A 144,179-nucleotide genomic window follows, 5' to 3' on the forward strand; every position below is an offset into this window, starting at 1 on the left:
TTCTTGGTCTTTTTTTTTTTTTTCAGTGAGATCATTGATATGAGTTTATATTCTTGAGATTTTTTTTTTTTCAATTAACTCAGTTGCTGACATCCAGTCAAGTTAAGGGTTCTGGTGAAGAATTTCTAGGTAAATGGTTTACAAACTCTGCCTGGAGAGGCACATTTAAAAGGTTAGTTCACAGGAAGCTCATGGCAACCACAAAGGGAAGTGCAGTCATCCGATGTTTGGTTAGAGCAGATCGAGTATTCCTTCCTAAACCAGTGGCTTTACAGAAATTACTCAAGTGCACTTCATCAGCCCTAATATGTATGCTTGCTAATTGTTTATTTGGAATTCAGACCCATCCCTTTCCATCAAGAAATCTCATCAAATGTCCCAGTCACATGTCGGTGTGCAGGATGCAGAGAGCCAGGGCACCTGTGAGTCACGATGGGTCATTCATGACTACGGCTGCCGGCGAACAAGGATCTCACTGGGCTTGGTTTGAGACATAAAACTTTGGACAATTTACGAAGGTGGCTTCAACAGGCACAGATTTGAAGGAGAGAAATGTGACTGCTTAACCAAATAAATGATGAGGTAAAACACAGCCTCCTCAGCTACTCACTCCTGCGATCACATGTAGCTCTTGTCATTCCAGGACATCTTCCAGAACCTCCATTTCAAACACCCAGTTTCTAATCGCCAACTCCAATTTCCCAAAGTTAGTCTCTCGACGGCCCAGACCTTAGTAATGCCAGCCCCACCGGCACCTACAATCCTTTGAACCTGCCACCTTTGCACCTCTCCGGCCCCCTCCCGCCGTCACAGCCCTCCCGCCCATTGTACATGCCATGGCCAATCAGGCCTTAGAGTCCCACGCATAACTTACTGGCTTAGCTTTGAGCCCATGCTTATTAACCTCAGGGGCTTCTGGGCAATCACACTCCATTTCCCTAGTCCACTGGGTCTCCTGTTCTCCTGGAAGGCTATTTTATACTGTTCCTCTTTTCTTGCAACCTCTCACACCTCCTCCTCCATGTCACTCTGCTAGTGGCCTATCTCCGAAGACTCAGAAAACAGAAGATCCAGAAGAGAACCTCCGCCATACACTTTTACTGCCCCATCCAACAGCCTGGTTCCTTTTCACCTCCCCCACCCCCATCACGTGGCCCATGTGAGGTCGGCAGTGGGGCTCATCCTTGCCAAGGACAGCATTCTACCTTCTGGAGAAGGATTCTTCATCCTCTCTCTGGTGTCACTGCCTTTTCTTTCTCTTCTTGATTTTTCCCATCTTAAAAAATAAGAGCAACTAGCTCCCTTGAGCCCATGTTGCATGTTGGCATCTGTCCTGTTTTTCTGCTTCCTTTTAGACTCATCTCCTTTATGGACAGACAGCAAAAGAGCTGCCAATTCATAATGCTCCCTGGGTTCTCTCCTCGTGGCCTCTCTTGAAACTGCCACAGTCCGATTTGAAGAAACTCCTCCATCCGCTGCCGTTAACCTTTGTCTCCACCACCTCACTGCATCTGCCCCTGTCGAGGCCTTCAGGGACAGTTGATGGAACCCAATGCTCAGCCTCATCTTCTGGGATCTCTCAGCGTCATCGGACATCGTGGATCATTCCTTTCTCCTTAAAACACTTTTTTTTTTTTGTTTCCAAGACATTGGGTGCTCATGTGGCTTTTCTCCTACCTCGCAAATCACCCCTTCTTGGTCTACACTTCTCTCTGACCTCATAGAAGTGCACTCTTGGTGTAGAAGAAGCCACCCATGGCTCAGGCTTTCAACCTCGTTTCCTTTCTGTCTATACTCACTCCCGTGGTTTTTTCAGCTTTGTCTCACAGCTTTAAGCATATCTGCTGATGACTTTTAGATTTATATCTTTGATCGCTTCTCGGCCTTTTGGCTAAGATCAAGTGTAGATTTATATCTTTGGCCTGCTTGCAGAGCTCCCCTGAACTCTTAAGATCATATTCAACTGCCTAGTTGGAATCTCCATTTGGGTGGGTAATTAGTAATTACCCCAATGTAATAAATACAAAGCTGAGCTCTCGATATTCTGCCCCCTACTCCTCCTCTGCCCCAGTCTTCTCATGCTTTGGGCCTTCAGTCTAAGCCCTTAGCTCTTCTCTTTCTTTCCCAGCCAATCTGGCCATCTCATTCTATCTTCAGATCATCATCAGAATTGGACCGCTTCTCTTCATCGTCACTGTAATGGCCTTAATCTAAGCCCCCCTCGTCTTTTGCAGAGATGACGGCAACAGATTTCCTGTTCCAGCTCCCTGCTTTTGCTCTTGCCCGCTTTAGTCTGCCCTACCACAACCACCAGACCTCTGCTATAGCCTCACTCAGATCACAGCACGTCTTATCACAAAAGCTTCCGATGACATTACACCTCACTCCGCGTAAAATCCAAAGTCCCCGTAAGCGCCTCAAGATCCTGCACTATGCAGGGCATCTAATCCTCGTTTCCCCCTCTGTCCTCCTTTCACTCGCTCCAGTCACATGACTGCTTGCACTTTGGGAGTTTGCTCTCCATGCGGTTCAGGTCTCCACTCGAATGCTGTTTTCCCGGTGAGGTCTTCCTTGGCCACTCAGTGTAAACATTGTGAGCTCCACCCCACACCCCAGACGTGACCTTTCCCCTTCCTTGCTTTATTTTTCTCCGTAGAACTTTCTACCCTGCTGGACATGGGTGTGCTGCTTGGAGGCGTTATAATGGGTTGGATAAGATCCAGGTAAGTGCTGGAGTCCATTTGCCTGAGTTCAAGGCCTGGCCGTTCCATTTCCCAGGGGGCAAGATAGAATCTCTCTGTTCTTTGTTTCTGCCATCTGTAAAATGGGACAAGAACAATAGTACCGACCCCAACATGTTGTAGGCTTGATATTAAGTTCTTAGAACAGCATCTGGAACACCCTGAATGCTACATAATTCCATGTTTCATCCATCTTTGGTTTGTTATGCCTTCTCCACTGGCAGGTAAGTTCCAGCAGGGCAGGGTTTTGTCTGTCCTGGACTCCGTTGTCTCCTCACCAAGCAGGATGGGGCCTCACACAGAGCTTTTCAGTACGTAGTTGTACAATGAGAGGCCATCAAAGTTTCTCATCTCAAGGGTCAGTAAGAAACACTTGCTAAAAAAAACTACTTACTGTAATGCTGTGCACATGAACAAAAGTTCGAGTCCCCCTCGTGCCGACGTTGGCAGGGGCCTAGACACGTTGGCGTTAATCTTTCACAGCTGGCAAGTCTCTCTTTGGTTATTTCAGAAAGTCACAGAATAGACTCTCAGCCTGCTGGGTGGGCACACATGGGCTCTACTGCGAGGTCAATAACAATCAAAGTCATTTTCCTGTGATACAAGGGAACTGACTGAAGTGGCCACTTCTAAATTAAAGCTCCTTTCAGTATTTCCTGACCAGAATATTCTTCACAGTGCCACTGAAGAGAGCCAATAGCTGCAGAGGACTCTGGGGTCCCCAGGGAAATGGGCTCCCAAATAAAAGACACTATTATCATCCTGGGCCATCTGACAGGCTCTGGAAAAATAGACTCAAAAGGGTTAGCTTAAGAGTTCAGATCCTTTAACTCATTGAAACAGCCTTATTTCTGTTATCATCGCTGTTTTGTTTTAATAAAAATACACTTATCACCAAGTCCTGGCTGAAAGGTCAGGGTCTGGGCTTTTGCTGTCCAGAGTTCATGGGCAAAGTAGGGGGTGTGCTTAGAGCGGGCTGGGGCCTGAAAGCGGCTCCCAGCGGCTCCAGCGCTGGCTGCCTCTGGTATGCGGGTTCCTGAGGACAGGAGTGGATGGAGTTCTACAGTAAAAGCGACCGTTAAGAAGTCCATTTGGCCCCTTCCTTGTCTGAGATAAAAACATGAATGGAGGAGACAGCGAAGGCTCTGCCCGGCCCTGCCATTCCCCAAGGCCCAGGGAATGTGCACCTTGGGGCGCCCTTTCTTCCTCGGGCAGGAGTCTGATTCTGCACCCCCTGGGCACGCTCTGCAGGCCGGGCACGCCCCGGGGAGCCGCACCCGCAGCGTCATGCAGTGAGCACAGCAAACAGGCTCTCCTGGCCAGACGGCCGCTGAGGTGTCTGCAGCACAAAGGAAGTACAGTCACGCACACGCCCAATGACACAGTGACATAAAGGCAGCGAGTGCTCTGCCTCCCCCGGCTTAAAATAAATACAGTAAATACAGTAAATACAGTAAATAAATAAGTACACTGCTGCAGGGTCTCCTGTGTGGGGGTGATAGAGTGCGTGGCCCCTTCCCAGCCCTGTACTTAACTTTGCTTTTGCGATTTCATCTATTTTTTTTTTTAAATAAGGTCCCAAATCAGAGAAGCTTCGGGCCCTACAATATCTTAGTTTACCTGATCCTACTAAATTTGGTATAGTTTCACACACTTACCTGTTTGTGTGAACCACTCTATAGGGTTGTGCTGGCCCCATTTCTGGGAAACACAAGCAACGTTGACTTAGCTGAGGGCATGCAGCTAACTTGTCCGTGAATTGTGGCCGCTCGACAGGGCCTGGGGTTGCCTTTGAACTTCTTTTGATGTCTTTCAGTGTATTTGTTGGTTATTCTTTTTTCAAATACATTGCCCACATTAAATGACTTGGCTCTCTTTCATTTTATGCTTGAGGAACCATTCAGTACAAGCTCGCCAAATTCACAGCATGAGATAGTAATGATGAATCATAAGAAGTCTAGGCTGTCCCCTGATCTTTCAGTCTGTTCACAGCTAGTGGATAGAAATTATTTTTTAAAAGATCTTGTGGAAAGTGGAGAATCAATTGGCAATGAAAATACTAACATTGAAAGATTTTTTAAATAGATTTGTCAGTCTCCACCTACTTTTTAAGAAGGCTTTTGGACTCCTTGGAAGAATGTCTTGATTAAGGAACGGATTCGATGTTTATGAAATACTTAGAGTTTCTTTGTAGTTTTAAGAAGCACAGAAAAGAACTAATATTGATTGTATCTAATGCTGTAATTAGCACAGGCACTCCCTGAACTCCTTCCTTCCCAATTCAAAGAAGTTACAAACTGTTTGCTAGCGAATGTGGATAAAAGTAAAAATGCTGCCTGGTGAAGTCCAACATGCAGACGCAGAGGATATCTCGGCAACAAAGAGGAACACACTGGGGCGGGGTATTGTTAGGGACCACTGCATGGCACTCTCTGATGCTCTAGAGGCATGAGAATCCCTGGAGGAGGCTTGTTAATAGAGAGATCACAGCCTCCAAACCCAGAATTTCTGATTCAGTAGCTCCAGGGTGGGGCTGAAAATGCACATTTCTAAGAGGTTGCAGGGGAGGCGGGTGTCACTAGTCCCGGGCTTGACTCTAAGAACCACGGCTCTAGGAGACGTTCTGAGTCCACAGTCCTAGGTGAATACAAATTTCACTGTATTGCATATTCAGCTCTCATAAAAAGCTCAGTACGAGAGCACGGTAAAACCCACGGTCGCACCAGCCCTGCTTAGAAGCCAAGGAGACACCAATAGACTGTCAGTGGTTTGGTAACTACTCTTTTTGATCTCCACATGATCTTTCTGGTTTGGGCCAAGATGAACGGCCAGGCACTCCTTTCAAGCCTCAGCAAAGCGGTGAGAGTGTGAACTAACCAAATACGTTTGCTGCGTTGTCATAGGTCTTGTGAGATGATAATATCACACCTGCAAGAGTAACCAACCATAATCAGTCAAAAGCTGGAAGCTGGAAAATGAGCACATAGAGCACAGGCCTTCTCCCTGGGATGTGAGGCCATAGGGCCGGGGTTCTAGAGCATCTTCAGTGCTCAGTGAGAAACGGGTGTGAGGAAAATTCAACCACCCAGCCGCACATCACGGAAGTCTCTGTCCACACATTTTCCTATCTGGGTCGGTTTCCCTAAGCCCATTCACAGATCATATTCTCTCCCACAGAGCTAAAAATATAACCTGTCATACAAGTATAATTTGTTCTCCAAATTGCTAGGAAAAAAACCCCAATGTTCCCATACTGAACAGTCCTGAGCATTCATTTATAATATATATAAATATATGTATATTACATATAAATATATTATATTGTTATTTTTAGAAAAATATATGTACAATATAAAGTATTATTATATATTATATATTTTTATAATATCTATTTTACATAATCTATAACCATACAATATACATAGACTATCCCTGTGTATGTCTTTACCAATATTCTTATTTTATAGACCTATGTCTTTCTCTATTTTTGTTTGTACTATTTTTATGTTTTGGGGTTTTTTTGCCTCTCTATTTAAATAAATTTCTCTAAGAAAGAATAACCACCTTTGCCACAAAGGAGCAGCCGTGAGTACCAGTACTAACCAGTAGGCTGCACAAGCAGTGGGTGCTGCAAAACTTCCTGTCCGCATTGCACAGAACGGGGAGCCGGCAGCCAGCGTCTATGGCAGCGAACAAGCCAGGACACCCAAAGCCAAGTGGTCTAATGAACAATTGTTTAAAAATCATTTTGAGAGTTTTTGTGTACATTTGATAACCTGCTTTTATTGTTGTTTTTGGTTATTGACATTTTGAGAATCCATAAAACCTAATTTTTCTCCTTGGAGAAGTGGCTAATTTCAGGACTAGGGCAGAGAAATGACAAGATACATCTGAAATGTCTTCACGTGCTAAGAGTAAGACACTACTCAAACAGATGGGACATATCGAAAGGTCACAGGGATCAGCTTTAAGGTATTTTAAGGTATTCTCACTAGCCAAATAAGGGACATGTAAGAATCAAAATAAACTGACACTGTCAGAGGGGAGGGGTTGTGGGGGGCCAGGTGAAAAAGGCGAAGGGATTAAGGGAGAAAAAAACCCCAGACAACAGTATGGTGGTTACCAGAGGGACCTGGGGCTGGGAGGAGGTAGAAGGCGGTGTAGGGGAGGCAAATGGTGATGGGCAGAGACTTGACTTTTGGTGATGAGCACACAATACAATACCCGTGTGAGGCATTATAGAATTTTACACTTGAAACATATATAATTTTATTACCTAATGTCACCCCAATAAATTCAAATAAAAATTTAAAAAAGGAAAAGAGTTAAAAAAGAATCAAAATAAATATCAAGAACATATTGTAACCCATTATTAAAAAGGAATCCATGACTCTAAAATGATATAAATGATATAAATGTACACATGAAATGGGAGAGAAGGAAAAGCTCTACCTCACAGTAGAATGCCAATCATTCAATATAGGAAGAAGGATGGAATTAGGAAATCTCCAGTTGGCAGACATCATTGAGTACTAAAACTAGTGGGTAAAAGTATAAGGCATAACAGGATATTTATATAGTCTCAAAGTATCTCCCCATAAGATGTCTATAAATTACAAAGGATAAGAGAGTAACTTTACAATTGGAGAAAGCTAGAAGGCACCACCCCAATCAAATGTCAAAGTTAACATTTGTCGGGAATGACTATGTGCGTCCTGATACAATGTATTGAAAAAAATTTAGCATGACATCTATGATTTTCTTGCCAAAAATACATAATCTGAATCCAATCAAGAGAAAACATTAGACAACCAAATCAAAGAATATGCTACAAAATAACTCTCTATATTTTTCAAAAATGTCTACATAAAATACAAATACTCAGGAACTGTTCCAGATTAGAGGAAAAAGACATGACAACTGAACTCAACACATGAGTTCAGGTTTTCTTTTTCTATATAGGACATTATCGAAACAAATGGTATATTAGCTGTCTATAGCTGTGCAACAAACTACCCTAAATTAAGTGACTTAAAACAGTACAACTTTAATAAAAAGATTTTATTTATTTATTTTTGGAGAGAGGGGAAGAGAGGGAGAAAGAGAGGGAGAGAACTATCAATGTGTGGTTGCCTCTTGCGTGCCCCCAGCTGAAGACCTGGCCTGCAACCCAGGCCTGTGCCCTGACCAGGAATCAAACCGACAGTCCTTTGGTTCACAGGCTGGCACTCAATCCACTGAGCTGCACCAGCCAGGAACAAAACAACTTGATTGTCTTACATTTCTGTCGGCAAGAAGTCTGATTGGGGTCTCCCTGGGCTAAAATCAAGGGGTCAGCAGGGCTTTGTTTCCTTCTGGAGGCTCTAGGGGAGAATCCATTCACACCTTTTCCATCTTCTGGAAGCTGCCTTGTGCGTGTTCCTTGGCTCCTGTCCCTTCCTTTCATCACCCTGACTTCCTTTCCTGCCTAGCTCTTCCCTTGATAAGAACCCTTATGATTCTATTGGCCCACCAAGCAACCAAAATAATCTCCCTGTTTTAAGATCAGTTTAAATTCCTCTTTGCGGTATAACCTAACAACCCATTCGCAGGTTGTGGGGATTAGCATGTGGATATCCTCAGAGGCCCACAATCTGAATAATGGCTGTAGATAAGATAGTAGCAGCGTAGCAATGGTTATTTCCTGATTTGGACAACTGTATTGTAGTCATGTAAGAAAGTTCCCTATCTTTAGGAAACATACATCAAAGTATTTATGGGTAAAGGGACAGAGTGCCTGCAATTTAAACCAATCCTGCTCTCTCTTGCCTCTTCCTTCTATCCACAGAGAGCAAGAGGAAGAGCAGCAGAACTCTTTCTAATGTAGTAAAATATTAACATTGAGGGCATCTGGGTAAACAGCATCGAAGACTGTTTTGAACTATTCTTGTAAATTTTCTGTAAGTGTGAAAATGTGTAATAAAAAATGTTAATGTAATCTAAATGTTAATGTAATCGTTGTTCTAAGTAGTCATTTCTAATGAATACTTAAATTTGTCACATATTATTATGAATGACATGTTCATTTGGATGGATCCTTAAAATTTTCTTTCGAAGCTTTACGGACATTTTAGCAATTTGTTTAATGACATTATGTGCAATTAACTATGAATATGTTATACATCGGGAAAGTAAAATCCATTGTTTTGGACTCCACACTCCTGTTGGCCCATAGCTTGGGCATTAATGTTGAGTAATCTGTTTGTGTTTTAAAATTCAGTATTCCTTTAGAAATGGGGGTCTTGAAAAAGAAGGTGTTTAAAAGCAGGCAAAAGACTGTAGTTAAGAGCATTCTACCAATATTAATTTCTTAGTTTTGATAAACATACCGTGGTTCGATCACGTGTTACCATTAGAAGGACCTGGGTGAAGGCAGAGACCGGTGAGGCCACTTTAGGCTCCTTATCCCGAACCTAAGCAGGGGGAAGGGAAAGGGGGGGCAAGCCAAGAGCAGCAGAAGGTGGTGCGAGCTGGGGGCTGCATGTGGCCCAGGCTGCTTGAGGGTGACCGGGTTCCAAGTAACGATTCTGCTCCTAACTGGTTCCCTGACATCGGGCAGCTTGCTAATATACAGGGGTAGGCAAAAGTAAGTTTACAGTTGTAATATAAATAAATAATACAATAATCAATAAATATTAACACAAGAATAAACTTACAGGTACTTACAACTGTAAACCTACTTTTGCCCCACCCTTGTATTTAAATTCTGCCTTGATCTCGCCAAAAATAAAAATAAAAAAAGGACTTGAGGAAGCTTCTAATAAAATATATTTCAAATATGGCATACAACGCAAGCTGTCTTGATAGTGCCAGTCCTTCTAAAGTCCCTAGAAACTTAATTAAAGAGGGCAGCCCATCTGGAATCTACATGGTGAAACTCATGTCTCTGGCCGGCTCTGAGCCTCCGTAGCCTCCCGACCGAGACAGCACAGAGGGCAGACTGTCTGAGCCACGAGAGATCAGCAGGTTGTAACACAAACTTTTCTGACCAGGCTAAACATGTAATCACGAAAATCGCAACTGTCTGTCCCGAGCCTTTATCTCGGACGCTGGCTCAGCACCCCGGGAAGGTATAATCCGCCCCAGACAGTTCTGCTGAGGCTGGACTTGTGCTTATGCTGCATGAACCGCAACTTGGAGACCATGCTCAGGAGGAAAGAAGCAGCCATGGAAGAAATGGTGGGGATCAAGTAACAGAGAAGAGCAAAGAAAATCAGGATTGTACATCCTAGAAGGTGGGCACTGAATATTCAGAAAGAAACTGCAGTAAATTCTTAACACTTAGTTGCCGCGGCACAAAATTTGATGATCGCATTTAGTTACTGCAATGGCAAAGGATCTCAGTAGCAGGGCAGACACCAGGGATGGGCCCTGAAAGCATCGATCTGAGGTTCAAGTAGACTGTTTTGTTACTAGCCATGGTAGAAACAGATCATGGGAGGGTGGAAGGGTGGTTCTCAAAGGTAGAGTAGGCACATTTCACAGAAAATCACTTAAATTGACTTGGACACAACCGTGGGAACAATGCTGTAACAGGGCGTTACACTGTTGACCAACGTATAATGCTCAGCTTTTTATAGAAATAAACACAAACTGTTCTCAATTCATCATGAGCCACTATTGCCTCGACTACAAGACTTTCTGAGGTGCATATACAAAGTGGGTAAAATATTTATATCGATTTCAATTTACTGGGTCCATTCCAAGGAGCTAGAGGAAAAGGGAATTAATGTTGTAACGTGGGCCAGAGCCAGGGATACCTACAGAAGGGGCTGCGGGTGAAACTTGCAGACACCTGTGTGGCACGGGGAGCGGCTGTGGGGAGCCCCGGGAGGGGGCCTCGCAGACTGGATTGCTGACTGCGTAGGCCGATGCGTGGGGTGTGCGGTGCCATTTGGTCAAAGACAGCAGTTTCACCTCTCTTGCTGCAAATCCCTGCTTAGGTGGGTGTGTTGGCAAGAGAGGGCATTGGCAAGTGTCTGTAAGCCTCCTTCTCTGCTCACAGCAGGGAAAGCGTGCCAAGTATAGGAGAAAAGGCAGATGAGGAAGGTATGGACCACATTCACCTCTTTTAGACAACCTGAGTGACTACTAGGCCTCCTCAGCCCTGAGGACGTGGCCATGTGCCTGCATCCTAGGGAGTAGGGGGGAGGTAGAGGTGGGCGGGACACCTCATCAAAAAACGCGTGTCCAAGGATCATGCTGGAAGCCAGTACAAGGCTGGGGGTGTAGTGGACACAAGGAAGGACTGGCTAGTTTCAACAGAGCGGTGACCTTCCAGTAATGGGGAGGGGAAAGGACATTCTAGGTAGAAAGAAGAGTTAAAGCAGAGACAGGGAGGTTTTATAACACTTAAAATGTGCATTTTCTCACATTTGAATTGCAAATCAGGGATTTTTAAGCTTTGCCTAGGACTTCTGTTAGATGTTGAGTATTTCCCTTTCTGAAGCATGCATTCGATTTCTAGGTAGAATTTTATTCGTTCATAGAGAGCAGGTATAACCCTTCTGGAAGACCCAGCACAAACATAAAGCCCTCTAGCTGATGACTCCTGACCCAGTGGAGCCTCCGGCTAACTAGAGTTTCTTATTTTCCACTCCAACTATTAATACGCACTTCACTTAAACCTACTTAGTGTGAATGGGCAAAATTACCTACCATGTACAATTAATTGTGTCATTTGTTTCCGTAAGCTATGGGCCCGGGGGTATTTGATGTTTCCTAGGGCTGGGTCTTTCCTCACCTTAAGAAGGTGCCACCTGCTCTCTCTCTTGACTCTCCTTGGCTCCAGGGTCTTCTCCAGGCTTTGTGCTTTGAGCTTAATGGGGTGGAGTTGGTGAATTCAGATTTCTCTGGGGCTACCATGCTTATTTAAGGAGTGAGCCTTGGGGGATTTTTGAGTCACTTTACGCAGGTACCAACATTTGGGATATTGCTGACCATAAAACAAAAGGACTGGGAGCAAGTTTTTAAAATCTCACCTGTCACTGTGACAAGGTAACTAGAAAGGATGTATTTGCATTTGAATTGGATCCTACAAATGGACGTGTAAGAAGCTAGTAACTAGTGCCCTCTAAAGCTCTCTCTGTGGAAGTCGAATGTGAAGAGTTCGGGTTTTTGTTTACAGATTACATAGTTACAAGGATTTATATGACGGGAAAGTGGCATGTCATCCACAGGGACACAGCGCTATATAAGCGGCAGAGGGAAGCAAAGCCCGCCTGCTGTCTCTCCGGTTCCAACAGTGTTCACCTGGGCTCAGGTTTCCCTGCTGGCTCAGCCCTCCAGATGGGCGGAGGTGCAATGAGCTATTTCTGGCTAGGCCAGCACATTCCTACTCACCTTTTCTTTTTATTCCATTACATGTTTGAGTGTTTCTCATCATCTGAAGAAAACTACCTTTAGCTAAACATGTGTGTATTTAAAAGGTGAAACAGCTTTTTACATATGGTTGCTAATTTAGGAAGCCCCAATGATTTAAGAATAATCTTCAGCAGTCACTGATCAAATTATGAGATTATACCAGGGGATAAACTGCAGCCAGCAGACCCAGGGCCTGTGTTTGTAAATAGTCTCATCAGGACGCAGCCACACACATATGGTCACAGGTTGTCCACAGCTGCTTCCCTCCTACAAGAGTGAAGTAGTTGTAACAGATACTGTGCAGCGGTGTCCAACCAGTGGCCCGCGGGCCACATGCAGCCCAAGAGGGCTGTGAATGCGGCCCAACATGAAACTTTAAATTTACCAAAAACATTATGAGATTTTTTGGTGACTACGTGTTGCAATGTATTTAATGTGTGGCCTAAGACAACTCTTCTTCTAGTGTGGCCCAAAGATGCCAAAAGGTTGGACACCCCTGGGACAACATGCAAAATCTCAAATAAATATTTGCCAACCTCTGGGCTATATCAAAGTATCCCAATCTGAGAAGGGTAGAAGAAAAACAAAATTACACACACACATACACACGGCATTGTGCTCAGGAGAGTAAGTAGCCGAGAGAAAACGTTGAGTAGCTTTACCTTCATCATATCTTTTAAAACATCTTCTGTCCCCAGTACTCAAGCCACACCAAATATAGAGGGTTACAAATATTCAGATTTTATTATAAATAAAATACTGGTTTTTTTAAACATAAAAAATGCCAAGTGTTGCATTTTATTCACCAACTTGGAGAGCAAGACTGCAGAAATGAAGGCAAATAGCTAAAGTGAAGGCACGTGTCAAAGGGCCACAGTTGGAATTAAAAAATAAAGTCCCAGGGGACAGCTGTATATGTCCCGTGACACCCAGCAGTCCGCAGCAGCCACCCTGTCAATTCTATTAATGCAAAATACAGATAACTGGAACCATACAATAAAACAATGGCTATATTGCAAGAGTGTAATCAAGGTATCATCTTATAAAGAACTTTTATTTAAAAATAAAATTCTGTTTAAAAATATACCACACAGATGGAGGAGAAAAGAAAAAAAAAAAAAAGAAAGAAAGAAAGAAAAAAAAAGCCAACAAATTCTAAAAATTTCACTGGGGCCTAACTAAGACTTACCGGAGTGAACCTGACCCATAGGCTAGATGAAAAACTACACTAGCAGTCTCTCTTCAGTCCTTTTCCTGTAACCTTGACCACAATGTCTCTGTTAGGAAATGGCCACTTGACAAAAGGAACTAGCTAGGAAACACTCATGTGACAACTTGGCAAGAACGAGCCATGCCTCCTGGGCTAGCCGAAGAGACCTGAGAGAAGCAGGAGAAAGCTCCGGGGTACGACAGGTGAAAACATATTAAGTCAGCTCTGGTGCGCAAGGGGAGATGGGAAGGGGCAGAACTGAGTTACACGGCTCTGTCTGCAGCACTATCCCTGATGCTACGCACTCTCAGTAATTACGCAATCTCTCATAAAATAGACCCCTGCGGCCGAAACCACTGCAGAAAGGGCATTTCTAGCTCCCTCCTGGCTAGAGCCACACTGATGTTGAAGATACCCCTCTGCACAATGTCCTCACTCCACCATGCCCGGCGGCCTGGCGTCCCTGCTCTGGAGCAGGCATGAAGAATGACACTGTGCTGTTGTTAGGGACACCAGGACTGCAATGGGACAGGGGTCTAGGTTCCTCTTGACACGGGCTGTGTGTGGAGGAACAGAGGCTGATGTTAACGTTACAGAAAGGGCACGCTGCAAACACAAGGCGAAGGACAAAGCAATGGGGACCAGGTACAATCCAAAGAACTGCAGATGGGAGGGGAGGAGGTGATCAGACACATTGTGCCAGGGAAGAGGAAAAGTGAAGTGAACAGACAGTGCCATTCTAGAAAGAGGAGGAAGTATATTTACATAAATTCCTTACTCTATAATCATGATAAACAAACAAAAAAAAAAAACATTCACACAAAAATATAAATTTGAAATAATTAATAGCACCAGTGTGTCAGATAATAGTTTCTTTCCCCCGCTACGCAAAGTACAAAGTTGCATAGTGTTAAAGGCAATATATGAATCTCAAAGGCAGGTTGGTAGGAGGAAAGGGTCGTGTGGCAGGGAATTGTCACACTGTGATCATAAAAGAAAACTGCAGAGCTGAGGATCAAAAGTTGAGAAGCCCACTAGGAAACTCCACTAAAGGGTCTTCCCTCGACACGTAAGAGGGAAGGGTCAGAGTGGGTCTAAACCACAAAGTGCAGGAACTAGATGGTGTCGGCAGCTGTGTGAACTATTGAGTGCAAGTATTTGCCGCCTGGATTTGGCAAGCCCTGTGTTTTGAGGGATTCTCGAAGACGGGGACATCAGAAGAAAATTAAGGCCAAGGGTCCAATGTTTCATCCCTTCCCAATGGAAGAAAAATGGACATACGGGATCCTGACAATTAGAGTTGCACCCACGTTTTATCCGTTTGCTAGAAAAGACTAGGGCTTGTTTTTCTTTTGTTCTGTTTGCCAAGATCTTAGGGACCAACTGCTGTTCTCTGCCAAGTAACAGCACTAGTTCCCATACTAACATACTAACAAAGCTCTAAGAATTAGGTTTTGAAGAGAAAACTTTAGTGGTTATCATATCCCTAATTCTTCTGCATAAACTCCATTGCTAGGAATACCAAAAGATGTCTGTTGGCAAGTACAAGTTGCCCATCCAGATTTAAATGATCAGCTGCCCAAAGATCTGAAAAAAGTTTATCCTCCTAGTCAATTATTAACATAGGAGAAAGTGTTCAGCCTACTTCTGCAGTCTCATATTCCCCTGGAGACTGTCATAAATAATTGCATCCTTACCCGGGGATGGCTCAGTGTCCTATACTCAAAGTAGCTAAAACAACTGGTGATGGCTCTTGACATTCTAAAGGACCGATACCTTTGGCACAGGATGTTGAGTTACTTTTGCTTAAAAGGGGGAGGGGCAGGGGATGGAGATGCATTTTCTTTAGCTATAGACTGGATATACTGGCCATCACAATGCCACTCTGAGCAGCCAAACTTTTTCCTTCATAGAAACAAGAGTACTGAGACTGAGGAGGTTCTGTTGGCATCGGTGAGCAAGGGAGGGCTACTTGCTCAGCCCCGGCATACAATGGTTCCCACGAAGTGCTTACGCCACTGAACAACGACGTAGGAGGCCACGTCCTTATGCGACTCGGAAGGGGAAGTGTGGGTAAGGGAGCGCCGTTAGTGGAAGAGAGACTTTATTAGATAAAACCCTTTGTTCCCAATTCACGATGTTTAATTTTGCTTCTCTTTAAACTTTGTGACTTTTCCTGGTTCAAAAGGACAGTGGTGGAGAGCAGCAGAGAAGTGGGGGTCTGAAAATGTAATCTTTGTGTTAAGGCACCGTAGGGCCTCACAACGGCTCCCCGCGGGGAGGGCTGCCTCCCAGCCCCAAAGGAAGACTCTAGGGCTTCTCGATGGATGGGGTGTTGAAGCAGCCAGACGGCAAGGTCTTCCTGATGTCCTCCAGGTTGCGGATGTCCTTCATGATCTCCTCGATGTCTCTGTTGTAGTCCATGATGGCAGCCTCCTGCTTCCTGGCCTCGTTCTCCAGGTCAGACACTTTCCTGTCTAGATCACTGACTTTCATTTCGTCTTTGGCTTTGTTCAGCGTGCCTTCGATCTCATTGAGCTTGTTCAAGTCCACTGTGTCTAGCTGCCCTGTAGAGTCAAAGAGGACACAGAAGAAAACGATTTTTCAAATCCTTCAGCAAGGATTATGAGTTCACCCCACAAACACCCACTCACCTTTGAATAAAGCCCACAGCTGCCACGAGGACCAGGCAGCCTGCAGACATGGATTGTTCCTCTTGCTCATGGGCATAAGCAACAAAACCAAGAACTGACGCTGGCCTAAGCCAGCAGGAATGGCGAGAACAAGGGATGACTACTGGGCTGGCTGTTTTCTCCTGAGAAAATGGTTTTTGTGAAATGTTTTCTAAATACACAGCTGTCATATTCTAGACTATAAACCTCATTTGTGGTTTTGAAGGTCACCTGGTGACATTTAATGCCTTTTTCATGCTTATAGGTGTAATCTGTGTGTCACTTAAGTGCCATATAATGTAAACAAAAACTTGTGAGCTAGAACCCTGAGCCCTTCAACACTCAGACTCCAGGGAAGCTGGGCTGGCTGATTCTGGAAGTCAGGTCCTGCTCTTGAGAGTGAGACACTACCAGGAGCCCTCCTATGGAAAATGGCCAGAGTTATAACGCTGAAATTATTTTGGGAAAGCTTCACTTTAAAATGAGCAAGAAAAAAGGTTCTTTTCAAATGAATTGCTTCCATAGCAAATGAAAGCAAACAGCTGCACAAAAATCAGCATTTGACACACATCGTACTTGATAAATTTCTCACAAGGCAATGGCCTTGTACAGGTGATTCTCAGATGCTCAGTAATCTGCCCAAGTTCTCACAGCTTACAGACAACAAAGCAAAGATTCCAACCCAAGTCCGACAAACTTTAAAATCCAGCTCTTTCTGCCATACAAAGCTACCTTGTATAGCTTGCTATCATTGAAAAACCATCTGCTAGCACATAATTTATTTTTCTTGCCTCTCTCCCCACCAAAAAAGAGACACGGACCAAACTTCAAAGGCTAGGAAATGAATGGACACTGCCCAGCCACAAAGCTGTCTGTACTGACTGAAGTATTCCCACTTTTTAATGGTGGTAAAGTACATCTGTCTTACAGTGACTTCTGCTCCCTATCAAATTGGATTAAAAGAGGGTTTCCTTGAAAAATCAAGCCTTCTCTTTCTTTTAGCATATAAGTATCAATCAAGTCATCAGATGATCCTTTCATTGGCAAATAAAGAGAATTCCAGGCAGTGAAGTCATCACCAGTAAAGTGTTCTTTTATCCTATTGCTGAAACCCTTTAAAGACACTGGCAGCAGGATGAGCTAAGAGCAATCACTGTTCAGTTGCATCATAAACCTCGACCAGAAACGAGCCGCTCTTTACTGGCAGCCCGTCTCCAAAATTTCGTGAGTCCCTGGACCACACACAGTCAGACTCCAATACTGAGGTCAGATTCCATGGAAGGGCCTCATAGATCCTCACTGAATTGATAAGACCTAAAGTCAGGATTCAGTTCACACAATAGTCACCTTACATATAATATCTATTTTCAGCCAACTAGATCAGATCCCAAGAGCAGTGCAAAGAATTCGGAGGAGGCCTAAAATGACTCTATGGCTACTCACCCAGCTGCTCTAGGAGGTCATTAACAAGGTTGAGGAGGCTGGTGACGGAGTTCTTGGCCTTCCTGGCATTGATCTCTGCTTCCTGAGCAGCCTGGGAGGCCTGCATGGAGGAGAGCCACAAATGACGCACAGAGTCCTGACGGCGTGTTTCCATCTTCTTGAAATATTCCTTCCCCAGGGAGCCAGCACGTTTCAGATGCTTTCCCCCTTTGTAACTCATAAAACCACCGTTTCTCACTGTAGGGTTTCTTTTTTTTGGGGGGGGGGTCATATCTTTATGTTGGGGGTGTCGCAATTTTTAATTCATAAAACAGTCACGAATAGGCACTCACTATGCCTACACTAACTGTGTGTATATTTGAAAGATCAAAATTATCTCCTTTTCTCTCATTCTCAACCAACGATTCATGGAGGTATATTCATAATGAAATCCACCAAGCAGAAACAAGTTATTTTTAAAGAAGGGGCATAAAAGCTACATTTTAGGCCCAAAATACCTCCTTCAGAACACTCTTAGGGACTTACAAATGTCCTATTCTGAGCCCTGCTCAGGTGGCTCAGTTGGTTAGAACATCATCCTGTACACCAGAAGTCTGCAGGTTCGATCCCCAGTTGGGGCATTGATCAATTGTTTCTCTCCCTCTCCCTTTCTCTCTGTCTAAAATCAATAAACATACACTTGGGAGAGGATTTAAAAAATAATAAAAAAAAAAAGGAAATGTCCTAGTCTCAGAAAACATTTATCATCAGCATGGCACTCTTATAACTGTGTCCCTGACCTGCACACGCCCGCCCGCATGCATGCACACACACAGAACACACACACTGGGGCAAAACAATTTACATTTTAGAAATCAACCCAAGGTAAATATGTTTGGGAAAATTCCATGAAACCTGAATAAATACACTTGTGCGTGAGTCACAGGAGATGGCCGGGGAAGAGGAAGTGTCTAAACATCAGAACACAGATGCTCTCACAAATCAATCCAGCTAGGACACAAACAAGCGGCTTCGAGCTCCCTGCCGCATTATTGTTTTTCCTAGTTTCGAGGTCAAGGCAACACCACATTTTTGGACAGGAACAATGTCAAAATTTTAGAAAGAAAGAGAGCAAGGGGTAAAACCCTTCCCAAATCAATGCTTAATCTTTGTGCAGGTCCTAGCCAGACACTCCTACTGAGCCTCACAGGCCTTTCTGTGCACAGAAGGACCCAGCTATGACCTGCTGAGCACAGCGTGACCGCGGTGACCCTGCCGCCCCTCGTCCGGGAACAGCCAAGAGCCTGCACTCTTTTGCTAAAAAACAAAACAAACCATGTTACGGACTCAGACCACACTGGCCCCATGCTGGCCTTCTGGGATCGATGGAAACATAGGTGGGATAGCGTATGTGGCGGTGCTTCGTGCCCCTTAGAAGTTAATTACCAAAAGAAGCAAACAAATGGGTCTTCTTTCCACCCTTTGAATTGAGTCTATACCTTTTTTTGAAGCTTATGAAGAGCACAGCCTTCTCCTTCTTTCAATAGGCTCTAAAAAGAATGTCTCTACAACCAGATTACTGATGAAATACACAGACCCTCAGCTAATACGAGAAATACGTATTTTTACTATGTGGGAATTTCCACTTGAGCCACACCTTGGTACGGAAATGTCGACAATCCAAGGAAAAAAAAAGCATAATAAAATAGAGTGTTTGCACAGGGATGCTTCCTGTTATCACTTCCTAAGTCTTCTTAACCTACATTAACTGGCTAGTATTGCTCCTTCCCACCCCCGGGTAGAAATGACCCGTAGTGAAGGACCTGTTTTTTAGCATGTGTCCTAACCAGGGACTGAACCAGCAACCTTTTGCTTTGCAGGATGATGCCCACCCAACTGAGCCACACTGGCCAGGGCAAATTTGGTACGTGCTGTCAGCTTCAAAAATGTCTTTTTACATAAGAAACTGATCTTTGTCCCTAGGGAGCAAGTTTGCTGGGAGAACAAGAGCAGGAAGGAAATGAACTTTTCATTGCATCCTTCTAAGCTCCTTTTTGACTTTCTATGCTCTGTGAATTACCCATTCAAAAACATAAACGCATACTCTTAAATATCCTAAAACCTCAGATGTGCAAAACAATGCTTCGATTTTAACTGAGAGCAGCTTCGGAACAGGACAATTGTGCAACAACCTGGCAGAAGGTCCAAATTCTTTGTCTTCTATGTAAGTTACTAACCTAGTTCTTGACTATAAAAACACAATGAGAAACAGAAGTCCGTACGAAAGAGACTCTTTTTTTTATGAAACACCCTTCACTTCCTGCCCACGAGCAAGTATATCAGCATCACGTACCATCCCTGCCATCATCATATCTTGGTCGGCATCATCTTGTTTTCGCTTCAGCTCCTTTTCTGCTTCCTGGAGTTGTTTCAACATAGTGTTCACCTCATTGTCCAGGTCTGTGACTTCTGCAAAAGTCCTTTCAGCTTCTGCCTTGGTGCTGGTGGCATTCTAGGCACAACATAAATAATGGTTTAAAAAGCTTTCCCATTCCTTAATCTGTCAAATGGCTCAATAGAACAGGGCAGTAGTTTATACTGTATATTGATTTATGTTATAATATATTTTTGTCTCTTCTCAATCCTTAACCTTTCATGTTCTGTTACTCCCATTTTTAGCTGTGGTCACACAGCTGACAAATGCTAAACATTTAAATGGGGTATATTTTCCACCACATCATATCGATTAGACCCACTTGGATGAATTTTAAATTCAAAGCTGGCCTTGGCCTTGTTCTACTTGGAAGTTCGTCATAATGTACAAAAGACCATTATTCTGAAATATGAATATTTTATACAATACAATCTGAAACTGATCGTTCCAAAGAAACTTAAAAAAATGTGCAATTCTCAAATACATAGTTTTAGAACCAGCACCAATCTCTCCTTTCAATAAAACAAATAGATTGGCCTGTAGGACAAAGCCAGTCTAAAGAAAGTATTCTTTACAATGAATAGAAGAATCCAGCAATGGCAGCCACAGGAATGCTAAACAGGTGGGCTTGGATACAGCAATATGCTTGAATGAGCAGCCTGAAAGTCATTTGGACTTGGCACTCTATACAAGACTGAAGAAAATATCTCAACTGTCCAAGTCAAAGAACTGCGTTTATTTAAAAAGAATCTAATTTTTTTGTAGAAGGCGGCTCTACAGAGGTTCCCGAAGCCACCTACCTCCTCACCACTCAGACCCTGTGGCTGAGACAGTAGAAATTTTAGAGTCAAAGGCCCTTTTCATCAATTCTGCCTCCTTGGTCAGTGTGGTTACCCGCTCTAATGCCAGGGGCGGGGGGTGGGAGGCGGGAACAAGGTCGCTTTAAGATCATTGTACTGAAGTCAAAGGAAAGATTTACGAGGCCTCTTGGGGGTCTGAAAGAAACCAGAAAATGACTGGAGAGATACATGAGCAAAGCCTTTGTTTTGAGGAGAGGCAAGTGCACACCTTCTGGACTGCGCTGGCGATCCTCTCTGCCTCGTGGGCCTTGTTCTTCGCCTCCGTGGCGTCCGCGGCTGCGTTGCCCAGGGCCAGCTGTGCCTCCCTCGTCTTTTCGTTGGCTTCAATTATGGTCTGGTTGATGGCCGGGATTCTCTTCAGTGCTTCCTCTGCAGCAGTCTTGTTATCGTTCACTCGTCTATCAAAGTCTAAAACAAGTTCATGGAATGCATTTGAACTAAGCTCTCAACGAGCCCAAAGGGAACCTTTCGGGGAGCTGCCACTGGACTTCACGTTATGAACAATGAAAGTTAGGGAGAAAAATGAGAAACAGCAGCATGGACTGAAATCTCAGAAAAACAAAGTGCATAGTTCTACACAGCAGATTCACAGGAATGAACACCTGATCCTGGAAAGCGAGTTCTTACCTGAAAGGTTATTGTCATGCAGAGTTCTGAGTGCGCCATCACTACCACCTCGACCAATATTAGAAGCTGCAATTTACTTGTGTTCACTATGTGTTCGCTGCTAAGTTCAGAGCTCTGTGTGTCTGTGATGCAGGCCTTGTATCATTTTTACATGTGAGAAAACTGAGGATTAAAGAGGTAGATAATTTCTCCAAGGATTCCCAGGAAGATGGGGCCTGGGGCTTCTAACAGGAGCCCACTGACACCAGGACCCTGCCACATCCAACCATTTTCCTCTCACGCTTCCCTGTGTATGGGACCTGAGGCTGCTGTATCAGAGAGAAGTCCAGGGCTACACAGTGAATTCAGAACATCTTTTTACCCGGGTGATAAAAAAAAGACACAAAGATTGAAATGCATTTGGCAGAAAAAATTTAAAGGTAAATTCACCAATAGAGGTCAGCTAATAGGTACATCAGGGTTATGCACATTATCCTACCATAAGAAAATTTCCTTTTTCTTTTTTTTCCTACTGAGGTGTGCAGGGGTAAAATGACATGAGCTCTGGTATTTTTCTTGGAAATATTTCATTAAAAATGTAAGGTGGATATTGGGGGATGAAGCAAGTGCAGTAAAAATCGTATAACTCTTGAAGCTGGATGACAGGTATATGGGATTTATTACCGTACAATAGTCCCCCTTATCTGTGGTTTTGCCTTTCATAGTTTCAATTATCAGCAGTCACCCATAGTCCAAAAATATCAAATAGGAAATTCCAGAAACAAACAATTCATTAGTTTTAAGGTGGCATGCTCTATACATGCTCTATAACATACATCTATATGTTATAATAAGATATTTTGGGAGAGACTGCATTTAATTCCTTTTATTATAGCACACTGCTATAATGTTCTATTTTATTGTTAGTTATTATTGATAATCTGCTACTGTGCATAATTTATAATCAAACTTTATGATAGGTATACTATCCATGGTTTTAGGCATCCATTGGCGGTCTTGGAACGTACTGCCCCACAGATAAGGGGCAAATGACTGTATATTCTTTCATACTGTATGTGATTAGAGAGTAAAGGGACTACATGGTAATGGAAAAAAAGACAATAAAAATTTTTTAGAAAAGGGAGACAGGAACTAGACCTTGTGGAGGAAGCATACAAATGGACCCTCATTTGACCCTTTCCTACCTTTCAGGTTGTTGAGAATGTCATTGGCTTCTTGTAAAGTGTTTCTTCCCCTTTTAGCAGCTTCTTCTGCAAGAGCCTTGGCAGCATCGGCTCGGGCTAGCAGTTGGTCGGCAGTCTGCGAACACACGGCAGGTCAGAGGCCAAACCGGCGAGGTTAACTGCCTCTCTCCTGACTGAGCCGGCACCTCTGGGCCACCGCCCTGAGGCCCGCAGGCGCCACGCAGAACGCCCTCCCCCACATGCCTTGGCGTTTGCCGCCTCTGCAACTCTGGCGGCATTACAGGCGCAGCTAACACGTGGACAGTTTCAAATTTTGCCCCGAGAAATGAAGCGGCCTGACAACCAAACTAACCTGCTGTTCGACCTTTCCGCTCTCCAGAAGTTTCTTTACTTCATATTCCTTCTCTCTCATGTCGTCTCTGAGGTCCTCATAATCTTTTAATTTCTGGTCAATCAGACGGTCCAGATCTTCGGCTTCCTTCTTTATTTTATTTGCCTCATTCTGTGAAAAGCAAATGAGATCATTACATTTAAGATCAAACAATGGATGAAAAGATAGGCTTAGTAATTCTACAATACTTAATACTCAATAGGTATTTTTAAAAGAACAACATTGGTCAAGATATGGACCTTACTGTAAAAAGTGAGGTACACTTTACACATGGTGAAATGCACAACTATTAGTTTGATGAATCTAGACAAATATATTTACCTGTCACCGACACCCTTTTCAAGATAAAGAATACTTCCGCCCCAGGAAATTCCCTTGTATCTCTTTCCAGTCTATTTCCACCTCCATCTTTCCACTAATGCAGTTCACTTGTCTGGTTTTCATCCTCACCAGTTAGCTTTGTCTATTCTCAAATTTCATGTATGTGGAATCATGCAGTATGTGCATGCCTACGGAGACCTAAACCTTTATGATAAAAATCAAGTCAATGCCTCAGATGTAAGAAATAAAACTTTTAATAAACTTCAAGTTTATATAAAAAAATTACTTCTACAGAGTCTGCTATGAGGATTCATGATTAGAGTACAGATGAAATAAAACACTTCCACCAATCCCAAAATGTTTTACCTGGCCCAGAGCATGCTAATATAGGGTTTTTGTTTGTTTGTTTGTTTGTTTGTTTTTCATTTAAACTGTTCTCTTTTATTTCTCTCTCCTTCTCAACCAGATAGTGCCTGGAAATTAATGGTCTAGGTGTACTTTGCTTTCATTAATCCATATGTATTATAATCTGGATTTACATTAAAAATTTTAAAGTGACTACTCAGATCACTGAAGTAGTCTTTGCTGTTTCATGCTTATACTCACAGGGTTCTTTACTCCAATCAGTTCTATTAAATATCTAAAACAGAACTTAACTTTACTGTCAGCAGGCGGATGTGGAGGTAGGAACCAGGGTAGGCGCCCTACAGCTGCAGGGCAGAGTAGCTCTTAGCCCAACTGCGTGTGTGTGTCTGTGGCTTGGGGGGCAAGGGCAGGGTGTGGATGGGTGACAGCAGTGACAACCAAAGCCCTGTGCAGACAGGGTGTCTAGCCCGTACCTCCAGGGCCTCCGAGTCCACGGGTGTCAGCTGGGCCACGCTGGCATAGATCTCCACAGCTTTGTCACCGGCCCTCTTGGCCTCCTCATGCACCCGGGCAGCTTGCTTCTCTAGATCCTGCGAGATATTCTTCGCCTGTTCATACCTACGGGACAAGAGATGGGCTTTAGTGAAAAACTCAGTTGTTTTTGGCATCTTAATATTAACTGGATTCATTTTAGTTTAAATCACTAGGACAGTATTTCCAAAACCTCAAAGAAAATGCCACATTAAAATGCTATTGTTTAATACTGACATAGCTGAAATTTGCATTTCACCTCATCTATTCAGAACATAGGGTTTACCTTATACTTTCCTCATTTTGGACACTCTTTAAGTATTGCAGCTTAAGTATCTTTTCTCTCTGTTATTACTCTTTGTCTCTTCTGTTTCCATTTACGCAATTTTAAGTATCATGGCTAGTCTTGTTCCCATTTTCTGCAGTTCAAGCAATTGCATCAAAGAAAATGTCCATCGCACCCCACCCCCTGCTCTAATTATGAAACCATTTGAAAAGCATGATTAACAAAAGAAATCTTACTGCATGGACACATGTCCTGAATTCACCAGCATTTCAATTTTTCATGGAACTGGTGTGATATACAAGAACAATTGAGTGGCTCTAAGCCACTTTGAAATTTCACTCACTTTCTGTTAAGCTCTTCAATCTCCAGTGCTGTTTGATTTTCTCCTGCCAGGGTCTTCAAAAGCAGATTATATGCCTCAGTTGATGTGTCACTGGCTGTGTTTGCCACTCGTACAATGTCATCAGCTTCTTGTTTATGGCTGGATAACATATAAGAAAAAATGAACCTTGAAACAGAACCATCTAATAGGGAAAGAAGCAGAACTTAGGTAATGCTAACATTATTATATGTACATATACTAACGTATATGCACTTCCATAAGTATCAGAAAATCTTATACATTTGGAATTTTGTAATCATTTTAGTGAGCCTGAGTTAAAAATAGTATTCTGTAATTTGAGAAACATAATATTTTCCAAGAAAATCAACACTGTAAAACTTAGAGGAGCAAATGTTTACATGTCTTCAAAAACTTACTTGTAATTAAGAGTAATTTATATATAGAAAAATATGTATGATAGCAAAAAATCATGTATCTACTCGTAAACACAAATCTAAGACCTAATCTATCTAATCACTACTCTGGTTCAGTTACTACATAGTCTTGAAATAGCTTTGACTATTTGGGTTTCTTACATGCAAACCCAATGACTGGCCAAGAAAAGCAACTTGACACCAAATGGCAAGAAACATATCAACAGGCACTCCAGCCAAATAATGAATTTCAGCTGCATAACCACTAGGCATTTTTTTATTTTTTAGCTCTAAAATCTCATATTACATTATCGCACTGCAATATGTAGCCATTCTTTTGGTATGGTAAACTTTCCTTCAAAATCCAAGTATGTAGTACACTGAAATGAACAGAGCTCCAAGACCCAAATTTTCTTGGGAGCCTTCCATAATGTTCTCTGCTGCCTTCTTGTAATCAGAAAATCATGGCTAGGAAACCATGAATGGTCTATGAGCTAAGTTGCACAGCTCACACATCCACAAGTAACAGAAAGAGAGCACACATTTAAGCAAGATGCCAATGTAACTGCCCTAGACACTGAGGCCGGAATTCCAGCATCAGTCTTCTTTAAGCATTCCACATCCACGCGGCCGGCAGGCTGCTCCGCAGTGCATTCAGCGAACGCTTCCTAAGTGCCCACTGTAGGCTACACATTGTTTTAGGCATTTAGGACTTCAGCTGTGAATAAAACACAAACATGCCTGCCTGCACGAAGCTTCCATTCTAGCGATTATATTTTAATAATTTTTTTTAACCTGATGCCCCCTGTAATTTAAAGTCTTCCTAAGAAATTACATTACACTTAATTTTTTTTAAAAAATCAGGAATAAAATAGTCTGTTTCATTTGGCTGATTTTCAAATGTGCTGTGGCTTAGTAAATGTTTTCTACTGAAACCTGAAAAGTCAAACATTTTTATTAAAGAATTAAAAAAAAATTAAAATAACTAAATTCTACTGAGCTTCTTAGTTATCGATGAACTTTAAAGTTTTAAAATTAAACCTCTAGAAATGTCATATTTTTTTTTCAGATGTGCAAATATAATTTCCCTTGAAGCCATCATACTCTAACATTCAAAGTAAATATTCTAATTTCAAATTAAAGAGAAGAAAAGACATAGCTAATAATGTTTCAGACAAGAGAGCAAACTTTGCAAGAATGAGCCATGTGGAAAGGGTTTGTTTTGCGGGCACAGGATGGGAGAACGTGGTCACACCACAGGAAAGCTGTAACTTAACCTTTACACAGGGATCTGGAGATTACCTACCGTTCAGCAAGCTTTCGAGCCTCTTCTGCCAGAAGGGTCATGTTGTTTGGGTCCCCCGTAGACTCTGGCTGTGTGATTGACTGAAGAGGAAATAAACAAAGCACTAGTTTTAAATGACTGAATTATTTAATTTTAATAAAGCAAGTCTCAAAACTAAATTTCTTATAGTGTCATTTAGAAAAAAAAATGCCTCTTCTTAATTTCAGAGATCTTCAATATCAGCGTCCTTAACTGTAGTTTAGTACTTCTATTTTCAGTAAGGGATAAAAGAAGCTAAAATTGCCTAGAGCCATAGAAAGAACAAAGCTGGAGAAAGGACCCAGATGCCTTTGGGTTTTTATCCAGTTCCTGATAACAACTGCAGGAATACTATGAGCAACGTGGCTTTCTAGCTCCAAGTTTGAAGACAAATAAAAAGACACAAGGAGTCAATTTAGTTGAAGGGGCCACAGACCTCCTGCAAATTACCAGGGAATGTGCCACCCCCACTCGCACACCCACCTCAGAGCGTCCCGATCACTCACCACATTGGCAACGGCAACCTTTGCTTTCTCAAGTTCCCTGGTCGCGATTTCAATCAACTGCTCAGTGCTTTCCACCCGGGCACGTGCTTGTTCAGCCAAGTTTCCAGTCTCTTCGATGGTATTCCGGATATTCTGTAAACGGCTAATTTGGCTGGATAAGGTGTTATTCACTCGCTGGAGGCGATCCAACAAATTTTGGTCTACATCTGCAATGGCAATGCAGAAGGGGGTGCATGAATTACCCGAAGCGGGAGGGCATGTCACCTCACACGGAATGTGAGCCAACACAGCATCTTCCTGACAAGTCTTCCCTAAGCCCATCAACAGAGGGGGTGGGCCAGTCATCACAGTGCCCGGTCACACGCGTCACGCTGTGTGCTGCCCCACGTGTGACGATGAGCTCGTCTTTCTTATTCATTACTGTATCCCCAGTTTCATACAGTGATCAGCATAGAGAAGACTCCCAAGAAATGCCTGCTGAAGGAGGGATTTTCATATTCTAGCACATGCCAGAATTCATCATAAAAACACAGTGTGAAGAGCACTGGCAGTCCTGGGAGCCAGCCATTTCTCTAAGCTAGGAAACAAGTAGGTTCGGATGTTGACGTTTGGCAAATTAAATTCATTTTGTATTTTAAACTAAATAGACTCTTGCTGTCACTCCCTACCCCCTGGCATGGCTGTGCAGAAAACTGATTTCTGCTTTTGAAGAGTTCTTCAAATTGTTCTTTATTAATTCAGCCCATTCAACTTAAGCCTCATACCTGGGTCCTGATAGATCAAAAGATAAATATAAGCCCATACAAATATAATTCTGTCATTATGAAAATTCTCACACCATGAAGTTATATTAATATATGAAAACTAATAGGTAAGCCCTATTCAAAACTGACTAGTTCTTATTTTCAGCATGATGCTCAGTGTTGGCATCTAGATTTTCCAAGGAATGTAAAAAATACGAGAGGTCAAAGTTAAGATCAACAAAGAAAATTTACAGGTTTGGAAGACGGCAACTTGTAAGCAGGGCCAATGAAATCCATGCGCAAAGTTGGTGTACTGCAAACTGTTTGCCTAACTCCACCCAGCAGCCCTACTTAGATGACTACTTAAACAAGTCTTGGATAAGCTAAAGATTTTAAAGAAAATACAAAAGATAAAAACAAGCTGAAGTCGCAGGAGATCATTTAATTTCGGAGGCATAAGCAGCCCATGAAGTTATGGAAGCCCTTTCCCTTTCCAGGGGCGTCCGACCCGCGGCCCGCGGGTTGCATGCAGCCCAGGACGGCTGTGGATGCGGCCCGACACAAAATCGTACATTGACTTAAAGCATTATGAGATTTTTTTTGTGATTACATGTTGCAATGTATTTAACGTGTTGCCCAAGACAACTCCTCTTCTTTCAGTGTGACCCAGAGACACCAAAAGGTTGGACACCCCTGCTAGACCTTCAAGAATGTAACAGCTATCAATCTCTGTGGACAGTTCTTCAGAGAAACAAAGAATCTGAAAAGAGAATAGATATCCTAACTGGTAAAATCCTTTCAAATGCCTTCCAATTCCATGTCTCTAACTACAAGACCCAATGGCACCATATAATCTCCCTTTAAAGCTGAAGAATAAACACATGTCGGAACTACAAATGACTACTTCGGGATAGTCCGAAAAGATAAATCACTACAAAGATATTTTTATTTTTGGCTAGTTTGAACCCAAGTAGGAAGGTCAGCCAGGAATTCCATGAATAAGGTCTCAGTGGGAGCAGATTTTAACCCCCGCCTCACTACGGTGCTCCCAAAGCTATCAGAAGCGGCTGTCCGCTACGCTCCCCACTGTTCAGGTAGCTCAAGAGGAATATGATGGCCATGTCCTAGCAGAGCCTGTGTCCAGGAGGATCACCTGCTTGGCAGAGGAAAGTAGCGAGTCATTGTGGCCGAACGGAGCTAGACGTAGCTGGGCTGCACTGAGCCAAGGACCTCAGGTGAGGGGCAGCGCTGGGTGACCTCCCCTTCCTGCCCCGATGACTCACACGTGCGGGTGGTGCTGGCACCAGAGCCCCACGCGCACCCCATCCCGCAGGCGGGCTGATCCGCACTTCGGAATGACAACCCCACATTCAATTCTTCAGTGCATGTGGCAGAACAGAGGCGACTTTGTTGTTAATAACAAAACACGTGTCAAATATTGTTGCTGGGGAGTGAATATCCCAAAACACCACATTTGTTTATATAGAACAGGAAACATTTAACTCTTTGTAATGTATGCTTACTACTTAAAATGTTACAATCAAAACAAAAACACCTAGAGTAGACACGTATTGCCATCTTCCTTTATATTTCAATTTTTAAAAATCTACCTCATAGGACAAATTCTGGATTCTCACATAAAAATTAAGTTGGCCAAGAGTAGATGTACCCAATTACTTCCTTCTCTGTGTTGATAATTTTATAAATCAAAATTCTAGATATTGGAGATATTTACAACAAGAAATCAGGAGTATGTCTAGTTTTTGTTGACTTGTATTTTAACAGGGAGACTTCTCAGACTCCAAGTGGATACATATCCATACAGTCAGCAGGGAAGTCCACCATGTGGTCCAAGTGTGTACTAATGTTAGCACACATTTACACAGAGTGTCTGGGGACGCTGTGCTTCAGTGATGGAAAGCCCTGAATCAAAGTGACCTCAGCCACATGGTGAGCACCTCGACAGAAGGAACAATGTCTCATTCATCTTTTCCTCGCCACTTTTAGCACAATGCCTGGCACACTATGGGCGCTCAACAGATGTAGGAAAGGGCTTGTCCAAATTCAGGGGAAAGCTTCATTCAGAGAGTTAAGAAATCAAAATAAAAATCTAAAGGGATTTAAAAAAAAAGCAAGTCAATTGTTTAAAATAACATTTCTTTACTTTTGAAGTTGCAACACTGTTTCTTTTAAAGTCAATAAAATATCTTAAAATAAACTGTTTTCTAAATCTGAAGTCAAACCCTTTCTGCCTATCCTCTGTCTCATCAGACAGGACTGATCTACCAAGCTGCAAATGATGTTAAATATGCACGTGATATAGAAAATATATACTTTTATATATACTAGCACATTTGCTTGCTATGTGTTAAACAGAAAATTTCGTAAGTAGGTCCTAATTTCTAATCTTTACTTTTGTAAATACTAAGTGTTATACATTCAGTAGCTGAAGACCACCAATTTTCCTTACAAGAGTCCTTTCTAAGGAAATAAAGCAGTGCCTAAAATAAATTCTAACTTGCAAGAATGATAGAAAACCAACGTTAAAATTTTCTCCTTAAAATAATGCACACCTTCAATGATTTTTAAAAACTCCTTGGAACACTTCGAAAAAACTCATAAAACAGTTGGAATTTTACCATCTACTACTATTTTTATGGGAGAATTTCATATGTTTACTATATCTCAAAACATGAAGTTGACAGATTCTTGTATTTTCACATATTGTTTAAAAACTAATTCATAGCCTACAGATATAGTTGGAAAAATCGAGAACGACTTTTATAAAACCGTACCAACCCACCCTGACTTAGGAGCAATCTCTAAGACTGGCGTGCCTCCAGGAGGCTACCACGGCAGCGTCCCACGCACCTTTGGCATCCTGGGCCTCGCGAAGCAGCTCCGTCACCTCTTTCTCTGCTTCCTTCAGGCGATCCTCAAAGGCTTGGTCTGTCACCACTTCACCCCCAGCCCCGAGGTTTGCTATGAGATTCTCTAATTCCTGAAGCTTCACCCGATGATCAGCAACCTAAACACAACGAAGGAAGAAAAGGAAAAGGTAAGACACACGGGAGCTCAATCGCCCTCCCTGCAGGAATGGTACTCAGAGGCGCTCTCTGAAATGCAGGACTAGACACTCCACACACGTCTCCTTGTACACAGACAGCAGGGGTAGGCTTTCTTTACTTCTCTGGCTTCAAAAGAAAAAAATGGCAAGCCCAGTCCATTGACTTCACTTTTACTTCTATTTTTCAATTTTGTCTTTCTGTTAGAGTTTACATTCAATATTATTTTGTGTCAGTTTCAGAGGCACAGCACAGTGGTGGGACAATCGTGAACTTTACAAAGTGGTTCCCCTGCTAATTTCCAGCACCCACCTGGCCCCATACATACTTATTACAATATTCACGACATTCTCTGGGCTCTACTTCATTTGACTTTAAACACTACGTGCGGAGGATTCGCCAGTTCTGACCTCGCGCTTACATTTTAGATCACTGCCCTGATATTCCCACCGGCTCTCTGACGGGCACCTCAACACGCGACTTTGGGAACGGGGACAGTGTCTACCTTGTCCACCATGATTTCTCCAGGGCGTGGGGCTCAGGGAGAGGCCATTCAAAGTCCGCACTGCAAATGAGTGAATGCGCGCACTGTTGACAGCTCACCTTATCCTTCACCAGCCGGTAACACGCCGGACATTCCTGGCAGCCAGGCCAAGACCGATTGTAGAAATAGTTCTCTTCACATTGGTCACAGCGGTTTCCCACGAAGCCCTCTCGGCATTCACAGCGACCATCGTCTTTGCACTGAAGTGAAAGAGAGCCCTCAGGATGACAGTCACAGGCTGCAGAATGAAGGGGAACGAGGACATAATAAGGAAAAGAAGGAAGAGTGCATCTTCTTTGAACTCAGACTGTCACTAAGCTCATTGCACCATCTTTATAAGCAGACTTAAAAAAAAAAAAAAACAGGCTGATGGATAAGAAATTTAATGCTTAAGTCTCGATAGCTGAGAATACAGGTATTTTTCCAGCAAAAGTAAATTTTAAAGTAAAATGTGATCCTTTGGAGGGGGGTGGATGTCATGTTTCTAATAATTATAGAAAGTAGTCTATTAAACGAGTCAGTGCCCTTCTCGTGCAGGTTGAAAATTCATCTCTCTGCTGTTTAGTATTATTTCTCTTACTAAGGAACTAGAAAACCCAAGTGCTGATGTTTATTTTGTATTATTTTATAGTTTGCTCATTCACTTTGTTCTCTGAACTGAATCAACGACTTATGCTATGTTCCACAGGAGAAATGAAGGAATTCAGAAAGCAAAACCCCAAGCTGTTGTGAGGCCTAATTCCAGGCAAGTGTTTGTGCCAAGGAGAAGCAGCTGTTTACATGTAACCGCACCAAAAGCGCCCCAAGGGTGGGAAGCAAGCGGCAACTGCGGCCAGCAAGTCAACGAGCATGTTCTGAGCGGAATCTCTCCCTGTTTCTCTATCTGTGCTAAGAATGTGGTCAATAAAAAGTTTTATTAAGCACAGTAGGAAAGCTAGGTAATCAAAGAGAGATCTTCCTTCGGAAAAATAAAAGATTGGCAGGAGGAAGAATCAGGAATGCTGTAAAAGAAGACATAAATAAGGAGGTTGCCAAGAAACCAGGGAAGCTCTCAATCCCTGGAGTTTTAGAAAAGGGTAATATCCATCTAACGAAGCGTCGCTATGATAGATCAGCCCTGGCCGGGAGCCGTGTGGCAGGCTGGGACTCTCCATGGCTCCACCCGGAGTTAGGAGGGCTTTAGGGCTCTCTGCCAGCAACACCCCTTACGTTTGCAGCCTTCCGGTCCGAACCCGAAGTGGTTGACCTCGCAGCGCTCGCAGTGCTGACCGGCGATGCCAGGCTGGCACTCGCACTGGCCGGTGCGGATGTCGCACTGGCCATTGGTGGAGCCCAAAGCGTGGCAGTCACACCTGAAAGGAACACGTGACAAGTAAGGAAAACAGAATGTAAGCAAACTTTTTTCCCCCTTTCATCATAGGACTGATGTAATTTGTAACATAAAACAACATTAAGGGCCCCTGGGCCCCTGAGGGTGAAGTAATTTTTCAGTTCTATTCGCAACCTCTTTTTCTAACCTTGCACAGAAACACTATTATTCCACGGCTAGACCCACTGCCTCGGTCTCCGACGTGGCACCACAGAGGCACTGACCAGGGACTTTGAAGACCAGAGCCGCCCACCTGCCACTCGGGAAGGTCTGACTCTAAGCATCTCCAAAAAGACCTTGTAGTCCATGCGTGAAAAACAAACAATGTTGTCAGGTGACTCTAACACAGCCAGGGCCACTGGGCTCCACTCTTTCTCCCATTAGCTTAGTTACAAGTCTCTGGTACTGCCTCCACCGGTGTCTCGCCTCTATTAGGCGCCACGTAATTCCTGAACAAAGTCAAGCCCATGATAACTCATAAATGTGCATCTCTTACATAAAAAAAGCAACGGTTACTTCTACTAAAGGCACCCGACAGCTCACCTCTCACAGCCTTTCCCGCTGTGCAGGTTGTAGAACCCGGGGTCGCAAGCGCCACAGTCGCGGCCGTTGACGTGAGGCAGACATTCGCACTGCCCAGTGACAGGGCTGCAGGTGCCCTGCTGGCGCAGGGTCCCGTAGGGGTTGCAGTTGCAGGCTAAGGGGGGCAGACAGAGACAGCGAAAGGGGCTCATCACCCGAGAGAAATACTAAAATACAAGCAACTCAAACAGACTCTTCAGGCCTGTGCTGTCCAATACGGTAAGTAGCCACTGGTCTCCTGTCGCTATTGAGCACTCGAAATGTAGCTGCTCTGAGCTGAGATGTGCGGAAGAGGTGAGAAGCACACCAGACTCTGAAGACCTGGTGTGTGTGGGGGGGGGGGGGGGGGGGGGACATACATCTCAATAATGAATAACTGGGTACTTGTTGAAATGACAATAGGTTAGCTCTAGTAGGTTAAATAAAATGTATTAGTAAAACTAATTTCACCTGTTTCCCTTCATTTTCATGTCTCTACTAGAAAAATTTAGATGACATTAGTGCTTCGCCTCTTTTTCATTGAGCAGTGAGTGCTGCTTTAGACCAAACAACTGTAAATATTTAAAGAGACCATACAATGACGTTCTCAGAGTGAGTATAATGGTGACAGTCTGGCTGGTGGCTGATCACCTTTGCATTTGTCTCCTGGGTTGGAATTCAGCGGATTTCCAAAAAATCCGTCCTTGCACCGGTCACAGTAGAAGCCGGCGGTGTTGTAGATGCACTTCAGGCACTCTCCCGTCAGGCGGTTACAATTCCCAACTGCGTTGGGATCGATGTTGTCGTTGCACTGGCACAGGCGGCAGAGCCGCACAGGGCCATGTCTCCCCAGGGGGTCTCCAAAGTAGCCGTCGTCACAGAGCTCGCACCTTTTACCTGGGCACGAGACAATCCGATGTTACAAAAGGAAGGCCTTAGATACTTCTGGTGCCGCTGGCTACAGAGTCTGCTCACAGCTGACCACTGGTCAGACAGTTGAGAGCAACCGTCAGTTGGGAGGTGACGTGGTGCAGTGGACGGGCACCAGCCTAGGAGGGCAGAGGACCTGGGCTGCGGTCCTGGCCCTGGGCCAACCAGCAGGGTGCCCTTAGGCACATCTCTATTCCCTCATTGGAAAGCAGCACCTGATTTGCCTGCTTCACATCAATTGTTCTGAGGATTCCCTGAAATCACACACTGAAAGGGCTTTGTGAGGCAGGCCCACGGTTCCTAACCTCTCCAGTTCCAAGGGACGGCACATTCATATATATTTGTTTTTGTTGATATTAAGAAAGATGAAAAGTGACTCTTGATACCATGACCCTCCTATACTGTACGGTGAGGAGGATCATTCTATTAAAAAGATAAAGGGCTAATTCTACATGAGCAGTGTCAACTAGCGCAGACTCTGACCATTTGAGAGGGCCGTCTGCCACTCACTTCTATCATAGCTCAGGGAGCAGAGAGAGAGGTTAAGTAACTTGCCCACAACCAAACGGCCGAAAGACAGTAAGGGACACACGAGCCAAAACTTAGGGCTCTGTCCACTGTGCTAAACCCATTACTCGGCGAGGCAGGGAGACAGGACAGTGGTCCGGGCCAGGATGGTGGCAGCAGAAGGAATGACAAGGGGTCAGATTTGAGGTAGAGCCGGTCACCGTTGCTGGCTGACTACTTCTGGGAAATGAAAGAGAAAAGAATCAAGGCGATGCCAAGGTTCAGACTGAGCAACTAGGTAGACGGTAGTATTCTTACCGAGATGAACGAGACTGGGGATGGAAGAGGGCTGAGGAAAAAGAGGAAACCAAAGATTTAGCTTGGATTTGCTTAAATTTGAGATTCCTTTACCACCTGAATCAAGATCATGGCAGAAGAGAATCGGCACATTTAAGTTAGCAAGACTTGAAGAGCATTTAGTAGAGATACTATCTACAGAAGTGTGGGCAGAGTGTAGGCGACCACAGGTGGGAGTAGCATCTGGGATGGTAACCTGGGGGGTGGGAGTGGGCGGTCAGCAGGCTCCAAGTAACTGAGACATAGCGGGTGGGTGGAGGGAGCAGTTAACAGAACCTAACAGTTTCTACCTTGACTAGAAAGAACTGTTTGGAGAAGGTCGCCTGCCAGGAGGAGCTGAGAACCTGGGTTAAGGTCACCAAACCATGAGGATCCTACAGAGAGGGAGGCTTGGAATGAATACTCTGCCCAGGGAGGCTGCCGTCTGTTGTGGTGCGTGCAGGTTTTGTTGGGTGGAGGCAGATGAAGGCTGGATGAGGAGGGGCATGCGGACGGCTTCTGGCCCACCACCCGACTGGCGATGGTGCTCGAGAGAGGGAGGTCAGGGCTGGAGAGAGAGATTTGGCAGCTGTAGCACAGACAGGATTTGAGCCCTAAAGACGGGCTCACCTGCAGGCAGAATATCAAGTTCACGTGAGAGCCCTAGGTTGAGAATCAGAAGTGACTGAAGGAGACCCAAGAGAAGAGAGGTAGAAGGAAACCTGTGAGACTGTTTTTAAAAAAGGCAGGAAAGAGTCAGAAATATAAAATTCGACACCAATGTCCTTTCCTTATTTTCTCAACTATCTTAAGCAAATGATCGAATCTCTTTGTTGCAATGCCCTTGTGCTCGGGAGGGGTCAGTGGAAGGGTGATGGCGTGTTTGGATGTTGCCCAATGAATAAAGAATGTTTTGATGAAACACAAGAGATACAGATTCCTAGCTCAGTGTTTTTGTTTTGTTTTGGTTTTTTTTCACTTATTTTTATGCTCTGTGGCAACATCTCTGGAACAAAAGTTTGGTGATGGAGTCAAAGGCTGTATCAGAAGCCCGGCCAGAACCTCCCCACTAATGGAGGCTGAAGTTGAGGAAAAACGCAGACAGTCACCAGTGAGCCGCAGCTCCTTGCTCAGCCGGCCCAGGCGGGCAGCTCCTTGAAGAGCCAGGAAAGATCTCGTCTATGTTCTTATCAAAAAGAAAGAAACTCAGAGAAGGGAAACACTGGCCCCTCCAAAGCTACAGAAAAACGAGCACATTTTCCCAACTACATGGGATGGGCTCTGATACTCTGAAAGAACTATTTAGAGAAAGAATGTAAACAGATTTTTAAATGACCACTCTACATCAAGAAGCCCAGGGTAACAGCCCCACAGACCAAAAGCCAAGCTTTGGCTCTTGTCTCATGAACAGGAGTGTGTCGTAGTGGTTGTCATCTTTGGGGCCAGGATGCCTGGGTTGAAATTCTAGCTCCTCCCATGATGAGCCTTCAGGTCTCTGTGCCTGTTTTCTTAGCTGGAAGCGGGGGATGAGAGCAGAACCCACCTCACAGGGCTGTGGGGATTCATGGAGCAGGCAAGTACCAGGCCATAACTATGTTCGCATTAAAAGTGCCTGATATGCATTTTATAAATCTGTAATAAACCTGTTTTTTCTATAACACCTGGCCTACTAGGAAGAGTGCAACCATTAAGCCAAACAAATGAACAAATAAACAAAATTGTGGACACCCCCAAAGCTTGTCTTCCCCAGGTGTCTTTAAAGGACAGGGCCCTGCAAGCCGACGGGCAGGGCGGACTCACCGGTGGTGCCCGTAGGGCAGTTGGTGCACACCACCTCCTGTGTCTTCGGGACCACCGCGCAGCTGGAGCCCCCAGGGCACGGGCAGGGCTGGCAATCAGAGGAGGTGCCTGCGGTCGAGTCCCCGTAGTATCCGTCACTGCACTTCTCACAGTGGGGGCCGGCTGTGTTATCTCTGCAGTGACAGACCCCTGTTTGGAGAGCAGAGGGGAGACCCCAGGCCGGTAAGACAATGAGCGTTTCCTCCCCACCTGCCAAAGAGAACTCAGGCCTAACAGCCCCCAAAGGGCATCTGCTTACCTGTCTCAGGGTCGCAGGTCTCACTGTGTCCATTGCAGGTACAGAGCACACATGGACTGTACGGCCCGAGGCTCGGAGTTTCTCTTCTGTACCCCGAGAGGCACGACTCACAAAACTGCCCTCCATATCCCACAGGACAGGTGCAGGTCTCTACCCAAGTTGCAGGGACCCCAGGCCCAGGACGAGCGCTTGCCAGGGTGACATCATCCAAGTACCCAGCGCCTGCGTGTCGTGTGGGAAAGAGAATCCCTGAGCTGGCTTCTGTTGTCCAAAAGCTCACGAAAAGTCAACAGCATTAAAGAGTAACCACACCCAAAATTCCAGAGACAATCAACTATTAACTAATTCATTTCTTGGAAAAGACAAGTAGAAAATAGCATTTACGACAATCATGTGGTAGCTGGTGCTTTGTCTGGAGTAACAGTTACAGCAAACTTAGGTTTTGAAACACACACACACCCGAGATTGGTGGATTTTACAGTTTTCCCAGTCATCAACAATGACAAGCATCCATTGGACCATCATCTGGGGCAAGGTGAGACAAGAGCGGGAACACGGAGGACAAAAACAGGCACCGATTGTAGAGGTCGAGGATGACAAGGCAGGCAAAGCACCTGTCAACAAGTACCACTCAACTATATTTTTTACCCTGCATAAAACAGCAAAATAAAGCAAACAAATTCTAATACTTAGGGCTACTTTAATGAGTCTGCAATTGTTCCGAAGCTACCGTAATTGCCACATATCACAATGCTTTCCCATCTCCAGAAGAAAATAAAAATAGAAGAAGCCTTATGTTGGCTTAGACCAATGGTTCATCCAACTCCACAGCAGGACCCTCCCGCGGAAGAGGCAGGTCTTGATTAGGTCATCACATTTCCCTTTAATTTCCGTCCCACTCCTGTCTCTGGCAGCCTATTTTCAAGTATATTTCCCCATGTTATCATATATCATTTGCTCCTTATATAATTCTTAGAACTTGCTAACCTGAGGCTGAGGGGCACCTCTCCTATTACTGCCTTGAACTTAGTTAACTTTTAATATGTTCATGGCTTTTTCCAACAATTAGATCATGAGATTCATTTCCATTGGCTAATGTTCTCCCAGCTCTAAACATTCTTAAGCCTCCCCATCCTAAAAGTATTCCTGCTTTCATCTTGTCCCTACTCCCGAATAATAACCTATTTTTTTTTCTTCTCTTGTAGCCAAACCTCCTCAAAGAATAACCGTTATTTCTTGACCTTAAAATTATTACGGCACTGTAATCTAACTTCAGTTGCAACACTTCTTAAAAAACAACAACAACAAAGAAACACCTCACCAGTGGTTCCTCAGTCGCCCAATGTAGAAACCAATGGGGTTATCTCCTTAAACTTGTTAATTGTTTCTCCTCCTTAAAATTCTTTTTCTCTCTTGAGGCTCAGGGCATGGTCCTTAAATAACTATGTTTCCAGAATTGCATGTTCTTTTCTTTCTTCCAAGTTTCCAGGCTTAAAAATTACTGCCCATATGTTGACAATCTTTTAATTCTAGACCTCCAGTCCTAACTTCTTTCTCAGCCCCAGATCCGTATTTCCAGCTACTATACTTATATGACATTTTCATCTGGGTAGTCATGCAGGCATCTCAAAAACCAACATATCCAAGGACTTGAGAGCATTATGCTAAGTGAAATAGGTCAGACAGAGCAAGCAAAAGCTGTATGATCTCACTCACACATGGAATCTTTAAAAAGAAAAGAAGGAAAACCAAAACCACTTAACTCATAGCTACAGAGAACAAAGACTGGTGGTTTACAAACTTCCAGTTATAAAATAAATCAATCATGGGGATGTAATGCACAGTATGGCAACCATGGTTATTATTGCATATTTGAAAGATGCTAAGAGAGTAAATGTTAAAAGTTCTCATCACATGGGGAAAAAAATCTGTAACCATGTATGGTGATAGACATTAATTATACTTATTGTGGCAATTCTTTCACAATATATACAAATATCAAATCATTATGTTGTACACCAGAAACTCATATAATGTTGCTTGTCAATCACACCTCAATTAAAAAAGAAATCAACACATCCCAGCTGCTGATGTCACTCCCAATGCCACGTCACCACTCTGCCTCCATGTGCCCCGTCCTGCCTTTCCACAGAGAGGTCTTCAGCCAAATTAAAAAACTTATAGGGCCCTGGCTGGTGTGGCTCGGTGGATTGAGTGAGGGCCTACAAACCAAAGGATCACTGGTTCGATTCCCAGTCAGGGCACATGCCTGTGAAGTGGGCCAGGTCCCCAGTTGGGCGTGGCCAAGAGGCAACCGATCAATGTATCTCTCACACATTGATGTTTCTGTCCCTCTCTTTCTCCTTCCCTTACTCTCGCTCTAAAAAATAAATAAAATCTTAAAAAAATTTTTTTAAAAACTTAGGAAAAGAATTTGAAAGGCACCCTTAAAACAGCTTTGTTTATCTAAAATTATAACCAATGTTCATTCAGTAATTTATAATTTTTCATAATTTAGCCAATGGTTAAGAGGCTTGATAATTACATAGAAGTAAATACAAAGAAAGAAAGGTTAAGACATGTGAGCCAGTAAAACTATATTCAGAAATTTTAGAATAATCTATTTATATATAATGCAATCACAATACGATTATTCATTTTAAAACATGACTATTTCTTAATTTTAACAAATTTCCCCCAGGTTCTTAAAAGTAGTTTAAAGACACCTTATTTTTATACATAATTTTTGTACAATGAGGTTGTTTGCACCACTTCTCTAGGATCAGTGTTATAATATTAGTACTTTAGAGATACCCTTTTGCATATTATGAATCCTTCTTCCCAATCATCTTGTTAAACAGCTCTCCTAAATTATATCATAACTTACTTCTCTCACTATATGTCCCACGAATCTTGATAGAAGTCAAGTTGTTCAGGAGCTTCTGAAATTCGAAAGGAGTAAGAGTAGGCCTCCAAGGGTAATCTGTTGCTTCATGGAGCCTGGAAAGAAGGAAGGGGCCATGTTAACCTCTGTAAGGACAAATCTGGGGTCCGAGAAAGCATTTCTTCTTCATTCAGGCCACCAAGGGTGCAATGCTCCAACAATCTAACCAAGTCAGACACCAGTCTGCTGGTGTGACAGACCAGTTGGCAAGGGTAGAGGAAAACAAAGGGAAGGCCCCCTTTTCTGAAGATCCCCTCATAACCCTGAAGTTTTTCTTCAGGATTCACCTTGAGGCCTGATAAGCTCAGATGAAGAAACCACTTCTATGATACTGGTCAAGTCAGATTTTCACAACGAAGAGGATCTTACCTGAAGACGTATTTCACAGTGGTCTCACTTGGATAGGAGTTGCCCTGCGCGATCAAGGGCACAGACACTCTCAGGCCAGCTCCCTCCAGCACCAGGTCTTCTGCAGAGAGGCGAGTGTCTCGCCGGTCCACTCGAAAGGAGAAGGAGAGGTTCTGACCGTAACTGAACACCTGCTTGCCCAAGAACTTGGCTGGAACACAGATACATGGAGCAGTAATGTGAGAACGAGACCACAGAGGAGCACACCTCAGCCAGCCTGCTTGCCAGCCTCACTTACCAGGAGCAATGAAGTACCTAGGAAAGTAGCTGTCTGAGATGACGGCAATGTCTTGCCTTTCAGAGGACCAGTCCAGTGTCGCTTCAGAGCCGTCCCTTTGTTCTGCCCGCCACCCGTCCTCATCTGCAAGCAGAGGACGAAAATACAAGCACTGTTATGTTGTAAACACCCTGAATTCACCTCCTGTGTGGATTACAGAAATATACAAAGAAAGATGTCAATGAAAGCTCTGGAATAAATAAATCCTACAATAGTACCTACACATGCTATATCTCTCAATTTATGTTTTGCTGTATTTTAGGTAACATTTAACTATGGTAAGTTCGAAAACCATGTGTATATTTTCATAAAATATAGCATAGGGAATACAGTCAATAATAATGTAGTAACTATGTACGGTGACAGAGGGGTACTAGATTTATTGAGGTCTAATTACTGTTCTGTATACCTGAAACTAATACAATATTGTCTGCCAACTGTAATTGAAAAATTTAAAAGTTTAACCACAAAAGGAAATTATATAGGATGATAAAAAACAAACCAAAAAAAACCCGAAGAAATAAAAAAGCCACATAAGAAAAATCATGTTCATTAAAAAACATGAAGTGTTGCCATCCTCAGAAAATCCTCAAAGAGTTACTGATTTCTTTTTAAATGCTGTAAGTCTAGTCACACCCTTCTAGGGGACAGAAGGTCTAAATTACCAATCTGAAAGGCAGAGGTTATAGAGTAGACACTGTAGCCGACGGCGTTGGTACAGACAGAAGAATGCCCAAAGCAAAAGCAGGGTGTGCACCCCCTGGGATTCGATGATTCCAGATTAAAAAATCCCGGTTTGCATCTGAAAAAGATTAAGACACAATCAGGCATTATTTTGTTGGTACTTGAAATATGGTAACAGAGAAAACACAATACAGTGTGAGAAAGAACGAGCTACCTCTCACAGTTGAAGCCTTCAACGTTGTCTTTGCACACACACCTTCCTGTTTCAATATTACACTCATCCGTGCTGCCGGAAGGGTTACACGCACACGGCCTGTTGGATGGAGAATGCACGAAACGATGAGAAAAGAGGCAGGAGGAAAGGAACGACGCTCTTCAAGCCAACCTTCAGTTTTCCATGTTAAATTTTTTTTTTTTTGAAAAAGGAGAAACATAGTAGAGCAAAATGAGTATTAATGTCATTTTTGGATTTAGATTTGGTTTCAATCAAGGATACCCATCACATTCAGATATTAAAAACTCTGCTTCCTCTCTGTACAAACAACCCTGGGTCATCATTACAGCTGGAAGTCTTGAGTCTTGCTGACAATTATTTTGGGAAGAAACGTGTGTGTGGCTGCAGATCAGCCACAGGCCTATTATCATGAATCAGCTGCATTTAGATTCTGCCGCCTTCATTCGGTTTTGAAAGAGTCTCACCTGCATCCTGCCTCGGTGAGAGAATGGAATCCAGGCCGGCAACGGTCGCACTTGTCGCCCATCACCCCTGGCTTACAGCTGCACCGGCCGTAGCTATCGCACTGTGTGCTGAGGGAGCCTGCAATTTCAAAGGCACGTCAGCCATCAGATAGGAAAGCAATGTTAATATGTCAAAGAAAATTGTAGGTTCTATAGACACTGCAGACAATGCCTGAAAACCAACATGCAACCTCTAGATGGTTACCAAGAAAAAAAGATCAAATTTTAAATCAGAACTCTCTCAAAATCAGACCCTTCTAAGCCCATTTTAACTTTCCAGACACAAAGCCTCCTGACGAATGCTGAAAACACTAACAAGTCACTCTGTACCCAGTGATAAACTAGACATACAAGGCCTGTCGCTTCTCTGTGAGAAGACATGGGTTCCTCGAGGGGCGTGTCTAGAATTTATTTTGGCATGAACAACAAACATACAGGTCAAGCTCTGGAAAGAATAGAATGGACTAAGAGCACATCACATCTATGAGTTTACAGTAACATAAAAAAGTTTAGCTCTCTAAGGATTTTAGACTAAACAAAATCATTAACAAGGGAGAACTCAAAAGCAGCTAACATTTTACAGTCAAGTTCAAATAGTTCTCTAGGATCTTGCTGCTAATTACTTACAAAACCATTACTCAGGGTGACCCCAGTTTTATACACACCAGAAAAATCGTCTGAAAGTCTAACAACATGGTTAAAGAGAGCGGATGTGGGGGTAGAGGCAGATCCTGAATCTTTCCCGTATTACAGTAATGTCCACATTTCCATACTGAACCTGTGCGAATGCCTAGGAAACAGCTTTATTATCTGGAGATACGGGGAATTTTTTTTCCTTTTCTGTCTTTCAACCCATCAGACTGAAGCAGACAGTGCCTGTCACTTACCAACCGGACTACAGTGGCACGGAGAGCAGGCTTCCGTGTTCCCGAGGCGGAAGAAATTCTCCCGGCACCTCTCGCAGTTGGGGCCGTCGGTGTTATCCCGGCAGCTGGTACAGTGGCCACCGTGGCCGGTGGAACGGTACAGTTCAGGGTCAAAGTAGCATTCCTGCGATCGGCCATTGCAGTTACAGGCTGTCAGCCAAACACACGAGTTAGGCGAGATCCATGTGCCTTTGTAAATAATGTTTTTACAAGACTCAAAAACAAAACAAAGCAAAACAAAACCCAAACCATAATTTCCCACATCTCTGTGACAGGTGATGTTAGAATAAGAATGACCACCAGAGCCCTGACCGGTGTAGCACAGTTGGCTGGGCATCATCCCACAAAGCAAAAGGTTGCTGGTTTGATTCCCAGTCAGGGAGCACATGTTTAAGGTTGTGGGTTCAGTCCCCTGTCAGGGCGTTTATGAGAAGCAACTGATGGATACTTGACATCCTCTCCTTCTCCCTCCTTTCCCCTCTATTAAAAAAAAAAAATAGATGCATTGTTCAAGAAAGAAAGAAAGAAAAAGGGAGGAAGGGCAGAGAAGAGAGGAGAGAAGGGGAGGGGAAGGGAGGGGAGGGGAGGGGAGGGGAGGGGAGGGGAGGGGAGGGGAGGGGAGGGGAGGGGAGGGGAGGGGAGAGAAACAGTATGTCCATAAAGGGTTTATATAGCCAGGTTATCAGCTTTCTAGGAAATGTTCATCCTTGTCAAAATGTTCATATACAAGTAAAAGCCAAGTCAAATTACAGTTTTTCTGAATCTTTACCCTTCATCCTAATCCCAGCTTCAAGAACAAGGTGCCAATGCACAGGCAGGTTTCAATTTACCTTAACCTCTCAGGCCTCAAATGATTCAAATACATTAAGACACTGACTTTCAAAGTGGAAGATGACTTGCACTTCCAGACTGGGCTAACCACACATGGGTTAGAATTAGTGCCTGTGCAGATGTGAGCAGAATTAAAGGGGAACCTGGATCCAGCAGGTCCGTCCATGCACTGGGGAGCCACAGTGCCAACTGGGCCGCCTGTTAAGTAACTAATGGTACCCCCTACAGGGCGCAACCATATTTTAAGACGAAGTATCTGTAGTCACAGGAATTCTTTATTATAGTCATATTCAGATGATTTTCTCAGAATTTTTGATTCTGCCCAAAGTAAAGGTGATATCTTGAGCACTAGACAAAAATAAAGCTTTACTTGATTTCAGATAGATCAGGAAGTTGTTGTTGTAAAATATTTGAACATACATATTTTCTTTTTCTTCTATCATTTACAATCAGTTCTTTTATGGTATAATCCTTAAAATTTTGTATAAACTCAAATCACTGCCACCAAACTTAAAGCTGTGTTAAGTAACTTTTATAGGTCCCTTTCCCTTCTTCAGTCACTGCTTCTTTTCCCTCAATCCTCCCTAGACTTTCCTGCCATCAACCCAGCCACTCCCCCTAAAGAGCCTGGTGCTTGAGACCGTGAGCCAGAGAACTCCCGGGCTCCGCTGCTCTAACCCACAGCTCCAGCAGGGGCTGCGGCTCCCTCACCAGCCGCTGGCAAGAGGGAAGGCAGCTGTCCTTTTCTCTTCCGTAGCTCAAGAACCTGGCCAATGCTGGGGTCCCTCACAGCCTCCAGAAACTTTATCCTTTGAGCGGTCACAGTGCTGAAGGGACCGAGGAGGAAAGCAAATCGACTTCGCTCCTCATCAAAGTCCTTTAGCTGCCATGTTCAGCTCATTTGCTAGTGGTAAGCTGGTGATTGAGTACATTTGTTGTTCTTAGAATGTTCCTGGACAGTCTCTAAATATGACCACATCGTTAAACAGAATACTTTCCAAACACATGTGGACATTTATTTAGATGGCACATCTTAGGACTATTTCGTTCTTTCCTTTGCCAGCCTTTGCCATGTAGCTTCCAACACTGGATATTACAGTTCAGTAACAGAATTAAAGCAGCCCGAGCAACTGCTTAGGAATGCTGGAGGAGGCTACAAAATTAATCTGCAAATCTGGGATTAGTTAAAGGAAAGAAAAGATGAATAAGAAAATCTGCTCCAGGCAGCTAATGGAAATAATCATAAGTTAAGATATCAATTCTTTCTCAAGGTTTCTGCCAACAATTCCTGCAAGTTCAGATGTCATCTTTCTAATTCCCTTTATTCCCACGAGAATATGATAAGGAATATTTGTGAGGACATAAGAAAATTACAGCTGCTTTACAATTTCTTATGACCTTGGCAAGTCATAATCACATGTTTTCATAGTTTCTTTCCCCTGAGATTCCTTTCTCTATCTGTTCAGAATAAACGAAGACACTGAAGGAATAAACAATGTGTTGTCTTTTCCAGTTCAACCTTTCCTAGGAATACTAGTATCTACTTTTCATCCAAAGCTACCCGCCTCTGCATGACAGGAGTAAGAAAATTCTCCCCATTGTGCTCTTCAATGAGATCCAGGAAACATAACTTTGATAAATAAGCTTTTGCATGGTAGTCGCGGTCTAGAACTCATTGTAACTGACACATGGTAAGCAACGACCTTCGCTCTGGGGTCATTGAGCATTATGATAGGAAGAAGAATATTTTAAAGGGCAACAAAGAAAAAAACTAGCAAAACTATTATGTTAGAGCAGGCTACAATGGCCCAGCATTTGGATCTCAGCAAAGTGCCAGACCTTGCAGATTAGCGCCCATCCTGGTGTGTGTGTTCAGGAAGGAAACACGCCACCAGCAGTTTGTTTATGCCAACTGCCCTCATCTATGATGTGCCTCTGACGTGCGTGTGGTTGGTTGTCCTACGCTCTCAAATTATGGAAGAAGCACTGCCTGTCAGAGTTTTCCTTTCACGGAGGCAAAGATGGAAGTCACCCATTCCTTCTTCCACCTCTGGGAGTTGTCAAGGTCACTGAACGGACCGACGCCGCGGGGCACTCACGCAGGCATTCGCTGGCACTCTCGGCTGTCGCCCTCCTCCACGGCCGGTCGTTGAAGAAAGGAAGACACTTTTCACAGTCGACTCCATAAGTGTTATGTTTGCAACTGCACACCAGCTTGTCAAATTCATTCTTCACACACTCGCTGGCATGTCCATTACATTTACACCTGGGGAGAGAAGAGACCCTCAAAAAATTGGAAACAGCTCCAAAGTCCCAGAAATGGATGCAGGAGAAAGATGCACACAGGGAACTAAAAACCACCTCAGTGTGTGCTTGAGATTCAAAACGGTACACTGAGGAAGTGAGCGGGATCAAGTACGGGCTGCTTGAGGTCTCAGGTGTGTGGAGAAATTAAACAGGGAAACAAAAAAGGTAGCTCTATCTAACAAGGGACAGGATGTTAACCAGAGCAGAGCAGAGAGTCTCTAACAGTATCTGAGGACATCTGCAGGATCGCCTCCTGAAGTCAAACGTGTGTGTCAGCCAAGAGGCAACCAAGTGCACTGGGCGAGAAGAACCTAGATGCAGAAGCCAGGTGGCCTGGGCTTTGAGCCCCACCCTGCGACTTGCCTGTAAAATACGGATGATGATGATAATGTTTATTTCGTAGGGTTACTGGGAGGAACAAGCATTTGCTTTATTTATGTGCCCAGGGTTGTGTGGGCACATACCAGGTAAATAATTATGTCAGCAATTATCTGCCATAATGATTTGCAAGTAGACTGATCTGACAGAAGCAAGAGACATTAGATCCCTCACCACCAGACGGGCCTCTGGTAGCCTGGTACTCCCACACGTTGTTTGGGGTAAGGATCCTTGAAAGATCCCCTAGAGGCAGGTGAAACCATAAACGAAGGACCCGTGGAAATCCCCCTGAGTAAGCGGCGTGCGCTCCGGCGCGCTCGCGTTTCCCTCACTGGTTTCCTTGAGGACAGCAAGCAGTGCCACAGCTCCACTACCACTTAAAAATACAGCCAAACACTTCTGAAACGTCTACGGCGCAGCCAGGGTGAGTCACAAATTTATAGCTCCAGCTCTCGTGTTTCTTCCAAACTCCTTGACTGCTGCACAGATTTAGAAGTTTACATCTAAATTTTACATGTTTACCACCAAACTCATGATCTCCCCAAATCGGCTCATCTTCCACATCTACTTTGGTAATGGGACCACCATTCTCCTGGTCACTAAGCCTTATGGTCACCTTTGACTAAATCCTGGTAATTCCTCCTTCACAATAAAATGCATCTAAAAGTTCCTTTTCATTCCACTGTGACATCCCTCATGTCAGGTGTTTGTTGCCTATCAACTCCTTGGCTCACACAGCATCAGAACAAGAACAGAAATTCTCTCACACATACTCTCCTCATACATACATGCCCACAACTCGCCTTCGTGATCCACTGTTTTGATATCACAGGCCACCTGCAAAAAAAACTACGTCACTCCTCAAGGTGACAGTTTCCGTCAACTGTCACTGAGCCTCGGTCCACGCCAGAAACACTGCATACACACATAATGTTTCTGCTCTTCAGACCTCATAGTTTAGTACAGGGATGTAAGTCCAAGATTCGTTCCTGCTGTGTCAGGTCTCTGGCTACTGAACCCTCTCTCTGGTTCACAGCTCTACAAATTCATGTAAGAGCTTTTCCATAAGTCAAGCAGGTTTATACTCTTCCAACTCTCAGCTTTCGTTCATGACCTGCCATCCTCCTGGACCCCACCCAGGCATCCTCCTCACTCAGCCAAATCCCCCCTGTTCTTCCAGACCCAGCTTAGGGCCCGCCTGCTTCTCTGGCCTGACAGTTCTGTGGCATTCTCAGGCACGTGGCATCTTTTTGTCTAAAACACGGGACTACACTAGTATTTAATTTTTCACATGTTCATACATGGCCTGCCCCATTCATTTGTAGGATCCTAGAAGGTCAGGTTCTTGTTAGTAGGCGCACGTCCGTCTTACACGTCCTCAGTAGCTTCGTAGTGCCTATGAGAGAGCTTTGCACTTAAATTCTCAGTAAGAATTCACTAAGTGTGTTGACTTGAGAAAGGTTTTAGAAAACCTAAATATGTACTTTATTTCCACAATAATGAGGTCTAACAACATTATTACTATAATTGTAAACAGTTGCTACATTCACTTCGAAACCAAAGGCCCAATTGCTTTCAAAGTTTTTAATAGTTTACTTACCTACCACCTACAGCAAAATCAGAGATTGCATAGTAATAGGACTTGAGGACTTTGGGGTCATTGAACACTTCATCTCCAAAAGTGTTCAGGCGATTGAGAGTTACTCTGATGTCCGTGGCTGTTACCCATTCCTGGGAGGAAAAAAAAAAACAAAAGCAGAAAAAAATAGGTGATGGGACTGAAGATAAGAGACATGAATGTGACGAAATTTTCTAAACAGTTAATGGAGCATGTAACTCGTGTCCTTTTCTAACATTAAATCTATTGTAATACTCAATGGTTCCTTTAATTTCTTAACTTTTTTTTTCTTTCTTGACTCTTCCTTTTTTTGATCTCTGTCATTACTTTACCACTCAGAGTCCCCAAAAGTAGGAATAATACCCGTCTCTTCACAGGCTATTGAAAGGCTTAAATGAAATATATTTCTAAATGCCTGACATACATCAGGTACTTCATACGCAGGCGCCTTCTCCCCAGCCTGTAGGCACACCCCAAACCAGTCAGCGTTGTGAGCACAGAGCTCCTGTGATGTCAACCTCATATAAGACATGCTGGTCATTGTCTCCTCCTGTCCATTTGGTACCATCTCTGTCTCCCTCTAATACGCAACCCACTACGACAGAGCTGGGAGAGAGATCCAGGTATAAGCAGTTAACCACCACAGTGGCCTGAGCCAGTCGGAGTCAGCTTTGTCTTGATCCTCTCCACAATTTCACATCTCTGGGAGGCCTTTCCTGGCCACCCTACCTAAAATTGCAACACCCCCAAACTCCCTATTTCCCTTCCCTATTTTATTCATAGTGTCTGCTTCCGCCACCATCACCAGCAAATTGTAAGCCCCACGCAAGGAGGAATTTTTTGTTTTGTTCACTGTAGTGTTTCTAGCATAGGAGGTGCTCAAATAACATTTGCTGAGCAAATGAACAAACTTGAAGAAACCACGACTGACCGGCTTGGTAGGGGCACCACAGTGGCCAAGGGTAAGAATGCAGGTTGCAGTTTCCCCCTGGCTCTCATGAGATCAGAGCCCTTATGACAAATGCCCACTCACTGAGCCAACGCCAGTCGGATGTTTACATCTGCGGTGGGCTGTTACAATAACAACGCCAACAAATCGTGACTGCCCGTGTCCACGCCCTGCATCGCCCCGTTGTTCCACACTGATTCTGAGCTTGGGCGTGTGACCTGCTTTAGCTGAGGGGACATCAGCCAGTGTGACACAAGCAGAGGCGCGGTGAGCACTTGTGCACTGGGACCTGCCCTCTGGGAATAATTCCACCACCACGTGAAGAAGCCTCGTCTGGCCTCCTTGAGCGTGTGAGACCACAGGGACTGAGAGACCCCGCTCCAAGCTCACCTGCCAGCAAGCGAGCCCAGGGCTACGCAGAATGAATGGGAAGTAGTAACGTGTGGCTGTTTAAAACCATTAAGTCTAGAGTGGTGTATTACATATAACCGCCCGAAGATACCATTTCCACTTCAAGCTCTCTCCTGGGAATGCATCTCAGAGTCACCTCCGGAGACATAACAAACTAGTACGGCACTGTGGGCGTCTGCGCTTCGCGAAGGCTCCGCGTGCAATGGGGAGGCGCGCCCCTGATTAGGAGCCACCGCGTACACCATGCCGAGCACCTGGCAGATAGAACAACACAGGGGGCACAGGAAAGCTCGCCTCCACGAAGCCTCCAAGTATAATTAGAAAGGAAAAGAGATGATGATTTCACTGCACCCAAACTTGGAACTCCAACAACAACTCCCACTCATGGCCACAATGCTAGGAATCTTTGAGTCGTCTGTAATGTGAGTAGCTAAACATATCTCTGTGTTTCATGCTTACTGTATCTTCTACAGCCTTCACCTTCAGCACAGCGCTCCTGAATAAAGGCTTCTCGGGGGCTGAAACCAAGCCCCTTTTTTCCTTTCATAATGCGACCCTTCCAAAGAGCAGACTCTGGAGTAAGACTTTCTAGGTTTTGAATCCCAGTTCGGCCTCTTAAAGCTGTTTGATTTGGGGCAAGTTATTTTATCCTTTCTGGACTTCTGATTGCTAACTGTAAAATGCAGGTAATAAAAGCAGCTACCTTATAGAGTTATCATGAGGGTTAATTGAGTTGATTTATCTAAGATATTGCCCTGACTGGTATGGTTCAGTGGGTTGGGCTTCATCCTGCAAAGCGAAAGGTCACTGGTTCAATTCCTGGTCAGGGCATGTGCCTAGGTTGTGGTTCAGGCCCCAGTCAGGGTGCATTCGATAAGCAACTGATTGGTGTTTCTCACATCCATATTTCTCTTCCTTTTTCCCTCCCTTCCCCTCTCTCTAAAAATAAATAAATAAAATCTTTAAAAAAAATACCTAATATGCTTAAAGGGCTTAGAACAATGCTTGTGGCATTGTGGCACATTGCAGTTAAGTGCTGTAATAAATGCTAATTACTGTATCATTCTAAATCCATGCACGCTCAGTAATATTCATATACAGTGAAACCAGGAAGGGTCTCCTCGCCCAGACGGGAGATCACAGCTTCTGGTGGGCGGCGTAGGGACTGAGGAGGAAAGGATGCTTGGCTTCTCTCTCCGCTGTCTGATCAGCTGAAAGTCAAATCAGTTAAACCCCACTGGTGACTGGATCTCAGAGCCAGAGCTCTTCCATCCAGAGACACATAATTAAGGTTTCTGCCTAATGGTACCAAATGATCAAATCTGCCGCCGACACGCATAGCAATTTTTACATTAAGTCTCGTGAGTTCCTGTGGAATAAGAGAAGCAAACATCAGAATTCCCAGAGCTGGGCCAACAGCTTCCAGACAGGCTGACAAGGCACATATTTAGCAAAGGTGCCAGAAAACCCGTCATCACATTACGCCACTGCTTTTTTCTATTGGCTACACTGTTGCCCCTCCAGGACAGTAAAACTTGTAATTTATGTGGGAAGAAAAAAAGCTAGCAAATGTTTGCCGGATCAACTTAAAGAGTATGTGTAGATCACTCTCTCCTAGGCACGCGGTCTCCTGCTCTTTCATCTATCAAAGTCAGCTGCTCTTCCTGCCATTTACGTTGAACACCTCTCATTGCCAATGCAAGAAACACCTTCCTGAAAGACCACTGCAAACATATTCATTGCTCACTGCAACCTCGGAGTTCACCAAACTCAAGACCTTATCATCTCCCAGCCAGCAGCAGCTTACAGAAATACAATGGAAAGAAAGAACTGGACTCTGAGAAATACATCCTCATCCTTTGCCACTGTCCAAAGCCATAGAACCAAACTAGAAAAAGAGTCTTGACCATCACAAATCCCACGGAGAAAGAATGAGAAGACACAAAAGCATAAAGCCCATCCCTCAAATGGGGAAATCACAATAGCTTTTCACAAAACATACATAGCATTTGCACACCCACATCCAGTATTTCTCGTCTCAGACGATTAATACAGGATGCCTCCATTTAGATGTTACTTTCAGCCACGCAACAGAAGTGCCTCCAATTCTGGGTTAATATGCTGAGCAAGACATGAGGCTCACCAGTCTTTCCACGAACAAACAGCCAGAACATAAAAAAAGTTCACAGGAATCTAAGCAATACAGAAAGATTCCACATTACGGTGTATAAGGAATATGTACACAGAATTCCTGAGGCAAAAAAAAGAAATCTTTCATTCTTTCTATTGCTAAGTAGGGAAAAGTTTCTATGTCAAGGCTTAAGCACTATGCCAGGGCACCTAAATTTATGTCTCGTCACAAACACGAGTGCTTTTAGGGGATGCGTTTCCAGGACTGGCAACAGTGCCAGACAAACCCAGTCAGAATTCCCTCGCACGATAAGGAAGGCAGGTGGCATTAGTCACTGTCCTGCTCCCAATGTTCCCTCTTGCTCATAAAGTACTGGGTTGGCCAAAAAGTTCATTTCGTTTTCTCTGTACGATGGCTCTAGTTGCGCTTAGCTGTCTTTAACGTCATTTGAAACAATTTTGTTAAGATATTACGACAGCTGTCATAACAATGCATTTAAAAAATTTCATCACAATTGGTGAATTTTTGTATAACCATTTTAGTACTGAAGATGAAATAAAATACACATTTTCAGCATTTTATGCTTTATTATTTCAAGAAAGGTGAAAATGCAACTGAAAAGCAAAAAAGGATTTGTGCAGTGTATGGAGAAGGTGCTGTGACTGATCAAATGTGTCAAAAGTGGTTTGCGAAGTTTCGTGCCGGAGATTTCTTGCTGGATGATGCTCCACGGTCGGGTAGACCAGTTGAAGTTGATAGATCAAATGGAGACGTTAATTGAGAACAATCAAAGGTACACCATGTGAGAGAGAGCCAACATACTCAAAATATCCAAATCAATAAAGTTATTAGTGAAAATTAAAAATGTATCCTTTATAATAAATAAAGGTTTATAAGAAACCATATGGACTTTTTGGCCAACCCAATGTTTTTTGTGTTTTTTTCCGGACTTTTTTACCATTTAAGCAGAAGTAAAAAAGGATGCAAGGAAACTGGACAGATTAGTTGAAATACCCTCTTCAGAAGGTCCGAAGCAAACTGTTTCCACTTCAAGTACAAACACGAAAGTTTAAGCTGTCCAACTTTTAAAAAAAAATTTTTAAGTTTATCTATCCCAGGTTTTATTTCCAAGTGCATGGGAACATAAGAACAAACACAAACTTGGGAATGGGAAGAAAACTGCTTTCCTTCACTTCGTGAGAGTACACAGGAGGGCAAAATGAAGTCCAGCTGTCTGTCTTGCTGGAGTAGATTCTACTTGTACCCTTGACCTAAGAAGTGGGACCACAGGCCCCCATTATTACAGCCTTCCTCCTCCTCTACATGGAAGAGCCAACTGGCTCCAAGGCCAACCCCTGGATGCCTACCTGCAGCACAGGGCTGTTGTCAAAGTTGTAGGCACTGGGTCTTCCTTCTAGGGTAGAAAAGGCCACGTTGCCCCCGGTGAGAGGGGAAATGTCACTGAACTCGTCTGTGCACAAGGCCTGCTGCTCGTCCTCTCCTGTCCTGATGAAGCCGCGGTTGGCCTTGAAGTAGGTGTTCTGGCAGGAGCCGCTGTAGTACTGGTAGGGGATCCAGGGCCCATCCTCCCGTGTGCGCTTGTAAATGGCGAAGCTCTCGGGCCGGCTGGTGTGGAACTTGAGGCGCACATATGTGATGTCAAAAGCTTTTCCTGTGGGACAAGCACATCATAGTTCTCATGTCATGTTTGAAGCCAAGAAATGCCCTCTGTTCCTAGTTTGCTTTGGAACTTGACAGAAAAAGAGTATACAAACCACCCTGTGTACACTAGACTAAGAAGGTTCCAGAACACACAATATGCTGGCTGTGCCCAAAGGCTATTCTAAACCTGGAAGAGGGCACGCCTTCCCACAGAAATGACAAGTTATAGTTGGGTTTATAAGTTAGCTCATAAAAGCCTGTTTTTGACATAGGTTGTTTGCCATGAAAATTGTAGCATACATTAATAGTGTATTTACGCTATTAAAAATAAAATTGAATTTAAAAACACATATTTATTCTTAGTGCTGGTGCTTCAGCAAAAGCTTCATTGAAAGATAGAAAACATTTTTTGACTTTCTAAATGGGTGTTCTGGGCACTTTCAAAAATTTTTTAAAATTTATTCCTTATTAACTGTAATATCACTTCTGAACGCAGGAAGAATATCATGAGCACTCTGATGCTACTACTCCACCAGGCTAAGGAGGAGAAAGCTGAGACAGGGAGCGGGACCGTGGCTGGGGCACGCGGTGGGGAGTAGAGCAGAAGAGAAAGGAAAGGATTCTTCCAGCGGCTGAATGAAGGCAGGGAAAAGGAGAAAAAAGGGGAAAGGTGGCTTCAGGAAGCTGTGTTTCAACATGTTCAAAGGAGGATACGTGAGTGGTGAGCTCTGATCAGGGAAGGGCAGCAAAAGGGAGGAGTCAGTGGCCTGCCAACCCTCGGAGAGAAGAGCTACCGGGCACCAGGTCAGACGGCTCCCTGGCAGCTGCCAGAGCGCGATCTGCCCGCTAGGATGGCGTGGTGGCCTGCCAGCCAGCGTGCCTTCAGGCGGGTAAAAGGTAATGTGTTCCATGGCTGCTCATCCATACACTGGGTCTTTCTACCTCTGACACTGTCTCTACTTTGCTGCTTCTATGCTGCCGGGAAGATCACACTTTGGTCAGTAAGTACTTGTTGGGCACAACGACAAGCTCAGTCCTCTTCCACATACGTTGGAGGACAGGACGTGTTAGACATCAGGGGCCCTCGCACTCACAGAGCTTAGTCTTTTCTCCCCACGTGAACTATCTCCACCAGAAGACCCGCCCTGATCCTCCCATTGGAGCCCACAGAGGAGGAGCTCCTGCGCCCTGAAGTGTCAAGGACAGGGTTCTGCCATTCTCTCACTTCTGCGTGCCCACTCATCCCCAGGGGAGTGACGCTCGGGGACGGCCTGGAATCTGCTCGGTGCGCTCTCCAGCCGCCTGTCCGAGTCCACCACCTCTCCTGCACTCCTGGGGGCAAGACGGCACCTCTGCATCCATGCTGGGGGGTGGGGGAGGCTGCCGCTATCCCAGTACAGACCTGGGACTTAGTGGGCGAGTTCAATGGGGGCAAGGAGGTGGCAGAAGGAGTGGGGCAGGGAGTAAGGGCAGGAAGTCCACATAAGCTAGGTGTTCGGGCTCTGTTCCCCAATCCAGCCGATCTACAATAAAACTGCCGTGATGAGCCGTATCTGACTCTGTTTCTCATCTGGTCCTGATCTTAAAAAAAGGGGCCTAATGAACTGTCCCTCACATACATGACACACACACATATAGGGCCTTGAACACAAAGGCATGTGGCATGACGGACAGAACACAGGACTGGGCGCTGCAGGACCTGAGTTCAGGCCCTGCCCCCCTCCGTGACTAGCTGTGTGATTTCCGCTCTCTGACTTCCCCTCTGTGAAAATGCGGGTGACAACCCCCGAGCCACCTACTTCAGGAAGTAGTTGAGAGTGCAAATTAAGACATTGTATATATTTGATTAATTGTCAGACTCCACACAAATACAAGGTATTATTTTAAGAGTTTACAAGGAAAGCCCTGAACTAGGACCCTGGATATGTGTACACGTAAGGGCCTGACTGTTCCAGAGACGTCCTGGTACGGCGCCGGGGGGGTTAGTCCGGCCTGGATCTTCTTCCTGGGAGGCAGTATGACATTTTGCCTAGACAGAGGCCATGGAAATACAGTTTACAACCCTCCTGTTAAAAGAATGCAAATTTAACCTGTCTCTTCACTATGCAGAATAGTGTCAAGATGTCACCTTGAATGAGGGTGAGTTTATAAAACAGCATCTAGGTCACTCCAGAGACTTACCTAAGACATTCTAGAGTGGTAAAACAACTTAGTCTTTCTCAGGAGTAGGTGGCTTGGAACATCCAAAGGCTCACTCACTCATCTCTAGATTACAGATTATTCTTACTTTTCTACTCTCCCTGTCTACATTTCTGACATCTCTTTAGCCACCTAACCTGCAGGAGATTGGATCAAAGGAGAGGAGATAAAATGTGTCAGGATGCCTTGGGTTCTGGACCAACATCTGTAGCGCAAAGCCACACCCTGAAAGAAATGGACACAAGTGGTCACTCTCGCTGCTGGCACCTCCGGCAAAGCAGCTTGCCTAGCATTGAACTTGGAAGCAGCCCAGCTGCTGGTGCTGGCCTTCCCTCCCCACGCCTCCTTTTCAAAGCTGCCTTTCTCATCCTAACCCGTAGCCACAGCTGGAGGAGGAAAAGGCACTGTGGCAATCTGTGCCGAAGGCGCGCGCACGCCACGAGGCAGCCACGTGCGCAGCCTGCAGAATCGCAGGCAGGCTGGTGGTGGCTACAGACCACTGCGATTTCCGGTGATGGGTGCTGGGACGGGGGAAGTGCATCGTGTTTTTTCAGAGCGTGGAGGAAAGTCACGTCATCCAGATTCACGAGGTCAAGAAGCAGTTTTTAGAGGATGTGACCTCTAAATCCAAGACCCGAGGAATGCAGAGGAACCGGCTAGGCCAACAGGGATCCAGGCAGGCACAAGAGCATGTGTGAAAGGCCAGAGGGCAGAGGAGTGGTCGCTGCAGGAATCAGAGCAGCGGGCGGCGAGCTGAAGAGGAGGCAGAACATGCCAGGCTGGACCCTGTGCTACAGGGCAACTTCAATTTAAGGACAATGGCAAGCCACTGGGAGATAGATTTATGTCAGGAAATACGTGATCTGACTTGATTTTTAGAGAGATCACTCTGGCCACTGTGTGGAGCTTAGGATGGAAGGGACAGGACTAAGGGTGGGGTAAATAGTTACTAAGCTGTGGCAGTAACGCTGGAGAGATGAAACGACTGAACTAAGAGCAGGGACAGCTGGAATGGGAAGAAATGAATGGATGGGAGTGAGACGCAAGAGGCAGACATCAACAGTAACTTGGTAACTGATGCGTGGTGGTGAGGAGCAGAGGCCACTTCTGAAAGCCTTCTCTACTTCTACCTGGTTGCCATTCTGCTTCACTGTCAAATCATCTTTTACTCATTCCATAAGGCTGAAAGATTAAAAACAGCACTTACTTTCCTAGTTTAAAAACAACGAAATGGAGAGTAGTACCATTCGCCGACACCAAGAACGGAGGAGGCTAAGCAGGATTGGAGGCAGGGGCGGCGGGCAGGATGGGGAGGTGAGTTCCATCTTGGATACACTCGTTTTGAGGGGTCTGCGGGTCACTGAGACAAGAGGAAACATCTAGTAAGGAGTTGGAGGTGAGTGGTCTGAAGGTTCAAGAGAGATGCCTGAGCTAGAAGAACAGATGTGGCATTCCTTAGTACATAGATAGATAATGAAGGCTTGGGTGGGTCGAGACCACTGAGGCAAGTGTGTTAAGCGAGAAGACTTTTGAGATCATGCAGAGAAGCGTCAACATTTGAAGCCCAGGCAGAAGGTGAGACACAGAGGAAACCATGAACACTAGAGGGAGGAGAGCAGGTAAAAGAGTGTAAATATCACAGAAGCCAAGAGGGTTTTAAAGAGGACATGATGGTGCCTGGATCTGCTAAGAGATTCAAGTAAGGTAGTGACTAGGAAGCGTCCACTGTCTTCAAGCCACAGAGGTCATCGCTGCACTTGGTGGGAGCAGTCCCATGGGCAGGGACCATGAGGAGTTGAAACTGGGCATGAATGGCCGATGACAGGGGGAAAGGAGACACAATGAGTGTGGTCAGCCTGTGATGGCATGTGGCTGAAGGGAAGAGAAAGAGGAGACGAGGACCGCTGAGGGGAGTATAGGCTCAAGAGAAGATGCTCCTCTTTCTTTTGGGGACTTTCAGACGGGAGAGAAGAGCCCGCATTGCCTGCTGTTGTGCTGAGTCGGTGGAGAGGGAAAGGCCGAGAAGGGGGCAAGGACACGGGACCGAGCCCGAGTGCCCTGACTGGACCGCCCCCAGGCAGGAGGAAACCTGCACCCTCGCTTTCCATCTGGGTGCCCATGCAGGCGACTCTGTAGGCTTTAGGGGATGGGGGTTTAAAGAATTCTAACCAATGACTTTTTATTTCTGTGCCATGAAAATCAAGGGTGTCTGCTAAGGGGGTGTGGTATGTTGGGCGGGGGCTATTTGAAGACAGTGTAGAAACTTCCTAAAAGGCGCTGGGAAGACAAGCAAAGAAAGCTGACTCGAGAAAAAGAAAGCTTGCTGGGCAGAGACAAGACTGCAGAAGAGGGTATGAGGTCGTGACTTTATATGGACATCTTTGTGCAGGTGGGGTGATTGTCTACAGGTGCACGTGGCGCCCCCTTTACGGGTACAATGGAAGGACAGGATAAGGAGACAAAAGTTACGCCAAGAAACCTGGCATTGACTCTGAATAAATATGGAAGGAAATACGGAAAACTAAAGTGGAATAGTCAAGGCTTAGCTATCTGTGCTACCCAGAATAACCTGCAACCACAGATAATGAAGAACTGGAAAGTAAGGAGCTACTTTTTATCTCATTAAACAGACCTACCACATGCTGTTTCACCATACTTTGCTGACTCTTCCTCTGGCCATCCTCCTCCTTTCACGGTGGACAAAGCACAGAGATCTAGTGAAATGGCAGATGAGTAGGAAACAGGACCAGGTCTCCTGATTTCCAGGCCAATGACAGCTACCACACTATCTCCACACTGAGAAATTGTCAAAGTAGGCAGGTAGAGAGGCCAGGCAAACAGTGAGGAAAATCAGTAAGTACACGCCTGGAAAGTATTCCAGCAACTACACACCTAGGACCTCTCCCACCCCTCCCCTCACGTGCATGCACCCAGAGACCAACCATGGACACACGCACCCTCAAGAAAATATTTAGCTTCCGAATATCCTAGTCTTTCCCCCTCCCCCGCCACATTCCTCCCATAAACAAAAGGCCTCAAGTGCAGATGTTTAGAAGGAAGCACACAAAATTAACTAATACTTCCTGCTCTGAATTCACGCTGGTGAGAGAATGAGAGAAGGGGAGGGGGCCGCCTGAACAACGAGAATCAGCCTTTGTTCACATGGGGCCAAGCCAAAGAATTCCACTTAAGCCTCCCACGTGGTGAAGTATTTCTAATTGCTGAGTAGGGGAGAAGCCCTTCCTGTCTTAGAATCAGATGCAAGGGCTGACTTCTGGGGAACATAAATGCTTCTCTGTTGTGTGCAGCTCGAGAGAATTCCATGAGTTTCTTGTAAAATAGCCTTCTTCACAATGAAGTAATGAATGACAGTGGCCGTCCAGGATTTTGCAGCACTTCCAAATGCCCTTCAGGGGCCAGAATTAGATAAAGAAAGCAAGTTCATTATGCACATAGAGTTGTAGCACACAGAGTCCACTAGAGATGATAGATGTCTAGCCTGCTACATGGGATCCTCCAAACAATGAACACAAACAGTAGTCACCAACAGCAACTACTTAAAAATGTTTTCCATTTTGTGAGTGCAACTGCTGGCTGATTAAGAGTTCCCAGGACAACATGCACAGCTGCGTTCCAGCTGTTGTCGCTTCACCTCGGCAGACAGATTGTCCAAATACAGCCTCGCCAATCAAGATGACCAAGGGCCAAGTTAATGCTGAATGTGGGATCCTTAAGTAGACACAGACGGGCAACCAGGAAGAGAACGGCTGAGCACACGCAGTGATCTGGGTACAAGGAGTCATCCCAACTGCCAGAGAACTCAGGCCTACTTGCCTGTTAAAAGGCTGGTTACTACTGCCTAAAACGCATTTTCAAAATAGCTTGTTTTTAAAAAGTTATTCTGCCCAGCCTTTCCCTTATAAATGCCAGTGCCCCTTTATCATGGTATCTCGGCCAATCAGCTCAATGCCAACAGCACAAGGACACAATCCCATAGGAAGTACATCTAAATCAGCACAGCTTACGAGTGAGGATGAGGAACCTTTCTAGTTCGGTATACAATAGTCATTTTTAATTAAATTTATTAAAACAAATGCGGTGGAATCTACAATGTGAGAAAGCATCCCTTTCCAATGAATTGAACAAAAGGCCTCAACGGTTCACATCTCCCGAGCACATGCAGCAAGCGCTTCCTGTCGCACATGTCACCATCATGACGGAAAGACACACTGAGAGGGGCAGCGCCGGAATATGGCGCATCAACGCCAAGCTGCCCCCCGAGACGTAACAGAGCAGGCAGAGAGACAGGAGTCAAGACAGCCACTTGAATGTTGCGTAAAGCCAACAGGTGCCAACAGCACAGGCTATCTATGAAAACAACGGTATGGCAGTGACAAAGGAGTGAGGGGAAAATAAAAGCCTGGAAATACATTGCCATGATTTGGGGGAGGTAAACCCATAATCTCTCAGGGAAACCAGATGTTTCCATAAAGCACCAAATTTAAAGTTAAGCCCAAGAGGACAGTTCTACCCTCATCTCTCAAAACTACCAGTTGGTGCTACTGCTGGAAAAAAACGTGGCACTAACTTAGTGTAGCATAAATCTGAAAAACATAAAATCTTTCTGCTTGTATTGCCCAACTGCAACATCCAGAAATGCCACGTACTCTTCAGCAAACTTGAAGGGTCAGAATTGATTTGGCTTAACACATGAATTAAATATGAGATCATCAGATAGCTTATGTGAACATAGAGAATTCTTAACTGAATGCTAGAACATCACTCTCAAAGAGTGATTTCAAATAGGTGTATATTAGTTATTGTTAGAGGTCACAGATACTTTCCATTATCAACACATAAAATGAATTTATCCTAATTTGCAGGCCTCTGTCATTTTATCTGAAACCTTCAGCAGGAGAGACAAGATTCCCGAGAGAAATTCCAAGCCAAGAACTGGGCACACACCTCCTGAGCCCAGGCCTCGCTTACAAGACTCACCACCAGGCCTAATTCAGGCCAGTAGGTCACAAGCATGCCTGAAATCCTCGAGCTGAGCTAAAGGAACGAAGCCAGCATTTACTCCCACTCACCCAAGCGGAGGCCAAAAATCCTCTCTGTGGAACAGGAGATTGACTGACATGTGGGAGACAAGGGAGTTATCTGAAGAGAGCAAAGAAGAGAGCAAAGGGTAACACTAAAGAAATAAAATGGCAATGAAATATAAGCTGCAAAATTAAAACCCAAATTTAAAAAAATGTAAAACCGTTCAGTTATGAGAAGAAAAGAGATGCCATAATTTTATGGGAAGCTGTGTCTTCTGTGACTTCCATACACGATTGAGAAGTAGCTATACATGGACTTTTGTCCATAATAGAAGAATAAAGAATGTAAAATAGTGAGAAAATCTTACTGGGAAAAAAAAAAGATTCTTATATATAATGGTACAATAATAGACTAAGATGAATTCTAATAAACCCTTCCTCTCCACACACACGCAAAGCCCCAGAAAGTTGAACAATAGTGTGCTTTTATTTATTCAACAACTGTTTGCTAAGTAAATTTAAGCTGAAGTTCACCATGCCATGCTACTTAGAACGGACTGTTCTTCATTTTGCTAGGATGTCTTTTACTCTCCTGTTTCTTTAATTCCTAATAAAATTGGCTCCTTATTTCTCTAGATCATATCACCACAAATGCCGTACAATATCTAAAATACTAAAATGTCTTTCTCAGCTTTCACAATCGCTTAACTTCTTACCGTAGCTACCCATTAGGTTAACAGTCATAACTGGTCGTGATAATTCCAAGTTCAATTTTTTCCATTCATTCAACAAATATTTATCGAGCACTTACTATGTCATTGTTCCAGGCACTGGGGCTACAGAAGAGAATCACATAGACAAGGTCCCAACTTTGTAGGGTTCAGGGTACTGCAGGGAGTAGAGGTGGGACAGGGATGGATAGAAAGCAAAACCAAAAACAAAAATTTTGTGTGTCAGATGATAAATGACGTGGGGAAGAGCAAAGTGGGGAGAGAAAACATGGGAGAGGAATGCCATTTAATACAGTGTCCCCAGGGATGGCCTGAGGTAGATAAGGACATTTGAGGAGAACCAGGAAGAAGTGAAACGCATCTGGGAGAAGAGCATTCCAGGAGGGGCAAGTACCTCGAGGCAGGAGTGTGCTAGCAAGTTCCAAGGAAGGTGGCGAGGCCAGTGAGGCAGAATGAACGTGGGATAAGGTCAGAGAAGCTGCAGGGAGCAGGGCCTGCCCACCACGTAGGCTGTGTGGGCCATGGTAAGGCTGCCTTCTACTCTGGGAGACCCACCGGAGGATGCTGTACCAGGCAGTAATGTGATCTGACTAGTATTTTAAAAAGATCGCTCTGGCTGCTTTATTGACTTAAAAGATGACACAGGAGACTACAGACAAGAAGGCTGGTCACGAGTCTTTTGCAATCATCCAGACACGAGATAATGCTAGCTTGGTCCAGGGCAGAAGCTGAGAGCGATGATCAGATTATGGCCATATTTTGAGGGTAAAGCAAACCAATTTTACTGGTGGATTGGAAGGAAGGTGTGAGCTGTTCCATAAGCAACTAGGAAGAAGCAGCTGCCATTTACTGAGGTAGTGAAGAACAGGAGTGGGGATGGAGCGAAAGCAAACTGGGAATTCAACTCTGGACATTTTCAGTCTGAGATGCTTAGGAAACTTCCAAGTGGAGATGTCAAGTAGGCAATTGAGTCTGGATTTCAGGGAGAGGTGCAAGAAGGAGAAAGAAATCTGGAAGTCATCAGCATTCAGGCAGAACTAAAGGCCCTGGGATTAGAGGAAAACACCTAGGGAATGAACACAGAAGGGGGTCCCGAGCTGGCTCTGGGGACGCACCAACTTTGACAGATTGGGGCAGGGAAGGTAGGGAGACTCAGCAAAGGAAGCTCAAGAGGAATAGCTGCTGAAGCAGAAAGAGAATCAATAGAGTAGAATTCTAGAAGCCAAGTTTTAAGAAATGTTTTAAAGGAGAGAAACAATGAACTGAGTCAAATTCTCCTGAAAGGATGGGGAAGATGAAGACTGAGCACTGGTCGCTGGATTTAACAGTCTGGAGGTTAGTTGACAACTGGTTTGGTAGAATGATAGGTTTGAAAGCCAGAGGATGTTTAGAGGGGAGGAAGGCAGAGACTGGGGACAGCTAATGAAGACAACTTTCCAAGCAATTTTGCTATAAAGAAATGAGACGGTGGATGGAGGAGAGAAGAGGGAGTTCAAGGAGAAGTTGCTTTTAAAGGTGGGAAAGATGTGTTACGTTGACGAGGATGATCCAGTGTAGCACTGAACAGTGAGCCTCTTCCCTGGCCTTGTGGATGGGCTACAGTGGGTAAAGCCTTCCCAAAGACTTCCTTCAAGAAAAAAAGTAATAACAAAAATAATGGGATGAACAGGATTACTTAAGTATCTAGATTAGAAAGTTATCTGGTACCAAAAGAGCTCAAAACCCACAGGCGCTGGGGGGCGGCGCCCCAGTAGACCAGCCCAGGCCTGGGCTTTCCTGCTGCCGTGGTTCCCGTCATCCGGCCCATGTAAGGTTCCAGCCCAGCTGTCAGAACCACCCAGAGGGCCTCGGGAACAAATGCAAACTGCGGTGCCTCATCCCCAGAAGGGCCTGGGTGGGGGTTCCCCAAATCTATTTTAAAAAGCACCCCAGGTGACTTTTATGCACATTTGAGAAATACTGCCCTACTGTATACTCTTCTTCACCCCGGTTCTTGCCCTTTGAAGGTTCGGGTGGGAAAAGGCTTCTGACCCTGGTGAGACCTCCACTGCAGAATGAACCCAGGCACTCATGAGCGGGGACTTTGACTTGCACATGCCGTGCATCTCAAGGTAAAATTTACTCAAAGTATTAACTGTGCAGGCCGGAGCAGTGACCCTGAATGATAGCAGTTCATCTTCTTTAAGACACGTACGGATGTTGGACTCCACAGGGGCGGCTGCCCCATGGCCAAGGGGCCTTGGGGTGACTGGGCCAAATGAACCAAACTCTCCAACACTGTTCTCCATGTCAATTTCTTCTGTCGTGAAACTTGTATCCTTAAGTTCCCAGGCAAGTAGAAATATATGTTTGATCTTGAGAAAACCCACCTACTGCTGGAGGTTTCACAGTGCTATTCTTTTCAAGCTGGCAATGGTCAAGGTTCTCTGCAAACCAAATCCCCCATCCTCTCTGGTTCCCATCCTTCCTACCTCCTCCAACAACTACCAGTATTTAATAAAATGCACAAGACAAACAGCAGCTCTCAATGGCAAGGAACTGATCTGGAAGCAAAGAGTTAACTTCTGCTTCAGTACTCTCAGAAAGATAAGAGAACACTTTTTCTCCTTTGTCTAGAAGCCTAGACTTGTTTAATCCCAGTCTGTGTCGGGGCAGTGTTGGCATTTTCCGGGAGGGTGTTACATGCTGCCGGTTAAAGACCACTGGAGAAATATTTACTTTTTATAAGAGAAATTTCAGGTATGTATTTTAAAAATATATACCTATAGGCTTAAGAGCAAAGCACCAGACACTCATATTGACGTTAGAGAGGGGGAGAGGTGGAAGCGGAGGGTAAGAAAGAAGGGGAGGGAGAGGAACGGGGGTGATTGAGCTCGGTTAAAGAATCAGAAGAGCACTCTAAAAGTCCAGACTTGATATTCTGGGTTTTCAATTCTCTCACATTCACACTGGACCTGCAGGGTGACCTTTTACGTTTCACGTTGGAAATACTTTGAGGTCCCTGAGTCCGCCTCCTTCCAGACCCGAGCCTCTGGACACATCGTTAGTAGTTTAGAATCTAAGGCTGGCAAACTGCACCTATGCAAAAATAAGTAATTCTAGGTATCAGATGTATTTGAATTGTCATAAATAATGTGAAGTTTCTGAGTGTGCTTCCCCCTTCCACATTTTTTGCGACAACGGAGGAAAAATTCAGATTTCTTAGGCCTCCATTTTAAAACTGTATGTCCTGCAGAAAAGAGGTAAATGCACGGGTAAAAAGATTAGCAGTTAAAAGGTGAGGGGATAGAGATTCCATTCATTTCCAAAATCAGATCTGTCATAATAACCTTTAGCTCTTCTACAGCCCACAAAAACAAAGCCGTCAAGCAGAAAGACAAGGAAAACGACACTTGAATAAAGTCATGCCGGTTTTCCAGTGGGGCCCCTCCAACCCCACCCCATAAGCAGTAACAGCAGTGAAAGGAGGGGACCCGATGAATCGACTCAAACAGCCCTCGGAACTGGGGCGGCAGGAAGAATGACATGCTGAACGCCTCCCACAAAGTGGAAAATGCGAGGTCGCGTTTAGATCTCTGCAAGAGAGAACCTCCCTCCCTCGTCCTCCAGGCAGGAAGGAATTCAGTCCCGCACACAGGCCTCCTTGTGCTTCTGCTCTTCGGAGCGGATGGACATTTTGCATCAAAAATACTCTGCCAACTGTCCCCTTGTCCACAAGCGACTGATTGTGAGCAGAGGCCTTATGTCATAAGATAAGTATAAACGAACACAGCCCCCTTGGCATTTTTCATTCATCCACCCTCTTTGCAGAGGAGGGGAAGTACATACGCTACACAGTGGCCTTTAGAAACCAGAGGTTGTGTCCTTCGCATCCCTTCACCTCTCGTGGGCCGGGCTGGGACTCGCCAGGGCACTGCTGATGAAATTGTGCGCCCCCCCCAAACAGCTAAGATGTCTGCAACCTCCCTGTTATCTCTAAGCAATCGGGCATGCCCAGATGCAAGAGTCTGCTGCTTTTTCCTAAGGGCCTGAATTAAACACTGCATACCCTCTAGTACAGCCTCAACGTAGAACAATTGATAATCTACTACAACAAAGAATCCAAACTTCCAACCAGAAGTCAATCAAAATTCTTAATATATGTATTGTTACGGATGAAATAGTTGTGTTTAAATATACTTTCTCTAATTAAATAGTCATGTTTAAAGGCACCTTTTTTTAAAGTTAAATCCTTTTCCCCTTAATGTATATTATAACTTCAGAAACTTCTTTGTCTCAAATTAGTGAAGTAGTAAAGGGGGGTTTTATTTTTCCTAAAAAAGGAAAATAGCCAAGACTTTCCATGTCCCTTTTCAGAGAAGAAAAATTTTTTGATCACTCCCAAAAGTGTTTTCTAACTCATGTATATACCCCATCCAGTGAGGAGATGTTGAGGGCAAAGAGAAGATCATGATACATTCTTTGTACAGCATCGTTCAGGTAGGTCAGTCAGATTCCCAGTACTTCAAAAACAGGAGCCTCCCTTATCTACTTTTCCCTTCTCCACTGAGAGCAAACATTTAGCGGTGATATCAGAAGAAACACTCTTCGAGCCCGTCCTTCTCCATATTTCAGACAGCGCGGCAGCTCTCATCCACGGGAGGGCTTCCAAGGCACCACAATGGCACTCGCTCTACCTTTCTGTTTACATTCTGGACAGCAGCCAAAGTCCCTCCTCGCTCTCTTTGATCCGATGCCAGAGGCTCCGTCTCCAACACCCACCTAGAAGAAATTCCCATAGGAGCTCTCCAACGGGACCGGAGTTAGGAAGGAGGTGGAAAATATTCTCTATACCCAGCCTACGTCCTATCACGCCCCTGTGTACAAACCTGTGCAGGCTGCCCGGTCCGTGCAAACTCCCGAAGCCTGGGGTGATGGGGTGTTCATAGCCTGAAATATTGTGCTTCACTTTCTGCCTCCCGACCAGATCCTGGAACACCCCAAGATAACCTGCAACCTCTACCCCAGCGTGCCATCTTCTTTACCCACATGCCATTTCTCACTTCTAAGCCATTCTCTAGCCTTCACATCTTCCCAGCCCCTCCCGTCTTTCCAGGTTTGGTTCCAGTGCCACTGTCTCCATGACGCGCCCAGCTTGTCTCATCCTCTAAACTCTTCAGAAGGCACAGCACTTCCTACCCTAATTCAGTACTTGAGTACTTCCTGCTTCACGTAAACAACTTTTCCTCTGCAAGAGCTGAACTTATTTGAAAGCCAGAAACTTATCGATACTTTTTGGGTAGTCTCTAAAATAGTATTTTTCAAGCTTTTCTGACCATGACACACAGTAAAAAAGAAACTTTACCTTTGTAACCACAAATACACACACACGCACACACACACACGTGCGTACACACACAAAACTGAAACCCAAGTTTGATAAAACAATGCAATATGATAAAAATAATGCAGTATGATCCAATCTGATATTCTTTTCTAGTTCCCATTGCATTTGCTAGAAAACGTCAGTCACAGCTCGCTATGTTGCTTTCATGACTAGGACGCTGTTAACCCACAATTTGGAGAGTGCTACCCCGCAGCCTCTGGGGCTGCGCTCTTGGCACCAAACAGGTGATCAGTAAATGCTTGTTTACTGTAATTCTACGATGAAACTATGTTTTCTGGAAATTGACATACAGTTTAAGATGATACTTTTCAAGAACTTCTTCCAATTATTTTAAAAACAGAGCAAGTGATAAAGGAGCCTTTGTATGTGGCAGCCTTTAACAAGATGAAAAAAAAAAAAAAACCCTTTCCAAGAGCTCGAAGGCAAAAGTCCCATTCATCCAGATGGCATCCTGAAGAGGGCCAGGAGCCACCCACCCTGCCTGACCTACTCCCTCCAAAGAGATTCTGTCGAGCAGCTCCGGTTCCAGGAGTGTTTCAACCGTGAGCATGCCATGCCCTGGCCTTCGGGGCGTAGCAACCGTTTCCTCTCTGTGGGGCAGATGGGCCAATGCCCAGGGCTGGGGGTGAGAGTTCTGTTAAAGAGAAGACATTTGGGTATTTACAAAGAAACTCAGTGTTCCATGTCTCATGTTCAAGGCACTTTTTTTTAACTGAATTATCAGTACCTGGAATTATCTCACTTATTTTTTTGCGTCTTTTGTTTTTATCGCGCCCCCCACCTGCACCACCCCCCCCAAGAACATAATGAGAACCAGGACTCGTCTTGTCTCCTGCTGTCCCTTTACTTTGAGGTACATTGTTGTTGGTGCCTTTTAAAGGGAAAGAGGTGTTTGACGTATAAAATAAGCATCAACCCTATGGGAGGAAGAGAGGGACCAAGGTCAGTCTGGTTTATCTGGTTCATTCATTCACTGATTCATTCATTTTGCAAAAACTGGCTCAAGCTTACTATGTGTCCGTCCGGTTAGGCACTCAAGACACAAGGATAAAACAAGAGTCAACGCTTGTCCTAAAAGCATTCCTTTTGATCTGTAAGGGAAGACACAATTAATTAAAACAAAAAGTGAGAGCAGTACTGTACCAGGGAGTAAGGTACGACCATGTATTGATATTCTCATCTATAAAGCAGTTTTGACCAAATGCACTTTAAAATCCAATTCCAAGAAGCTTGATTCTATAATCTCATGTGTCAGTGACATTTGTAAGGATACCTCCCTCACTAGATCTGAAAACCTTGTTCTTATAGTTACATTCTAGAGAAATGCCACAGCAACTGAATTCACAAAGACAAATGACATCAGAGAGATGAAATACTAGCTGGTTTCCAATTAGCTTCTCTTCTTTAAGGACTTAAGCAATTTTCTCAACCTATACAATGCTTTAGCCCCATCAAGTCCCATATTGCCAGCTGCTGGAGAGCTTATGCTGAATAATCTACGAAGTATAGTGGAAATTAAATTTCCAGTTTTAAGGGTAAAACTTTTCTAATGACTGAGCACAAGGTTCTCAAACAGTTGTTTCTTCTCTGGATGGGAAAAAGATAACTTGGTTTCTGTGTGCACAAAAGATGAAGCTGTTCAATCTCTAGGCTCTAAACAAATAATCAAACATCTCTGTCCACATCTAGCCACAAGGAACAAATGACATGCAATGTTTTACAGTAAGTGCTTCAGTAGCAAGAAAAAAAATGAATTTTCTGCTCTTGTTTTCTCTCACCAGAAAAAGTAACTGTCTGGAGCCCTTTGAAAATTAGCCCAGTCCACAAAACAGTGGAACTAAGCTGAATTCCCACCACTACTTGGCTCCTGCATTCTTCCTCAAGTTTGGAACAAAGGCCCCATTGACTTCCGCCCGTAGGCGCAGTAGAATGGCCACTCAGCGAGGTCGCACACTATGCAGAGCCATTCCACCCTGATAAGCCAAGGCCTTCCCTCGATTTCTCCCCATTTTCCTTCATTCCATAGCAATATAATGCCAAGACCATGAATGTGTATTTTAGCATAAAACAGGCTGGTCTCTGTATTTTAATTTAAAAAAATTTTTAATCCTCACCCAAGGGTATATTTTTATTGATTTCACAGAGAGAGAGGAAGGAGGGGAGAGCAAAACACTGACATGAGAGGGAACTACCGATCGGTCGCCTCCTGTGTGCATCCTCGCAGACCAGGGATCGAATCCACAACCCTTTTTGGTGTACAGGACACAATGCTCCAACCAACTGGGCCACCAGCCAGGGCTTCTCTGTGTGTTTTAAAATAGATATGGGCATTACATTTTTTAATTTGCCTGCTTATACTTAGCACTGTTTTCAACTCTTCTTAGAACTCTTCTAAAAGGCTAGTCTATGTGGGCACATGCTAAGGGTCAAAACATCAAGTTCTTAAGTGTCCAGTGAGAACCAAAAAAGAAAAATATTGCCTTGAAATATGAAAGGTGTCTGAGAATGGGAAAAGGCGCTAAGTGGGAGAAAACAGAAACAAAAGGGTAGCATGAGAATAAATCAATTTCCACCAGTTCTCTCTCTCTTTAGAACGCATAAAGCAGGCTTCTAAACATTTTTTAGTGGCGCCAACTTCCTGAATTAATTTCCAAGCATGTGCCGAATGCCTACCAGAATAGGACGTGCCAGGCTGCGTGTGTGCTCTGCCCTCCAGAGGTTTATAGTCCAGTGGAACCTCAAATCAAAGTGCTACACGGAGCAGGATGGGCTGAGTCTCAGCAGGGCACACACGGGGCAGGCTGATCCCAAAGGGATGGTTTCCTACACTTTTAAAAAGCAGCTCTGCATGCATTTAGGTTTCTTCTTCTGTGTAACTGATAAAATACAATGGGTGTTTTTTGGCACAAGAAACCAATCGATATAATATACACCCTTAACTGCATTTTCTTCCAGTGCTTCTCCTGATGTTTTGGTATATGAATTCTAAGAATATCACATTGAGTAAAATGTCTGGCATTGTCGCTTTTAATGACAGGATTTTGAAAAGGAAGCATTTTGTGAGGAACCCACAGAGAACTTAAATGAAGGCATGTGCAGGTAAGGGCAGAGACTGGTTCTAATGCCACACAGGCCTGAGAAAGAAAATAAAAGAATTTCTCCCCTAAATTATCCTTTCAGAAAAGGGAGAATTGCTTTCTGTTGCAGTTCTTCCTAAGTTTCCCAATTACTTTATTTTAGACCACAAATTACTGTGGGGAAATCAAATTAGCTTGAAATGACCTCAAATAATACAAGATCTGGAAGTTTACAAAGAACACAGGATAGAAGGTTTTTTGTTTGTTTTTTAAGAGGCAAAGAAACTAACCATATGGTTTTAAAATGAAAAGTGCTGAATATTGTAAATAATAAGGCTTTTAAAGGATACTTTATTGGGCAGGAGAGTAAGTGGCTACAGTGTGAAGATCCCAAATATAAAACAATAGAAAAAATATAAACTGATATCATATGACTTATATGTATAAACTGATATTATATGGCTTATGTTCAAATTTTGCTAACAGTAATTTCATACAAATTTTAAAAGTAAACAATTTATTCATGGAAATGAATATATGTAACATAATCTGGAAAACCGCTGAGGGCTTAAAAGCAACTTTAACAATCACCAATGTCAAAGATGTATGTAAAGAATTAGAAAAAAATGGTTCCATAAGATGTAAGAATGTGGAAAACAATCCTAATTTTTTATTTTACTTAAACACATAAATTAGTTAAATATTTTAAATAGACATCTGATTATTTAACCTATATCCCTAAAGTTTTCACATCATCATGCTGAGAAAAACATGTTTTTAAAAATCTAAAAGGGGAAATATGAAATAATTACACGTTTGCAGTTGTCTTTAACACATATGATAAATTCATGTTATTACTCAAAAGAAACAAGACGGGAGCCCCAAGAGGATTCTGCACGAGAACTCTTCCATGTTGAACCCCCACCAGCTTTGGTCCCTGAACACACCGACACAGCTCGGTAGCATGTGGGTGGCAGGGCGGCCCCTCGCCCAGGTGTGATTCCTGTATGTTCCCACACAGAAGCTGCAAGTCACCCAGGTGGAAGGAGGCCCTGTTTGAGACTCCCCATCCCCTCCCACTTTATTCCTACTTTAAAAGGAGAATCAACTTTGAAGGCAGATCAATCATTCTCAACACTAATACAATGAAAGAATACCAGTACAGAGAGCAGCAGAGAACTGTAGTATGGAAGGCACCCTTAATGGTAACAGAAAAACAGAGAGAGAGAGAAAAATTCTTTTCTCTGATTTGCCTTGCACCAATTCAAAAAATGACCACTTTCTTGGCTTCCTCTGAAGTCCCCCACCATCACGCGTTCCTGTGAAAGCGAAACACATCGGAAAAACCAAGAGCACGGAGAGCGGGAATGCGGGCATTTGAGCATTTGACTAACTGTGCACGAGCTGTGCTAGCTAAGGCCAGAGCGCCCTCGCTCCACGATGTCACTAAAAGGACAAATGACGATACTGCCCACCATCAAGGCTCAAGCTGGGAAACCTCAACAGGAAACCGCCCTGACTCTAAAGCACTGTCCAAGGTCAGGGTTCTTGCTTCAACTCTCAGGAGTAGGTTACAGGTGGCCCTGACCCCAACAGACCCCCAAAGAAGCCATCTTTAGAGGTCCAGGCACATGCCTAAAAGGCCACAGATATCTTCATCAAGGCCAAAGTAATGGAAGCATCGGCGCTGTGATCACATTACCAACATGACTGTATTTCCAACAATGATTCCAAAATGTAACTGGCAGTTTCTGGGTGACCAGTGGTCATTTATAAAATGGAAGATGATGCGAAGTCCTTGTCCCTCGACTCCCTTTCTTAGGCACCGGCACGTATGGGCGCACACATCATGCATCCTGACTCCAGACTTCACAGTCGTTTGCCAAATGACATCCTCACGAGGAAGTCACCAAAACTAGGTTTAGCATACCAATCTCTTTAGGACTAAAATGCATTACTATGTTCATTCACGGCTGGTGTGAGTACAGTCACTTTGGAAGACAGTTTGGTAGTTTCTTAAAAAATTAAACACACTCTTACCATGTGATCCAGTAATCACACTCCTTGGTATTTAACTCTAAATGAGGTAAAACTTATGTCCACACAAACACTTGTACATGAATGTTTATAACGGCTTTATTCCTAATTGCCAAAACCTGGAAGAAACTAAGATGTCCTTCAACAGGTGAATTAATGAGTAAACTGTGGTATATCCAGATATCGAAATGTCACTCAGCAATAAAAAGAAATGAGCTACCAAACCACAAAATGACATGGAGGAATCTTAAATACATATTACTAAATGAGATAAACCCATTTGGACACAGATTGTACGATTCCAACTACATGACATTCTGGAAAAAGCTGTGGTGATGGTAGAAAGGTCAGTGGTTGCCAAGAATTTGGAAGGAGAGAGGGATGAATAAGTAGAGTACAGGGGATTTATAGAGCAGGAACTATTCTATCATATATATATCAGAGGGTATACTCTATATGATAGTGAAATGGTGCTTACGTGTCATTAAACACGTTACTGTGAAAGCCAAACACATTGGAAAAACCAAGAGCACGGAATAAACCCACAGAATATACAACACCAAGAGTGAACCCTAATGTAAACTGTGTAGAAACGATGAGGGATATTGATGTGTCAGAGCTGTTTCATCAGTTACAACGCATGTACAGTTCCGGCATAGGATGTTGAGAGTGGGCGGGGCTGTGTGTGTGGGCTTGGAGGCGGGATACATAGGAAATCTTTATATTTTACTTTCAGCTCAATTTTGCTGCTAACCTAAAACTGCTCTAAAATAAAGTACATTGATTTTAAAAAAGAACGTTACTAAATTTCATTTAAAAGTCTCATTTTAGAAGCCAAATAAACTTTTCAAAAGCAGTTTTCATCCAAAAGTATTAAAATTGTAGAACATCAGTACTACCAAAAAGTTGTCGTCAGGCTAGTTTAAGACCAAATAAGCAAAGACAAAAAATTGTGTTAAAAAATAAAAGTTTGCCAATCTAACAACATATATAACGCTAATAAAATTACACAGCCTGGCAACGTAACTTTCTCTGTTTAACATAGTATTAAAAACACTACCATCAAACTATAATGGTTGAGATTTAACACACTAGCTACTGAATTTGGGAAAAAACAAACAGGGAGAAATAAAATCTCTCATCTCCAGAAGGTCTGACTTAAACCACGACCACTGAGTGTAGTTAGTGGTATTCTCAAGCCTCCTAAGTCCCAAGGCTACAGTCTGAGGACGGAGGGAAGAGGGAGACCTTAGCTTTCACAGGGGGAGCCAGGGCAAGACACTATGATGGCGGAAGGGGGGCTGGTCCTCCAAGAACCCCAAGCTTCGCTCATGTACATTTCATCATTACTCAGCGTAGTGCTCTCTGGAGATGGATAAGCAAGGATGAAGGCTACACCCTAGAAACTTAGAAATGATCTTGGTACCTTAAATGTCACCTGTGGGGAAAAACAGCCAATACAATGAAAAAAGTTTTTTCCATTTTCATGGCACTGCCGTTACTTGATAAGCTATCCCTTCATTATAAGATGACTACAGTAACAAAAATATTTACGTTTCTATTCTGTAGAACTCCATGGAACCTATTCTAAAGATCAGTAACACTGATTAGTTTTTCAAGCAAAATCATCCGATCTCCAGCTTTTCACACACAGAAATGTAGTATTTATCAGTCCATCAAATGCCGATTAGACTCTTGGGAAGCGACTTGTGCTAACCAAGTTCAGCCAAAGGGACTTACATACCATAAACAACCACATGTTCATTTTTGATGAAAGCTATTTGGTCAAAATAACAGGAGCAGATCTCTTGCACAGGGCATGTCCTTACAGAAGACCAAATCAGAGAGCAGACTGTGCAGAGAACTGGGGCAAACAGGAGCTGAACATTCTTAGGCAACAGTTCTATCAAGTTACGGCAGACTGCCCTCCTCTAGTCCAGAGGTAGCTCTCTGAAAAGGCCATCGGTCTAGCTGTCTAAAAAATGAGAGCGCTCTCTCTCCCCGAGAAATGGGACAGAGGGTAAAATGTTTGCTCTTCATCTCTCCTTTTTCAATATCCCTATATGTCACTAAAGCTCCTGTTACTACGGTTTCTTACATTAATTACATGTCATGATCTCCTTAATCTCACAATGTTGCCATTAACGGTATCATAAAAATGAGCTAAAATTACTCCATCTATTAAAGGTTTAGTTCTCTCATGCCGACTCCAGATTTGGGAATCTGGGGATCTTATCTCATTACTGGAGCTTTTAGACTAAAGAGCACTTAAAAACACAATTAACATTCCAATGTGATACATAGTTTTCCACTTAATACCTTTGTCTCCATATGCAAAAATTCATAGGATCCAAAACTAGTGAAAAAAATGTGAAAAAGTTCCTGTTAAGAACAATCTTTCTGAACTAATACCTTTCATAATTTTAATCTGTATCGAAAATATCATGAAAAATGTATGTGAAAACACATAAGCAAACAAAAAGCAATCAACTTTTACAGGTGGAAAAAAACCCCCACAACACTGGAGTTGAATCCAAGAGATAACTTAATGGACTCAAAAAAGTAACCTGCAAAGGATGAGAGAGAAAACTGGTCAGAGCCAGTCCGCACAAGCGCTGGTACTGGGGACAGAAAGGACAGAAACGGCAGCCAACCGTCCCAGGAAAAGGCGTTCCTGCATACAGTCAGCCCTGTCTCAGCCACCAGGGAGACTGGTTCAAAGTGACCCGACAGGATTCTCTCTGGGATCTCCATGCAAAAAGAAAAACACGATAGAATTATTCGGCCAGGTACTTCAAAGGAATTCCCACTTCCCCCACACTTTCAGCAATTGTACCAGCTTTTCAAAAGGAAGAAAAAGAGAGAGGGAGAGGAACGAAGGAATACATGAAATGAATGGAGGGGCAATTTGGGTTTAAGGCTGTTTGCATTGTTAGGTCCTTTCTTCTGTTCTCTCTAAATGAGGGAAAAAGCAACCCACAATGTTCCCCCAAGCGCCTCCTAATTACACTGGTTACCAAAATGAACGCATGAAAAGCCGTGCCTCTCAGGCTACTTCAAGGGACTACAGTGAAAAAGTCAGTCACTAGGTAACAACTAAAATCAACAGGCCCTTCATTAAGTAGCTGTGTATGAAGTTAAAATATTTTTCTGTGTTTAAGGATCTACCATACGCATTGGGGAGGAACACACTGGGGTCTCTAACAGAAAAGTTTTGTAATTTCTTCCACGTACGTACATGTTGTGAATGCCAGGTGATTTCCTGTGAAAATTTCTATCAAAACTGTAATAATCAGTGATCTAACTTATTAATTAGTGTACATTCACATGATCAGTTGACAACTGAGGTGGCAGAAAACGAAGGAGAACGAACGGAGATGGGCCTCGCTCTGATGTGGTGCAGATGAAGTTCAGCCCAGGCACCCGGTCTCCTCCGAGAGGGCGGCAACGGGCAGGCTCACGTGTGACGGCACCGGCCACCCCAGATCTAGGGAGGAGACAGGAGCTTCACCCCCTACCTTCCCAACCGCCTCCCCCGCCCCCCCGCCCCGCTTGGCACCACTGTTCCCTAGTTTGACAAAGCATGGCAAAGCATGATGACCAAATGAATGGAGTCATGCAACACGTGAGCAGAATAAAATATAATTACTGAGGTGTTCTGTCTCATGTGTCTCCTTGTTCATCAAATATCCCATGACAGCATTCTTTTGTTCCTTACTACTAAAAAATACAAATGGCAAAGCTCAGTTGGACAAGATGTCCTTCTTCCTGAGCCGGGGATAGAGGCGAAGGAAAGGGAGCTGAAGGCCTAACAGGAAGTGTGCCTAACAAGCACAGAAACGCTTGACATGCACAAAGCCTTTTACCGGGTGAGTGGAGTCTTCATTTCCACCCTTCTTATCACTGCGGAGGCCTATTTATAGACCCGCTGTTGGAAAGGACTGGCCAAGGAAGGAAAGTTCTCTCTATAATAGCTATAAGATCTGGTAAAACAGCAGAATGAGGTTTTGTGATGCATTGCTTCTGACAGCTGCAGAAACATTTATAGAAGTTGGCCAGACAACACGATGTTCAATGCACTGATTTCACATGCGCCGGTGCGCCAAGAGATTAAGGAACTGTTACTGTACTCTATCTCCCCTTCCCTCTCCCACAGGAGGCGGCTGGGAGCCACGGGCCAAACATTGCAGAATTTGAGGATTTGTTTTAAAGGAAACGTAGTTTTAGAAACTCTCCAAAGGTAGGAGAATTCTCTCTACCAAATACGTGTAGCTACTCATTCCAATCAATGCAGTACACAAATTACCGCCATACCTGAAATGGGCTAACTCTAGAAGCTGTAAATTCCCTGTCTCTGGGGAGGGATAGGGGAGGCCAGATCAGGGCTACCCAAAAATGAGCAAACAAGATGGTCCACTGGGACGTGTTGGAAAAAAACATGAGAAATTCTGTTTATATTTAGCTTTGTCTTAGCCTCCTAAACTCGCCATTTGATATACTTGTAATCCATATAATAGTAAATAGGTGTATCATTTATAAATAAATCAATATACATATATTATTGGTCTATGCCAAGAAATATTTTACCACTAGTGTACTGGATCAAAAAAGTTTAGAGACCATAGGGCCAGCGCCCCTTAGACATTTTCCTTTATTAAAATACTATATAAACAGCCCACGGCCATACCACCATGAATGCGCCCAATCTCATCTAAAACACTATATAAACAACAGAAATCAATGCGTTCTCAATGGCAGTAAGTTGTAAGTCTATAAAAGACACACACCTCATGTTACTTTGCATCTGATTTAAATAGTTTCATAATTCATTTAATTTTCTTTAGAATACTTCCAGAAAATAGAAAAGTAAAGAATACTTCTCAAGTCATCTAGTAAAACTAGCAGAATTTTGATACTACCTCATACAGGGTCAGGGTGAATGAGAAAAATGACAGGCCATTATGACTTGTGAACAGATACAAAACATCCAGCAAATTAAATCCAACAATGCATTTGTTCAGTTCTAAAATTATGAGGTTGCTTTCTAATCTGTGTCATTTTTTTCATTGCTTCCCATGCCCAGAAGTAGTCTTCAAACTTGTCCTTTATCTGAGTATACAACATAAGATATTTTATAGCCTGTGTCTAATCATTTCAGTATTAGAAATGTATGCGTCTGCTTCTCTTCCCTATTATTTTGTTGGTTTTCTTTTGTTATATCCTGTTTTCTTATATGCCTGGTTATCTTTGACTGTGTGCTAGACACTGTATTTAAAAATACACATATACACACAAATATATACGTACACACGTACATATATGTGAATAATCTGAGATCTAGTATCTTCAACAAAATGATCAATTGCGTACACCAGACACCTGCAAGTGACACCAAACTGGCTCAGCCATAACCAAGTTCAAGGCTTGAGTGCCTGGGGATTGTCTAGGTGATTCAAAGCTGGCTCTCAGTCTCTTCACGGAATGGCGTATTTCTCTTTCCCTATACCCAGAAGAAGATGAAAGTTCTTTAGGGAACCAGCTGCAAACTGTGGGAGGGTTATCAGATTGCCTACCTTTGACTGTCTCCCTTTTCCTTATGAGGCTGCCAAAACCTTTGTTTCGTCGCTAAATTCTTTCAGATTGGAAAATGCCCTCAAGGCTTACCTCTGTGCTTCCTGACTTTTCTTCAGTTCATACTCAGAAATCCTTACCTGTTTTATTAGCACTGAGATGTTTTCACCCTTCAGAAAAAGTGCTAAAAAAAAAACAAACCAACAACAAAAAACCTAGCTGAACATTATCAGAGGCAAAAGTAGCTCCTCTCTGGTAACACGTAAAAAAGATACCAGATTATGTCCAGGTTGAGCTTATCCCAGCGTCTCTGTAAAAGGAATACAGTATTTGAAAGCCAGTGGAAGGAGGGGTTCCCTGGCTTTCCACTCAGGACCCTGCCAAAGCAGAGATAAAATGCAGTCAGGTCTGGAGTCCAAGGCAGGCACAGAGCTGTCTGGGGACCCTGCAAGGACCACTCAAATTAATTGTCCCAAGGCTTCATGCATAGTCTTTGGAATGTGTTGTAGCAAGATTTCATCTACACTCAGAAGCCCCCCGTGGTCGCGTTATCACAGATGGTCCCCCCTCCAATAGCAGACTTCACAAAGTCAGACTTTACCTTTGTGTTATTGTTATTTGTTCTTAGCTCCAAATTAAGCAGTTCCTTTAATTCTCAAGATATATTTTTATCTTTTAAAATACCCCAAGTTCACTCAGACATCTGAACCACGAGTAAGCAGAAACAATAAGCTTGTACTCTAAATATAGTCAATTCTCATTATTCGTGGTAGTTATGTTCTATAAAGTTGCTATAAACACTGAATTAACAAATGCTGAAGCATCACTCCTGGGGGAAATATAGAATTCAATTTTTGCAAGCTTCTGGTCACGCTTTGTCAACAGATCAACACATAACCTTGTCTTATGTGTGTTTCTGGTTTAGGATACCTCATTTAATACATATTATTAACGTTGAACTCATGGCCAACATTGCTATAAACTCATGCCTGAACAAAGCTAATCTAACACATGCATTTCCCCCACATCAAAGCCTTCTTGTACTTAGGAACACTAGACTCCTAAGGGCCATTTTAGGTAGCAAAATCAACAAAAAGCACAAAAATGTGCAAAACATGACACTAAGGAGACCACAGAAAGGACACATTTGCAGTACGGGAACTGAAAAAAAAACAAAAACAAAAAAACCCCAAAAAATCCCCGCAGAGAATCACCTGCAACTTCAGCTGAGAAGGTGTGTATCAGGAGACTCAAATTTTTCACCCCTCTGCATGTGTCCCCAAAAAACTGCAAAAGTGACATGAATATTGATTTTGGGTTACAAAATAGTGAGCAGGCCATTTTGCAAATGCTAAATCTGTGAATAGTGAGGCTGGACCATACAGAGTCTACACATGTACCCAAACAGCAGCACAATTGTAGTCTCTGTCTTCCCAGTGTCCAAAAAAAAAAAAAAAAATACTGTCTGTGCTATCCCTATTATTATTTTAAATTACAGCTATATCTGGATACAGTTTCAACTTTCAAGAAAGAAACCCCACAGGGTAATAGTTACAGAACACAATGTAAAGCATGTTCCTCCACCCACGTGTAGACAAAACATCTATACCTGCTCAAGGCCGAGTTACTCATCTGATGTCTCTTCCGCCATCAATCACCAGTTTCCCAACGTGACAGCGTGTATGTATACACACACGTCAACTTTCAAATTTAGAGCCTTGAGAGACATTTCCTGGATCAGCCTTTTGTGGAACAACAACAAAAACACTGGCTTCCTGACATATAAAACACAATTTCCTAAACAGTTATCTTGAAAAGTACTGTTACTTTGTATAGCGACACAGCAGGTGGCAGGGTGTGAGGAGACAGGAAATGAGAACAAATGTCTCCCACGCAAACTTGGAGACCACCGCGCGGGGGATTCCTCACCACACAAGCCCACCCCTTCACCGCCCAGCCCGCCACCGTCTGCAGGGCCCCTCTTCCTCTAACTCACCCCTCCCCACCTCTCGGCTACCCTTTCACCGGCCCTGCACTTCTTTCCGTAGAATTCTTTACCTGTTAACAGAAGCAGCTCGCCAAGGGTGACATTACAATCAAAAAGACTCCACTAAATAAGTACAGGAAATAATTCCCAATTCCTAAGTAGTAGTAATAATTCCAAATTTTCTAAATTAAAAGCATACCTTCTCCTTAAGCCCTAAGTTAAAAAACGTAATATTAATATCTATAATGATTGTTAAAACTCCTGTCCTTTAACCATCTCCAAAGAATAAGGGTTTCCGAATTACTAATTAGATATAGCACTTATTCCACTTACAAAAATCTAACAGGAGCTTTTACCTCACTACCCCAGACGGCGAAGTGTCCAAATAAATACATAAGGTGGTATATGCATGAGATCATGACCCAGACAGCAAAGGAGGAACGCACAGGTGTTACCATCACCCCCAAACTGGAAAGCACCCCAGGAACACCTGGGCATCCACAGAGTGTCTCGGCCACCTAAACTCCGCAGCGGGCCAGCGCGATGCTGAGAGCCAGGGCTAAGAACCCAGTAGGAGGGGCTCCGCTCCAGAGCCCCACAGAAGCCCTGGTCCCTCTCCCTTTACTTAAAACCTCAGCTGTCCTAAGGTGGAAGGAAAAGAAGAGTTCCCAAGTCTACCTGCCTCATTTATAGGTGAGGACATAGGCCCAGAGGTTAAATGATTTGCTAATATGACTGAACCATGGATTGAATGGCATGACTCTGCATTTGCCTATTGAAAAGGCTACGGAAGCATGACTTATTAGGCAACAAAATCACCCAGGTTTTATAAAACACAAATCTGGTCACTTCTTCCCCTTGCTCATATCTTCCAATCAGTTCACAATGCACACTGGACTTTAAAAACTTCCTGAACACATGGCATAAAGATTTGCATGGCCAAGTCTCCGTGTCTCTTACCTACCTCTACACACACCCTACAATCCAGCACATTCATTCATCTGTCCACACACTCGATCCTTCTTTGAGTAATTGTTTGTGAAGAGTCTACTCTGTGCTGGGCACGGTGCCATCCCAAACTACTTAAAAAGACTCAAGTGGGTCATTCGCTTGTTGGACTCGGTGCCTTTGCCCTTGCTCCTCTGTCCGCCCGGCAGGTCTGCTCCAGCTTCTGCTGCTCTGCTCCCTGGCCGCGGTGACTGAGGTAATTCAGTGTGAGTTATATAAATTCAAAATGTACAAAGACCAAGAGATTTAGATTAGTGTGCCAAGTATACTATATCTGGCGAGCTCTCTGAGGACATTAGTCCTCTTTTCACTGATACATAATTTACGTACTATAAAATTCACCCACTTTGAGTATATAATTCAGTGAGTTTTAGTAGATTCACAGGCTGTGCAAACATCACCCATGTCCAATTCCAACAAAACTTTATGGCCTCCAGCAGGAACCCCAGACCCAACAGCAGCCACTCATTCCCTTCCCCCGCCTGCTGGCAACAGTAATCTACCTCTCTCTCTATGCACTTGGGTGCATTTCTCATTGTAGGTGAATACCCTAAATATTTAAGTATTTTTGAAATCATGCTAACAAGAAACTTAGCAGATGTATTCACTAAGACTTCTTTTTTTGAGATAAAAGGCTTTTATTGAAAAATAAAAGCAGAATTTACCTTGCATAACATATTCATTCCAGTCTCTTCATGCGGTTTAGTTTTTTGTTCTCTTGTTGGCAACAAATAGCAAACTCAGTATTTCCAGAAAAAAAATGAAGAAGCCCAGTAAGTAAGTTTCTGAGAGAGCACTTTATAGACACATAAGAACTAAAAGCAGATTCAAGGAGGACAAGGAGATTCTTAGAAAAGCTTTCCCTGTTGAACTTTTACACACATTCTTAAATTCCAACTGAAGTTCATGTTTCATAGACATCCTATGATAACAATAAAACAAGCAAAAGCTCAAAAACATTCAATTCTTATAAAGCCGTGTTTGTCACCTATTGGCACCCCTTTATAGGTTAGTAAGATAGCTTTCCTGTGACTGCCCATCGCTGCCGGTGGTAGCTGTGTGAAAACAAGCCTCTTGAGGGAACCCCCACCTGCGTGTCACACGGCACACACAACACGTCAGAATCTGGTACTCTCTGCCCCTGTGGGGTGGCTGTTGGCAGGAGGACGCTGTCCCTTCCCGCAGGGGCAGCTGTGGCGATGAGGACGCAGTGCTGCGTGTGACAGCGGACTGCAGGTCACAGCAGACCGCAAGAGCCTAAAGGCGGCCCCGAGGGGGCTGTGGTTCAGGCAGCGGGGGAGGTTCAGGGAGGAGGATGCGTGGTGGCCTTAATGAGAGAGAGACAGGGCAGCAACGAGGCGCTGGGCGGAGGGGGGGCGGGGGCAGCGCCCAGCGCAGCCGTGAGCCACACCAGGTCCAGGACCCGCAGGGAAGCAGCAGCAGCAGCAGCAGCAGCAGCAGCAGCTGCCGCGCGACAGTGAGCTCTCCCTGTTTAAGGGCAACCCCGGGTCTGAGAGCGACTTCATCCAGGTCAGCTAAAGAGTGATCGATGTGCACAACAGTGCGCAGATGGTCGCTTGCAGGTGTCACGTACGCCAGCCCTGACCTCACAGCATCTGATGTTGTGCTGCTGGCACGAGCGGCTGTCAGCTGTGTAGCCGGTGCCAGACAGGACCAGCACACCCAGCGAAGGGGCTTCAAGGGCTTGGAGCTGACCAGGCTGCTCCCTTTGAGGTTTGTAAGTTGCTGTCTATGGTCTGGAGTAAAAACAGCTCCCCTTGCAGCCTGCCACCGGCCCCTCTTCTCGGCTACAATCATGTCCCCCTTCGAAGCAGAAGACGACCCGTATGCGCCCTGGGAGACCTGGTGCTCTTCCTGAGATGGCCCGCACAGGCTCACAGCAGGACCCGCCACCGTACCGGCTCGTGATGCGGTGGACGTGCCAGAGTTGGAAGGAGAGGACAGAGCCCAGCGCTGTGTTTTGCAGAGGCTCTCAGGCTGCCACCGCCGGCCCAACTGGGGAAACCCTGCCTGTGGCCACACTCAGGCCCCATGGGCCACTGTGCGGAGGCCCTGACATTGGACGTCAGCCCCTCTGATGCCACACCCGATGTGGCAGGGCTGTCACCAGCATCCTGACCGTCCCCTCTGTCCTGCAACACTCACCTGCTACTGCGGACTCAGGCAGTCTAATCTGTGCGGGACATTTTTAACTACGAGAAAGCCTTCCTTTATTTGAGCCACGAGCCGATCGCTGTATGAACCCGCGGCGCTGCAGCCTGCTCTGCTCCCAGCTGCACAGCCAGGGGCAGCTGTCAGGACAGAAAATGTTCATCACTTCTGACCACAGCCTCCCTTTAGGAGTCTGTTGTGTAGAGGAGCTGAGGCAAGTGCACAAAGTGCAGGTGTGGGGTGCTCCCAGGTGAAGCGCGCGTGCTCTCCCCGGCCTGGAACCGTCCCAGCAAAGCTGCAGTGACTCCTGGGGCGTGCGGCTGGGGGTCCCTGCATCCCCTGGGAGACCCCCTCAGTGACTTCAAAGGTCCTCCCAATGATAAGCTCTTGAAGACAGGTGACGGCCCTTTCTAGTCCACATATTTTCTTCTTGACTTCCCTGTTTCTCCTCTCGGCACAGGGTGAGCTCCATGGAGAAGGGGACTAAGACCAGGTCAGCATCAGGAGCCTCTCCCTGGTCGCTCGGATGTCTGGGGCCACCTCTCTTGCTTATACTCTGGGGAAAGAGTCCAACAACACGCTTCACACAAACACTGTGCTCAGGGACACACTGTTCCCTAACCCCGGCGGCGGCGGGGCCGGGACAGCAGCAGTGACACCCCAGGGCAGTGTGAGCGTGGGTGCAGGCGGGGAGGTGCCCAGCAGCCTGTTACAGGGACCGCGGAAGGTCCAGGCGCTGGGCCCTCCGTCTCAGCCCGGCAGAGTCGAGACAACATGAGCCAACAGAATGGAGGCCCGAGGGTCTCCCAACGCCAGGCTGAGGCCCTTAGGGAGGGAATGGAGAAGGAGAAAACGCCCACCAGGAGGCCCCCCCACTCGGGCAGGAAGCGGGAGGACAGGTCAATCCTAAGATCCCACGGAACCGCTCCGGGAGAGCAGAAGGAGAAAGGCCCGAGCAGCCCACGGGGCCAAGGCCATGGCTTCTCTCCCCACGAGTACCATGGCCTCGGCGTCACCCCAGAGGGGTCCAGATTGTCTCAGAAACTCAGGAGGAGCTGATGTAGAACTAGCTCAGGTTGGGGGGCATAATCGAGAGAATCTGTTCCTTGTCCCTCTGCCATTCTGTGGCCCTCCGGCGTCTGGGAGGCACGCTCGCCATGCGTGGAACCGTGGGTACAGACTGGTGCGGATGCCCAGTGTTGTGACGCACCCGTCCGTTTCAAGATGGGGAAGCTTAACTTTTCTGAAGTGGGCCAATTCTTTCATTTCTTGAAACAAGTACATGCCTGCTATATCCCTTAAAAAATAAAGAATTTGTAAGTTGGTCTGATGTGGCTTCAAAGAAATCTCAGCCTGGCTCCCTCCTCCCGACCTGGGTTCAAGTGGGCACGTGATTCCCGCATGTGCCTGGGCGACCTGGACGAGAAGATGGTGTGTCTCAGAGCTGTCACTGTGTATCCGATTGCCAACGCTTTGAGCTTGCCAGTGTGTCTGTAACAATTTGTGTCGGGGAGTCTGGAATGGTCCATTTGTCTAGAGTACTTGCTTTTTTGAAGATAACGTTTGTCAGGCACGATTGCGTATTTGAAGGATTAAATCGGTCTTGGTTAGTAGTATATATAGAGTGGTACATTTGTTCGGGTACATTCTGGTGTTGGCCATACTATGGAACTTACTGCCACTTCCCACATTCTAAAAACGTTTCAGTCATTGCCTGTTCTTCTCGCTGGTAATGTGACCCAAGGCCACCACGGTGGTGGCTCTTGCTGGGCCGCGGTTTCCCAGAGCTCCGGCCAATGCTCCAGTGTGACCCCCGGCACAGGTGTCTAGGCCCTCAGGAGCATCGCGGCCGCATCGGATGGGGGCCATCCCTTCCTGTCATCACCGTACCTGCCTGCCACAGTTCTGACCCACACACAGGATCCCCACAGGCGGGGGACAGCCACTCAGTCTGCCCCTGAGAGCCTCACCTTCTAGACTCTATCCTCTCGCTGCACCTCTACCCACGACCAACAACCGCCACTCCCAGAGCTCCCTCCTGCCTTTCCGTCAGCAAACGGCGCTCGTACGAGGCTGAAGAACAGGCTTGTCCAGAGGGAGTACAGGCACCAGCATTAGAAACCTTGGGCTTCACCACCAGGGTTTCCCACTGAAAGGCTGTCTGACCTTGGAAGTGATATTTAACCTCTCTGAACTTTAGAGATAATAATAATACCCAACCAAAAGGATGGCATAAAGATTCATTTAGTCTCAAGTTTGATTAGTCACCATAAACAGTTAAGCTTCTTTTCCCATTCATTTTATCACCCATGTGAAACCTCAGCAACAGATCTTTCCCAAGTCCTCTCTACTAACATGAAACTCCTAACACTATTAATATTAAGGTTGATATTGACAAGCTACAGAGTGCTCAACAGGGAGCTACAGCAACAGAAAAAGGACAAAATACATTTTGCAGTGGCCAACTTTAGGAGGAAGCACCCTAATCATTTTTCTAAAAATCAGAATGAGTGCATTCATAACTTAAAAAATACACTCATCAGAAAAAGCATTCCAAACAAAATTAAAAATTTTATAGATCAAAGATTAATTTTTGTTTCTGAGTAAAATCCCAGACTGATCAGTGAGTTAGCACTAGTTCAACACGGTTCTGGGTGTGAAATCTGTAAGAATATGACCTTCTTTAAAGACTTTCTAGGCAATGAACACTGATATCAAAACAAACAAAAATTAAATTTCAGGTGCACTCCTAGAATTTATTTAAATTTAACCTATGACTTCAGAAAAATTATATACAATGACTAAAAATGCAATAAACAAAACTTATTGTCCCAAGCTCTGTAGTACATCCTTTTAAGAATACCTCGTTTAATCATCCTATACTTTAAGATCATGTCGCTTAACTTTTTTTAAAGTATATTTTATTGATTATGCTATTACAGTTGTCCCATTTTTTTCTCCCCTTTATCCCCCTCTGCCCTGCACCCGTTCCCTCCAGCTCTACCACCCCCCGAGTTCACGTCCATGTGTCGCACACGTAAGTTCTTTGCTTTCTCCATTTCCTATACTATTCTTAGCCTCCCCCTGGTACCTGCCACTTACGCTTCTTATTCCCTGTATCTTTTCTCCCATTCTTCCCTCTCCCACTCCCCACTGATAACCCTCCATGGGACCTCTATTTCGGTGATTCTGTTCCTGTTCTAGTTTGTTTCTGTTTTTTAGGTTCAGTGTTGATATTTGTGAGTCTGTTGTCCTTTTCCTGTTCATAGTTTTGATCTTCCTCTTTTTCTTAGATAAGTCCCTTTAACATTCCATATAATAAGGGCTTGGTGATGATGAACTCCTGGAACTTGACCTTATCTGGGAAGCACTTTATCTGCGCTTCCATTCTAAATGATAGCTTTGCTGGAGAGAGTAATCTTGGGTGTAGGTTCTTGCCTTTCATGACTTTGAATACTTTTTTCCAGCCCCTTCTTGCCTGCAAGATTTCTTTCGAGAAATCAGCTGACAGTCTTATGGGAACTCCTTTGTAGGTAACTCTTTTTGTTTGTCCAATTATGATAGTCTTCATTTAAAACAAACAGTAGATGATAAAATTAAGAGATGCCAGATTTTTATTCCATTTTTTCCTCAAAATAATACCAACAGTATTCTCAACAGGATACTTGTGTATAAGGCTACAGTGTACAAGATATAAAAGGAAATGTAAAACTTTAAAATACACTGTAACTGTAAGTCTATAAGAATAATCACAATAATATTGATAAGTTATCATGTACCGAACACCACTAAATGCCAGTCACTGGGAGTTTTTACGAGCATTCTCTCCTTTAACTATCACAGTTGTCTGATGAAGCAGCACCTCATTTTATAAATGAGAAAACATAAAAGTCTTATAAATAACACATGCCAGACTGGGACCGAACCCGCGCAGCCCAGCATTGCCGTGCCGCCCGCCAGGGTCAAGGGCTGTTAAACCTTGGCAGAGTGCTGGCTTCCAAAGTGCTCACACTGAACAAAATTTAAATTTTAAAATATTTATAGTATATTAAAGCTTCTAATTAAAGATCCACACCGTGGCCCTGACCGACGTGGCTCAACTGGTTGGGTGTCGTCCCGTAAAGCGAAGGGTCACACGTGTGGTTCTCGGTCAGGGCACATGCGTGGGTGGCGGGACCGGTCCCTCGTCAGGGCGTGGACGAGAGGAATTCATTGATGTTTCTCTCCCTCCTTTTCTCACTCCCTCCTTTCTCCTCTATCTAAAAATAAATAAAATCTAAAAAAAAAAAAGAAGACACACAGCGATGGTTAATTTCACGCATCACCTTGGCTAGCCTATGGTTCCCAGATGGTTGGTCAAACACCACTCCAGATGTTGCTGTGCAGGTAACTTTTAGATGTGATTAACATTTACACCAATAGACTCTTGAGTAAAGCAGATTACCCTCCATAACACTGGATGGGCCTCATCCAATCAGCTGAAGGCCTTAAGAACAAAGACTCCAGTTCCCTAAAGAAGAAGGAATTTTGCCTCCCAACTGCAACATAGAAACTCTGGCTGAGTTTCCAGCTTTTGGACTCAAGACTGCAATATAAACTCTTAACTGGATTTCCAGCCTGCTAACCTGCCCTTCAGATTTCAAGCTTGCCAGTCCCCACAAGCATGTAAGTCAACTCTTTAAGATAAATTTATAGAGAGAGAGAGAGGGAGATTTATGTATATATGTACTTACTTTAGATTGGTTTATACGCACACATATGATGGATAAGTTTGTGTATGTGTATGTATATCTGTCTCCTACTGGTTCTGTTTCTCTGGAGAACCCTGCCTTATACATACACTTAGATGTATTACCTACAAAATTTTAACCGCCAAATGCATTCTCTCTTGCAGACAAGTCAACTTGTTTTTATACAAACACTGGAAAAGCTTTTCTCCACCTCTGTGGTACATCTGAAGTTATACACGTGTACCTTTAATTAGGTTGGTTATAGTTCTGCTCTGCCTTCATGGGAATTCCTTTTGGGGCTCGTCCGCTTCCGTAAGACTTTTATAAGCACGCGCACACTCACTGTCCTGTGCGCCACGCTCAGACGCCAGGGAAAGCCCTAACTCGCCAGCTCACCTGGGGCCTGCGCCTGCCACAGCCAAGAGTCGCCCTACGATAATAGATATGTTACCCACTTTGTTTCTTAATACTTCAAAACAAAGCTTCAGGTTCTTACTGCTTTTTTTTTTTTAGCTCTCACTGTCTTTTACAGTTATAGCCTGGCAATAAAAACTTAAGTACTTTATCATTTCAAGTACAATACCGTAGGACAGAATGAGCTATACAAGAGGCAAACATTATCCAAAAAAAAAAAAAAAAGGAAAGAAATTCAGCATCAAGTTTGATGGATGACCATGCTATTATAAATAAAATCAACAGCATTATTTTAGAACATGACCCAGGGAAGATTCCAAGCAAGAACATCCTTTGCATATGACAAGTTCATTCCACGGCTGAAATTGGCTAAATTCTTTATAATAACTGAATTTTATGAGACAGATGTGTCTCGGTCTCGCCTAGTTTTGTAACATGTTTCTGCAGGAAAAAAATAAGGAAGATTTACAGGTCATTACACTGTACTGTGTAAAGTGGCGATAGATAGAAGAGACCTCAGGGGGCGCAGGGCCCTGCAGGGGCGAATGTGAAGCCCCGTCTGAGTGGCCATTAATAAGCAGCAGACGCCGGCATCTTCTCAGCAGCGACTGTCGACGCCATCAGAGCCGCGCGCGTCACCAGGCCACCGCGGAAATGCTCCATTTCCAGGGCATCTAAACCCACACACAGCAATTTCAACTTTTTTTCCTACTTAAGTTGGCCATTTGCTCTGGGGCAATGTGCTGATTTGGACATTCCTAATGAGGCTTATAAAAACCCCTTTTTGGCTGATAAATTCTATGAATTAACTACCCTGAAATAAAACATGTCTGCGTTAAATAGCTGGCCCGCCCTGCTGAGCCAGCGCCAGTGTTGCTTACGCTGATGACTGCGGATATATGTTAGTTTGGACTTCACACGGAAAACAAAACAAATTTGACTATCCTGAAACTTTGAATAAGAAGCTGACAGGCTTTCGATTTTTTGAAGTAACCATGAACATCTTACGATGTTAGAAGGTATATTCAAACACCGTCTTCTACCAAACAATGACCGAGGAAACCGGATGTAGAGGCATTCACTAGCTTCCCCTGCTCCCCCAAGTGAACTTAACTGAGAAGTAATGAGACCGTCACTACATACCATTTGTAGTTCAACTTGACAACAAAATTTCCTACTATTTCTCCTTCAAGTTTTCTGAGTCAGGGTAATTAGACACTGTCTTAACACTGTGAGACATACTACGGAAGAAGCTATTAATTTAGAGATCCACATTGTAATTTTTAACATTTTCGGACAAGAAAAACAATAACATTGATGCAACAACAACAACAAAAAGGCTATTAGAATTAATTATCAAAGTGACTTTGAATGCTTGCAAACAAAATATGTATAGGAATAAGTTGTAAGAGAAAACAGACTGAAATATAAGTCTCAATGTGAAATTTAATGTACTAATTAAATCAATGTCTGTAACACTTTTCTCATCCATTTAATGTTATCAGGAGTTTGATTCCATTGGATAAAGGGTCCTATTACTAAGAAAGTTTGCCAATGTTCAGGGTTAACTGAGCATATTCCAAAAGATGGGTCTTCCTTCTCCCCCACTTCCCAGTTATGCACAGCGACCCATTAACTGCTCAAAGTCTTGATTTCCTTAATAAACTCAATTATCAGCATTTACTTTACCAGGTGCTGTGAGCATTCAATACAAGGTCTGTGAAGTGCCTAGCTTCCAGGCCAGGGCGGAGGGGCCCTCATCTTAGCTCTCCTTCCCTTTTTCCAAGGCCTGTCTGTGTGTTGGCCTCGATGGTAAACGAAATCGAGAGAGAGTTTACCAGTTTAGATAGCTTATTCTTCAATGTACAAGTTCAAAGAACAAAACTGACTTCTGATTATTATTCCTGTTGACATTTTTCATAATCCATTAAAAAAAGACCTTACAGAAATATCTTAGAGAAATATAAAACTTAAAAGATACACTTTTAGAAAGAAAGAAAGAAAGAAAGAAAGAAAGAAAGAAAGAAAGAAAGAAAGGAAAGAAAAGAAAAGAAAAGAAAAGAAAAGAAAAGAAAAGAAAAGAAAAGAAAGAAAGAAAGAAAAAGAAAAGAAAGAAAGGAAGGAAGAAAGAAAGGAAGGAAGAAAGAAAGAAAAAGGAAAGGAAGGAAGGAAGGAAGGAAGGAAGGAAGGAAGGAAGGAAGGAAGGAAGGAAGGAAGGAAGAAAGATTTAGGCACTGTTTTCCAACTATCACTGTCAACAACAACTATGATGAAATGTCAGGAAGCCATGCTATAATAAGGAAACTATAGGAACATCTTGTAAATGACAGAAGAACTGACAAATTATTTCCCAAGCCTCCCTCTGGGCCCACAGCCCAGCAGAGATGAGCCTAGACCGAAATAAATATAATTTTTAAAAAAATTTTTAAAACCCTAAAGACAAGAGCTATTACAAAAAGAACTTTTGTCCCTCTGAAAAATCAGAGTGTAGAGTTTCTGATTTAGGTGGAGTTTTTAGTCACTAATGCCAAAGACTTAAATAGAAAGGACTTTACTTTTGAAGGGAAGAGGAAAAGAAAAAATAACACCTTGGCAAACCAAAATGTGAGAAATCTAAAAGTGAACTAGTTTGCCAGAGTTTTGAGTTTTGTTGTTTCAAAAGTCTCCCCTCTTGCCTTTCTCTGCCCTCATTAACTCACATCTGGATTGCTACAGTCATTTAACTAGTATTCCAGGATCCAAAGCTCTCCTTCTTCCAAACCATCCCGCCCCTAGACGGATTTTCCTGTAACTCTGCTATGTAACCACTCCTCTGACAAAAACCCTAAAATGGCTCCCTTCCATAAGGCATCTCAGTTCTTCTGCTTCATGGTAAAGCCTTGCAAATGAAGAGATCATATCTTCTCGTTTACACAAGCCCTCTTCCCAACAAATCCTTCTTTCCAATTAAACGGTCTCATTCCTCTCATTAAAATAATGCTCATTTTGCATCCTGGTTTTTGCTCATGCTAGTCTATCAACTTAGGATAACCTCTAATTATGGTAATTTATGTTTTCACTGATTCATTCATTCATATTCATTCATTCATTCATTCATTCATTCACACAAGCATCTGATGAGTATCTACTATGTGTCTGGCACCAATCTACTGCTATGGATACAAAGATGACTCAGAGCTGGTCCTTGACCTCAGGGAATGTAATGATTATTTAGTGAGTCAGACATGTACACATATCATTAGGACACAGTTTAGTAATTGCTGTGATACTGTGTACAGGGTATCATGGAAACAAAATGGAAGTAATGACTCACCATAAAGAAAGGTAGGAGATGAGGAGACCATGGTCCGAGAAACAGAACGTGAATGAAGTCTTGGAGGATGACTAATGGGGAGTGGTGGGCCATGAGGAAGGGGCAACTGCTATTTAAGAAAAACAATGACAATGCATGCCATGTTCCAGGAACTGCCAGAGATTCGGCAGGACAGAGTACAGGAAGTAAAGCTGGAAAGTCCATTCACGTAGGCTCGAACCTCTCGGTACACGATGAGGCGTCAAGGATGATTTTTAGGCAGTGAGATGATCAGATGGGAGGTTTTTAAGGGTTTGCTCTGAAAGGACTCACCCTTCCACATCAAGAGAGCCTTCGCGTGATGGTTAACTTTGGTGTCAACTTGTGTGGACCCAGGGGGGCTCAGATCACACATTACTCCTGGGTGCGTCTGCGAGGGTGCTTCCAGAGATGCGAGCATTTGAACTGGGGGACTCAGTAACGCATTGAGAGAGAGCCCTCCCCGGCATGGGTGGGCGCCGCTCGGTCCACTGACGGCCTGCGCAGAAAAAGGCAGAGGAAGGAAGGACTCACCACGTGTTGCTTCCTGTCTGCCTGAGTGAGCCGCGCCACGTCCTCTCCTGCCCTTGGGCTGGGATTTACACCCCTGGCCCCGGGCGCGGGCCTCTGGAGTGAGACTGGGATCCCAGCAGGCGGCAGGCTGCAGGAGTTCTCAGCCTCCAGGATCGCAAACCTCTTCATTCATGCGCGTATCTCCCCCACTCTGCAGAGGGCTAATACCTCCCCATCACAAGGCTCCCGCTCCTCTCCCGCTTCCGCGCCCTGCCGTGAACTGCTGGGACAGTAATAGCTGCCATCAAGGGACACGTCCCGTGTCCCATGCACTGCGCCACACTCCTCACACCATCACCCCACGTACTCCTTACAACACCTCGACGGTAAAGGAACTTAGAACCAGAATAATCGAGTTTCTTGCCCAAATATCACACAGTTTATCAGTGGTAGATGCCATTCAAACCCAGCTCCACGTTCTGTGGCGTCCGTCCGCCCCGCCACACAGAACCCTACCCTGTACTGCAGGCTCCCCGTGCCTTCTCCCCCACTGCACACCTGTGTGTCCTCTTCCTCCTGTCTCGCAGGCTGCGGCAGGGCCTGGCTTCTGTGCCCGGGGCCGCCGCACATTGGGTGTTGACTGGCCCCGGGCAGGTCATTTACCCTGGCGAGTTTCCTTGGCTAAAATGAAGAATTAGGCCGGGAGGTCTCTCAGATCACTTCAGGATCTCTCACCATACACTCGGGGTTAATACAAACCACGAGTGCTGGTATATAACACGGCAACTGAGCTGATACAACTGTGATGCCATGGTCCCCCGAGATACAACTTATGACAGTCCATTTATCAACCTTTAAGCAGGACATCTCACAAACCAGGAAGCCAAGCCTGAGTTAACGAAATCATCCACAGTGAAGCCCCCTCTGACCTCTGGACAGATTTCTTACTCTAATGCTGCCTCCTCGAGGCATGGATGCTTTGCTTGTGAAGGCTTGACTTAGAGGCCACTTCACTATCGGGTGACGCAGAGAAAAATCACAAGATAAGCAATAAGCTGCAGGGAACACAACGGAAGCAATTACCTACGTTTAACTTCCACTGGACTACAACAAAGAACAAAGCAGATCCTGTCTTGGTGTACCTATCTTCTGAGACTTTATTCCAACGGAAGACAATGTTATGTGTTATAAACACAAAACAATATATAGCTATTACCTTATTTGACGAGCCCTTGGCTGCTGAGATTGGAGCTGATGGGTTTTATCGTTAATAAACATGTAAGTAGTTTTTTGTTAGTGGCTTTTTGTGAGGGTTTTTTTTTCCCCTCCTTCATTAAGCATCTTCTTTCACCCTCCAGGGAAACCAAGTAGGTGGGCAAAAATTCCTGGAGGTTTTCTGGGAGGTGCTTAGAACACCCACACCCAGGGACATACAAAAAAATACTTCAAGTCTATATAAACAGTCTCAGGAGATAGCTTGGTTAACGAGAAATCTTAGTATAAATAAAAATTAAATATTTACATATTGAGACATAAGGAAATGTTATAAGAAAATGGAAAAGATGTATAAGAACTACAAAACTTCACCCTAAACCCTTTAAGATATGTTTTCCAATGATTCATTTACACACTGGACACTTGAGTCACCAAATCCATCCTTCTTTTCAATGAGTGTTTTCTGGGAACAAAAAAAAAAATATGGCTCACTATTATCTATTATATCTATTATAATAAATGCAGAGAAGAAACAAGACCAGACTTAAATTTAGACCTGCCAAGCAAATTAAAATAACCACAGGAGTCTTCAGAAAAGTAGTGTATTCCTTTCAAGGAGACAGACATGAAAGATGCAGAAAATTGCAAAGCGTTGTAAAATTCCATCACCCCTGATACCCCCTTGCCATTGGTATAAAATACAATAGACTGAAACTCACACTCACTCAACCACACAATCAGAAAGCTTGAGATGAAAACCTTTAAATCGTGTCTTCAAGTATATTTCCAAGAACTGACTAAATTTAGGATAGATGAAGCCACCAATAGTGATGAAGTTTTGGAAAACTGCATCATAGACAAAAATAAAGAAATGTCCTCCCATGTTAGAATGAGAGAACACCTCTTTTTAGAATCGTCAAATATACTCCATGACATAACCTGATGGTTTATATTTGGAAAGGGATGAGGTTCACTAATATTTGTTAAACAAGGGCAAATCCTAAGGATGACTTCCAATTATGACTTATTTTTTAGGTGTTCAGCTGCACATAAAAATATCAATATATAATATGTTTAGATAGGTCACATAGTATTTATGTAGGAAGAGAAACAAAGAAAAACTTTAGCAGAAACTAAATGAGGGTGATACATATGAGGGTGATACATATGTATGTTTTCAACTTCTCAACCCCACCAGCTTAGAGAACAGTTGAAAAGCCACTAGAAGAATTTAAATAAACGTCTCTATGGTTTAGGATGGCCTAGGAAGTTTCCAGGGAGACAGGCGACCTAGTCAAACTGGACGTCAGCCTGCATCCTGAAACGAGTTCACCGCCACCGGTGGCTAAGGAGGGTGGAAATGAGCGCTGACCACACCGAGTGCCCGGCAGCATCCAGAAAGCTATGGAGCGAGCATCACTGTGGCTTGGAGACCCACCTGCCACCACCGAATATCTTCTCCCGGGGAAGCTGAGAGAACTAGGTGAGCACCATCTTTGTCTCTCTGCATCCGTCTTGTGACCAAAAAAAACGACAGCTTAGCAAGTTCGAGAACATGCGGTCCTGCTCCCACGTCCCCCCGCACCCGCATGCCTCCCTAACAGCCAGTGGACTGTGAGCTCGCCAAAGGTACAGAATCTCTTACACAGCTCACAGTCCTCAAAGCTTTGCACATAGTAGGTGCTTCGTAAACGTATGCTTATTCCTGCTTACGGTGTGATTTTAAATAAGACACAATGACTCAAATATTATACCTACTATCTAAATAAGACAGGTGCACAGACTGGGAGTAGGGTGCACACTTGGAGGAGGCCCTCTGTCCCACGAGATACAGGTCTATGCGCATAACCTTCCATTCCTGGCTTTTTGGTCGTTTTTAAAAGCAGCTCAGAAACTGAGATGGCACACGGAGTAGTGGAGAGAGCACCAGTCTAGAAGCTGGAAACCTGATCTTAGGCAATCGCTGAGTTCCCCAGACCTCAGTTTCCTCGTCTGTCAAGTGGGTGTGGCCATGGCAGGGCTCCTGAGGTCTCCAGGGCGCCTTTGAACGAGCTGTACTGACAAGTTCAGGATGAAGGGCAAGACCAATGAGCTGGGGGTGGGGCAGCGAAGAGGCCTCAAGGGTAAAGACAGCTGAGATTGGGCTCAAGAGACAGGGCGCTCACGCCCTGGACAACGGGTGCCCCAGGTTCGGAAAGGGCACATGTTCTCGCGACGTAAGTTTTCAGTTATGCGTGGCCTTTTTGACCGGATCCATCACCAGTGCAGTCTTTAAAAACATTCATTTCCTCAGGGAAGCTGATTAGCCTCGGTATCAGACCCTTACTATTCCAGCATTTATCACCTCAGTATTTTTAAAACAATACATGAGTTTGAAATGAAAAAAGAAAAGTTAGGTCAAGATTAGCATTAAAAAAACAACCATACTTAGAATAGAATAGAAAATACCCCAGGACAATAGATGAAGTAACGGTGAGACGGGTTTTAAGAAGCCCATTTCAGTTATGCGTACGGACCAGGCAGCAATGTAAAATGTCTTTCTCTTAATGGGTTATAGTCAAAGGTATCCTGGGAAAAACTAATCTGGCTACTAAAAAGGGACAAGGAAGTCAATTTTTTAAGCAAAGGTTTCAAGTGTTTACATTTAATGCACTGTAAAACCCTAACAAGCAATCTGATTTGCAGCCTTCTTGTATTGTAAATCCAAACAAATATAGTCAGAAGTGTCCCTCCCCGGCCAGGAAGAAGAATTACAGACAACTACGGCCAACACTAGGAAGAAGGGGGTGAGCACAGCGTACGCCTCTTGCCTCACTGGCCTGTGTTTCCATAAGAAAATACTCTCTCAAGACAATAATTCCGTAAGTTCTAGCCACTAACCTCTAAAGAACTCTCACACAGTTTCTTGGAGTAAGAGAAGAAAATGCAAACACAGAAAAGGTTTCTCACTTAATGCAAATAATTCAATGCACACTATTTTGTTTTATACATAAGATCTTTTCTACCCTCAAACGTACTAAGGGATAGGTGACAAACAGCCAAAAAGCCACAGGACTGCGCTCAAGGTGAGCGAAAGTGTGGGACGTGAGCAGGAAGCATGAAGAAATGAATGACTCTAAGAAACAGAAAGCTACTGGAATTGGCTTTTGAGTATGAATAGAGCCTCAATTGGCAGCATTTGGGAGACAGGATGAGGGGTGGAGAGTGAGGTGCCTCTGAAGCAGGACAGGAGAGCCAGAGAAAGACCTGAGAGCCACACAAAATCGGGCAGGCAGCCGGGGACTCCTGTCGGAAAGTGGCCGGAGATAAGGCGAAGCGTTCGGCGGCGGGCCCGCAGAGTAGAGTCCCTTGAACGGCAACGAGGGGCAGTATGTTTTCTTTGGCAGGCATGGGAGGGAAGCTTATTGATCGGGGGAAATGCAGGGAGCTGTGGACACCAAGAAGGCCATCACAGCTTGTTTTGTCACTGTTACCCCCATGGAAGGCTCTCCTGGAGATGATCTCAAAGGTGGCTCCCTGCGCCTGCCCCCCGTTCGGGAGACACAGAAGGATACTGACCAGGGAAGAGTCTGTTCTCTCAGACCAAGACCCCAGTGACAGCAACTTGGTTGGAAACTCCAGCTAAGCTTCAGTTCTCACACAAAAATGCACGGCCTCAGGACAGTCCTGGCTGCCTTCCCGCTGCTCTCCAGCTGGAGCCAAGGAGGAGCGCACTCTCTGCTGGGAGGGGTCCACAGGTTCTTTTTAAGCAACCATTCCAGGAAGGAAGAAAGACTGATGTCCCCTGGGGAAGAAAAGCTTAGGCTCTCCAACTCTGTGCCCCAGAGACTCAGGAACTGTTCCCGCATCTGCGCCGTGTGGCAAGCGGCTTCAAAGCCCGGCAGCTTACACCAACAACCAACAACCATTTTTATATCTCATGATTTTGAGAGTCAGGAATTTGGGAAGAGCTTGGCTGGGTGATTCTTGCGCTCCGCGCGGTGTTGACTGACGTCACTGGGCGGTACAGCCCTGGCAGCAGGGGTGGGCACGCACGGTGCCCTGCTGGGGAGGGATGGAGGCTGGACACAGCGGGAACGCCGCCAGAGCGCCTGCCCGCGCCCTCTCAGACCTGTGGCTGCCGGGCAGTCGGACTTCTGCATGATGCTCCCGGAGACCAAGGCGGAAGCTGAGCTCCCCTCAAAGCCCAGAACCAGCGTGGTATCCCATCTGCTATCCATGTCACAGGCCAAAGCAGTCACAGGCCAGCGCACACGCAAAGGGACGGGTGTCAAAGCACTGGTGGGCACCTAAAGCCACGGTCACAACCAAAACCAGAGCTGCACCCTAGGCCGCTATGATTTGCTAATTACTGAATATTGGAAATTTAAAAACTCAGGTGAAGAAAAATTCATTTGACGGCCCTGCATTAAAAGGAAAGAAAAGGCAAATTTCCAGAGCGACAGGTACAGTCTGACTCTGCTATTCAGAGTTTAAGGTTGAAACATCTAAAGGCCTCACAAGCATTCGTGTGTTTGAATTCGATGCCAGAGAGGCACACAGATTAGGCAAATATATCAAAACACTATTTACAATAGTCACAAAGCAGAAGTAATCTGCATTTCTAACAAGGGGTGGGGTAAATATATAAATATCAACAAAAATTTCTCTTAAAGAAGATTAAACAATGTACTCAAGTTCATGAGAGAGTAAACAAACAGGTAGTAAATCCCTACCCACCAGTGTGACCAATAGCAATTGGTCTGATAACTGACGGAGGAAGATCAATTAGTAGATAAAACCATCTTGATTGGGAGCTGTATTTCTAGCACATAAGGAGGCTAGTATATCAGGCAAGGCACGGATCTGATTTACTAGAGATACTGCCCAACTCCCCTTGCTATTCCCAGGTTAAAAAATACATACAACTCACACAGAAGAGAGAAAGTCCAGAATGACTTTTTTAATAATTTAGTAAGAATGGAATTTGTTTAGGGACAAAAGAAACAAATTCCCTTACCAGGAAACAAAAACAAAAACCCACACCATAAATCAAATTCCACACTGGAGAAAAGAGCTATGGAAACAAAAGTCAACTACATAATGGTGACACAACCTTTTTATATAAAGTTAAAAACCAAGGCTTCTTTACTACAATTAAACAAATTTTTAAAAAGGCTTTTGCCACATCTTAGTCTACTGCTGTAATCACAACTGGACCCGTACCGAGGCCTCTCTGTTCCTATACGTCTCTCCCTCCCGGCGCGGCGAGCGAGCCTGCCACCACAGAAGCGCGGAGGTGACACGCACCACTTGAGACTCCTTTAACACACAGTCGTGCTCAACAACTATGGAGAGGTGTAAGGGAACATGGAGAACTTCCTCCAACTCTCAGCCCTAATGGGAGAAAAGCAGACTAAAAATATCAGCAAACACTTCTGGAGCACACACGAGGCGCAAAGAACTGTGTTAATGTTGGAGAGACAAAGATGTCAGCCGGAGCCACCGTACCAGGCGTCCAGTCGGTGGGACGATGCACAGGGTGCGGCAAAAGGAGGTTCGCGGTTGTGCAACACAGACTTTATTCTTCTATTAATAATTATTGGATTATTTTTCACATGAATGAATGTAAACCGAAAGGTTAATCCAAGGTTGCACTTGGGGAAGTGACACCTGGCATTTTAGAAAGACGGCCTTGGCGTCCGCGTACAACAGGCCAGCGGGCGGGGGAGAACCCCCGGCAGGAGACAGAGACTATGTCCGGGAGGGTGAGCTGCTCCGGGACGAGGCTCCCGCCCACCAGGCTCCTGCCCCTTTTCATAATGAATATTCTGTAATACTTCCACTTTACCATCCCAAAACAAAATCCATTAAGTTATGTAATCTAAAATAGATATAACTTCCAAGTGCACGGGTTCTGTGTGTGTGTGGAGCCCTAACTATAATAGAAAGCAGAACTAAGAGAAAATGTTCTGATTTCGATTGGTAAAAGCGCGGGGCCACTACAGTGGAAGATAACAAGCCCATCCAAAACCTGTACCTCCTTACTCACAACAAGTCTGAATTTTGAAAAATGGGATTGGGTACCATGCCATACAAGACACGCACAAAATAAAGGGGCAGATACACAGATGAGCACTGCAATGAAAACCGGTGTCAAAAGTAGTGACAGACTGGATTTACCCAGGTTTCCAGAGGAGAAGGAACACTGCTTTAACTGAGGAGCTACAACATGTCAGGGCAAACTACAGACTGTCAAAGCGGAGAACACGAGGGAAGAATGCTACGGCTCTGCCAACTTCATCAGCTTGTTTCCTTATAAAATATTTACTTAATTTTAATTATTTCATTGCTCCATAAGAAAAAAAAAAGAAAACATGTTGGCAGGATAGACATGCTGATGCCTATTCCTATTCATGGGCAGGAAAAGCTGTAGAGGCAAATTTCAAAATTTCGCCTGAATGCTAGCAGCACTTTCCTTTGCACTTGGGTATTTCAGCGCAGAGGCTATAGCTAAGGTCACACACTGCGCACGCGGGAGCCCTCTGGCTGAGGGCAGAAACGCAGAGCGGGCTCCAGGCGTGCCGCACGGGCGGCTCGAGCGCCGCGAAGGCGACGCTGGCAGCGCGACCATTTTCCTTGTCGGTGAACTCTTGCTAAGCTCACAAAGTAGTTATGTCCATGGTACCTGTATTCATGAGAAATTATGTAAAATAAAATGACATAATAAAACCTCTGTGTTTATATATGAAGACAAAGTTATATTCTGGGCTCAGATATTAATAATTGGGTTTTTTAATAGCACAAATGTCCCCTGAGAAATCCCAGAGATGGGCAGGCTTCGGGCAATTTGCTGTGTGGGACTGCTTCCTCTCCCCTCCCCTTTTTGACACCCCGCCACCCCTAAATGTCTCTGAAGGGACAGCACCCCACTCCTCCGAGAACCACTTCTGTGCGCTTTACAGATGAATGACCTAGGGGTTTACCCATCCCCAGAACTTAAAACATATCGCATTTATGAAATTTCACGTTGTACAAGACAATCTTTCTGAAAAGTCACATTGATTCACCATTCTTTGTTCTAAGACCTTTAAGTTAATCCACTTCTCAGATATAAATAAGGTTTCAGAGTGTATTAAGTTTAGAGATGAGGCGAAAGTCCATGACCTGTATTAATGCTAGGAAACCAAGAAGGCTGTCCTGAAACATCTCAGAAGCTTGAGAAACTTACCGAGCTCTGCAATCAAGAGTGACTTAGACATGAAGACCAAAATAAAGCCCAGGTCCCTGGATTGATGTCTTCCTGGAGTTGTCACTGAGACAGTTTGCTTTGTGTTTTAGGGAGACAAATGGATTAATCAAGTCTTCAGTGAATTTGATAAATAGCACTGTTTTCATTTTCTAGGTTACCGCTTATCATGTCCAAGAGTATGGACAGCAAACTTATTGGGTAACTCATTTTTCCAAGGAGGTGAACAGTGTGTATTACCAAGTTTAATATTTTAGAACCACTTTAAGCCACTGAAACCTGGGCCCAAAACATTCCTTCAAGTGGCTTAACAGCAAAAAAGTTGGGAACTTAAGCTAAAAAATGTTTTTGTATTGATATCACATCTCTTTACAAAAAAAGGAAGTGAGATAACTTACAGAAATAAATATTATGCCACAGGATAAAAAATAGCCTCAACAATTACAAAAGAAATGCAACCTAAAATAAAAACATTTCTCATCTTTCAAATTAGCAAAGCTTTGTGAATTCACCGTATTTGGGGGTGGGGGATGTTTAAAACAGACACATTGCATATTGTTCTAATCAACAAAGAAAAGAAAAAGTAAATAAAAAGAGTTAAGGATTGGTAAGAAGAAACAAAACTGTCATTATTTACAGACGATTGTCTAAAACCAAAAGAATCTAGAGACAAATAATCAAAATTAATAAGAGAACTAAGCACATCATTATAAAATCAACACACAAAAACCAATTACATTTTTATATGCCAGCAACTAAGAGATATAAAAATGTAATTTCAGAGAAAAAATTGTAATAGCACCAAAAAATAAAATGTGTCCAGGAATAAATCTAACAGAAAAAGGCCAAGGCTCACATGGAGAGAATTATAAAACACTATTGGAATTCATTAAGGAAGGCCTAAAATTATACTATGTTCATGGACAGAAAGACTCAATATTTGTCAAGATTTCAATTCAACCCAAAAGGATGTAGAGCGTCCATGTCACTTCAATCAAGATCAAATAGATGCTGCTGAAGAACCTGATGACCCTATTCCAAAATTTATGTGGAAGATCAAGACACAGAGAGCCAGGATAGCACTAAATGAGAAGAGTAAGTTAGAAAGGGATTTGCCCAAGGAGATAAAGGCAACACACAAACCAAATGTAAAAGGAAAATTTCAAAGCTTTAGAAGATCCTTAAAATATACGAAGACACAAAAAAGACTAATTACCAGAGAAAATACCGCAACATTTGATCATATTAAAAGTAAGACACTCGGTCCAAAAGACACTATAAAGAATATAAGAAGGATAAACACACACTGGCAGAAGACAGGCAATATGCAACTGATAGAGGACTAGTCTCCAGAACATAAAGAATTCTAAAAATCAATGAGGAAAAAAAAACGTGAAGGGACAATTTACAGGAGAGAAAATATGAGACCAGTAAACACATGAAAAGCAACTTAAACTACTAAGATGTCATTTCACACTGTCCAATGGGCAAAAATTAAGAATTCTAATGATACCGCATGTGGATCAATGCCCTGTTAACACTGCTGGTGAATGGAAAACTTTTTGCATAACCTCATAAAATTGAAAATTCTTATTATGATCCAGGAACCCAGTTAAAGAGACTCTCACACATAAGCATCAGGAGACATACATGAGAATGCTAACAGAATGTTATTCATACTAACAACAAAAACATAAAGTCCATTGGCAGGGTAACCAATAAATTACCGGTGGTATAATCACTTGACAGGATCCTATGCAGGGATGCAAATGAATGAATTACAACTAAACGTTAGAAATGTACTGAGTGACAAAAGCAAGTCGCAGAGTGATGACTATACATAGTAAAGCATCAACGATCTTTTTAAAGCATGGAATAAGACTCAAAATCTAGGGCAGGGGATACCCAGGGTGGAAGGAGCGCTCCTATAGCCACTCGCTGACTTCACTGAGAGGTTTCCATCCCTCCTCTAATTTCTGAAGCTGACAATGTCTTGCACAAACAATGTAATTATCTCTGTTATCTTGTATTTACCTGTAAATACAGAACGAAGCTTCACAGTAATCCGTGTAACATATTTCAAAAAACACACCAAAAAAACACTCCAGAAATGGGTTGTGTGTTACTGGTGAGCACTTGGGACCCAGTAGCCCAGGTGACAACGTATTTCCTTTCGGAGGAATAATCTCTGGGTTTGCAGGCAACCAGTGTTAAGGATTTATAAGGAAAGTGCAACACTGTAACAACTTTCAAATGTCCGAAGAAGGAATTTAAACACTCACTTTACAGGACTTTATACTTAGTGAAACAGAAACTCTTACTGTTGCAGTCTGGGAAACTCTGCTCTCCTAAAAAAAGAAAGGTATTTAACTTGGCATCCTGGATCCTGGAAAGGAAGAGGAGCTTCTTAAAAAGAAACAATGTTATAGTTGGTTTCAGCTCTTTTCTTGTTCTGAAAAGAAAATTCATCAGGACAAAAGGGCAGGTCTTCTACTACTACTGTCCACAATGAGGGCGACAGCTTAAATTTTGAGAAAACAGCTCTGTGGCCTTTACCCAGAGGTTAGTGAACACACCTCTGTTACGCACTCTTCCAAAGCCACAGTCGGGACACATTTAATTGTTAAATTTAGCCCTATGCTTACCTATCGGTTTAGAATTGAGTTTTCAGATTCATCAAGGCAACCAAAGAATATTCTAATGCCTATAATTTCACAAGTCAAGTACTGAGCTCCAAGTTGCTGACTCAATGGCTTAAAACATAGTTCCTGTCCTCAATGAACTTGGATGAGGAAATACAAAAGGTTCCAGAACAAGGCTATATGCCCCAGTGACCAAGGACTGGTACAGTAAGCACTGTTGTAGTCACACTTCCAGAATGCTGGAAAGAATTTATAGAGAAGGCAAATTCCTTTCCCCCCCTCCCCACCACCCGGGGCGGGGTGATGGAGGGAGCCTGGAGGATCTGACATATTTTAGGCAAAGGGTGATGGCAAATGACTCTGAGCACATAAAGACAATGAGCTGGACTAAGAAAAAACAATAATACTTCAAGAGACCACAGTCTTTTAGAAAGCAAAAACCAGGCTGAGAGAACTCTACAGCAAAAGCAATCATTTATTAATGTAACCGTTTATACACTCACTCTCAACCTGAGTGATTTTTTTTTTAAAGATTCCTAGAGACACTGATTACCGATCTAAAACAGCTCAACAGAAAGAAAGACAAAGCTGTGATAAGTAAGTGGACAAGGAGATGTATAAAAGGAGAATAAGGCGAGGGCCCAAAGACCACTGAAATGACCTGCTTCTGAGAACAAGAATATCCAAATTAACTTCCAATTCAAAATCATCTCAAATGAAACAATTTTAGCACAGCCAGGTTCCTAACAAAAGTATGCAATTGCGTTTTTACAAAAAACAATCAAACAAAAACAAAAAATGAGGAAAAGAAATATTTTCTTAGAATAGGTATTTTTGTTAGAATTCAACCACTACTACATCTCTTAAATGTTTACATAATGCTCTCTTTCTACTACATATTCTTACCGTAATTTAATAACCAATTCACTCAAATTCTTCAAATATATCGGTTAAAAATTCATCCTCTTGATGAAATAAAAGTTCCTATTACTTGGGCTTTATTCATCTGGTTAGACAATAATCACTCTATCGAATGCCCATTGGGTGCCAAGACTTGAGATAGCCTTTAGTCGTTCTGTTATCACAATCAGTAGAAGTGGTATAACTTACAGAAGGAAGTATGACAAACCCATAACCCTCATCTGTGTATCAAGAAGCAGGAAGTGCTCAACTGCAGAGGGCTTCCCTGCCACTTGGCAACAAAACAGGAGTCAAACTAGCGTGAGGCCCTGGCAGCCCTTCATCGGCCCAAAGCGGGAATACCTTTCACTGCAGGAGTATGGAAGCGTGTGATTGCGGGGCGCTGCTGCCGCTCTGCGCGTTATCCACATCCATTTCACTAAACTTACCATGATTCCCCAAGTCAAGTACCTAGCTCTAAGTTGCTGACCTACTTCATTTAAACACAGTTCCTGCCCTTGGTGAACTCACATCCAAGGAAAAGGGAAGCACACGTTAAAAAAGATTCCAGAACAAGACGACTGTACGTTCAAGGGGCCACTAAGCTTGGAAGCATCAGGCATTGTTTTCTCACACGTGGAATTCTCAATCTAAAACACATCTGGACTTCAAAACCGCTTTGATTCATCTATCACAGCCGAAGGTAAACAGGATCAGGATCGTCAACTAAATCAACATCCTGCCTGGGAAGTGCTCCTCCGAAAAGGATCTAACACAGAGCGGTGAGTGTGAAGGATGCGGTCTTGGTACCAAAGGGGACCCGGGGAATGAAAATGGCCAAGTCTCCGAATAAATGAATCCTGCAAAGGTGGGGGACAAAGACCGCACGCTGAGCAGGACGAGCACGCGTCCCTTTTTTTCACAGCCTCTTCTCCTGAAGACCCGAGGGCGTGAGGGTCCACAGGGTTTGCTCCTTTTTTCTAGATCCAATCCCTAAAACTGTGAGCTTTGGAACGGAAACCTCTAGAAGAGGGCGCCCTGGGAAGGCCATGACTTGGGAGAGGCGGGATTCTGCAGCGCAGCCCCGGCAAGTGCGTCCCCGGAGCCGGAGAGCTGGCGTGCCAGAGCCCCCTGCCAAAATCAGGTCTCCCTATCACCCTAACGAACTGTGGCTGGGCACGGGCTCCACTGCGAACATGAAGTGGCCAGGCGACTCAGGGGGCGAGGTGCTCTCCGGTGGCAGATGATGCAGCGATGTGCCACTTCTAGGTCTCAGTCTTAGGAAGGGAGCGCACACTCCTTGTCAGCATCTTCCTATCCGGAGCACAGAGGGGCCTACCGCCCGCTTCCACCGCACCCCGGAGTGGGGCAGCCTGAGCGGGGCACAGCGTGAGGAAGAAAGGAGCCTGGGCCCCAGCACGCGCGTGTGCGGCCAGCTGCCCGGCTGCCCGCCCACCGCAGGACCGCCCCATGACAGCGCAGCAAACCTCAACGTTTTTTAAACTGTTTTATGGTTGGGGCTCTTGGCTGCTGTGGCAGATCTTGACCTAACGGTGCAGGTGAGGCCGCCACGCCGTGCATGGTGTCCCCACCCCGCCTGCCCAGCTTCTAGGACACCATGTACAAGGCAAACCCCCCCCTTGGGAAAATCTAAACACAAGTGTCATTTCCCCCTCCCTCTGTGTTCTGTGGCTGTAGCCTCGCAGAAATAGGAATTCACTCATTCAGCAAACTTCTGAGCACCTGTATAAAAGGTATCACGCTATACACCCGAGGATAGTAAAGCCAACCAGACAGGAGAGCCAGTAACACCCTCGCTGGGTCGGGTCCTCTGAACTGCGCGCTTTTCACCCAGAAGTTAAGCTTTAGGTCTTCTCTGCCCGGTCTCTAGCCCTTCATGGTGCCTTTTACGTAACAGGCACTCAGTCAATATTTGTTAAGTGAATCCATAAATTCAGTTTGTTCTTAATGAACTCAGTCTAATGGGGGGAACAGAGATAACGACACAATATAGTACCTCCTACGTTATAGGCATGCGATGTGTTTACTGTCTTGACTTTTCGAAATGAATGAATACATGACTATCAAACGACAAGCTCTCAAGTGCTGCGAAAGGGCAGGAGGAATCAGAAATCAATAAAATCTTCCCGGAGCTGACATTTGCCATGGATGCTGAAGGACAAGTAGGAGGTAACCAAATAAACAAGCCAAAAAAAAGCCGGGGGCCTCAAGAAAAGATGCATCCCCCATGTTGTGTGCACATGTTTACGGGCGCTAGAACCGGGCGCAGAGTTCCAACCACGCAGTGAACATAACCAGTGCTCCTTCGATTGGAATGCTATTGCTCCCATTAATTAAGCCCCAGCCTGAATTCTTTCCTTGAGCACTTACATCACCTTACGTCAGTGACTTTCGACCAGTATGGTGCAACAATTCTTAAAATATACAATACCCAACTATTTAGTCAGGGGCACTGACCTCTTTTCCCTTAGACTGTCAAATAAAAAAATGACAATAGCCAACACAACAGCTGTTGGGTGTGAATGCATCAAAATTATACCTATTTTTTTGGTCAGTTTGGCAAAAAATACAGGGTTTTTTTCTTTTTGTTTTTTGGTGTGTCACATAATTTTAGCACTCCATTTATGTGTACCACGAGATGAAAAAGGTTGAAAATAGCTGCCCTATTTGCTCGATATGAATTGTTCGCTGTTAACCCAGAACTCTCCCTTCTTTTACCTACAGGTTTTTCATTTTTAAATCTAAAATCAGGGTTATTTGACTCGTTCTAACATGTCCTCTATCATATAATCAAAGAATCTCAAAGTTGGTAGGAATCTAAAAAGTCACCAGATAAAATTTTCTGAGAAGTCATTTATCTTGATCAGCTATAATCAGATCTCCGTTGCAGTAATGTGGGGTTTTCCTCCTCCTCCTCCTCCTCCTCTTGGGCACTTCGGTTTTGTCCTGGGGTGTTTTTGTTGGTAAGCACACCCTCGCTCTCCCACTAGGACGGGCGCTCTTTACGTACTACAGAACCCGCTTTCTCCTCCACCTCCTAGCCCTCTGGCGCTCCACAGCCCGCGGCTGTGCAGAGCACACCTTTTTGAGTCCAACCCCGTCCGCTCCCGGAGGTCCCGGTGAAGTCCCGCCTCTCTGCTTGTTTCCGGGCACAGCCTCACTGTTATCTCCAGTGAAGACGAGTGTGGTTGCCCCTTCTTTCCGAAGACCCACACTCATGCCGCAGGCAGAGCTCCGACACTACTGTTCTCACCTCCACTTCTATTTTATGGATGAGGGTGGAGGACTCCAAACGCTCTTTAAAAATAAAACAAGTCCCAAAGAAATGAACCTATTTGGAAACTGCAGGATGTCCATGTCCTGGGAATTGTCATCTGTTTCCCTGCAGATGGACGAGGCCTAGAATCATTCATGGCCTTTCCCATTCCATCTTTTGTTCCTCTGAAGAGGTTACTGTGCTTCCTTGAGACTTCCTGTTTGAATAACCACACACTTAGGTGTTCAAACTCCCCTGTGTCTGTTATTCACCATAAAAGGGACCCGAGGAAGTCACCGGGCAGCTGGACACAAAATGATGTATGAACAAAACAGCTGTGTGTTCGTGGGATGAACAAAAGGCAGCAGGGACCTAGGCACTGCTGTGAATTTCAAAAACAAGGTCTACTCGGTCAGGCATGGTTAAAGGCTGCTGAATCGGAGCTTTGGTGGCCCGTTTCATCACTGGAAACCACTAGGGACGTGAATGTCTGTTTTTAGTTACTGCCATGGAGGCTCACCCCGACGCCACCCTTCCCAGCAGCTCCCCCATGGATCTGTCACAGAAATGGCAATACCAACTCAAAAGGTTTCACCAAAAAAAAAAAAAAAAAAATTAACACCTATTTTATTTTCCAATGCAAAAAGCAGATCCTCCCTTCCCCAAGGGGCCTTCCTATAAAAACATGGAGATACACGCATGAGAACACACAAAAAGGAGCATAGAAAACAAGCCTCCGAACATCTGGAAAATATGTTAATTTCCAGAATCAGTCCATCTTTTGACATCCTGGTTTCACCATCCATGTCTTGTGCCAGGATATAAAAGCTTTCAAGTGGGCATAAGTTTAAAAGCAAAATCTTAGAATGACCACAAAACTGGATGGCCCTAATTCCACTGGGGCCCAGGCTAACTGACTTCTCAGCATGTGGCAAACATGCTGAAAATTGCAGTAAAGAAACCAGTTTGAGCCTCTGAAGCAATCCTGATAAAGTAAACAAATTCTATTACAGCTGCATTACAGATGTTCCCACAAACTTTCATAATCGGCAGTGCAGTTCTAAAAATTGAGTCTTCAATCGGCTTTCTATTCTGTGAATTTACCTAAAATACTAGATTAAATCCAAAACAACATATATAGCACCACTCCGAAAGTTAATCCGGGACACCCAACCCCACAGAACGTGACCCTTTTCTCATGAATTGGCGATCACGTGGCCAAAGCAATCAAAGTACACAACTGCTCTTTTGGTCTCCAACTGCCCCCTCCCCTCGTAATCTTCCTCCTTAGCCCCTCGTTTCTTCCCACCTCCAAAAAGAACACACAATTTCAATGAAAACTCCAGGATGTTCATTTCCACCAAGAAACTGAGTGACACAGAGCAACAGGAGAAGCCATCTGTCCTATCAGAACAGGGTTCGTGGCCAGCAGAAACCACGGGAGGAGAAGAGCGGCACCTGGCTCAGGTGAACAGGAAGCTGTAACCAAGGCGGCTGCGCTCTAACTTCCCAGTCCCTGCTCGTGAATAGGAAGCTCAAAAAAACCCTGTTCAGTTCATTTCCATCAAGCAGCCCCTACCCTCTTTTCAAAAACTGTGAAGCTTCTTCCTTGGAAATATAGTTGACCCTTGAACAACAAAGGGAACAAATCCCTGCATGGTTCAAAATCCATGTGCAACTTTTGACTCCCCCAAAACTACACGGCAGCCATCCCTCCGTGTTGGGGGTGGGGACTGATTCCAGGATCCGCCCCCCCCCCCCCGCCCCGAGTGCAGATACTGGAAACTTGTACGCTCAAGCCCCTTCTATGTGAAGGCCTGGAACAATGCACACAGTTGGCCACCTCATCTGCAGGTTCCCATCCCTGGATTCCCAGCCATCGATGAAAAATACCATTTTTGATCGGAGGTTGGTTGAGTCTGACGATGTAAAAGTGCAGATACGGAGGGTCAACTGTATATTGAAAAAAATCCATATATAAGTGGACCCGCGCAGTTCAAATCCATGTAGTTTAAGGCTCTATAGTTAGGACTTTATATTCTCTTTGAAGAGCTGATGGGAAAGCCCCAAGAAAATACTTACGCTTTTATATTGTACCACTGGCAAAAAAAAGGAGGGGGGGCGATTTTAAGCCCAACACTCATCCCTCAAATGCAGCAATGGGTGCCATCCCGCCGACCTCCCCATCAGAGAGGAAACTGAGCACACGCATTTCAAGATCCCTACTCACTAGGACCGTAATGATATCACAGAAATACAATGTGTACTAAGCAGGACTATGAAGAAAGCAGAACCAAGGTTCGGTCACACTTAAAATTTAATCAGTCAACTTGCACTTGTACAGTGGAGACAGACTATAGTAGGGAAGCAGCCCAAAATACAAAATCTAAGTGGGAACTATGACCCTGTTCTTTAGATATAAAACACACACACACACACACACACACACACACACACACACACACTTTTTTAAAGGTATCTAAGAGTTTCTGATTGAACCTTCCTTCAGTGATGCTCTGGGGAGACTAAAGAGGTCTAGATTATATAACAAATAGATACATAGATAAGATAAGATAGAGTTAGAAATTTACAAAGTAACTTACAGAGGAATCAAGGTGGAGGGAACCACTTCTAACAGCAAGGAAGATATCTCCTAGGACCACCGTCCTTACTGTTGATCAATCAGTAGAAGGTTATTAGGCCTATTCAATCAGCAAACTTGAACAATGAAAAAGAAACCATTTACATGGTAAGAGTAAGAGTTTTCTTGGAGCAGAGGGGAAATGCAACAAACCCCAGAGATGGGCCTGGCAGCTTTATCTGCACGGGTGTCGGATAACGTAAGCAACCGGGCGAAATTCAGCAACTCAACAACCAGAGGGGCCCTGGGCAAGGCAGCAGGGAGATAAGGGGCGTCCCCGACCGCCCTTCGGGGTATGGGGCAAGCGGTGCACTTTCCCTGTCAGGGGACACTGACAAAACCCAGGACCTCATCCTGAAATTCAATAAATTCCTTAGAAAATCCTAGAGGCATTAACAGTTAGATAGTATAATACTAGCATTAGTCCCCCAAACCTAGAATTCTTCCTTTGCCAACAAAGAAGCCCTTTTTAAAAGAAGCAGCCCGAATCCGGATCTCCAGCACAGGTCTGTCAGAGGACTCCAGCTCAGCTCCTTGATTTTGCTTATGTTCACTTCACCCCCCAATTAAAGGCCTTCCTAGAGCTCTCGATCACTGACGAGGTCTGTTCTGACACAGCAGAGTAGCAAGAGCAAAATCTATTCACAACAGGTCTGGATTCCAACCTAAACTCCGCCTGTCCGACCTCAGGGAAGTCACGAGTCAGCTTATATTATTAGTCCCTAGGGGGTGGAACAGCCGTCCTTGAGGTTGCTTTAAAGGATTCAAAGAGGTAACCAGGAGGCACTCAATGAAAAGTAATTTCCTTTCTTTTGTCGCCTGGCTTTCAAGATCCCTGCTCTCCCCAGAACCCATCCTACAGGTCTCCACCTCTCCAGGGAGAACAAACAATGCCTTCACCGTTATCTAGTTACCTTAACACCTTTATTCAAATAACTCGCCTTCCCGGGCCGTCCTCCATTCCTGTCCACTCAGGTGTTTTTCTTCAAGGCCCAAGAAGCTTTTGCGGGCCAACTTCAATCCATGTGCTTCATTCGAAGTGCTCTGCCGATATTTCCTCTGCGCTTAAAAAGCTTCAACTGAATTAGTTTTACTGAGCTAATCTTGTCCCATTGATTTCCTGTACGTGAATGTTTTGGTCTCGCCTCCTCAAACATATTACAAATTACAGAGGGATATAATGTTTCAACATCTATTGTTACCCACACATCCCATATCACAATGGGCATAAATGAAATTTTTTCTCACCAGCTGCCTTATTTACATAAGATCTTTGTCCACTAACCAGTTAGAATCCCAGCCCATTAAGTTCGTCTCATTTTGGGTGGTCAGGTCTTTTCACTTCCTTGTAAATTCTTCACAAAATTTCATAAACTTCTCTAAGAAAGCCACACAATTCAAGCTTCAGGCTTCCTGGCTCAGCGAGGAGAAGCTTCCCCATAGAACACATCAAAGGAAAGAAGATGGGGTCTTCACATTAGTTACATGTAATTTGTGGATCCTTTAGTTTTCACCATAGAAATTAAACAAGTTATACAAAAAGCAGACATTGTAACAAAGCACACATCATGCAGAGACATTCTTAGAGAATTCTCTACCTGCAGCAAAAACCACAAACTTACCATCTTATCATTTCAAACCACAAAGCATCAAACAAAACCATTACCTGCTTAAAGGTAGCTGAGAAAAGAAGGGCTCTTCCCACACTCCACTCCCCAGCTCTGCCCGAATGCTCTTCTGAAAGCACCCGGCAGGTACTTCCATTAAAACCAGCTGGTACCTCAGCTGAAAACAGCCGGTTCACTTATTTGTCCCTTCACTCAACAGATACTGGTTAACACCTATGAATGCCAGCAACTGCTGATAGCAAGTAGAAAGACAGTAGAAGAAATATATCAGATGATTATGCCTCAGATTCCATGCCCTCCTACTTTAAGCCAAAACCATACCGAAAACAAATGACATCACCTACTCTGTATTAGGGTTGCTTTCTTCATGTTTTACTTGGAAGAATAATTTGCATACAATGAAGTGCCCAGATAGTAAATGTACAGCTCTGAATTTGCACATATGTATATGCTTATGCAACCTCCACCCAAGTCAAGAAATAGAACAGCTAGAACTATAAAGGAGGAAAAGAAAGCCTGGTCATTAACGGTGTCTGGAACCACCGGCAGGCGCCTCCGCAGTCACGGCCGCGGCGATCATTCTGGGTGGCAGAAACCGCCACATGCGCTGTGACTTATCACCCTGCAACGAAAGTCACTGCGTCCCACGCTCTGTACAAGACCATTTGTATTTTTTAGTTCAAGAAATATTTTTTTAAAAAGTGAAGGAGGCTGATTCTGGATTAATACTTCCAAGAAGTTTCTAAACATAGAGAAGATGGAATACCAAAGGATTAAATAATCCAAAGAAGATTTAAACCAAGGAAGAGGATATAACAAAAATCTAGCGGTGCCTTCGCTCTAACAGGAAGTGGCCACACAGTTGGAAACAAAGAGTAAAAGAAGGAAGCTGAGGGAACATAACTCCTAAAGTTTTAAAGGAGTCATGTAAATCCCCTAATTCATCCCCCAGCCTTGCCACAGGGTTCACCTCCCACCAGAGATCTGAGAGCGCCATTGTCTAAGGAAGAGATAAGTCTGCTTTATTTTATTTCATGAATATGTAGCTGCCCAGGGCACCAGGCTGCCTGGGCCCAGTTATTTTAGGCTGGCCCCCTGGAAGGACCCATGGAAAGAAAAGCAGACATACTTAATTAGCATGGCCACAGTCTGATACAATATCTAAAACCTCAGGGACATTTCTATACATGAGTTTTCTGCTAACCCCGTTTAGCAGACTGTCAATTTAAGCCCAGGCGAGCAAACATCTAACTTTATCATTTCACAGGAAAGAAGATGCTTGCAAATCCCAGCAGGCCCCTTTACAAATCAGCGCAAGCAGCTTAGGCAGGTAACAGAACCAGCACATAGGCATCTTGAAATTCTACCCTTTGAAACTGATCATTTGAGATAAGGAGGTTAATCCCTTATTTTTGGCAAGCAATTAATTAATTAATGTAAATTATGTTGCAGTGAACTGCAAAGCTGACTACGTCTCTGATCCTGCCTTCAAAGACCTCATGGCCTAGAAGTGGAGACAGAGAGACGGAGCGGAACCCCTAATCCAGGCCAGAGAGTAGAATGGAGAAGGGAGAGAGAAAGATTGGGGAAGGGTTCCAGAAGGTGGTGGCACCAGACGTAAGTGCCGCAAACCAAAGCAGCAGCCTTTTGAGCATTAAAAGATCAAAAGCCTAGTGATGAAGAAGGTGCAAAAGTACCTTGTACTCCACTCCAGGGAATCTGGACTTCATCCTAAGGGCTTGTGGAACCACTACACAACTTTTAGCTGGGAAATGCTGTCATCAGACTTGCATTTTAGAACTGTCACTCAGTCTGAAGTGTGGCTGCTGCCCGAAGACCAGGGACAAAATGGAAGGCAGAAAGGCCAGCAGTTAGCTCAGAAGCTGTTGCGGTGATCCAGGTGAAGTTCAATGGGGAGCTCCAGTCGGGCGGAGACCAAGATAAGGACGCAAGAGCTACAGTGGCTGGGTCTGGGAGGCCAGGGTGGAGCCTTGGGCAGATGGCAGGAAGGGTGGGTGGGAAGGCGGGTAGAGATGCAGGGGGCCAGAACTGACCCCTCCGCCTCCCAGCAGAGGATCCTATCTGCGGACCCATCAGAGCGATCTTTACTGATGAGAGCCTGTCAAGCACTGTTACCTTTCACGGGAGACTTGGCAAAAGATTGATCGCGAACCTCACAATTAAATATTAGTACTGTTATGAAGGTATGGCTTTGAGGTGGCCAAAAATGATGAGGAAGAATGAATAGAGCTCTGGCCACGGTGGCTGGACATCCCAAATTGGCGACATTCAATGCGTCTTCAGGTCTAGAGAAAGAGCTGGCTGGCCCGGAGGTACAAATTTAGAATTTACCGATTTGCGAACAGCAAATAAAGCCTTGGGATGAACACAGTGAGCTGCATGTAAAAAAAAAAAAAAAAAAAAAAAAAAAAAAAGCTCCAGAAACACGTGACAAGGAACAGAAAGGTACTAGGAGAAAAACCAAGGGAGTCCGGTATCTCCAAATCAGTGTGCACGTGAACTTGCATCTTAACGTTGCCCTGGAATAAACTAATTCTTTTGAGAGATTTGTTAGAGAAGCTAAGAGTTTCAGGGGCTGGTGCTTTTTCCAGGGGTGTCCAACCTTTCAGCGTCTCTGGACCACACTAGAAGAAGGGCTGTCTTGGGCCACATGTTAAATACACAAACGCTCATGAAAACTGATGAGCAAAACAAAAGGTTTTAAGTAAATTTACAATTTTGTGTCGGGCTGCATTCACAGGCACCCTGGGCTGCAGGTGGCCCGAGGGCCACGGGTTGGACACCTCTGCAAAGACTTACAACCTACCTCTAAGGCGACTTTGGGCAAATCACTACCTTAGGGTACTCATCTGTACTTGCACTGAGTTGTAAGAATCTAATCAGTGAGACCCTGGAGGTTTTTACAAACTGTGAAGTATTATAAAGGCACCTCTGATTTACTGTTGTAATGGCATTACAACTGAGTATAAAAATTCCATCTTACAGAGTATAAGCTTTTGAAGGTGAGACCTTCGATCTTCTACACCTTTCTGTGGGGTGCTGTGCTGTGTATTTAGTGGGTATTTAAAAAATGTTTGCAGAATCTTTGGCAGTAACATGAGAATGTATGCACAGCGGGAAGGAGCGCATAGCAAAAGGCATACCCGACTTCCTAAAAGGATTTAGAATTAAAATAGTCAAACATGATCCCTCCCCCAAATGTGGCCAATGACCAAATTATCGGGAGGGACGGCAAGCCTTATACTGCAGTTCCAACTTCTCTCCTCACGTGGACATTGTTTTTCTGAATATTTTAGAAACACAGAGAAGGTATTTACAGAAAAGGCAGTGAACTGGAGAACCGGAAAACAACAGCTTTATTAAACTGTGTTCCTCAACCCCTGGCCATTAAGAAGAGCGCCTGAGCTTCTCAAGTTGAAACCTGCAAAGTGTAAATCAGGCCTTTGTGAGGCAAACTAAAATAGTGTCCCCCCAGGGTGCACAAATACCACAGTGAAGTTGCCAGAGTGAACTATTTTCCCTGACATAGTCAGAGCCTACCTTGCAAAGATTTTCCTGGGGGAAAAAAATTGTTGTTTGTTTCATGCTAAATATACACTCAGAGGACCAAACAGAATAAAGTGTAATATCTTTATACATCAATTGTTCTCAGTTAGACATGCATAAAGGATATTTAGATAGAGCTAAAATAGCATCATTTAATGACTATTTGCTCCTACAGCTTATGAGGAGCTTGGAAATAAATCTGGTCTTGGTGTAAATTTTAGGAGTTCCATAAACTTTGACTGAGTTGGTTTTATAAGCACTCCCCTAATCTAATTGTTTTTGGAAAGACAGAAAGCTACCTTCCCCCAAGATAAAGACCCAGTCTGCCAAGTTTCCATCCACAATGACTATCACGTTAATTAAAAAGGCTGTTCAATGAAAGGCAAAGCCTCATCTACAGCCTTACTATCAACTACCCCAGTGATACTGATAAAACCTATTATAGCTTATTATAAAACACAAAAGCCAAACAAACAGCAGTCCAATAATCCATACAGAAGTTAGAAGAGAAGATCCAGAAGTTGAAGGCAAAGTGAAAAAAGACTTCTTTTTAGAAAAGGGTGCCTGGCTGAGAGTTCTCTCCCCAACAGGCAGAAAATGCAGTCCTGGTTCCCACAGGGACTTTAACTCGTTTTTATCTGAATATACTGCCTTGCACCCTGCAATACTGTACACGCTACTCAAGACATGGCTGCTTTCACAATCAACGCAGATTTTCCTGGCTTTTGTACAAGTGATGATAATTGTACAATGATCTAATTTGTACTTGCATCTGTTAAAATGTGCCTCACCCCAAAAACTGTACCGGCTAAAATGCTCATGTAATTTTATATACACATGCATGTGCATGAAGTTTCTGGAAGGTTACATAAGAAATCATGCATGGTGGTCGCTAAAGCAACTTAGCAACTGGCGATGAAGACTCACTCGCCATTACACTTGCTGTTTTCATTCACCATGTCGTGTTGTTTTTACAATGAAAAAATGACTTAGGGTCTGTGCCAAAGCACATACGCTTCTTGTGACAACTTAAGTGCAATCTGACCCTGCTTATTTTAAAGTTTACTGCGTTTAAAGTTGAACATTAAAAGGAAGCCTAGAAAAGTGGTCGCCAGAACTAGTTCTTTCACACGGCTCGCCTGGCGTTTCACATGCTCTGTAGGGGCAAAGCGCAATATGCATCACTTGTTTAAGGGTATGTGAAATTTGAACTGGAGGGGAGATTTAATAGATGCACAAACAGTCATGGTACTTGAATTCGTGGGAATAATTAGTTAGCTAGAGCCCATGGAGTAACTGGAGTTAAGGAGTGAATATGCTGAACATCATAAAGACTTGCCTATTTGCCATAAATTATAGATTGTAACATGCATGTATACATATATCCTTGTCATTGAAAAAGAACAAGGGGAAGAGGGAGAGAAAGGGGGAGAGAGGAGAGAGAAGTGGGGTGGGGGTTGGGGGAGAGATACCGATTGAGCTGTGAACCTTACTACACACAATCTCCCGCCCCTCCCCACACACACTTTCCTCCAGGACGTCATTTCTGATCCAAGGACAAGGACAGTAAGTCCTCGTCAAGTTTTTAAAAACTGTCTGTCTGAGAGGTTTAAATGTTTTTCTGGTTAATCACAATACTCATATGAAAACTATTAGAAGTAACTGTCTTTTTTTTTTTTTTTTACTTAGGCATTTTAAACCCATAGTTTCTGAATTGCATTTACCAAGGTTATCAAAAACTAAAAAAATGATGCAGCAAAAACAAGTCCGAACATACATTTTTAGAGTGAAAAGTCATGTCAGAGTCCTAATTAAGGTGAACTCTAAAATTTCTTCAGACCTTTTAATCACCAAGACCCAGAGTTAAAATATCTACCTCCCAGTAGTAGCAACCTAACTTGACTGATACTGTCTTCCCTACCACATTATCTTTGTCACAGAGAAGTAATCACTGAGTAATCTACCCACCTCTACAGTCACCTGAAATGACCTTTTGCTACACAGTACCCACAGCAGAAAACTCAGGCCAAGGTTGGTGGCCCTGCCTCTGCCTAAATCAGAGATTCTTGTTCAGAAATTTTCAATGGACTCTCAGGCACTTTGAGACAACAAGGCAATCCTTTTGCTTTGAAATTTTTAATATTTGAATAGATGAAATAAGACTTTATGGGCATTCAGAATTCAACACAGAAACTTTAACAGGTTGAAGTTGAAACAAAAAATAGTTGGATGTAAATTTCAAAAGTAATCTGGGCCAAGTTTAAAGATGCTGCACTTAGGAAAAAACAGCTGAAGAGCAAGCGGCTTCACAACGCCTCAGGAGTGCCGAGGTGCCTTTCAGTTCTTAGGAAGACACGTGGCTCCACCACACTGCTACTTCTACGCTTCCAACACCCCTGAAAAACCGTGCTCAGTCCAGCTTACTTCTTCCATCTCTGAAAAACAGGTGTCTCGGAACTTCACTTTATGAACTTATTTTCAAAACGTTTCCTCTTCCTAATGCCTTGACTACAAATAAAACGGTATTTATTACTACGAAGGTGCTAAATACTGCTTTTCTAACACTCCATGCAGTCATTTCACTGCACTTTTCAAAGCACTTTTTGTAAGTCATATCCCTTCCCTGGCATTTCGACGCTTGTATAAAGTCCAGTGTACCAGAGAGCAGTGGAAAGAAAAATAGCCACGACCAAAAGAACCATTTGCCTACAAAACGTTCTTTTCAAAGGCCACTAAATAATGTCATTTGCTTTATAAAATCATGCTGCTTTGACAGAAGAATGGTTTCGTGCTCTGTCCTCTCTGCAAGTTCATTAACTATCGGCTACAGGCAAAAGTCAAGACGGTCCAGTACAATGGGGATTAAAGCTTCTACAAATCAGATTCCAGTTTCTCACCCATTTGTTACTCTGTTAAACAAAATAAGGAATCATTCTGCTTTTTATATTTCAATGACGAAGTAAACTTACCTAGATCCACCACGATGTTTGATACTTTAAGATAAACATGTCCATCTTCACACACCTCCCCCAACAATGAAGTTTTCTCTACATCCCTTTCCTGATGTCTAAAAGGTCACTTATACACGTTTTGACACTTGCTTCGAATCAAAGCAAAAGGTTAGACAGCAAGGGGAGCCTTTTTACCCAGGGACAAAACTGGGCCCAGCTATTACAGTGAGTGCCGACACTTCCTCTGGTTTTCTCTGCACTAGGATGAGCCGTGCAATAGCTTTGTGGTCTTAAAGAGCTTCACAGATGAAGAACGGCAAAGCACAGTAACTTTAAAAGTGAATTTCTATTCTAATTGCACATAACATTATCAGTGGTAAAGGCATTTGCTCCCCTCAAATTCCCTAATCTCAGACCCTTTCCTCTCTAGTTTCATCAACAGAGCAAACAACAATCACCCTCAACCCTGGAGAGCCATTTCAACAAGGTAAAGGTGCTAAAGGTGGACCTTCCCGTCTCTGATTCAAGAATGCCTCGTGATGGCCCTGGAAGGAGAGAGAAAAGCGCCCGTGGCGGTTTCTGATTCATGTTTCAAAGGAGAGGGACAAAACCAGCCGAAATGATGAATAATCAAGGGAACGAGAATCCGGCTGAGTTAGAAAAAATAGAAGAGCAAGCACAGCGATGCTGGCGGGAAGCATCTTGGCCCTGGCGGGGCGTGAGTGCTAGATCTAGTCCAGGGGTCGGAGAAGGGACTCTCTGCGTGGCCCGCCCCGGGGAGCAGAGCCCACACGCGGCCGGACGGGCCCCACAGGATAGGCTAGGGCTGAAGACCGCCCGGGCGCTGAGCTGTTGGCGAGCAGTAGCAGGGGACAGGGCTGTCACCGCTTACCCAGGTGCAGCGTGAGGTTGATGGAGTTGGGGTACTGCACCCCGGCCAGCATGGTCTGGCTTTGCCACCAGGTGGTGTCGGCCTGGTTGTTGTAGTCGGTCAGGAAGGCTGCCCCGTGCTGCAGGTGGGGCTGCCCGGCGTCGCACAGGTGACAGGACTTGGTGACTCCGGTCACCCCGGTCTGCACACAGTACTCCTCGGGCGGAGTTCCGCACGTGTTGGTGGCCACCACGGTCACGTTGAAGGCGGCGTTGACGAACTCGGGCATGCAGCGCTGCGGTCGCCCGCCCTCGTCCGTGCACTCGTCCATGGCTGCCCGGGCGCAGCCGGCCGCCGCGGCCAGCACGGCCAGCACCGGCCAGAGCTGCCCCCGGGGCTGCAGCGTCCGCGCGGCCCGCTCGCTGCCCCTCATCCCGCCGCCCGCGCGCTGGGCCACGGCAAAGGCAAGGGCGCGTTCCTCTCGCCCAGCGGCGTCCCCCGGAGGCCGCTCTGCGGGCTGAGCTCCAGGGCCCAGGGGCCGGGCTCGCAGGGCGGGCGGTGGCGGCGGCTCGCGCGGAAGAGACGGGCCGATGGGCGCCGCTGGGGAGGACCGTGCGGCTCGCTGACCACTGCCGGGCGCTCCACCTCCGCGCCGCCCTCACCCACCCGGGACACTGTTCGCGCTCCGCGCCGACCCCTGACTTCCGAGCGCGAGCCCGCGCGCGCGCGCCCCCGGGAGGAAGGAGCAGGGGGTGGGGTCGGCTGGGTGGGGTGGGGTCTGGCGGAGGAGCAAGCCCAACCCCGGCCGCCTCTCAGCAGCGCCCGCGGGCCCCGTCGCTGCTTCCCCCGCCCTCCGCGCGCCGCGGACTGCGCGTCCGGCCCGGCGACTCGCGGCGGCGGCGGCGGGGGCGGTAGCATCTCGCGCTCGGGCCCGCGGCGCGCGATCGCAGGGGAGGGCCCGGGAGGGGCGCGGGGTGGGTGGCAGCGGGGGAGGGAGGGGCGGCGGGGCGGTGCATGCCGGGAGGGCTGGGGCGGCTGCGGAGAGCCGGCCCCGCGCGCGGGCTGGACCCCGGGGTCCGTCGGCCCCGCGTCCCTGGAGGACTCCGGCTTGGGGGAGGGGCAGTCGAGGTGGCCTTAAAAGGGCGGCGCCGCGTCAGGGAGGTCGCTCGGGGTCGGCCTTCCGGCCCGCTCCGAGCAGGCCCGCAGCAGCGCTGATCTCCGCCCGCCAGGTGTCTGTCCTCGCGTCCGGCCGGGCCGCGTCCGGAGGCCCGCTCGGGAGGGACCCGGTGGTGGGGGCGGCCCGCAGGCTCCCGGCCCCGGCCGGCTGCCCCGGGAGCGGCCCCTGCTGCGCGGGGTCCGCTCCAGCCCTTTCCGGGGAGAGGGCCTGGGGTGTCCAGGGGGCTGACCCGGTCCCCGGAGAAAAAAGGGCCTGGGTGCAGCATCAAAATGAGTTTTCTGATGCGATTTCCTGCAGCTAAATTGAAGTGTAACCAGTCATCTAGCAGGGCAAGGAAGGAAGTGGAAAGGCTGGGAATGGAATGACATTTTTCCCCTGGGCACGCACCCACTGCGAAATTCTTCCACACTGTTGTTTATGTTCCCCAGCTTGCCTTTAAAAGACTCGAAATTATCTGGATCTGACATCCTCCTTTTTGGGCCTGCTGAGTCACGGAATATTTTCCGTGCCAGAATGACTCAGTTCACAGAACCAGAGCCAGAAGATCATGAGTTCTGTCCCAGATCGGAACCTGGGCGCTCACCCGGTGCTGAGACTTTCAGCAGAGACCGGGAAAGCAGGGTGCAGGGAAAGCGGAGAGCCCAGGGCGGCGCTTTGAAGCCTGTGGAGTCCCCGGGCTCAGTGGATGCACCTAGTGGATTCGCTTGTGGCGGATTTAAAAACAAACACGCAACTTTTCAGGACCTTGCTAGTAAAGTGAGAATAATAACCACACGGGGCTGCGATGGGGCGGGGCGACGGGGAGCCACACCTGGTTTGGGACCCAGTAAGTTCCGTTTAGAGAGGGATAGTGGGCATCTAAAATATTGAAATATGTAATGTTTGATTTCTACGGCTGGGGTGGGTGTTAACGCCAGAAGACTTGGAGGAGAAGGTCCGACTGGGGAGCGGAGGGATCCAGAGGATTTGTCAAAATGCCGAGCTTGATCAGCAAGTGCATAGATCACTTACATTGTTCATTTATTTAATGAGATGGGTGGAGATTGTGCGTGGCTAAAAGTCCCTAACTCTTCACCCCTTGGCACCTCCTCTTTGGGAGAAGAAAGTTACAGGGCTGTCGGTAGCAATGTTTTCATCCTTTCATGCTTGAGTGGAAGCAAAATAAATACATTCGTGTATACCTAGAAGGCACGATATTTGGTCCTTGACTGTCCTCAAAAACGAAGGAGGGCCTATAAGACAGCGATAAGAGTGTTGTAAATGAAGCTACAGACATTTTTAATAAATATATTACTGCATTGGCCTTATAAATTTTCAGTAATGTATTAGACATTGCCTAACAGTGGGGTCTTTTGCCACCAAAAAGGGAGGGAGACCCCAAAGGCTGCAAAACCAACACACGTTTGCTTGTCACTGCTCTTTTGGGTTATGTCCAGGGTACCTTCGGACAATCACTTACGCGTATCTACACCATGATTTCACTACTGGAACCTCACCTGGTATTTGTAAAGTACATACAAAGATTTTAAATTAACTTCTAAATTCTGTTGCTCGTGGGGGTGTATTATAGTGTCAAGGAAATACCTATTTTGAAGAGAAGTAAAATGTAACCAAAAAACAAAACTTTGCTCCATTGTTTCAGAATTCAAACAAACCAAAGGTTAAAACAAAAATTTTAAGACAATTAGGGAAATTTGAATATCAATTAGATATTTGGTGATGACAAAATAAGTATTTTTATTATCTGGAGATGCCACTGTTGACAAAATAGACTTGGTGTGCTGTTTTTTTAAGTGGGATTTTCTTTTGCATCAAGTTACTTGGTTTAAAAAAAAAAAAAAAAATTCCAGAGCCCTTTCAGACCTGCTCCTAACTGCTTGGAAACTCCTTCATCTAGTAAACAGATGTGGTGCTTCGGAGCAAAATGTAAAAGTGTGGAAGAAATGGATTCAGATGTCTCAAAAGATATCTTAGTGCCCAACCACTACATCTGTGCAGCCAGAAAGGTAGAATGAAGGGAGGTAGCTGTTCATTGTATAGACAAAAGAGCTCACATATTTAAAAAAAAAAAAAAAATCCCACTTAGAACTCCAAAGAGAAGAAATTTCCCCCCTCAGGAAATAGATGAACAATTTCAAGGAAGGATGCTGATTTCCCTGGTTTGGGTCACTTGCAAACCCCTGGGCGTCCCACTTCTAACCAGGGGCACACAGTTCATAAGGTGATTAAGCAGCCCACCAGAAAACCATGGAATTTGGGGAAAGCAGTTCTCCAAGGAGGGCAGGTAATAAGGCAGAAAAAAAAACCAACTGATGTCTACTATATCGAGATTGAGATGCACGGTATAATTAGAAAAATAACTTACAAGTTTTCATTTGGGCTTTTAAGGATGCAACTTTGCCCTTTTTTTTATCCTTTTAGAATTAGCAATGTGTTTATTTTTCCATTCCTTAGTCTTTCTGACCTCATTTCCCTGTATTCTTCCCAAGCCTAAGCATCACCGTACTATATCCTTTATCTTTTATATTTAGAATGCAACCTAAAGATAGCAATTATTACTAACCATATAATGATGTCAGCCTGTATTCACTTCTGTTTCACACTTATCAAAATGTAGTGACTCTGAAGCAGGGGGTATTTACTATGTAGAGTTGAGAAAACAGACTCAGAAAGAAGTAATCCCTGTAACCTTGCAAGCAGCAAGGTCAAGATGAGAGCCTGCCCTTCCTGGCTCCCTGTCCAGCACTGTTTCCTTTTCTGTTGAACAAAAGCCATGGTGGGGAAGAGGATGAAGGAAGAGCTACCTCAAACTTCCCAGGTTTTTAGGTTATCAAATAGGAATTTTTAATTAGGTGAAAATTAATGTGATACTGCAAGAGAATTACAATATCCGTCTTCAAAGTTACACTAACTACACATGATTCTTTGTGTGAGGTTTATAGATCCTGCCTAGGTCCTTGGTACAAGTCCAAGCACAATAAGATAAGATATCTTTTGGGGTCATGCTCAGGTAAAGACAGGATTCCTCTTGTATGAGGTAAAGTCCTTCCTCCCCACCAGCCCCACACCCAGCGTCAGCCACCTTGATCATTGTGATGCTACTGGGAGTTTAAAAAGGGAAAGACAAGGACACATGTCAAAATTCATACAATTTAAACTAGAACTTTATCACAAAGACAATACAAAAAATATTTCCCAAAATGAGGAGTAAAGCTCAATCCCTCCCTGACCCAAAATATTCCCATCAAAGAAGCAGAGAACTGCACATCTCAAGAATTGTATTATTCTACTAATCAGATGTGGACTGCATCCCACTATAGAGAATTGAGAGAGAAATAATCTTTTACACACAGATGACATGGTTTTATTGTGGGAACTCAGAAGAGCCTCAGGTTTTGACCCTGAATGGTTAAATATTATTAGAAACGGTACATGTAATAGCATAGTGACTATAGTTAATAATTCTGTGCTGCATATTTGAAAGTTGCTAAGAAGTTCCCATCACGAGAAGGAAGATTTTTAACTATGTATGGTGACAGATAGAAACAGCAGATCATTATGTTGTATACCTGAACTTAATGTAATAGATCAATTATACTTCAATTTTTAAAAAATGAACTCTAACACAAGAAAAAAAAGTGTAATTCTTTCAAAACAAAATGAAAGTTATTATTATTGGTAGTTTTCTCCCAACATTTAATTGCCTTATAGCTTCATTACTTCATTCAATTATTTAGATATATATTGCAACAAGTTTTTTGTTGTTGTTTTCTTTTTTTGAGAGTATGCCTATAAATTATATTGTTCAAAATTAGAAGTTCATAGCTCTTGAGTAAGACTCTTTAGGAGGCTGTTATTACACCAACTTAAAAAAATTCCTGGCTGAAATTGTTGTGGTCCAGCACAGAACTCAAGGGCCTCCATCTCCTGTTTATATATGTATTTGAATAAATGCTACATTACTTTATCCTTGCACCCAAATTCTGTTTATTGTAACAACCAAATTAAAGCAAGACTTGAAAAATTTCATCCATAATTCTGCTATAGTAACATGACATTTTTATTTATCAGAATTTCCTCTCCTAGCCCATATTATTCTTTGTTTTAATAGACATCCTTTATTGGAGTACAATTCACATACAGGAAAAAAATGCCCAAGTTCCAAGGGCATATAGCGATAGTTTGTATCACAAAGTGCATACACTTGTGTAATCACTACCCAGGTCCAGAAACAGAATATTACCCTAACCCAAAGCCCCATCTTGTCCCTTAACAATCAGGATCCCTTCCTTCTCCCTAAATGTAACATCTATCCTTACATCTAACAACCTTGCTAAGTTCACTTACTTCCAATAGTTTGTAAATTCTTTTCGATTTTCCATCTACAAAATCAGGCTATTTGTGCATAGTGACAGCTTTATTTCTTATTTTCCTTTTGAATACATTTTAACTCTTTTTCTTCTTAACTTGCACTGATTAGGATGTCTCATATAATAGTGAATAGAAATGATGAGAGTAGACATCGTTTTTTAAGAAAATTATTGTTTTGGTTTTTTTTTTTTAGAGGAAGAGACAGGAAGAGAGGGAGAGGGGGAAGAAGAGAGAAATATTGATTTGTTGTTCCACTTACTTATGCACCCATTGGTTGCTTCTTTTTTGTGCCCTGACCAGGGATCAAACCCTCAACCTTGGCTTATCAGAACAATCTCTAATCAACTGAGCTACCCAGCCCGGACAATATAGTAGACATCTTTATCCTGTTCCTGATCTGAGAGGGAAAACGTTTCAACATTTCATCATTAAATAAAATGTTTGTTGTACATTTTGTATATTTCCCTTATATCAGATTAAGGAATTCCTTTATACAGGCATAGGCAAAAGTAGGTTTACAGTTGTGAGTACTCAAAGCAGAGTTTATTCTTGTATTATTTTTCTTCCTGTATGACAATTTATTCTCGTATCATATTTTTTTTATATGAACAAATGTTCGCTATACTTGTAGTATCTAGGAGTTCAACATACTCTTAGTTCAAGAAGAAATTTTTAAAAATTATGAGTGATTGTTGGAATTGGTCATGATTTTTAAGCATCTACTGAAATGTTTATGTGACTTTTCTACTATACATACCATGTTATTATTTTTTTCATGTGCTGAATTACATTGATTACTAAATTCTAAATCAACCTTGCACTCCTGGAATAAACCCAATTTGGTTCTGCTATTTTCTTTTTATCTATCACTAAATTTAGTTTCTAACATTATATTAATATTTAAGATGTAAATGAGAGAAATTGCCTTCTTACATGCCTTTAAAAAACACCTGTCAGGATTTAGAATCAAAGTGAAGCTGGCTTGCCCTGGCTGGTGTGACTCACTGGATTGAGCTCCAGCCTGCAAAACAAAAGACTGCTGGTTTGAATCCCAGTCAGGGCACATACCTGCGTTGTGAGCCAGGTCCCCAGTTGGGAGCGTGGGAGAGGCAATGGATCGATGTTTCTCTCCCTCTCTTTCTCCCTCCCTTCCCCCTCTCTCTAAAAATATATAAAACCTTTAAAAAATATTAAGCTGGCTTTACAAACAAGGTGGGAAGTATCCCTCTTTCACTATTCTCTGAAATAATTATTTTAAGTGTTATATCATTTCTAAACATTCGAAATAATTCACCAATGAAGCATCTGGGCCTGTTTTCCCTTGGGGGTGGGAGAAGAGGGGAAGAGGAGAAGACTTTTTAATAGTAGATTCCATTTTAAGATAAACACAGAACTATTTAAATTTTCTATCCTACAATCGGTTTTGATAATGTGTTTTACAAGAAATCTGTCAATTTCATCTAAATTTCACATTTTTTTGCATAGAGACATTTATAATCAACCTTTATTCCCTTTTTAATGATGGTAGGAACTTTATTCACTCCTGAAACTGGTATTTGCTCTCTCTTTCTTTACTTAATAGGTTTTATCAGTTTAACTAATTGTTACAAATTACCAGCTTTGGGCTTTGTAAGTTTCTCTATTATTTGTTTGCTATGTTATTCATTTCTGTTTTTTATTATTTTCTTCTTTCAACGTTGAGTTTGATATCCTGTTCTAACTTCATGAAACATTAGATGTTGAATTTCAGTATTTTTCCCTAAAATATGTGTTTAAGGATATAAATTACCATCTAAATGCCACTTCAGTTATGTCCCATGGGTTTTGATATGCCATATCATTCTTATTATTCAAGTTAAAATATTTTCTAATTTCTGTTGCCACTTCTATTTTGGCCTACAGGTTATTTACAAGTGTGTTGTCTAATTTCCCAACATGGGGGAATTTTTTAGCTATCATGATTATTACACTGTTTGTTGCGATGCCGTTATTTAAAATTAGATAACTAGGACCTGAGGAATCGCACTGTTGATTATTGCGCTTGTCTCGCTTGGATCACGGAGTCTGTCCCTCTCTGTGCTTGCTGGGGGTGAGGAGGAGGATTCTGTCATTTGAGCCCGTTAGAAAGGGAGGGCTGGCTCCAGATCCTCTCCGACCCCGGCCCTTGAGGGGGAGCTGCAGAAATGGCAATGGCCTTTCCAAAGCAGAGGACAGTCACCAGAACTGACCCTCTGAGACTGAGGAACAGCCCCCGGGTTCCTGACTGACCACGGTGTGGGGATGGGCCCAGAAGAGAAAAGATGCCCTCCTATATGCAGGGTGGATGTTTGGGGTCCTCGTACTGCTAAAAATATGTGGCCTGAAGTAATTATTAAAGCTTGTGAAACAGGACATAACATTCTTCATTCCTATTTCGTTTGATGTTTAAGAGACAGGAATACAATTGAGTCTCTCTAATGTGGTCAGAATATCCATTGCTAATCTTTACTTAGCACTTGCATTCTTCTAAGTACTTTGCCTCTATTGCTTCAATTAGTCCTCATACCTGGCATTACCCCCATTTTCAGATGAAGAAATGAAGGCACGGTGATGGTAAGTAACTTGTCCAAAGTCATTCAGCGGCTGGTGGAACCTGGATTTAAACTCAGGAGGTCTGACCCTAGAGCCAATGCTCCTAACCGCTATGCATCATAGCAAATATTTATTTGGAATTTTCTAGGTAACAATAACATTGTAAGTGATCAACTCATGTAATCTTTGCAATATCTCTGGGAGGTAGGTATTTTAACTATCATCCCATGTAATAGATGAGCACGTGGACACAGCAGGACACCCCGTAATTTACCCGAGATCACACCGCTCCTAAGTGGCAGAGCTGAGACTCAAACGTGGGCAGTCTTTGCAGAGTCTTTGTCTCCGTCATTAGGCAGCACGGACTCCCCAGTGAAGTCGACTTAACAAAGACACGGCCAGACTCAGACACATCAGTTCACGTGGACTGTGTGATCAAATTAACATTCACCCAGGTTTGGTAATTATGTCAGAAATGATAAGACATTTATTTCTGAATAAATGTTTTGCTCATACATAAGGTCTTCATAAAGTTCTTTCTAATTTTTACAATTTAAAAACAAAATTAATAGCCACAACAGAAAAAACTTATAAGTGATCAAATTTAGGACAAATATCACTGCACAGCAATACGGATTATATTTTTAGCTTGAGTTCTGTGACAAATAGAAATGACTGTTACAGATAAGATCAGCTGAGGGAAAGAAAACTTCAACTTGCCTTAGGTTATGCACAGGGGTTATTTTTTCCATGGCTGCGACCTGAATTATTAAAAGTTTAAAAGTTAACCTTTAATGTTAAACCACTCGGGGACTTCATAAACATGCTGCACTGACAAGGCTTATGTGGCGCTGGTACCACATGAAGGGGAGAAGGGTCCATTTTCACCCAAGTCCAGAGACATGGCCCCCTAATAGCCCACTAAGCTGAACAACAGCAAAGCTGAACAATCTTTTCACCACACGTGATAATTTTTAAACCATCCTGCAAACTATACAGTAATTAAAGTCCTTAATGTGCTTTTAAGTGTTAGCATGCCACAGTTTTAGGAATAGTGCTTTAAAATCCTTACCCAATCATATTTGACTGAAGTCATAATTGCTTTCTACTAACTTTTCACCTTTGATCTTTGGTGTGTGTTCACTATACCCATTTGTTAACCACACAGGATATGCTTTTCCAAAGCAGGAATTAAAAGTGACTCAAGTGGATTTTATGAAAAAGTCATTCCAGGAAGTAATTTGACATCAGAGTATTCACTGAATACAAGAATGCCACTCTCTTTCAGAGAGCTGGATGGTCTCTTGGATGTCCAGTTTACAGGCATGTCATAACTTTTTTAGGCATAAGGCACCCTTGTTTTGTTTTTAATACCATCTGCACATTTGCGCTAATGAAAGCACTGATCCCTTATTCTGGAATGAGTTGTGGAAAGGCAAGTCTGAGTACAAGGGACCGCTGTGACACCGCTGCACTCCTAGCAAAGAAAATACTTCAGGCTCTAAAGCAGGAATACGATATAATCCCTGCACAGGGCAAGTCAGGGAAAAGATTCCATCTAGCTTCCTAAGCAGAAAAAGAAAATACCCACTTCCTAAGAATTCTTCTCAGTATATCACAACACAAAGGTCAAAGCCAATGACTAAAATTTGGGAAAGAAAAACCAGCAGAATGTTAAAAAAATAAAATAAAATAAAGGAACACACACTAGAAACGGGCACCGTGGAACTCCCAAGAGCCAGAAGTGCTTTAAGAAAAAAGAAAAACTTTACATTATTGTTATGGACTGAATGCTGTGCCCTCCCCCAAATCCACATGTTGAAGCCTTAAATCCCAATGCGATGGCACTTGGGGATGGGAATTTGGGGAGGTTTTTAGGGTTGCAGGAGGTCTTGACGGTGGGGTCCTGGTATGATGGAACCAGTGCTCCTATAAGACACCAGAGAGCAAGCATGTGTGCGCCCTTGCGCTCTCTCTCCCTCTTCCTCTTTTCTTTTCCCTCTCCTTCTCTCTCTCTTCCCCTCCCTAACCCCACTTTCCTCTTCCTCTCTCCCCCACCCACCCTTCCTCTCTCTCTACCATGTGAGGACCCAGCAAGAAGGTAATTGTCTGCAAGGACAAAGAAGAGAGCTCTCACCAAAAACCAAATTGGCCCATCTTGGACTTTCAAACCTCCAAAGCAGCGAGAAAATAAATTTCTGTTCTTTAAGGCACCCCAGCTACGGTGTTTGTGAAGGTAGCCTGAGAGGACTGTTACAAACTACCCTCACTTTCAGTAGTCACAGAGCGGACACAGAGTGAACCGGCTGTATCACAGAAATCGTGACTCCACGTGTGCACTGAAGATGCTTTTTTTCTTAACCGGTTGTGGAGCCCAAAAATAGGAACACATTCTACCTTAACATGTCCAAGTTTGTCACAATCTAAATCCACTGACTTCTAAAGTAGTCCAGTGAAAGTATTGACTCCTTAGTGCCTTAGTAAAGCTCACATAGTCACAAGATACCAAAATCCTGTCTGCTTGTAGCTCTAAGGTATATTACAGCTTTCATGATTTTGGTATTTAAAACTTAATTTCAATAATTCTAGGAGTGAATTTTTCTACACTTACTATGTGTAATATCCGAATATTTTTATTGGGAATAAGGTGTAAGAACGAAGAATTATAGTACTTCCCCCCCCCCCTTTTGCGTATAGGGTCATGCCTCACTTTGTGCATAGGATTGTTTTAAGTAACCTGATAGCTTTGCATTATTCTGAAATACTGGGACGTTTCTTATTCTGGAACTTCCGTCTTCAGACAGCTCATTATAAAACCATTATGTAAATATTGGTCGAGTGCCTGAAAGAATCATTGTCCCCAGGCTGCCCTCCTGAGCAGCCTCGTCCCCTTGGCTGAGCCACAGAAGCACACAGAGCACCAGCTCTACAGAGCAGCCCAGGGAAGGCTCCCTGCTAACACACGGTCAGTGACGCGCTGAGAAGGAAGTCACACGTGTACCTGCTTTCATTCACGCTCGTGTGTCTTTTGTAGTCCTGATCACCCAAAATTAAAAACGGAGGGTTTTTGTTTTTGTTTGGTTTTGCTTTAAATATTGATACCAATGAGAGATGGAGGGGAGGTTGCAAGGAAAAAAATAAATATCAATAATATCTAAACATTAACTAATTTCTAAATAAATACAGTTTACTTAATGAATTGCAAGTTTTCCATAAATTTATTTATTTATTTATTTATTTTTGTTCTCACCCGAGGACATGCTTATAAAGGGAAAGGAGGGAGAGAGAGAGAGAGAAACATCAATGCGAGAGAGAAACAGTGATCGGTTACTGCTCCTAAGTACCCCATACGAGGACCGAACCCACAGCCCAGGCATGCACCCTGCCCGGGAATCAAACCTCCGAGCTTTAGGTTTACAGGACGATGCTCCGACCCACTGAGCCACATTGGCCAGGGCAGAAAGTTTTCGATAAGTTTAAAAGCACTTTAGGGAAACTTAATTTTTTTTCTCCACTTAATAATTTTAAGATGTCTTACACTTAACATGAGGCCATTAAACATAATTGGTTGAGTTGGAAAAAAATATATCTTGGAATGGAGCCTAGCGAAATTAAGACAATAAATACCAGGTACCTTGTGTCTCTGATCCAAGACCTAAAATCAGCCTCAAAGTTCATTTTCACCCTGATGCAAAGCCAAGAATCCATTCCAATGATTGGTCTGCAGAGCATTTCTCACATCTGCTTTTCCCCCTTGTAAGCTAACCCTTGCCCATCCTTCAATCACTACCACTTATTGGGTGCTCCCCTGATGCAGAACACAATGCTAGGCACCAGGAGGGTAAGAGGAGGCAAGAGTTTCAAAACCACAGAGCTCAGGTTTTGATTCTAAGTTTGTTTATAATTCAGTCAAGAGGATATGGTGTATAAATGTAAATATTATTCAAGTACATTTACAAAATAACACTAACTTTTAAATGTTATGTAGCTCAAACACATAAGTGCATGAGAATTAATATGCAAAGAACCTCCTTCCCATATAAAAGAGTGAGTAAATGAGCCATGGATTTGAATTTTAAAGGTCGCAAGGGCTATGGGCTGGCATAAGAAGAGGAGGTACTGGAAGTTAAAATACAGACTGATAAAACATGTCAGAATGCATTGAAATTCATATTTGCTTGAGTATATGTGAGTAGCTGGCTTTTTATCTATCCAAGAAGCACCTATTGGGCTTCTACTATTTACCAAGTATTCGTTCATTCATTCATTTATTCAACAAATATTTTTTACTACCTGCCATGTGTCAGAAGTTAGAAATGCAGCCGTGAAAGACAAGGCAGAACACACTTTCAAGGTGAGTTCAGTTGAAATCCAAGAGGAGGTACAGCATTGTGACTTATAAGAAACATAAATATGTAAAATTCATATGACCAAATGTATTTTTCATATATATATATTTGGCTTCTTCCACAGTCCCTGGCTCACAGGCCCCCAAACTCTTGGAATTTCCTAAGTGTTGAGAATGATGAAGATGGCTTTTATTATGTGAATAAAGTGACTTTTGGGAAGCACCTAAGGATGGAGACTGGTTGACAGTGGAACCAACCATGTGATCAGAGAGTTGGAACTTCCAATTCCGTCATCCCCGCCTCTGGAGAGGAGAGAGGGGCTGGAGATAACGTTGGATCAGCAGTGATCAACAATTTAATCAATCCTACCTATATAATGAGGCCTCCATAAAAACACAAAAGGGTGGAGTTAGGAGAACTAGGTTGCCGAACACGCGCAGGTGCTGGGCGAGGGGTGTGCTTGGGGGAGGTGTGGAAGCGGAAGCTGCTCTAGCAAATGAATCAAAACTGAGGAGGGGTTCATGGGAATCTCTGATCTGCATCCAGCCGGTCAGAAGTACAGGAAACAACTTGGTCTTGTGACTGATGAGTGAAGTACGAGGAGGGGGTTGTGGGAACCTCCAATCTGTAACTGGTTGGTGAGAAGCACAGATAACAGCCTGGCTTTGCCACTGGCATCTGAAGTAGAGGGCAGTCTTGTAGGCCTGAGTCCTTACCCTGTGGAATCTGATGCCACCTCTGGGTAGACTGTGTCAGAATTGGGTTGAATTCTCCTGCCTGAGAACTGTTTGTTGGTGTAGGGAACCCCCCTACACCGTCTTATCACAAGACCTCTCCATAGCTGCTGAAGGCAGAAGAAAGAGTTGGGAGGTCATGCACCAACTCTAAGTGTTTGGGACAGAAGTGGCACATCTCACTTCCACTTACAGCTCTTGGACCAGAAGAAGTCACGTGATCTTTCCTCATTAGAAGGGAGTTGGGAATTGTGGGCATCAAAAGACTACTCAGTGAGGAGCAAGAGTTTCTGCATAGACATGAGATGAGAGTGGTGACTTTATACGGGCGAGTCAGGAAATCATTCAGAGGGAGGCCACCTTTATGCTGGGGTCGGAAGGGAGTCTAGGAGGGGCCTCGAGGGGAATTCAGAGGAAGGACTCTGCAGCCTGAGGGAACATCTCTCACAAGCTTGGAAGAGCTCAAGATGTCGCAGGTGCCTGGGGAACAGCAAGAAGAAAAAATGAGGGTTTCAGGGAAAGTAGAAGAAAATAAGTGATTATAAAAATTGAGGAGGGCATAAATATCATTCTAAGAAAGTTGTTGTCTGACCTGTAGTCAACGGTGAGCCATTGTTTTTAGACAAATAAGTAACTTTATCACACTGGTGAGGAACAATGACTAGAAAGAGGAGAGACTGGAGATAAGAAAAGCATCCAAGAGAAGTGAAGAGGCTCAACCTTGGAAGAACCTTGGAAGAGGCAATGGAGATGTATCGACTTCGAAGATAAAATGGACAGGACTTGGAAAACCATTGACGAGTGACGGTGAGGGAGGAGGAGCTGTGGAGAATTAATCTGAGTCTTTAGCTTGGACAATTCAGTAGACGGCCAAGCCATGAACAGAAGTGAGGAAAACAGTCATCAGAACAGATTTAAGAGTAAAACTAACTGTTAATATAGTTAAAAATTCAAGACTCTCGATTCATCCTTTGCAGGAGTTTGTTCACCAAGAACTAATCTATGCATTCGTTGTAATAATATTTTCCTTTAAAGAAAAAAAAAAGTCCTTCCAATGGAAACATTGAAGGAATAGATTTTGTTTTTAGCTAAAACCAGCCCCCTTCTTTGAGTCTCAATCCAGTTTCTGTTGCCTCCTGGATCCGATGTGCCTGGAGCATGGAAGCATCTGGAGCGCCGCACTTCCTTACTGATGCCAAAACAAGTTAACGCATCTGCGGCTTATCTCATATCCGCCCTGTAGATCTCATGGGAGGATACAGCCCTTATTTCTAAAATAATGTGTAGAAAACAAAAATAGCGTGGAAAGAAGTTTCTGCACATGATCTTTATAATTGCTTTTCAAAATAACTTACTCAAAGCGAGTTAACATAAGGTAGCATTTGTGTTTAAATATTGCTTGGTAAAGTATCTTTGTTATGATTTTTTTTCTTGTATTCTTATGTGCATTCATTTAACTTTGGAGGAATCATTTTTTTGCAATAACTCTTAGATTCTGTTTTTTCCTCTATTGACCGACTTATAATTTCTGGTCAGCCACTTGACATGCTGACAATGAGGCTCCTGATTATGAAGCAGAATAATAATATTTAACTCTCCTATGAGAATATTATTGGGATTTAGTCAATCAAAGGCTTTAAAACACTGTTGTTTCCTTAGGTGAAATGTATTTATAAATACTAAGTGTTAATAATTACTGTTATTTATTTTTAATATAGTCACTTATTTAGTCATTATACTTAGTGATTCTCTATTACATGTTAGGTGTTGAAGATAAAAAAATAAATAATATATGGTTCCTACCTCCAAGGAATTCACTATTTCACTAGGGAAGATAAACAAAACAATAAGATCAAAAAGTCAACATAAAGAAGTACAATTTCATAAGTGGTCAAGTGAATCACTAGACTAGGAAAAAAAGTAAAAGAGAAAAAATTCAACAGAAAAGTTACCTGAGATAGCTGTTTCAAAAAATTTCAAGAATTTTGGTTGACTTCTTTTACAACTAATAATACTATGATAATTTTCAAAGCTTCCCCTTAATGGCAAGTTGTTTGAAGCAAGTCATACTTTTCAGTTTAGTATCTTATTTACCACAAGGAAGTGGTTAAAAAAGTTGGCCCTGGATGTGGACCACCTGTATATAATTACTGACATGTGACCTTGAACAAGCTTCTAAGTCCCTTAATGCCTAAGTTTCTTCATCTGTAAAATGGGAGTAATAACAGCAACATCTCATAGAGTGGTTAAGAACTAAACAAGTTATACATGCAAAGTACTTAAGATAAAAGTGATTGCCACTCATTAAGCATTCAGTAAGTGCTAGCTGTCACTAATGTTATTATTGGCCACATTTCTTCTTCTTTTTTTTTTGGCCATACTTCTTAGCACAGTGTTTTACATACAGTAGATACATGCTCTTTGAAATAAATTCGACAATACTTAGGCATAATCTAGAATCAGATAAAAAGATCCATTCAACTGTCATTGTTATTGACAAAGACAAATATAATATCTGTAAAGATTTCACCTCATAGAGAAATAAGGAATACATGAATAATTACTAAGAGATAAAAGCTATGTGTGGACCACGAAAATGTTTTGCAGAGCAAGAGAAAGGGAACGGTGTCTTTAACGTGTCAAGGGAGCCGGGATAATGCCAGTCTTATAGCCCTAACAACTACCCAATGCCTAGCATGTAGTAGATTCTCCATATATATGTGTTGACTGATAATCCAATAGGAAGGGGGGTGGGAGTAGGTAAAACATAATTCTGAAAAATCACCTAGAGCAGTATTCAGAAGAAAATTTCTGGTTTTGACCTCTTCCCTAAAATGAAAGACATATCATCTATGAAACAGTATCAGAAAACCATAACGAGAAAAGGATAGGACATTGGTGAACCAAGCACCAGCGATGAAATGCTTAAATCACCACCTGTGATGACCTTGAAGGAAGGTCTAGTGAAGGTGAGGTCTCAGATCAATGTCAGATCTGCTGCAATACCTCTTAAGTGGGAGGCTGAGGTGGGTACGCAAGGAGTTAAGACCGTCAGTCAGACTGTGAAGCGGCTGACTGCTTCTAAGTGCTGATTTATATTGTTCAAACTGTGGATAGTGAATATGCGTGGTAATTAATTCTAAAGATGTTAAATCAGGAGGCAGGAACATAACTTTAGATTGGGCTGAATTTATCAATTGGCCTGTAGCCATGGGAGAGTCTGAATTCAGTGAGCTAATCCCGACCACTGAGAATAGTTCTGTTAGCTTTAACAGTGTTCTATTCTTAGGTAAGCTAAGATAACAGAAATTCCTTCATATTAGATTCTTAACCCTGTTAGACCTAATGCCCTCTTTTTATGATAATTTTTGGTAATATACCCTTTATTCTCAAAGTAAATTCATAGTCAATATATCCTACTTACACGTATTATTTTAATCAATATAATATTCTAATTGTAACATAAAGAAGTGAAAAGAAAGTATAATTATTCCAGTGTGTGAATGCTTAGGCACAACTCTGCTAGAAGACGCAGCGAAGCTCTATGCGGAATTCCCCCCACGACGACTGCCGACCCCTGCGGGTGTGTTGTTTTGAAGATGAAAGTTCACAGGCAGCACGGCAGTCACTGGCCGGATCTTTTCCAAATGATGAAACAAGTATTGGCAAAGTGCTGGACCAAACAATATAGAACTTAACTTCATAGTCAAACCACAAGAGGGGCTGGGAAAGGTAGCCTTTATTCTGGGTAGCCATGTGGCCAGCTCAAAAAACCCTTTAGTGTTGGATAAAACAAAGAAAGAACACACTGGGACAAGTGTGCCAGCCATTGCTCAGTGCTGCAGAACTCAGCACTGCGACCCCGAAATGGCAGGCACTCAGGTGTAGGACATCGAACACTTTCCACCGTAGTGACGGTGAAAGTAAACATTTGTTCTGCATGTGGATGTGTCTTTACTACTTACCTTGTGCCTGCCAGTAATACTATCTGTGGGTTTACTGAATATCATAATCCCATCAAGGGATCTCCTACAGCGTTGCCTCTGCCCAGATAAATCATTCCACAACAAAAGGAACAGACAATGAACTGATACAATTGACAAATGCGTTATCTCCCCATTTCTGTCCCCAAAGCAGCTGACCTGATAGAACAGTGGAAAGGACTGGCAAAGATTCAGTTATTTCCCAGCTGGGAGACAACGTCTTGTAAGCTTATGGCATGTGCTTCTAAAACGTGATCAGCCTATGATGTGCCTTCTCCCATAGCAGGAATACGTGGCCCCCAGAGCCTAAGAAATGGTTATGATAACCCCACAGTATTACACTTAATAACTCACTTGTAAAAGTTTTGCTTCTTACCCCCATGACCCTGCACCCTGCTGGTTTAGACAGACGTCTTACAGCCCTACAGGGAAATGTCTCCGCCAATGGTTTCAGTGAATGGGACCTTGAAATTTCCACGTGGCCATTTGGGCCCCTTCCCACCACTGGACTATAAGCCCATGGGGGATTTATTCTATTGGCTGAGGTGACTGATTGCGATTATCACACATTAGGCCAAGGAAGACTATGTTTAGAACTCAGAGACCCCTCTGGAGCACTTCCTAGTACTGATATGTCTTGGGCTAAAACTTCGTGGAAACCAAGCAGATCAATACAGGAAGAGCTGCCAAAGGTGCAGACACCTCAAGAATAAGGGTTTAAGTCACCCTACCAGGTGGACACCTGTACCAGCTGGACACCTGTACCAGCTGAGGGCCTGAGATCCAAAGGAGCGTGGAATGAGTTTTGAAAGTACAACACATCCTCACTCAACATCGTCTATAGGCTCTTAGAAATGGTGACTTTAAGCAAAACGATATGTAACAAAACCAATTTACTATAAGTTAATTGACCTAAATGAGAGTTACAAAGACGTCACCAAACTTCTAAATAAAGATCCACAACACTTCTAATATTAAACACTGAAATAAATGTGAGCTATACATACATTTCAGGAAGGTTGATAAAAATAAGTTAAGATACAGATTTCCCTACCTTCTTCCAGTTGGGGATCACAGGCGGCCAGAGCCTACCCTGGCAGCTCAGGGCACAAGGCGGACCCCGCCCTGGACGGGACACCCTTCCATTGCAGGGTCACTCACACATGCACCCTCACATACTCTGAGGGGACAATGTGGGCATGCCAATTCACCTCATGTGCACTTCTCAGTTTTTGATGTGTCAGAGGTGGCCTGGGTCCCGTGCCAGCGATTGTGGAAGCGGCTTCCTGACTCAGCTGCTTCCTGATCATGACGGTCAGCCATTGCCTGGTTCTGTGATATGGCTTCAGGAGAGCTCCTACTTTTGGCTCTTTCAATGATCCTACGAGTCAAATAAATTTCCTTGGGCTCACACGCGCTACCATATCTTCTCTAGACTGTTAAAAATCTACGGCAATACATAGGGGAGCTAGAGAACAGGAGATCTGTCACAGGAGAATGATAAAGAAATGTGCCAGCTTAAAGACCGCACGGTAAGCCTGGAGGTCTGTCATTTCACATTGGAGTGGGAGGCTTCAGGACCAAGGTATCCAGCAACATAAAAATGGAACTCACAGGTCACCTAAAGTGATTAAGCATTTGGAAAAAGTACTGCTCAGTGTTTTGAAGAAAATTAATGGTAGGAGCATTTGGGAAAAACTTTGAGCTAGGTATGGAAAAAAGACTCGTGCAAATAGAAAAGGAGGCTATTATTACTTGCAGGAGAACAAGACAGTCTACAGAAAGGACAAATAATCAAAGTGCACTCCCTGGCTCCATAGTGAACGATAGTTACATAATCAGAACAAATAGAAATTAGCTGTTGCAACAAAAAAATCGAGGAGGAATGGAAGACAGTGCAGAGGCAAATCCTCAACCACCATAATAGGTAATCTATAGATTTTATACAAAATTGATAAGTCAAGAAATACCATATAAGTATAATTTTAGAAAGATGGAGATGAATAGCAGAAAATATAGTTAAAAGAATTGAAAACAGCTGCCTTAGGGAGTTGCATTTGGTGGTAGAAAGGGGAGAGACTATTGCTTGATGCAAGCCTTTAGTATTTCTTGATAATTTATCTATTTGTATATTTGCTTTGATAAAAACTTTAAGTTTTTTAACATAAAATACAGAAAGTTAAAGGAAAATGTAACAAAATATACCCAAATAAGTAGTAAGAAATAATTAATAAGAACAAAGAAATGAGCCGATAAATAACAACCAAACCCAAACTAAAAATGTCTTCTTAACTGAGAAAACCAAAGCTGCTTCATTGATAATATGTACCAAAAAAATAGAAAAACCTTTGGTAAGACTAATTAAGAAAAAATGAGTAAAAATCATTAAATATCATCAAAAACCAGAAAAGAACACAATATTAGACATACTCTTAGATAAAATTGTGAAGTATTATACAAAACTTATTTGGCAAACTTTCAAATGGATGGTTTTCTAGGAAAATACAATATAAATATTACTTTTGACTCAAGAGGGGGTGAAAACAATGAATATGTAAAAATGTCAGGAAAAAAACTGGAATCTGTGGAAGAACCACTCTAAAAAAATTAATCAGTTTTATACAATTTTTTCATGTAGTTTCAAAATTTTTTATGTTGTAGAAACTATTCTGAAACATGTGTTTAAAAGACTTTTTCCAACCCATTCTATGAATCTGATATAACCATGGTTTTAGTTCTAAAATATGATTATAGCATACCAGGAAGAAGATTATAAGCAGTCTCACTAATGGAAAATGATGCAAAAATGCTAAATAAATGCTATCAAATTAGATCCTGCAGCGTAGGAACAGATTAATACTTTTTATCTAATTCTTAGGTTTATCACAGGAATATAAAGACTCATCAACTTTACAGAAACTGAGCATATAATTCACTACATTAACAGGTTGAAGTTAAATAAAAGTGATCATCTCAAAGGTTAAAGAAAAGAATTCAATAAAAACTCCACATCTATAGATGTCCTTAAAAGCTAGGAATATATCATGATAAAAGTGATCTATGGGACTCCACAGCAAACATCATACTTAGTGGTGAAACATTAAATCCTATCCCATTCAAAACAGGAAAAAGCAGAGTGATAGTATCGACATTGCCCTGGAGGTGCTAAGCATTACAATAAGCTAAAAAAAATGAAGTGTGAACTTGGAAATGGGATAGACAAATGGCCATTATTTGTAGTAAAATGTACAAGTAATAATCACTTACAAAATTAATGAATAAAAGTAGACAGGGGCAAAACCAATAAGCACCCCAAAATCTACATAATGCCAGAGATTAAATCTATTAAGACATCAGCATAACCCAAAAGAAGAAAACTACAAAAGTTTACTCAAAGACACAAAAGACAATCTACACAAAAGACAATCTATTCATGGAGAGATGGATAGTGTTCCTGGATAGGAAGACTAAATGAGGTAGGGTATGCGGTGAAACAGCTGCAATTGATAAAAAACTACAGAAACTGTCAAGAAGAAGGAAATCCACCGCCCCCTTCCCTCACTGAATTTATGGCTCAAAACCAGCAAAGACCAACTCAATCCAACATGGTGACTCATTTCACCTAATGGTAACCCTGGTCCTCATTATAGGCTCTTTGTAATACATTAGCCTGTAATATATTCTGCTTCCATGATTGGAAACAGAAAGCCCATGTAAGGACACAAAATGGCATACGGAGCTCCTCTGAGAAATCTCCCCCTCTCCCCCCAGAAGATTCCAAATATTCCTCCCCCTTATTACTCGACTTCTACACCCACCCTACCCCCCAATTAGATGAGCCTCAATAAAGGAAACACATTTGCTAAAGGGGAGCCATGCTGTCTGTGGAGCAGTCCATTCTCTGTCTCACTTCTTCACTAATAAGTTCACTTTCACTTTAAGCTCAATTCTGGTTCATTTTTTAATTTCTTTCCTGTGCAAAGCCAAGAACCCACAGTGTGTCATGGACCCTTGGGTATCTGGACCCCCCGGAACACCTGCATCATAAGTATTGTCGTGTTCATTCCTCAAAAAAATAATAACCTGTCTATTCTATCAAAATATTTAACTTGTTTCCAATATTTCATACAAATTTGTGAATTCATAATCACAATACAATATTCAAAATCAGGAAATTAACACTTATGAGCTCCATTAAAGGTAACAGATTTAATCCAGAATCACCTATTATGTTCACTTGTGGTGTCTCTTTAGATTCCTTCAGTATCAAACAATTCCTCAGTCTTCCCTTAACTTGCATGACTTTGGTATTTATTTTAGAATTATTCTAAAAAAGTTATTCAGTAGAATGTCCTTCAACTTGGATTTGTCTGAGATTTCCTTATGAATTCAGGTGTTGCACCTTTGTTGGGAACATTCCGCAAGTAATGCTCTGTTCTCATTCTACTCAATCTTGGCACGAAGAATTTTTATTTGTTCCATTTAACTCTGATCACTTGATTAAGATGAGGTCTGCCAACCTTCTCCACTTTATAATACTCTTTTCCCCTTGCTCATTAATTAGTATCTTGTAAAGTGGTACTTTGAAACTATATAAAGTTTCATCAAACCGTCAATTTATTCATTTACATTAGTGTGAACCCAGGAATTCATATCCTGTTACAAGCATTATTATCTTGTTCAGAAAGTCCCCATTGTGATCAGTGGGGTCTCTCTTCAAATTGATTTCTGTGTCCTTTTGACATGTCCCCATCATTCCTTGAGTATTTCCTTTTTGTCTGGCACAATAAAATATTCCAGGCTCATCTTTTATTTTCCCTGCACCAACTCTGAAATCAGTCATTTTTATAAGGCGTCCTGATTCCTTCTAGAGGAGAATGGTATTTAGAAGCCAATTTCTAGACAGTTGGTGTGCTCATTGCTATTGAGAGGGTTGCTGCTCTAAACCAGAATTAAGTAATATATGTATCTTATATCTATATCCCCATATTTTTCCATAACACTGAAATCCAGGAATTCACACCAATTCTTCTAATTCTAATCCAATAAAAAAATATTCATTCTATTTTTCTTCTTTTCCATATCAGTAGCTAACTTCTCCAAAAAATGAGGAGGCTGGCACCCATTCTCATTAATATAGTTATTATTTTTATATTATTATTTATGTTTATGCATTATTTCCCATAGCCTCTGCTGCATGCTTAACTTGTTCAAGGAATAGCAGCAAGTCCAGTAAAGCAGCAATAGGGGGAAGCAAAAGAGAGTGGAAGAAGATGAAATCGGTATTGTATCACTAGTATCCTAATATGAAATCTTCATCCTGATTTTGCGATAAAACTTAATGCGTATTATATACATGAGAGTTAAATTTAACTTAAGTAAAGGGTGATCTTATAATGGACTTCATCTTCAGAAATGTCTACTTTTCTTGTTTTGTGTTTTGAATTATTGTTTCCTTATTCATGTTTGTAGGCTTCATAATAATTACCTAGCACATAGCAGGTACCCCGTATACTCTTTATTATTTAATTTAAATTTTAAAACTTAATAAATTTAACTTTGTTTTAGAAACACGATGGAATATTTTTATTTTATAAATAGTTATTGACTGTATTTCAGAGGAAACTGGCTTACTTTACATATTCTTAAGGTTTTCTTTTTTAAGCATTCTATTGTTTTCGATATGTAGCTTAGACTCTTAAAAATAACATTCCTTTCCGTAAATACCAATGTATTTATTTTTTCCTATTTGGCAAACCCTGATTTGGGATTTCCTAGGTTTATAATAGAACAGAAATCAACCCACTCCATTCTTAAGAATTAAAATTAACACATGCCTTATTGCATCCCTCTTTTTGGATCTTGTTTCAGAATAACTATGTAGTATCTTCTTAATACTGTACCTGGGTGAGAAAATGTATTTTGCAGAGTATAATAATAGGGTTCATTCAGGAAATGGAAACCACTCCAAGACCTATGAACAAAGGGGCTTTGATATAAAGAATTGGTTATGTCGGTGACAAAGGCCTTGAGAAGACTCACAGAGACAGGGGTGGCAGCACAGGCACTAGCAAGGCCAATGGGATGGGGGCCTCTTACCTGAGCCTAGAGGACAAGACCGTTTCGCAGGAGCAAGAAGCCTAATAGGGAGCGCCCACTGTGTGCTGGGGCCCCAGAGGGGAGAGGCGCCGGGTAAGAGCTGCAGCCACAGGGAAGGCACCGTGACTGCTGGCCATGTCACCGGATTTATTACCTGAAGCATAATGGGAACGAGGGCAATGCTATGGCTCCTCCTTCCTCCCACCTTCCAGTCTTTTGCCAGTGCCTTCCATTTGGATAATAGGAGCTGTTCGCAAGGGAGCCTGGGAAATGTAATTCCCAGTGATACAGCGCAGAGCAGGGCGACATCACATTTAAAAATAGACGAAAAGATATATGGCTTTAGAAGGCAGCTCAGCAATTCCTTTTAGGAGAAAGAGGGTATTAGTAACGGGGGGAGGAGACGGGGGACAAACACGTGGATTCTAGGGCTCATTAATGTTCTTCCTCTGGGTGGTGTTGCAGGATATGTTTGCTTTGTAATAATCATTTATGTGTCTATGTATAATGCCATAACAAGTTATTAGTAAAACAGGTGAAATCCAGGTGAAAATATATTGAAAGTGTTCACTAAAATAGTAATAAAGGTTGTGTTAAGGCATTGAAATTATGAGTGATTATTTTTGACTCCACTTTTGCAAATTTTCTATACTATGGTTATCAGTTTATAACATATTAGTTTGATAACTACCATTATCATTTAAACAAATTATGCTTATAACTGTGATTTACGTTTTCAAATAAAGATATCTCTGATATCTGTGAGACAATTTCTGAAAGAACCACTCATGGAAGTCATAAATTCTATTAATTTAGAAATCTTTCAAAACAGATTATCTCTGTTTCTCATAAACATGGTTTGGCATATGCTTCATTATAACAAGTTATACTTAAGCATTTTTTTTTTTTTTTTTTGAGTAGAGCACAAGAGACCCATACTTTCAAAGTAACACACAGATTTTAAAGATTTTATTTATTTATTTTTAGAGAGAGGGGAAAGGAGGGAGAAAGAGAGGGAGAGAAACATCGATGCACAAGGGACACATCGATCGGCTGCCCCTCACACATCCTCAACTGGGGATCCAGCCCACAACCCAGACATGTGCCCTGACTGGGAATTGAACCGGTGACCCTTCAGTTCACAGACCAGCACTCAGTCCACTGAGCCACACCAGCCAGGGTATACTTAAGTATTTTAGATGAGTTACTCAGAATATGTTCACTTCCTACAAAAGCTAAACGAGCATCTGACTAGTATGTGGATGAAAATTAAGTAGGGGATAAACATATTAGTTACAAAGGGGCAATTTCCTGTCTTGTCTAGCATGAATTATCTGTTCGTTTTTAGTTGCAACACAAATGTTCAGTTTGTTCCAGAACAAATCCTACTTGTAAAAAAGGCATGTTGTTAGGTCTCCTCCAAAGACTGAACATGACAATGAGCTATTATAAATGATTTAAAGTGTAGCATTTTATGGCCTTTTTTTCTCCCTTTCTCAATCCAATTCCTTTCTCTTCTAATAATGTGTCTTGATTTCACTTAAAAAAACGCAGCCCACCCTGGCTGGTGCGGCTCAGTGGACTGAGCACAGGCCTGAGAACCAAAGGGTCCCTGGTTCAATTCCCAGTCAGGGCACACGCCTGGGTTGCCGGCCATGTCCCCAGTAAGGGGCACACGAGAGGCAACCACACATAGATGTTTCTCTCCCACTCTTTCTCCCTCCCTCCCCCTCTGTCTAAAAATAAATAAATAAAATCTTTAAAAAAAGAGAGACTTATTTTATATACCCAACCACATAACTACAGATGTACTTTGATGCTGTAGTAACTCAAACAAAGGAGCACAGGTGAAGGGACAAATAGATCAATGAAACAGAATAGAAACACCAAAACAGATTAATAAATATTTGGAAATTCGGTATGTGATAGAAAAAGCTATTTAAAGTTATGGAGAAATGATAAACTATTCAATAAATCATCCTGGGACAACTGGGTAATTCACATTTTTAAAAAAGCTTTTAGATCTCTACCTCAAATCTGATTATTTAAACATGAAAAGTGAAACTTTTAGAAGAAAATATAGGGAAAATCTTTATAACCCTTGAAGGGGAGAGTTTTCTTAAACAAGATACAAAAACCACAAGTCATAGAGAAAAATATCAAAAATTTGATTCCTTAAAAATTAAAATATCTGTATGACAAAAGATAGCATAAACAAAGTTAAAATTCAAGTGACAGCTTCAGAGAAGATATTTGTAACATATATAACCAATAAAGGCATAGTATTCAGAATATTTGAAGGCAAACCACCCAATAAAAAGTTAGGC

The 144,179-nt window shown here is 43.5% G+C and overlaps 1 protein-coding gene across 1 annotated transcript; it reads right to left on the reverse strand.

Moving 5' to 3' along the window:
• Nucleotides 1-12,848: 12,848 nt before the first annotated feature.
• LAMC1 (laminin subunit gamma 1) lies at nucleotides 12,849-119,286 on the reverse strand. Its single transcript, XM_054587681.1, has 28 exons — nucleotides 118,590-119,286; nucleotides 53,156-53,460; nucleotides 48,280-48,410; nucleotides 46,094-46,260; nucleotides 43,125-43,313; nucleotides 42,199-42,316; nucleotides 41,714-41,812; nucleotides 41,481-41,617; nucleotides 40,777-40,899; nucleotides 40,500-40,689; nucleotides 40,074-40,186; nucleotides 37,187-37,408; nucleotides 36,889-37,077; nucleotides 33,967-34,212; nucleotides 33,298-33,451; nucleotides 32,595-32,737; nucleotides 31,445-31,623; nucleotides 30,648-30,804; nucleotides 27,034-27,239; nucleotides 26,510-26,589; nucleotides 24,791-24,928; nucleotides 24,104-24,248; nucleotides 22,905-23,054; nucleotides 22,553-22,667; nucleotides 20,950-21,149; nucleotides 19,801-19,959; nucleotides 17,469-17,568; nucleotides 12,849-15,920 (listed from the first exon to the last, which is right to left on the reverse strand). The coding sequence occupies exons 1-28, from the start codon at nucleotides 118,999-119,001 to the stop codon at nucleotides 15,664-15,666; spliced, it is 4,824 nt and encodes a 1,607-aa protein (XP_054443656.1). The 5' UTR covers nucleotides 119,002-119,286; the 3' UTR covers nucleotides 12,849-15,663.
• Nucleotides 119,287-144,179: the final 24,893 nt, after the last annotated feature.

The sequence above is a fragment of the Pteronotus mesoamericanus genome, unplaced genomic scaffold (assembly GCF_021234165.1).
Source record: "Pteronotus mesoamericanus isolate MK-2021 breed Mesoamerican mustached bat unplaced genomic scaffold, CSHL_Meso_final scaffold_1186, whole genome shotgun sequence".
Lineage (NCBI taxonomy): Eukaryota > Metazoa > Chordata > Mammalia > Chiroptera > Mormoopidae > Pteronotus > Pteronotus mesoamericanus.

Coding starts and splice junctions, on each gene's coding strand:
- LAMC1 (XM_054587681.1), bottom strand. CDS start 119,001: ATGAGGGGCAGCGAGCGGGCCGCGCGGACGCTGCAGCCCCGGGGGCAG. Junction 41,813..42,198: donor CTCACCGAGGCAGGATGCAG/GTGAGACTCTTT, acceptor TCCATCCAACAG/GCCGTGTGCGTGTAACCCTT. Junction 19,960..20,949: donor TCGCCAGCGCAGTCCAGAAG/GTGTGCACTTGC, acceptor TGTTGTGCCTAG/AATGCCACCAGCACCAAGGC.